Here is a 133,201-nt window from a genome sequence, read left to right on the forward strand (position 1 = left end):
AGAGGGAATGCTGGTCTCGCTCATCAAGGGAGCAGATCTCATGGCGCGCAATCGGTGTCCGCGGCTATCATTTGGTTTAGCAACCCTATCCACTTGAATGTGAGGGCCGTCAGATGCGGAGATATATCCCCCGACTGCCTGTCTTTCATCCGGGCTATTTTTAGGGGCGGAGAACACCGATGGAATTCTGGTCGAATGCTCGTTGAAAATCGGGGAAAATGAAACCATTGCGATGATCTATGGTTTGCAGCGATGCCTAAATTGCACGTTCGGATGTTTTCAGAAACATGGAAGAGTTCGAATCACTACTCGGGTCTCGCGACTCCATCATGGAGCCAACAATCTTCGGAACTTTGAAAAGTTTCTTACAAAACGGAGGTGATCCCGAGAAAGCTGTCGATCTCCTCATAGGAAACTACCATGCCGTTGCTCAGACTGCCAATCTTCTTGCCGAGTGGCTCATAATGTCTGGGATGGAAATAAATGAGGTACGTCATACGTCACGATCCCCCCGTTCATCTGTGTATGTACATACAAGAAGCGGCTCGAATTACCCTCGCCCTTCTCGGGATTTCTGTAAACTGAATGAAATGGAATTGCTCCGCAGGTCCAAGCACTGGTGGAATCTCAACTCAAAAATATGCTGGTTCGACACTTCGAGCCCTCAAAAGCCGATGCCGCCATTTTCGACGGCGAAGGAGAGACTCCGGCATGGCTGGCTCAGATGATCGATCACCCGGCCTGGAGAAAACTCATCTATAGCCTCGCCGAGGAATACCCAGACTGTCTGATGTTGAACTTCACAATAAAACTGATCTCCGACGCCGGTTTCCAAGCGGAAATCACATCGATATCAACTGCGTCACAACAACTCGAGGTGTTCGCCAGGGTCTTGCGAACAGCTCTCAGTGGGTGTCTTGAAAAAGCCCCCAACGAAGACCGTTTGGCTGAACTCGCAAAACTCATCGGCCACGGTGAGCACACCTACCTCTACGCTCAATGCCTGCTCCATGCGCTGAGCCTCGAAGGACTGTCTCGAGGAGGTGCATCTGCGAAACGACTGGCCCACGAGATCCGGAAGAGGAGCAGACCTACGCGAGACACGACTCCGATCGCCATGGCCTTGAGCGGTGCGTTGACGAAACACCCAAAAGCGTGCCAGGCCATGGCGGCCATGCTCGGGAAGAACGCTCTGAATCCAGCCGACGTCACCATACTTTACAATCTTTACAAATCCAACGATCCGCCACCTGTGGATTTGATCCGAGAACCGACGCTCCTCGAACTTCTGCTCGACGCTCTCTTCAAACCGGGATCGAAAATTAATCCCGACCATAAGCCCAAGTACATCTTCCTCCTGGCTTACGCATCCAGCGTGTTCGAGCAGACCACAAAGAAAGGTCCTCGTAGAGCGCCTGTCCTAAACAAAGACGAACTCGTCCGCACCCAGGAATCGATTGAGCAGATGTGCACAATCTGTGCAGAGCCGAAAATCAGTGATCTCCCCACACTTTTCGATTGTGTGCAATTACCTGTGATGGCCATGGCTGCGATACATTGGGCTAGATACATCGTGAACGAAGCGTCGTATTTCAAGCTGAACACGGAGCATGTTCCTATGCATTTGGCACTCCTCGATGAGGTCGCGATCTGTCAACCCACATTGCACGATCGCTTACTGAAACTTTACAGCGATCTCTTCGAGAAACCATTCGACGCAGAGCTGGATGTGCTCGTCCTGATCGAGATCCGCAAGATGCTTCTCGACAGAATGATACATCTCGTCTGTAGAGGCTGCGTCCTGCCTGTGCTGAACTACATCACGGGCCTGTATCAGCGACAAGACACCGATATTTCGCTGATTCGATATTTTGTTACGGAACTGCTGGAAATCATCGCCCCACCGCTCACCCCGGAATTCGCCTCAGTGTTCCTCCCCCTCGTCCAGAATAAGGAGATTACCGGAGATCTTCCACCATCCCAAGACGGTACTGATCTTGTGACCCAATTCATCCAGCAGGCGACCAAAGTCATCGGGAAGTCTTCCGAGAAATCATGAATTAGTCTCAAAAGGTCCGAGGGTGAAAGCAAGACATCGGGCATATGGCCGGATCCTGCATGGCGTAGGATACTTGAAAGTCCCATCACGAAGGGAGTCGGGGACGATCCGAACTCCAGCGCCTTGAGCTCGACACGCGCAGACTGCCATGGACAGTGGAGCGTGTTGTGAGACTGTACGCTGCATTGGTCGATGAAATAACCTGTATAAATCCGAGGGTACAAGACAAATACTTGCAGGCCCGTTTGAAGGTGATGAAGGGTTCGGGGAACGCTTCTCGAGGTGGATGATCTCGCGTTCAATAAAGTCAAGCAAGCAACATTCGACCAAGTCATCAATTTATTCAACCCTACCACTTTTTTCACATCGGGCAGCTCTAGGAACCTGACCCGCTCCGAAAGCTCTAGCATTCCTCGCCAAGTAACGGTTCATAACCAATGAAATAGGAGGCTATAAAAGTACCTATGACTGATGTACATTGAATGGAAACCATTCTGTTCTATGCTCTAATCTCTTGTGCTCGTACTTTTTCATTGCTTCGGAACGTTTTTGGAAACAGGGTACTCAGAGGAGAGCAAGTCTGTCATGCTCACTTATCGCATTGACCTCGATGAACACGAACATTCGAGGGGGAATTTACAGACCCGATCCGGCAGCCGGAGAGGACTCTCGGGGTCGCAAATCCCGAAAGCTCGATCGATCGACTCCGAGTGACAACGATTCAGGATGTGCCCCAACCGAGGCCTTGGGAAGCTCTAAGAAGGAGTGTTCTTGTCTGCTTCGGCATGAGATCGGATTTCTCTTCGAGATTCGATTTCTGCGGCAGTTCATCGAATCTCGCGACGGATATCTATTCCTTTGAGCCACGATTCAAGGTCGTTGACACTTGACCTCCGTGAACTAGAATTTATCCATCCAGAGGGCAGATCGCAGCCCTCCAAATCGTCTGAAGTCAACAAGTCCGCGCATCTTTGACCAGAAATGAAAGCACCGTGAGCGGTTGAGTAGAACGAGCTATGAGTGGCTTCTCCTGCGAAAAGTATCTTTGGCTGAAAACGAATATTTTTCTCCTTAGACGATTCCGAGCATACTGTTTATATACGTCAGAGGAGGTGGAACGAATAGAGCAATGCTCACAAGGAGGTTCTAACAACTCACCCGACTCTGAAGCGTCTTGGTATAGACGGGTTTTGCGAGATTCTCGATATCTTGCTGACTCGACTGCGAGCTGAGGCTCGTGAAAGAGCCCCGGCTGAAAGCGTCGCTTTTCCATGACGATCTCGCGAGTTTAATCGGACGTGGCACGTAGGGATCGGATAGAAGATTCCGCAGAACATCGGTGATCCTGTCGATTATCTCGTCGTCGTCGAGTGTCTCGACGAGCTCAGCCTCAGCACCAGAGAGCCAGCAACAAAGGATTGTATCGGTCATTCTCGTGAATGAGAATATTTTTTTCCACCATTCGGCAACGACGTAATCACAAGGCTCCCAGAGACAGACGACCTCGCTGATCTCCTGGAAGCAACTCACAATGATCTCGGTCGTCTCCACGGTGAGTTCACGGAACTTATTCCTAAGTCGGGAGTCGGGTCGCATGTTGTACTTGCGTGCAATACCGCGTACAAGAATGCGCGCACTAGAGGCAGTCCCATGGTGGGAAGGCGAGAAGCCTCGGCGCCCCCCTGCCCGACGGAGTTTCAGGTCCCGAAGCTGTCCAATCATCGCTTCTAGCCCTTGCTACCACGAGACTTAGACTACACACCCGGCCATCGAGGAAGAAAGTCCGACCTGCTACTGGGGCCCAGTCTGAGAGTCTCACCTTATTCAGAACGGGTCTGTTGAAATGAAAGTAGAGCTTATTCACCGTGCCGAACTGCAGTTTCTCGATAGCTTGTTTCTTCGCTGAAGGTAGATGAGGTACGAACATGTCGACAGATTCCTTGAGAACCCCCAAAGGCAGGGTCACCACAAGGTGTGCGCAATGGAATACTCCGCTCGACGTCTCGATCCGCACCACATCCGCGTCGGGCGTCTCAGATGCGGTTCCCCATCTAGGAAGGCGAAGATTTATTATCAAATGATGCCAGACGCGATGGAAAATTACTGATTCCCCGGTCTGAGCGCTTCTTAACCTACCTGATTTTCTCGACTATACATTTCAAACGGATCTTCTCTTCGCCGATCTCTCTGCAAAGACATTGGCAAATGTCCGCAAAGGGACCTTTCGACAGTGAGACATTACCCCCAGGCAATTCCGTGAAACTGCCGTAGTCCTCAAGAGAAATGCTATCCATCGAGTCGGTGCCACTGATGCACGTGTCTCGATTTAGAACGTGTGTGAAGACCATTTGACGGAGCTTCTTATCATCGCCGTGGAATTGCCGCAGATAAGCGCTGGAATGTTTCAAGAAAACGTTTGAATCGGATGAATTCCGATCCGGTGCTCCGAAACGGTAATCGGGACAGTGTCAAATATGACATTTCCAGTCGAGCTACCTCCGTAGCAGATCAGGAAGTACCCACTCGATATCCCTACAAATGTGCTTTCCAACTGAGTTGTTGAACTCTATCGGTGGTGAGAGTCGGGTGAGATGATACTCTTCGCAGCGCTTCCCAAACCAGAAATACGCCGAATAGATCTCATCAACCAAGTCCAGAGGAACCTAGCAAGAGGGTAACGTCAGATCTGCTCAAACCCCCAGAGAGCGCAGAGATTCTAACTTGTCAGTCAAACTCCTCGGAGTATGGGAGGAGGTACGACGGAGGTAACACGCATGAAGTGTATGTTAATGCGACGATGGGGACTTGATTCTCACCTGATTGCCTTTCTCCGTTGCCGCAACTATATTGTGCTCGACAGATTTCTGATCGTTCAATCCCACGAGTCCCTGAGCCACAGCGAACTCGTACAACGGATTGCCCAATACTCCGTGGATCCATTTCGGTCCCAACTCCACGACGACGTCCCCTGCGCAAAGGTTCATAGCCATCATGGATTCAGATTGATCACAGCGCACAAAAAATAATCACCTCCCTTTATTGGGACAGCCACCATTATTTAGCAGTCATAGCCTATTAGAGTAGGGCCTCCCTCATTCGCTTGAACAAAAACGCTAATAAATTTTAATGAACAAATCCACCCAATGGGAGCCACACGCGGAAAAATGCCGCTCAACTATAAGTATAGGTTGAAAAATTTCAAAACGTTCAACCACTCCGCCCGGTTACGCTAGACTGCTTCCAAAGTTATCGCACAATCAGCTAGAATTCGGATTTTTGTGAAGTCATCACAGAGGGTTATTCAGAAAATGCTCCGCGTCATTTCCTCCGGCCCTTCTGGAGGGATAGTACCGACGTGAATTTCTCGGGTTTCCTCAAGATCAGCTGATCACTAGCTCGTGGAGATTCTTAGTGTGATCCTTCCAGGCGGCTGATCCCGAAACGGGACCCCTGCTCCATTCTCAACCAAGAAAGAACGTGTACTCCGGAACAAGACATTCGCCTACTTCCATGGGATCAGAAACGTGATCCTGTTCAGCGACCCAGGTCATTCCATAGTAGTATGTAGATCTCAATATCTACCTACCCAACTTCGAATGATTTGCCCTTCCTCCAAGGCGGTCCCGCGCCTCCAAAATTAAGACGTCCGTTTCAGGTTTCTCGCTGAGTATGTGGTACGCGGTAGACAGACCGGCGATGCCAGCCCCGATCACTATAATATTATGGAAGTTTTCTAATCGCTCTCTGATCTTTTTCAGGCTATTCGGAACTTCTCGAATCGACTGTGGAGAAGATCCCGCACTGGAAGCAGCCATTGAAATCTTGAGGCCCGATTCTCGTCGCTAGGAGGAGAAGCCTAGCTCCCCGGCGTCTGCCAGCCGTTACCTTCGCCGTGATACGTATTTTCCGACGCGGTCCTCGTGCTAACTGGATAAATCGACGCGGACGATATCGATACTCTCGCCGAGCTCCTCGACGGCTGATGAATTCCCTGTCCGGGCTGAGAGAAATGTCCGTCGGCGAGCAATTAGCCGTCTGATTATGATATGAATCTTAGCACCCATGAGTCCCTTCGAGAGTCGTGTGGACCTTCCCGAGGGGCTGGTGACAGACCGGTCGTGGATGAACCCCTCAATCTCAAGCCTCGAAGCCGAGCTGTGAGGAGGGTATCCGGCCACTCAAGTACTCCCTGCTTGAACCGAAGTTCGTATGATTCTTGAACCGTGAAATATACAGCGAATTCACGGGGACCCGCGAATGAGCATGTCTTCCTCTTCGGACCCGGACTCGGTCAGTATCCTGCGACGCATGCACCGTGTCGCATTCGGCCAGCCGATAGACGAATGATACGCAACACCGGCGTTTATCGATTCGTTACTGGTATCGATGCAGTCGCCCTCACTCCAGCTGATTCGAACGGAAATCCATGATTTCAGGCGTTGTAAATCGCTGGTAGTAAGTCTTGGCATTTCGCAGACCGTGAGCCGCTCTCTTATCTTCAGTGGGTCAGAATGGCTAGTCGAGGAATTAACAACTCCCAGCGATGAGAACAAGCACGCTAGGCTCTGGAAGAACATCGGCCGTCGTGATTAAGCTCATTCTCAGCGAAAGGGTTGACCGCTCCAAGATTCGACGCTGGAGAGCCATGCTCAGCTCCCTCGATAGCTAACTTGACAGCAGCCGCTAGGAGATCTCCTGTCTATTCTTTGCCCTGGGCGCTTTGTCAACATGGCCGTCGTGAACTTCGAACTCCACGAAATATGAATTGAATTGAGGGTGTTTCAATCATGAGGGTTGGCGTCGAAGGGGAGAGCAGAAGAAGCTTTTCTCACAATCTGTGCTCAAGAGTGTACTTGACTTGGACTTGATAGAGATATCATTCAGTTGAGCCAGCGGTCGTTGTAGCTTCGACTTTTATCTCGAGAGCTCTTAGATTGCGCTGCAATTTCTGCTCACGTTTGCTCACGCCACGGCGCAAAAACGTTCTTCTTTTTTTATAATCGCAGGGAAAGATAAATCGATTCTTCTCTCATTTGCAGCGTTCCATTTTTGAATCCATGCGAGGAAGTGGAGAAAATCGAGTTATCAAAATCGCGTGTCTCTGAATGAGCTAACCGGTCGGCCAGCAGCCGACAGGTGGGCCGGTCGGTTCGCCGATCGTCTTCACATTTCCGTGAGAGTGGCACTGAATGAGTGGAAGCTGAGCGAACAATTACAAATTGGGGAAAGAATCTGGGTTCGGCTCCGCGCCGCATCATCTTCCAGGAAATGAGCATGATCAGTACCATACAATCAATAGCGGGCTCCCATTTAGACGTATGCGCAATGACGATAATCGATAATAGTCATATGCTCGGCGATGTTCGAAATTCGAGATATTTTCCAAGTCTTCAACCCGTAGTTTTTTTGTTTTCGATTTCCTTATCGGTGTACGCGGATCCGATTGACATGGACTAAGTGCTTCCTCTGACTCCTGGACGAGGTTATCGAGCTTCATTGATGACTCCAGGGGAAATCGGAGCCGTATGGAGACTGCTTTCACTCCCAACGCAGATGAGATCGGATATGACCGATCGATTCCCCCTGGTTTCGCTTGCGAGCTGAGGTTAGACCCCAACCGCGGAAAGACTCCTAGCGGACGCGATCAGGGTCGATCTCGAGCCCCGCTGATCATGTCAGCCGCCGCGAATTGATTGCAGGCTGAGACTCGGAGAGCGGCGAGCTCACCGACTTCGTCGGGAGCTCTCAGGAGGTTGAGAAATTCCGGAGAGTCTTAGTTTGAGCGAGAATGTCGCCCTTAGAATCAAGTTCGAGCCCTTCGATGACGGTTTATGGGGTTGATGGGGCGATCAACAGCCGGCAAATGAAGCTCACTAATTGCGATTCGCAGAGTTTCGGCGATGGTACAGATTCCGAGAACGTTGAAAATCATTAAAGACCCCGATTTCCAACGTTCACACCCCGATCTGCGGACTCCGTTTCATAAGCTTTGACCGGAGCGGATCCAAAACTCTCGCTGAGCTGTAGTCGGAAATGACTCGTGGTTTCGGGCTCCAATGGTGAAATAGAGCCTCGACATCGGCGGAGTCCTTCTCCCCGCGGAAATTATCCGATCAGATGGAGACATGCGATAGCTTGATGGCGTCCACGTCGGTGGCGATTTTTCCAGAACTGTCAAGCATGGGTTCCTTGGGAACGAAGGCATGAGATTCTTTCCTTGTCCTCAGAGAACATGGGCTCATCCGTGAGAATAAATTCCGTGCCGCACAGGAAGCCTTTGATAGTCGTTCACCCTTCGTAGCGGGTCGCCACCCCTCCCGACCGCGTCATCGGGGTTCATTGATTGGGTGCGATTGAAGAAGATGAACTCGCGAGGAATTTTTCTAGGAATACTCAGTCTCCATTTCAGAAATGAGAGAGAGCCAGATGCGAATTGAATGACTTCGAAAGATTGCGGGTCCCCCTCTCACTCAGCGAAGGTTCTATGTCTAGCTCTGCTCGTCGTCAGGTCGCACACTTCACGACGAACCTCGGTGCCTAGCACTCGATGCTCCAATACCGTTAGGATTAGCAGTGACAACGTCCAAGAGTGAGGCTCCTCGAAGTATTCTGCTTTGCAGGGAACTCCTCGCGGAAGCGAAGCGTTCTCATTTCAAAGAGCCGGAGCTCTTCCTTTTTCGAAATTTGGCGCTCAAGCTCCTTCTCTCTCTGCGACTCAGAAGAGCCGCCCGGATCCCCCTTCTGACCTTGTTGTGTGGAGAATGCGTTGATCCATTGAAACGCGGCGTCTATTCGTTGGATCTGTTAGTCAGTTGTGTGCCGCGATCAGCAGAGGAGCAAAAGTTGCCGTGTCTCGTGCCTGGTACAACAGGCATTGCTCGAAGCTTCAGTGTGACCCGTGCTACAGTTTTGTGAACTGCAGTGTCTTCCGATATATTCTTCCAGTGCTGAATCGGCGATAACCCGAGAACTCGGGAGACCGCATTCGGCGAAAATCACCAACTTTCCGAACAATTTCTCCACCGGATTACCGAACGACTCCACGGATCGTTTCCCGTACTTGAAATGAGTACCAGCCGTCTCGAGGAATTTTGTGTGCAGCGAGACCAGTGTGCCCTAGTCGTGTCCTCCCTAGGTAGGTTCTGATTCCGTGTTGTGTACAGTCGCTTCGGATACGCAATTTCGTCGCCGCCGCCAACCGCATCATAGTCGGAGGAATTCGTTGGATTTAGGAATTCCTCGCCTTCTCACAGACGGATCGTGTCGGCTCTCGATCTGTGCAACGGTTCTTCTGCTGCAGAAACCGGATCCCCGAAAGGATCGAAGTCTGAACCCAGCTCGCACCAAATCGGATACTGCTCTGAACGTGTCATCTTCGAAAGGATAAATCTCAATTGTGAAAATTTGTGAAATTTCAACGATGGAATTCCACGCACCGAGCTTCGGTGACGATTTCGGTTTGAATCAGTTCGCGAGTGCTGTCACTGCAGCTGTCACTCCAACTGCCGATTCAGTGACAACGTCGTACTATGTGCCCAGCACCCAGAGCTACGTGCAGACGAACGCTGGCGTCGGTCTGTATCAGACTACCGATCAGGATATGATGGGTTTCGCCACCCAGGATATGTGGCAACAGCAAAATCAGGGATATCAACAGCAGTACACCAATCTCGGAGTACAGCAGGTTCAGATGCAACCGCAGACGATGCAAACGACAGCGCCAACTATGCAAAATGCTCAGCCCCATATGCAACAGCCCCATCAAAGCCAACAGCAACAACAGGTTCAGGAGTTGACCCGGGAATCGAGTCCGATGGCGGGATCCCCTGACTCTTACGGGACCTCGTCGGGTGGCGGTCCGATCAAGAAACAGAAACAGACCAAGAAGAAGAAAGATCCCAATGAGCCGAAGAAACCTCTCTCGGCGTATGCCATGTTCTTCCGAGACACCCAAGCGGCGATTAAGGGTCAGAATCCGAACGCGAGCTTCGGTGAAGTGTCAAAGATTGTGGCGTCGATGTGGGAGACCCTTGACGCCGAAAAGAAGAACTCGTACAAACAGAAAGCCGACGATGCCAAGAAAGAGTATCTCAAAGCGTTGACCGCGTATAAAGCCAATCTCGTTGCCCAATCAGGCGGAGGCCAGGATTCGCTGCCGAGTCCGCCTCAGAGCGCGCCTCCTAATCAACCCCAGAATACGTTCAGCCAGACTGTTATGATCGAACAGCATCACCCAGCCCAATGGGCCGCTCAACAGATGGCCCAACAGCCTCAACAACCCGTGCAGATCATCTACGCTCAACACAGCAACCTGCAAGTTCAACAACCGGGTTCTGAATATCTGAACAACTCCAACCAAATGCACAATCAATATGCCGGCCATTCGACGCTCAACGTGCAAGTTCCGATGTCAACTGGTCAAGTTCAGTTGGTTCAGCAGCCGCAGCAGCAACAACAACAGCAACAACAGCAGCAACAACAACAGCAACACCATCAGAATCAACAGTCGCAACAGGCTTCCATTGTACAAATGAATCCGCCGGTTTCTCAAGGACAGCAGATGTTGAGCCAGCAGATGCACATGCAACAGTTGGGACAACAGCAGTCTCCGATCATGAAGTTGGAAAACAGTCAGCTGGTCCAGCAGCAACAGCAGCAGCAAGCGTCCCAGGTTCAAGCTCAGCCGCAGCAGCAACAAGCGCAAACGCATCAGCAACATCAAGTACAACAACAAGCTCCCTTGCCGCAAGCTACTCAGGCGATACATGTCCAACAGCAACTGTCAGAATCGATGACACCGGAAGCTGCCCAGCAGCAACAGCAAGCCCCGCCGCTGCAACCTCGGCCGCCTTCGATCAAAACTGAGACAGATAGTCTCCAGCAAGCTGTTCAGCAAAACGGAGCTGATCAGCGTCAGCAAGCGCATCAACAAGACTCGAAAGATTCGTTTCCTAATGGTCATTTAAACAATAATGAACCACCTCTTACGCCGACGAGCGAAGACACCGACGGGTGTATCCACAAGCCGATGTGCCGGAGGAAAGGTTGCGCCAACACCGCTGTGGACTGCGCTGAGTGGGACAAGGAATACTGCTCAAACGAATGCGTCGTCTCTCATTGCAGAGAAGTCTTCACTAATTGGGTCACGCAACGTCAGGGCGGGCAACAAGCCGGTCCTGCGGTGGTCAGTCAGTGAGGGGATTCGACGAAGACCCCGACAACATCATCAGAAACGGCGAAAACAAAGCGGCAGCAGAAGCATGAACTTCAAGAAATATATATGCAACAGCAGCGGTAACTATTCGCAGAAGCGGCATGCGGAGCGACAAGACGAAGGCCGGTCTTGTTCTCGCCCGTAGGAAAACCTCAATGGATAGAGTGAATCTCAAGAGTGTGTGTCGAGATGCAGCGTCAGTTTTAATTTATACATCTGAGGTCACACCGTGTAAGAACTTTGAGCCTACCAAGCAAGTGTTTATATGGAGTGCTTCTATCAAGGACTACTTTCCAACCGCTGCCTTCGGATACAGCCACTGTATAAAATAATATTCATCCATGATCATCATCTTTCGTGAATCGGAGTGCCTCCTCGGACGATGGACGACACTGCCCACCAATCTGACTTCCCACCAACTTACTCGAACAAGTATTCTGGAGGCAGCTGGCAAACAGGAGGCAGACGAGCAAGTCATCAGCTGAGCTGCCGAGTCAGCGTAAGCGCGATGTATCTGCAGTCTCCCACCTCCGTGCGGTGGCACCAAGTCGAAGAATAAGCTGTTGATGATTTAGTTGCTATGTAACAAGTGTGTTCTAAAAAGCTCAATGAAAAACGAAGTGTGCATAATGGGAAGATGTCCTGGTTTGACTGTTTCAACGTCGGAACAACGGATAGGCAGCAGGCTCGCATGACGCATGGTTCTCCGATGTCTCTTCGGGCCTAGAGCCCGGGAGGCCGAGAGACAATCGGGGTGCGAACTGCGATCCCGTGACCACGAATGCAGTCCGTGTCCGTGATCGCTGCTCCGCATCGAAGACCGAATTCCGGGGAGGTCAATGGTGTGGATGTCTGGAGCTTGCACGCGAGTTGTGAGAAGCGGCAGCTCGATAGATTTCTTCTTGTGTGTGGAGGAGCAGTCTATCCTGGGAGTCTCCTCCGCCTGATCGGCGAAGCGTCCATCGAGAGAGCTGGTTTACTTTTAGATTCTCAATGGTCAAGAACTTCGGGGAAGGAAATTATATGCACCACGGGGAGAGTTACGGAAGGGTGAACTCATGTTGTTTTTATTATGTCTTGTCCTATCTGTCGTAATGTCCATCCGTTGTGACTGTGTAACTGTCCGCGAATAGTTCAGTCCATCGATCGACTCGTGACAGCGGTGGTGCCAAAGAGGGCTTCGGTAGCGATGGAGTCCTAAATCCAGAATTGCGAGTTCGCCAACACTTCCCTCCATTACCTCCGTCGTTGAAGCCGACGCTCCTTTCTTTTCTCTCCAGGACGCGTAGTGATCCCCTTCTTGACCGAACCACGAATGCTCCGCAACGTATGCGAGTTGCGCCGACAAGATCACGCCATGGTTTCGATCCGGTGGCTGACTTCCGCTTCGGAAGCTGCCGCCACCGTACCCGAAGATGTTTTTTTTGGGTACACATAATTAGCTGCCCTGCGTTCCAACGACACAGTATAGCCACTGGAATCCCCAAAGACTTTGCTAAGTAGCTGCTTCTATCGGAGCTGCGATCTTTCCGGCGACGAAAGTGACTGCATGAGGAAACCACACTCTTGGCCCGCCAGTCGGCCGGTCATCTCCTTGACTGCGAGCGACTGAATTCAAACACTCACTCGGTGAGTCGAGTGAACCGGCCCGGCCCGGGAGACAGGTACAGAGCTGAGTCAGTGCAGGCTTATAGTCTCAATCGTCGAGTCGGAATGAGCCAGTTTCTCCGCTGATAGAGAAAAGAACGCTCACACGAGAATGAATACGAGAGATCCGTCGAGTGGAGATACATTTCGAGACGAGAGTGACGACCAACATCGTTGATTTTGTGAAAGTTGAGACGATTCCGAAATATGCAAACAAGACATGATAAGTGTTGGATAACCATAATGCTATGGAGATAATAATTATTATTAATACCACTATTTTCATTGACATGATAAATATATATATATATAAATATATAAATACACATAGCTCATGATAGAGGAGTTATGACACCTAGGAGGAGGAGGAGCAGTAGTAGCAGTTATACTAGAGTTGTCGTATGAAGTAGTTGAAGTGATTCGAAAGAGTCGTGACCGTAACATGGAAGAGTGCGATTCGTAAGACGCGGAGAGAGCCTCAATGAGGCGGTTTTGCCGTTGAAGAGTTTGGCAGAATCCGATGTCTGCTTGGAGTGCGTGCCGCAACACAAGTGAGCCGAGAAGGATGATATTCTTTTGCTGCAAATAGTATTTATTATCGACCGACGCGTAAATTGTAACTTAAACCTGAACAAGCTCAAGCAACGACCAGAACTTCTACAATAACAACCAATATCGACGGAAGAAGTACGGTAGAACATTTCAATCGATCGGTACAGAATACCAACAGAATATCAGTTGGGATACGACCGGATCAACCCCACGATCAAGCTGCCATCGTAAGATGCTCGGCGGTCACCGTTAGATGCTCGGCTGCCAGCGTAAGGTGCTCGGCTGCCACCGTAAGGTGCTCGGCTGCCCGGACTGAATCGACCCATCGGTACGTCGGCACGGTGACAATTGACATCGATGTCTTCGAAAAATTTCCCGGTCGGGAGGCTCCTCCGCGAGCGGACCGCTTTCGCAGGGAGCTCCCCAGTCCATTGTCGTTTCATTCTCTCATTATTTATCGTCCCATCTCCGACTCTGCCTACTTCTCTGATGACCTCGTTTCAAGCAACAACCTTTGGCCTTCTTCTCCAAACCCAGCGCGATGATCTCGTCTCAGATTGAGATAGAATATGCTTATACATGTATATGTATTTACACGAACACACGGATACAGTCAGTCCTTCACACTCATACCGTCATACATTGCCAATGTCGTTATGCTTCCGTTGCTCTAATGGTCTTCTAGTACAATTTCTATTCCGCGTGCTCACTCCTACGGAACAAGGCGATGTGTCGCAGAGAATGGATGGCGCAACGGCAAGAACAGCGGCGGCAGTCCGGCCGAGACATCTTACCCCCATCCCTGCGAAAGCGGTGCGATGTAGCAGCAGCAGAGACGACTGCAAGCCCTAGTAGCCAAAAACCGAGATTCGACATCAACATGAACCGATGAACTCGTAATCATTTAGGTTAGAGTTGGGACCGAACGAAGAAAAATACGGGAGTTATCGATGCAAGTGAAGTCTGCGAGCGAGACCATGCAAAACATGAACTAAAGAAGAGAGAGTATCCAAACCGACCGACCCTCTCGGCAAGGCAGGTTCACAACAGAAGCGAGTTTCAATGCGACGAAAGAGAGAAGAAAAACGAATGAAACCATCCCCAAAACGATAATAAACGGATTATCACTGTTTTGTTGTAACGGAAATTCTATTGTGTGGTCATTGCGGATTCGTGAGCAAGGATTCGATTCGGCTCCGATTGGAATTTCAGCTCGTTCAGATTGAGTATTCGGCATTACATATATTCCATGCTTTGATTTCCGTGTGAAGTATCGGCTTCATTCTCGAGATCACCCGCTGTGAGCTCACGGTCATAGGTTGGACACCACGAGACTCTCCCCTAGTAACAAAAGGAGCTTGGGTGTCCGCACGGACTCGTGCAGCCGGATGGAGGATCGGATGAATGGGGAGATGAAGAGATGGATAGATAGATGGATTTTTCCGCCAGAGGTAATTGAGTTTTTCCATTTCAAGGTTTGATTGAAAGCGGAACCGCGAGTTGTTGCCAAAGAACATTGGCCCCGTGTGTTCTGAACTGGGTTATAGAGGGAAAGAGGAAAGCAGCGGCCGTGTCGCACGTCGACGAGTCAGACACAGCGCGAAGGTAGAAAATCAAGGGAAAATATACCCACAGCATCTCCCTCTGGCTTCGCTGTTTAATTTCCATGAGCAGTTAATTGCCTCGTCCCACCTTCTCCGATTCTCTTTCCTCTTCGCACGCAAAGGAAACAAATCCTTTCGACTCTCGGTGATCTGTCGGGCAGATCACACGTCTCGTCTGATCGCTAGTCGGTGCTGTCCTTCGAATTAATCATCACTCCGGGAAAGAGAGCATTCTGGCCGGATCCCCCACCATAAATTCAGGAAGTCTCCAAAGGCCCCCTGTAACCGAACGACTTCCTGAACGGGGAATCGTCCTATGTCTCGCGGGAAGGAGATTCCCGCGAGCTGAGAGAGAATTTGCCGAGAAAATTCTGCATTGGACTCCGAACGTTCATGTTTCGCACTTTCTGGATTTTCAGGAGCGACTGTCATTTCCTGGAAAGTGGATGGCGATGAAGTGATCTTTCTGAGGTAATATTTGTTCATGAGAGAATTACTGCTTCGGCCGTCGCCTTCAAAGTATTGTCGGGTGTGTCGCCACGTACTACCTGGATCGTCGTACCTCCTCCACGCGATCATTTCAGTCCTGAACCGCCGCCTCATCTTCGTCGCTACGGTCATGTATTATTCCAGCGTTGAGCATTTTGTCCTCACCTTTTTTTCAGATCTTTGGGCAGGGAAGAGATCTGTTATTAATAACAACTGTTCGGAGCCTGAACACGATTACTAGCGAGCGATGCTCGATTTTCGAATTTCTCGAAGTTCTCGACTTCCCTTCAATCCGCTCTACTTGAGGAGCGGATTTCAGCGGCAGATGGATTCCATTATGATGGTGTTGTCGACTCCCGATCATTGTTTGAAGTAATTCGTTCCCCCGGCCCATCACGTGAAAGCGAAGGCCATCCGATCCTGCGCATTGCTTCGCTCCTCGTCTCACTATCCATGCAAGTCTCCTCTGTACACACCCATCAGTTTTCCTAGCTTGCGCCCGCCCTTCTCCCCTCATCGGCCGAGGTCGGAAATCCACTTTCCGGTTGTTGATTCGTCCCATTGAAGAATAGAGAAATGAGACCTCCATACAAATTGAGTGGTCTCATTTTCCACTGTTGACGTGGACCGATGGGGAGGAACGGACCAAATTTCAGCCTGGTCCCTCCGCTTGTGACTCCTTCCTCGTGTTGTCCTCGGACGTTCAGCATACACACGATCGGCGGGAATACGCGCTCCTGAGAGATAAAAGCTTCATTCCTTCCTCTGTCTGTCACAGAATCCACACCAACCGAGGACTTTCTTGATGCCTCGATCATCTGATTATTCTTACGTTGAGACTACGAAGGATTTTCGAGGACAAATATCAGCGGGGCCATGCAAGCGGAGAGACGTGAAATCGGCACATTTCAATTTCAGCGCAAATTCCTGCCGCTCGGAAGGCCTTTTCAACGGTGGAATGCCATTGGTGTTTCGTAAGTACAGTCGGTACGCTCAGTGAGATCAGCTTGTCTGCCGATAATTAGTACCGGTCCGGTCGCACAACATTGACATCGACGCAATGAAATCGACGCCGCCAAATCGATTCGCCGGTCGATGAATCTATTCACCGATACTTCGGCTCCCAAAGAATTCTCGAAATAGCCCAGTCGAAACAGTGTCAAATAGCTGCTTTGCTCCCTTTCCCATGGATTGCGTCTTCTGTCCCGACAAGCGCGTTCGTCTCCGGGCGCTTTCAGTGAAAGTCGGGGGAAATAGTCGCGGGAGACGAGAATATTCGGCGCCCATCGTTGGCTCGTAGGATGACGCTGCCGAAGAGTGTGTCGTTGTGGTCTCGAATGAATCTCTATGCAAACATTCTCCCACACCGTAGGGCCGGACAATAGGTCAGGAATCCAAGAGCAACAGGCAACGCCGTGAGATAAATATCTCTGCTTCGGCTCCGGGAGCAGAAGCTGAAGAAAAAAAAGCAACTAATTCATCGCAAAATGCTGTGACGCTCCGGAAGTGACTCCAAAGAATGTCCGGAAGGGCGATCAGATGGCGCACTCCATTCGTAACCTCTCGACGCGTCCATGATTCCTTCGAGATATGTAGATAGGGAGAGGTGGCAGGGCGTCTTCTGCAAATGATGCCTTCTTCTTCAGAGCTTATCCGATACGGTCTTCCCAGTTTTCCCCGTGGAACAGCATTTCTCAGGGGACGACAATAATTCTCACAGTAATTCAGCGAATCTTTTCGGATTAAAGTCGGCGAACTGCGTCCCGCAAAGTGGGTTAATTGAAATGGAACCCTCCGAAATGATCTTCAAGTTACAGCGAGAACATAGAAGAGGAGTCGGGCATGGAAACGATTCCGAGCATGGGGGAGAGAATCTCACGACTGGTGAGAAGAGGGAAAAATGGATTTCCATGAAGGAGATAGGTTCCAGAAACAAAATAAGAGGCAGAAAAACAGTCGAGAGGCGACAGCGCGCAAACTTCCGAACGGAATTAGGCCAACGCAGCTCAGAAGTCGAGTTGTTTCGGTTGGTGATCGTGATGGAGATCGCGATGATAATTCTCATGATGAAGACCGGGGCCGTGTTGCTCCCGATGCGGACCATGACGCTGATGAAGATGATGATAATGACCGCAAGGACTTTGATCGTTCACTCGTGAAAACGAGGACCTCGGGTCGAGAGGTTCTGATTTCGAGTTGAAATCGCGAGCGAGAGAGAAATTCCGGGAGTGTAATCACGGAGGATATCCCCACTCGAGACGCTAGGTTCGGATGCCTTGTACTACGTCGCGAATGATGGCGGTGTCTTCAGGATAACGTTCTCCTCCGTCGGAAGAACCCGGGATTTCTGGTGGCGGTGGCGTAGGCAGCAATCGTTAGGTTTTAGTTTGGCCTCATGCTACTTTGGATAGCTTGCTCAGTCGCTCACTCACTCGCTCGCCATTAAAATTGAGGGGCGCCGCCTGGCGTTCAGGCGAGGTTTTTCTTTCTCATTGCTTGCCTGCCTAGCTAGCTGCCTAGCTAGCTAGCTGGTTGGCTGTTAGCTAGCTAGCGAGCGAGTATTATTCTCTCCACTCGATGCTTGTAATATATAACATCAATTAGGTCTCGTTGTTCAACGAAAAGCGTTCGTTTAATCATCGTGTTATCTCTGCTCGGAGCTCTTCTTTCGCTATTCATGTTTATCGGTTTGCTTCGTATTTCTTCCTCTGGTAATTTCAGTCGGTCAGCCGACTTCAAGCTTCAGTCAGCCGATCAGCAAGCGAGACGATCCGATTAGAGAGCAGTGATCTTTAACTTGACGGGCGGTGATCGATCTCTGGCGGACGCCGGTGTCGTCTTCGCGAGTTTTCCATGGAAAGTCGCTTGCGCGAGAAACTCGTTAACTCAGCACCGCGATCCGCAAACTTGGAACCCCCAGGACGGTGCTCAGGCATCGAATTTGGATCCAGGGGAGAAGGAGATCAATATATCCTGTACTTTCCAGGGATTCCTTCCCTCGAATCTGATTCCAGGGAATATACCCGCAGATGAAGTTGTTCCGACCCCCTGGAAGAAAGTCGAGACGGAACTTTTGTTTCCGTTTTGCAGCATCAGTAGCAATGGCCAACGAAGTCATCTGGACCGGGGACCTGGGAAGACTGAGCCGTAAATTGCGATCAAATGCTGTCGCAATGATTTCGATCGCCACCAGAGAGATCCTCAACGGCCGATGCTGTGGGTTCACTTCGAATTAGCTAATAAGTCATGATAGACGTGCGTTAAATTTGCAACGTCCGTTCCAGTCCCTTAACTCGAACACTGGGGCGGCGACAGCCGCGGAAACTTTATTCACCGTGTTCTTGTTGCGTTTAATCCTAATTAGGGCCAGACTGATAAGCTGCTTGATCTTATTTTCTTTTCTCATGCTCACTCGTCCGATGGATAGCTCGCCGGCAAAGCGACTGGCTTGATTTCGGTGCGCCTGAAAAGCTTCACACGGCTTTGAGGAGATACATTCTGAATAATATGCTGAATCAACGAAAAAACTGCCATTTTCTCTGCTATCAGGGAATCTCCGAACGCTTGAAAGCGGCTAACGGATGTGGATACGACGAGAAAAGCGCACAGATACTGATATGGAACATAACCTCATGGTTGCGGATAAAGACCGGTTTCGCTCGGTTTTCGACAATGAATATTTTCTACTCAATTAACGAAGCCGTTCCGGTGAGAAATCACCACAGATCCATTGTATCTGATCGACGATAAAGAGGTGAGTGATAACGCGAGGCAGTATAAAGAGTTTTGGTACTCGTAACTGCTCGAGACAAGAATCACGTCGGAATCCCTAGAATTCATGGCTGATCTCAGTCAGCCTTCTCGACGACGCTGCGACGTGACCGTTTCAATGAGTTTCGCTGCTTCAGCGACTCCCGATAAGCGTGAGGGCATTCCGTGTCGAAGGATGCAGAGAACATTGTACACGGTAGGGCCGCATCCTTCGGAGGCTATGGCAGGAATCGAGGGGGCCGTCGAAAACTGAAAATATTATTTCTACCTGGAGTTCGAATGTACCGACTCGGGATATGGAGGGGAATAATGACTGTATTTTTCGTTCGGAAAGAACGGAAAGGGCGTACGCGAGAACACAGGATCGTCAACGATTCCATAGGACATCTGATGGAATGGAGGGAAAGACATTATGGGAGCAACGCTTCTAAAAAGTTCTCTATCAGAAGTTCTCTAACGCTTCTCTATCAGCACGGGGGCCAATGCCTTCGGCCGAGAAAAATGGATTGGCGAACACCACCGCCACGCCGGCTGCCGGAATGGTGTGGAGTTCGATAATGGCACGCATCCGAGGCTCGCAATTTGAAGTGAGCTGGGAAATGATGCCGAGCCGCCGATGTTCTCGATTCCAAGCGGCACCAGAATGAGTTGCCTAGATTCTCACAGTCTTACTCTCCGAGTCTTTCCCTAGCGCACGCTTTTCCCGTCGGCTCAGCGGACCGTCTCACTGACTGACGAAGCGACCACGCAGTGAACTGTCTAGCCGTCGATGGAGGAGGAGTTCGCAGCATTGTTGGATCATCCGAGAGCGCATGAGATTCCCATACAATATGGGCTGATGCATTTCGACAACGACACTCACAGCAATAAGAGCATTGATTGTGGCAGAATGTTACATCGTCGTCTTCTTCCTCTTCATCGTCGTCGAAGCCTTGGGGTTTAAACCATCTGTCCGTGCTATGGGGCCTCCCCACATGACAGGGGGCCTCTTATCTCTTATTTTTTTCATTTTCAGATTGGGCGAGGTAGATGCTGGGGTAGGGGAAACAGGTGCGTAATGGTCTTCCCTCCTCCAGCAGTAAAAAAAAGCCCTTCACACTTTCTAGGTGCGCACTGCTCTGCATTGCACCGAAATCGCATCTTCGTCCCGGAATTCGCTCTGATCGCTTTCACTCGAGTATCAGTGATCAGGCGATAGACAGTCCCATGCGACGATTCAGAGTTGGAGGCTGGTCCATCCAATTTCTGCGGGGTCGAGGTTTCGTCCGACCGTGCATTCCAAACCGGATTCCATGGGACGCTCGAGAACCCCTCGATCTGTGCCAGCATTTATCACCTCCGTCAGTATGAGTGCACTAGCGAGGATCTTTCGGCTTTTGAGCCATGGAGACGACCAATTTCAGTGGATTTTGAGGAAGGGATACCTTTGATGACAGACGATGATCGTGTCTTCGGCTCCCCCAGGCGATATAACCCCTCGCCAATGGATTCGATCTGTATATTTTCCGTTCCTCTTATCTCCGCGGGTTCGCGTGCAGGACCTCCGCTTACATCTCCCAGAGATTCTGGAAACGCTCCCATACTCACCCAGTCGAAATACGGCAATAATCAATCGAAAATCTCAGAAGCGGCTTCCTGTAATTGATCGCTGTCCGTACAGCTAAGAGCTCGCACGACGCTTGCGGAGTCATTGCCGATCTCAGCACGGAGGGATCATCTGAGATGACGTCCTTCTTATTTCTGATCCGCGGAGAGCTCCAGACAAGTGAAATGCCCGCTTGGCCCGCTCCAAGAAGTTCGAACGATTAATCAAAGTCATTGTCAGTAAGTACTTTTTTCATCGCAGCAGTGTGTGGGCCCAGTGGAGCATTCGACGCCTGCATGATGAAAAATGGCGTCAACAGATATCGCAATGAGAAAAATTTTTCAATTCGGAATTATCCATTCTGACATGGTGGTCACGGCGGCATCGGGAGGAGCTCAGCCTGCACCACTGATTTTTCCCAAACCCGAGCTAAGGATGACGGCTGACACAAATGGCCTAAGTAGCCAGCTTGTCTTTCCGTGCGACATCGATTACGTGGAGAGCGGCTGACAAGAACAAACGTAAACGATGATTGTCTTCCGTGCTTCGACCTCCGAGAGCCTTGATGTTTGAGTTCATTTCTTCTTCATCTCGGAGTCGGTTTTTTTAATTTGTTGTTTCCTTCTCGTCTGATAGAGGCCCACATTCCGTAGGTCATTACAGCTGTCTGCTCCGTTTCGTTTATTCTCTTCGTCCGCCAGTCGGCCGAGAAGTCTCTTCAGAGAGAGAGAGAGCGTGTGTGTGCATGTGAATGTATGACGAAGATTACGATGACGATGATGACTACGGTCGGCCGTGATCTGAAAGAAATTGCCGCGCCGTTCTTTCGGGATCCTGAGCGGCTGAGCTCGAGGGGAGTTCGCGGACCAATAATATTCTATCACTTTATCACCGCTGTCCCCAAAGTATTCAGGAACAGGAATCAGCATTGGCTTACTCTTAGTCTTCGGTGACTAGCTAATTGAACTCATTATGTGGACTGCGATCCTCTGCTTTGCGAACAGTGCCGCGGAATCTCCGAGATCATCGGATGTCCTTGTCTATCCCCATTGTTATTTTTTTGTGGTCAGTGAGCACGAATGTTTCCGTGGACTGCGCGGAATCTGCATTCGACAGCTTGCTTAGTTTATTGCTCGCTTGATTTTGCCCTCTATTCTCCCCATTCTCTGTTTATCCAGAGCTTTTTTGTTTACTCAGTTCGAGCGGGCTCCGCTACATCTTCTGCTCCCACCAGCCCACGAATCAACCAGTCAGCCAGTAGCTCGCCCGCAAGGGCCAAGAGCAATGGATGAGCGAATATTGCGTTGCAATGCCTGCACCGCCCTTCTGCGAAAGGATCTATGTGGGCACACCGGCACGTAGAGCTCTTTTCCTAGTATAGTCTGAGCTCAGTGTTTAGGTCGTCCCCCGATCAAATGGGAACTCGTGGGACGGCGGAGACTCTACGTTGTGACTCAGCCTAATCCCGGAGCGCAGGAAGAGAGCTTCACTTTTTGGGGATCAAGCAGCATACAGAATTATTTTTCGCGTACCCGATAGTATGAACGTGCGGGACACCGAATCAGCAGTACTTCCTCATTCCCGGACCTCGCTCATTCTTCTATCGGTCGTCCTTTTCAAACCACATTCAATTGCTGATCCTGAGGCAATTTCCTCTCGGTGCTCAACCGGGAGCCAGGACAAACTCATGGCTTCCCTCGCTCGAACCAATCGCCGTCTTGATGTAGGTATAATATTTATTCTGATGTTGCAGCTCCTAGGAGTTTGTTGTCGATCCCTCGAATGCCTGCGTTGTTCGTGAATCGTTCCGACCGATGGATTCTGATTCAAGCGTCACACCAAGCGACATGAACAACACCCCACGAACTCGGTCGGAAAGTCGGTGCGAAGATCAGAACTCCGAGGGCAGCACTGTACCTCTAGCGATGATTAAGCCAAACTGGCACGCCGCTAAAAAAAAGCATCTCTCGAGTAATGGAGGTGGAACAAAGGAATGCCATCACCGTTGCCGACAACGCGATCCGTCGCTCTAGTAACACCGCTCAGCCCTGAGAAATAAACAGTCATTGCATCTTTCGGGTTTTTTTCTCTGAAGGATGAGCAAGGGAGAAGTGAATCCGATCGAATGGCAATCCAGAACATTCGAGCTCAGAATGAGCGGCAGGGGGTCTCTCCCCGTCATCTCGCTCATGAGACGTCCTCGGCGCCGCCGAAGTTTTCCGCTGGTGTTTACGACGGAACAACACCGGAAGCGAACCTCATTGATTATGGGGGGCGATTGATCAATTTGGAAGGCTCGCCTCATTGGCTCACTTCACCTACCGAGCATGATCCCCGGGTACTTCACGCTGCCCGAGATCTGAAAGTTTCGTGCAGCAATGGTTTCTTGATTGCCGCTGCGGGTCCAAGCTCCCGTATTTTGAGGAAGAAAGACTCGAATCATTCTCCCTGGTACGGATTGAGGCTGGGGAGACATCAGACATTTCTACTGCGAGACGGTGCTTCGCTGAATCATTCTGCATCCAATGGTTACACGACTCTGGTCTCGTTGTGAGAAAGAGCTGTCTTTCAATGCGATGAAAGAAACCGCGGTCCAAGCCTCTGAACAATGGTTTCGGCTGAATCCGTTACATGGAAATCTAATGATGCGTGCAGTGTCGAGGGGTCGAGATCGCACTACCTCTACGGCTCATATTGTGAGGGTCAGAGGTAGAATCAAAGGCTGGTGACTCCGTCAAATGTGCAAATCGATGATACATATGCACAATGGTTCTCTGATTTCGTGGTCAAAGTCGGCCAGTCGATTAGCTTAATGCTCGATCTACCGCATCGGTCGCGTGGTCAAGTTCGGCACAGAGTCGACGAGGGAACTCAAAACCGGTGAATACCGCCGGGAAACGGCATCAGCACGTGTTGGTAGTTGAAGCAGAAATGGCATGTTTTTATCCTTTCTCTCTTCGTTCGAGAAGATGAGAGAGGCCATTTCAGATTTTCGTCTATTTTTGGGATCGGTTTGGAGTCGTCGTCGTCGTCATCGTCGTATTTTTCTGAAGAGAAGAAGCTATTACGACACGACCAAGCCCGGACAGCAGATCTTTTTTCTTCAACTTTCCTCCGTTTTCTTCCTCGTCATCGTGTTGCAGTGATCTTGCCGACCAAGGGAACAGCCAGGCGGACAGTCTAGCCGTCGACCAAGCGACCGACCGACTGACTGACTGAGCGAAACTGCCGAGTAAGCAGTGAGAGAGTGAGGAGCTGAACACGATCCCTTGTCAACGGCATCAGCTGTTCTGCGCGAGCGGTAAACGATGACGCTGATCTCCGCAACATCATTTTTGAGCTATGCACGAAATTAAGCGATTAGTCATCGCGCCATGAGAAGTCTTGCTTCTAACGCAAGAAGAAAGGACTCCCTCACGGCGCGGAAGGAAGAGATTGAACGGCGCTCAAAGAGAAGCGAGCGATGATATCCGAAACCGCGAGATCTCAGGTATCGGATTCCCAAAGCAGAGTCTGACGCTGCGTTGAATAGCTGTCCGCCTTCTCTTGCGCAGGCTCGAGCGTTTGCTACTGGGTTGCACGTTCTGGAACTCATCCTCGGTGGTCCACGATAGTTCCGCGTGAGTAGACCGACTCCATCATCCATCTACGCTGGTCTGCAAAGCGAGCTGAGTCCCGAGAATGGTCTTTGCCTGAATAGGGCGAGCTGCCGAAGTGCCCGGATGAGGGAAGCGTCATTCCTCCTGGAAGAAACGAGAAGTTCAGGCGCAGCCCGGCATCGGCGACAATCGGGGGAGAACAGAGTACTTGACATGGGGCACGGAGCGGAGGATCCGCTTTCTTCGGAACCTGCTTATTGGCTAGGGGTTTGGGTGAGGAGTTCGCTCATCACAGATACGAGAGGTCAGGCCATGAAATTCGTATCGTCGCTTGCACGTTGGTCCTGATATTCGGTTATAGGAATGCAGGCACCGGAACCGTGCTGTTTGCCGAGCTGATTCACAGCTTCGAGACTCGGAGGCGGTTGCACTGCAGCATACGGCGGAACGATACGACAAGTCGAAGCGGAAAAGCTAGGAAATGGAGAGCAGAGCCCAGAGCGAGCGCTAGCGGGTCCGCTTTATGACGCCGAAGAACATAGAATGCAGTAAAACATGTCATTCCGCTTTATCGTTGGTTGCATTTTTATACTCGCCACGTTTTCATCCATTTGGCAATTTTTCTCTCCATTTGTTCTTCTCCAAACTACGGCCTCTCGGATCCCCTTCTTGAGCATGATTCATGCCTCGGCCTTATTCGTGAAGATTTTTGCGCCGGCATCTCCATGAGCATGAGCACCATCAACATTCAATTAAGGATACGGGTCATTTGACTGCGAATCGATCATGGAGTCGATTACTCGATTGAATTGTGCCTCGATTGGTTACGGGAACGACACAAGATCGGCGTTGATTGTCGATCTACTCGTTCACGTTTTCGCTTTTCAAGATTCTGAAGGATCGAAGTGCTCCAGGACGGATTCAACATTCAACGTAGTATTCATGGGGCTAAATACTATGGAGGTACTCTCATCCCCGCGGAACAGATCGAACCCAGTTTGCGGTGGGATCGAGCGTCCCTTTCTGCGCCGATAGTTCTTCATCTCCCCCTTCGTGGCCTTTTGGAGCCCCTGTTCTCAATGTGTCCAACATTTTCATTTCAATTCTATGGAAGAGAAGGAAACTGCCCCCTAAAAACAACTCTACACCAAATTGCCTTCAGCAAGAAGTGCTCCGCGAGATCTGCGTCGGCAAGAGCAGCAGCATAGCAATGATAATAACTTCAACGACCGCCGCTTCCCCGGCAACAGCAACAACAATCGAAAGAAGTAGATGTTCAGAGAGACGTTCCAGCAAATGCTCAAGCATGAATGCGAGCCGATGATACTAACAAAATCACATGGAGCCGTGAAGGATCCTTCGATCCTATGTAGCCGTATGGGGAACAATTTGAACGGCACCGGAGCGCGGAGCCATCATATTTATTAATTGTCTGTCATAGGTTTCGACGGCTTGATGCGGTAGTATTCATCGACTTAAGAGATGCGCCTAAGGATCCCCATGATCCCGCTGCGGGCGAGATGGACTACGGTGATTCCCCGTCTCCCATGTCCTGACGATTGACTCGTAAATGAGAGGAGAGAGTGTACCGTTCGGATTCGTAACAGAGGAAACCTGAACGATGACTCAAAGCCCTGTCGGACTGCAAATAAACCAATATAAAATTACGAATCAACAAGGAAAAACTCGAGCGGACTCACGGTTCATAAAACGTAATGGCAATATCTTCTCACCGGTCGGATTTTACAACTTCGGGAGCTAGTCGCAAAAAAAAGAAGAAACGAATCTAAAAAGAAATAAGAAGTCGGCGAAACAGGAATTATAATTCTCGGCTCCCACGGTTGCCTATAGGTTTTGCTCACCTCATTTAGTGCTCACAGTCTGTCTGTCTGACTGACTGAGTGAAATTACTGCGCGCAAAATCTTTAAGTTCCAACTCACGGAAAATGTTTCATTTGTAATCCCCCTCATCGTGTGGAGCCGCATCGATGGTTCACCTCGAAATGGAGAAGCGAATGAACGAGCGGGCCAGCCAGCGAGCAGGCGAACGAACGAAGGGATAAACCAGCGTTCCTGATCGAGTGGCCCCTTGAGATAATAAATTAACGTGTTTAGCAAAAAACGGGTCGGCTTCACCAAGTTTCCAGCACGGCATATTATTCGGATATCCGTCAGCTGTTATCCGCATGTTTCTCCATGAATTTGCCCCCGCTGGCAAGGGGAATCTAACGGCTCAGCCAGAGACTGAATCAAACTCATATACTCGCCAGGCTATAAGGTCGATTGCCGATGAGCGTGAATTGTAAGGAAAGTATTCCTCTGCGGTGAGTTTCGTGTACGCTGGTTCATTACATTCCGAAGCGCCTCGTGATTTCGTGTTGCGCCACTAAGGCATTCATTTCTAGAGCTAATTCTGAGATTTTGTTCCTTCATTGCAATAGTCGGGTTCGGTTTGCGATGTTTCTTCATCCCCTCGTTTCCTCGAGCGGACGCCGTTTCTCTAGATGAAGATTTTCTGAGCAATGGCTTTTTTCTGACACTTCTCTTTCGTGTGTGTGTCCGGTGCTGTTCCAGCGGGAGCATTCGTTGGGCCGAAAAGACTGTGTGACGTATCGACGAAACGAATGAGATAGATCGTGGCCCTTGTGAGCGTCGTGTTGGTGGCGATGTCGATGCCGAAGCTACAACGAGGAGAAATTACTATTAATGGGATTATGGACCACGCGGTCAGAGAGGCGGATGCCATAGGACGCTCGAATATTCCTGCTTCCGATTCTTATCTCCCTATGGAGTTTAATCTGCATTTTCTCATTGACGGAATTCATAGTGCGAACGCGTGGGTTGCACGACTTCCGTTTGAAAGTAAATCGCGTCGACGAACGCCCGAACGATAGCCCAACCGATGAAGGAGCGGACAGATGGGAAGTTGAAAAAGTGAAAGAGCCCTGCCGAATGCAAGCTCTTCTACTTCATTCACTTCCCTTTCTATCCATTTCTGGCATTCCTGATCGATTTTGATTCATTCGCTATAGAAGCGAGCCGGAGCATGATTCTGCTCTTTCTTATCTACGAGCTCGGGGTTTCGATTATACGTTGTAAAATCGACCATATAGTGGGGGAACCTCGACCTGATCCTCAGCGGTCTCCATGACGTCCTCCTGCCGACGAAAACGATGGTGTCCATCGATGCTTACTCGACGCTCAACGAAATATGCTCGAAACTCCTCGGGGGAGAAGATCGCGCCCGCACCGGCCGGCTCGCTGATCAAGAATTCACAAACGGAAGCGAGGTTACCCAGTACTCGACTTCATCCACCATCGGGAAAACTTTATTCTGCACCGATGATGAGTCGTATGATTCAAAAAACACATTGAGGGCAATAAAAAGAAATCGGAAAAGCTTTCAATCAAAGAGCCACGAAATTCTTCCCAGACGATGAATCTCGTTTACGAGAACTTCCGTTCTGCTCGAATCCGGGAATATTTTGGGCGAGCAGCTGCTGTGAGCTTATCTCACACCCAGAATCAAAAATTGTGGGAAAATATTCCGAAAACTGAAAATTCTCAGGCTTGCGATTTCGCGGAATATTTCGACGTCGTCGGGAGAGTCTGAGACGATTTTTTTCCGTAGAAAACAACCATGCGGAGCTGATGCTCCCGCCGCTCCTTCGCTTATAATGCTCTCGGAGGTCCTCATCGAAATGTTCATTCCCCTCGCATTTTTATCCGTCCATTCATTCATCCTCCCATAGTCGTCAGTCACCGCTTCGCACGGTAGGCGGGCGGGTGAGCGGGGAGATGAATGTTTGTCAATGTTGTGTGTTATTACTGTTGCCGCTACAATAGCGGAGCATCCGGTCTAATCTTAATTCTAATAGGGGCCTCTCCGCTGTTGTTCAGTGTTGAATGTTCTGTCGTCCGGCGCTGGAACACGTGAACTTCAGGCTTCTTTGATAGCTCCAACGGCTGTGTGAGCCTCCCGAGACCACCTCATTCCAATGGAAGTTGCCATAAAAGATGACCTCCTACTCAATGGAATGGAAGAATAATTAGTGAGGGAGACAGCCGAGTGGGGAGCTGGACTGTCGATAGATATTCGGCGCGTGATTCATGAGGCGCAGTGAGAGCTGTCTTTCCGGGAAATTTATAGATACCGACTCCGTAGCAAGATAAGATAACAAGCGATAGAAAAATGATGAGAGCGACAAGAAAACGAGCGGTGCTTTGATTGATGATAGAATCGATGATAGAGAAATAACCATAAGCAATCTGGGTCGGACTGATCCGGTGAGAAGGAATCGCCTCGGAGGATCACCGGATATCGCGCGGAGTTCTGTATTTTCCTGGGCTATTCACAGGCAAGGGCCTATTGCAGGCACCGCCGTAGCATTGGGCTTTCGAATAAGGCATGTCGTATCCGGGGAGGGGACCGTCTAGAGTTCGCATTCGCGCCAGGGAGCGCACGATGTTCGCGTCGGCCTCGTATTGGAGTAGAACAATTTTCTCTATTATCGCGATTCTGTGGGAAGCCCACCAGTGCTAGAGATCCCTTTTCCCTGTCCATAAGAAATAGGCTAATGCTGATGCAGGTCGCTGTAGATGACGCAGCAGATTTTTCGGCTGTCAGCACACTTTCGCCCGAACAACCGCTTACTGTACCGTTCAAACATGGAGAGGGATAATCAAGGAACGGGAGAGCGAAAATCCTCTCTCAGAATCAGTGCCAGCAAGAGTGTTGAGGTTCCGAGTCGGAATAGGAATCGAATTCGCTTTCGAAAATTGAGATGATGTCCTCACTCTCTCGTGAACGGAGCAACCAGAGCACGACCTCTGGCAGCCAATCCTATTATGTAGATTTCCGCGACTCTCCTTGTTCCTGAACCGAGCGCACCGTTGCGATGGTCCGGATGCCGCCTTCGAAATCGATCTGCGATGATGAGCATATTGATGCCGCGTAGGCTTCCCTCTCTTTTCCCCTCTATCGCGTGCCCTCCACAGATTTATCATGCAATCAGCGCATCTTCATTTCCTCGCAACGAATCCGCGATCGGAGAGTTATTCCAATCATGGCCCCGGGAGGAAACGATTTCGAGAATCTGGTCAGAGAAATTCGGGATATCTCTCGATCAAAAGCAGCGGTTGTTCTGAAAGGCGGACTTATTCCCGTTGACAATTCGGAAGGTAGAGATGAACCGATGACCATAATGAAACTTCTTTCCCCGAAGGAAGTTTCGCCGTCTAAGCCGTTGTAATTATAAGACGTCTGAGACCCCGAGATCCAATAGTTGGTCCCAAGGCATCCTCCTTGCTCCCGATGGTGCTCCGATCGCAATCCTAAGCGATGGACTCGCCCCAGTTCCCTCAGTCAGGATTCGGATGCTTGATTCCATGGTCGTGGCCCCGATTCTTCGAGTGTTACTGTGGAAACTGCAAACACTGACTATGAAAATGAGCGGCGTATTCATGTAGGGTAGAATCCGTCGAAGAAAGGCTTCGGAGGTCGCTTATTCGGACGCTCGGCAGTCGATGCAGAGAGGATTCCCCTAGAAAGGTTAAGGCCGACAGCTCGAGATGGCGAGCCGCCACTTACGCGTAGAGGCGCCATAAAAGATTTCACATTGAGTCGTCTGATTCAATAGTCGCCGGAGCTCGGACTCTTCCTACGACTTCCGGCTCCATGCACAGCAGTCGTCTAGAAACGAGAACTTCCATCTCGCGCGATTGGACCAAAGTTCCATGAGTCTATTGTGAGCATTTGGAGAGCTCCTTCAAGGACGAGAATGCCGCACGCGAGCTCCAAAGTTTCTAATGTATTCACTAGAGCCGGTCGGTGATGCGACTGCCCGAATTCAGGCGAGGATAGGAATGCCGTCCTCTGTGGAGATTCCCGGAGGAACCTCACTGATAAGCCACGGAAGCTCTGTGATATCAGATGAAGCCTTGTGAAGCTCCTTCTCGGAAAAGAATATTGGACCTCAACTTTTCAATTAAGACCCCCGCGAGCCGAAGGAGTCATTGTGAACGCAAACCACGCTCGGCTCTGATGCTTGATGAATGAGACGAACACGTGCGGATGAAGCCGAGTCACAACACCAGTAAAAACGCATTGATTAGGCGCTTGCGGAAATAAGCGAAATCACGACTTCACTCCGTTTCTCATTCCCTCAATCCAATCAATGTCGCATGTCACGTAGCCGATTTCTCTTGTTCCGAGGCGCACGTTCCTGAGCTCAGATGTTTCAGTTCTTTTCTTTCCCTCCTTAACTCCTCGCTCACGGTCTTGGTACCCATGATCAAAGCCCATGAGGAGGAAATCATTCCGACAGCGTTACCCGCACGAATATCATCCCATCGGTGAATCAGGAACGACGTCCACCAGCTTTTCTTCCCTTGTATAGTCGGGATTCCGCAGAAAGGATCCCATCGTGCATGGAACACTTATTCCGAATGAGAGCTAAGTTATATAGGTGCAAACACAAGAAAATTGGAAGGAGAAAAAGGCAAAACCGAAGGGAGACGCAATAGAGGGCCAGCACAGGAGCGAGCGGACGAACCAGCCAGCCAGCCAGCCAGCCAGCCAACCAGCCAACCAACCAACCGACCAAGCGACCGTCGAACGAACGAATCTGCACAGTTGAATGGATTCGGAGGAGGGCTTCCAATTTATTTTGCTAAAGTTTCCTCCTCACCCCTCACCCCAACTCCGGATTCGGGCTCTAGCTTTCAACCTCTGCTTCCTTGGCCGGCTGCATGGAGGTTGCCCCCCCGGGAAAGATCGGGGTCCCTGCGCGCCACGTAATGATATTGGAGGAGCAAAGGGCCCGGAATAGGAAAAGCAGCTCTATGCACTCAGGGAAGACAGGACGGAGCAAAGAGTGAGGGCATTGAGTACTCTCAGTTTTCCAGATTAGTTTTCCCCCGTTAGCCCTCGACGAGATCCCATCTGTGAACATTCTCGCCCGAAGCGCGAGCACGAACAGCCCAGTGGAGCAACGATTCTCCGCGTACATGAAACATATTACAGAGGAGAGCTTGAGCGGAATCGCTTTCCATTTCCCGCATTGAATCGCTTCCCTTGTCACCGACGCGGCTACTGAGGGAAGAACCGAGAGTCGGGCCTGTAATCATAGCCGTGGATTCAAAGCCACAAGTCCGCCGCATCCTTCATCTACGGCAGCTTGTTGGAATGGAATAGGTGCAAACATTGACGAAACCACTTCCACAGGGAGTAATGTAGCAATCAAAAGCATTGGCCTAAAACGAAGCTCAACCGAGGGGTATCCAGACCGTGCAGAATCTTCTTGGGTCTGTCTGTGTGGCGTCAACTAGCCACTTTCTCGATTGACCAGGATGCTTTCATAAGTATACTTTTTGCGGGAATAAAATAATAATCCGCCGACGGACAAAATTGGTGATTTTATTCCGCTACATTTTCCTTTCAGCTCTTTCACTTTCACCCCGGATCTATTTTTCGCCTCTACATTTGGGGCTGGTTTCGCGTGTATAGTCGGGTGCCGATTTGCTCGTGTGTGTTTGCTGTTATTTTTATGGTATCGAGTGTCATAAATGACGCAGCCTTTGCATTTCATTCTTGATCATACATGTAAGCGGGCGCGTACTTCTCCCGGAATCTGGTTCAATCTTCCTGTCGACTGGCGGATCCATTGAGCTGGGCCAGACTCTCGTTGAACGATCTTCTGGGAAATCTTCTCTGGTTGTCGATATCGACAACTTCTGGTCGGATTTTCAATTCAGCCCTCTTCGTTTCTAGAGTAACTCTTGTCGGGTTCTCGAGGTTTTCTCCCATGATGAACTTACCTGGAAGCATCGACAGCTTCGCCTTGGTGCTAGAAGATGACGGAGGGCGATAACGGGAGAGAGTTGGGAGGGATTTAAAGATAAACTCACCGCATATCATGGGGATTATGGTCATGACTCTTACTCTGATGATGATTATTATTATTATTATATTATTATTAATTATCATCATTATTGGGGTTCGGCCGTTTTAGCAGGCCAGTCGCGCAACGCCGTGATTCGCAGGATGGAAATCAGCTACGACCGGGCTTAGGGCCATCGATGGATTCACGAAGTGAAAATGCAGTAATAGCTGCCCGGAATTTATTCAAGCCTTCGTCGTGTGTGCACTAGATAATATTTCATCATGATCTTCTTCATGATCGTCTCCTTCCTCTACACCATTCCCTTCGTCACCATGATGATGATGATGATGATCGTCTTCTTTTGCATAATTAAAAGCGAGTTGGCTACGCCCAGTTAAGTCCTAATAAAAATTCAGGTCGTGTTTGCCACGCCGGCGAATGAATGCTGGCTTAGATGGATCGCTGCTTGCTCGCTCCAACCTTTGTATTACCAGAATCTGTTCGGCGCTCGTCGACGATACCAATCGCCTAGCAAGCCGGTATCGCACCGGCTTCGCTTGTATTGGGTGGATCAGAGGATTCAGAAATCAGATATGCTGAATTGGGCTGCTAATTAGCAGCCTAATTCAGTATCTCACCGTCCCCCTCTAACCACAGCTAGATTCGCAATCCCGCTGCTCTCTATCCCTCCATCTCCGGTAATTTCTCCAGACGCATGCATGTTGCATGCGGCAATACACCTCTGCGTTGACCTATCTTTGTTTATTTACGTCCCTAGACAGGTGGCTTAATAATTACCCCGCCGATCGATCCGCTGAGTCGGGCTGTGATTCGAACTGTTTTACTTCCTCCGACTCCCGAGTCTTACCGTGATCGCGTCGGGGAAATTCCAGAACACAGTGAACGGGCAGAAAACAATGCTGATCGGCTCTTCTCGGGCGATTTTCGCGTGCAACAGAAATGGATGGCTCCGGGTTCATCCGATGGAAGGCTGCAGATTGCTCCATCTAGGTTGATTGATGCGTCCTGATGCTGGAGTTTTCGGGTGGGATTGGCCGAGGAGCGAATAATGAAATTCCGTAGCTGCTCAACGACCTCTCCATGGCGAACTCTGGCTTCTCTTCCAAGCCTTTTTCCGGGAACGGCATCAATTTTAGAGAAGCTTTTCGAAATCCTAGGTCCCCCATCTGCCGCTATAAGCATTTGAGCGAGGATTCCTGCGAATCTGGAGCCTCCTCCCCAGTCTTGGAATTCGGAGCGGAAAACCCGAAACGTGAGCGAAGAGAATATGTGTACATATCGTGATATCTGGGAATTATGCTGACGAGACCGGGACGTATATGGGTCGTGAAGTCACTGCCAGAATTACTGACTGACTGCTTGACACAGCTTTCACTGTAACGGTACTTAGGCCAGTCGGTCGAGCGGGCAGGCGACCGGGCGGGCGGTTAGCCGCTTTCACCGCAGCGGTAGTCGACAACGCATCTTCTCTGCGGCAGTCCCACGTGCCGGCGGTTCTGCGACGAGTCCTGCACGTAGTGAACGTCAACTCTCAGGGAAATTCCCCGCCCGGAGAACGATACAAAGAAGCTTGCGGAAACGCGCGTCGCAGGTAGAGACTCGGAGCTTGGATTCCCCACGGCTGCGAGACAAGCAAGTCTACGATTTCGAATGCCCAAGCTTTAGCTCAGAGCAGAGAAGGCGCAGCGGCTCACCTTACCTGGACGCCGCGAGGCGTCCGCGCAGAACTCGTCGCTTCTGCAACATCGGAAGCTTTGTAGACGCCCCGGAACGAAGGCGTCTGTCCCGCGACCGGACGGACGCTTTCTGGTTTTGCGGCCGCTTGACTGACTGACTGACTGACTGTCTTGTGTCTGGATAGCCGACTGACTGAGGTCGCGACCATGAACTTGACTACCGACCGGCGAAGGGTCGTTCGTTCTGGGACGGATTTCCACCTTTCGGTGGTGGTCCCTTGAGCCACATCTGTTCTGTCGGATCGCTTGTCGGTCGGCCGAGCGCTTCCCGGGCGGGGACACAGATTTTCAAGGTTGGATCGCGCCAGTATTTTTGATGTGCCTTCAAAGTTTTCCACATTGCTTAATGATAATTGTGGCATCGCGTCGTATTCCCCGAATGATGAGCCCCGAATTCCTTATAATCTTGTCGTCCGAGGCTACGTTGTCTTGTGCAGCTTCGAAATGTAGAGTGCTCGCTTAAGACAGCATTTGTCACTCGACTAAAAACGGGCTTCTAGGCAACACCGATACTTTCGTCCTCATAATTAGCGTGGAGCTGAATCGGCTAAGCTCTCTTTTTCTCCAGCAACTTCTCGGTGTATTTTTTTCGGGCTCGATGCCCTTGGTATGACTTCTGACTGTCTTTGTGAAAGAGCGCGTGCTACATGATAATTTTTCATTTTCACAATCGATGGAGCAACGACAATCCCCACGGAATAGAAAAAATCACTTACAAACGCACATAACCCGGAGATTGCAACATCGACCCAAATTACAGATCCAAACTGCTGCTACCGCTGCTACAGCTACCGATCCGATGGAAAGTGGATAATTTGAAGGCAGCTCTGAACCTAGACTCATATTTGTTTTCCCCGTCGTGCATCATTCGAGAGAGGGATATCAGACGTTGGAAAGGCTCCCCAACAAATTTTCGCTCTCTGAAGTCCTCCAGATGATCGTCGTTCCCCAGAATGAAAACTTGCGACTCATGAAGCATTTTCTGCGCTGAGCTATGGGCTCCCCAATAAGAAGAGGAACGGAGTGAAGGCACCCGTGTTCGACCCTGTTCGGGTACACAAATATTCGAGATCTCGCCATCGAGCGCTAGACAGTCAAGCATAGATTCACGTATGTTCTCGGGCTAGTGGGAAGGTCTTACCTCCGGGAAATTCCCCGTGCGACTCCGATTCAGCGGTCGCCTCAGTTATGCTCCATGTTACACCTTATAGCTCGATGGTTTGGTAGAGAAATTCCTGCTGCTCCAGAACAACTTCAGGCTCTCGAATTCGTAGTTCATGCTGCGCCCGCCATCACCACAGAGTTCCGGATGAAAGAGACATTCTTCCTTCTGTACGACTCCGTAATCGCCGTCGCTCTTCTTATGCTTAGCTCTTGTAGAAGTGGCTGAGAGTGAGTAGAGCGTCAGTTTTGTTTTGGCTTTTCGGCTTTCCCGCGGAATGGGCAGCCTGACGAGCGAACGAGCAATTCAAGTGAACGTCTCCGGCAATGAGCTGGGATGCTTCGCCTGCCGTTTCTCGTAGACAAAACGCTTTCGCTGTCAAACGTGGACGAAAGAGGAGCTCTACAGTGTAACGTTCCCGTTTTTTCTGTACAGGAGCGAAGAAAAGAGCGAAAAGAAAGCGTTTTGCACGTTTTCAAAGTCGCCGTCGGACACTCAAGATAACTGCTCTTCAACTTAGCTCGGGAAGTGTTGCTCTTTGTGTAACGGATACCGACAACCAACTAGTGACTAGTGAACAGTCAGAGCATTTAGTCTACTTTGGTCGCGAGAGAAAAAAGCAATGACGACATCTTCATTTCCTCCCCTAGGCATTCTTCGTTCCTTATGTCTTTGTTCATGTGTATCCTCATGAATTCGGAACGAGAGCATCAGACTGACAGGCACGCGCCTCAGCCGGCCTGACCTGTCGAGCCAGTCTTCGCTCCTGATTTCTTCATCCAGTGATCACCGATTCTGGGTCCGGAAATCGATTCGGGCAGATTTCTTCTGACCGCAGAATTCGGTCGAGAACCCTGATAGCTAGAGCTCTTCCCCCTGGATACAAGGAGCCCAGAAACCGACGATTTTCTGGCTGGCCGACACGGCTGCCGAGAGTTTTGGCACTTCCGGACCGGATTCCGAGAATTGGCCTGCTCGCACATCCTCCGATCTCTGACATTGTGGGGGATGCAATCGATTTCGGCATCCTATCTCCAATGGGCACTCCTTGATATTCAAGGTTAGCGCGAGCACGGCTTACTTTCGAATTCTTCACGATTACCCCGCAAAGATGGAAAACTCGGACATCTGAGCGAGCCCGCCGATATGAACCTCCATTCGCTTGTATGTAGAAACTTAGAAGTTTCGAGCGATATAAGCTTCCTCTGCCGTTCAATGGGTCTTCGGCTGGCTGGATGGTCGTTTGGTCGCTCGCTTGGAGTCTTCGACTGACGGTTGTGATGCCGCTGCCACCGCCGCCGCCGTTAGGGTTGGCTCGATGTTCGGGGTGAATGACTTATAGTGTTGCCATCTCTTCCCTGGTCGCATGGCCTCTCTATTCTTCTCTCTCCCAGTTGAATTTGAGGTAATTTCACAGAATTTCTCAAGCGAAGCAAGAGCTCTTCTCTTCGGAGCGAGGTAGAGAACGAAGCTACAGAAGCCGGCGTGAAACAAAAGTCCGGAGTAGCTTCATGAAGAGTTGCATGCTCCGGCTCAGACACAAATTACGATTCTATCCGTATTCATGCTTACGTCATGGTGACTACTGATTAGTAGAATCCATCCTTCTCCAAGTTGAAATAGTTTCTCATAATTACTCACGAGTCCCCAGGGACGCCCCTTGGGTCCCGGAGCATCTGCGGAGCGGAATGTGTGAGAAGAGGGTTCGGATATGTATGATTTCGCGGAAGCGAGGAATCGATCTCATCTCCGTAATCTTCATTAGATAAATGAGGACGCGATGTCTATAATGACGGTCAGAGCGAATTCGCGAATGCCGGTGTTCTGGAAAGATTCGCAGGCAAGACGTGCCGGGCCCGCGATTAGGCGGATGCAACACATGGTGACCACAGCACATGTGTTTTGAAAAACGCAGATGTGATCTGGATGCCCTTTTCCTGCTCTTCTCCACGAATACCACAATATCTTCTACAGTTCTATGACTGGCGCGTCTGCTCGGGATGGGAAACTCACGCCGACTGAGACTGAAGATCATCATGTACTGCTTGACGAGGTTTCTCTCGGGATTCCGGGCTACGCTCCAGCGCGCTCCTCCTGCGTCATTCTCTCCCAAACGAGAGCACTATTATGAGCTTACGAATCCTAGGTGATCACGCAATGAACTTGTCAAATGATAGCCGGTCTTTCGGTTGTCCGCTTTGCTGTCCTTTTCGGTATATCGCTCTTTTCTTCGCGCCGTCGATCGACCACGACACGGTTCTATCAATTACTCTTCCGGTCGAAGAATCGCCGCATCGAGTGAGTGAGTCCGTGAGTGAGTGATCGATCGATGATTGAGGGATCCATCTGCCGAGCTTCGATTCATCTCAACGACTAATTGTGGTCTACATAGTCGGTTAGTTTCAATAATTTCCCTCCGCTTTCTTCTATTTGGGTCACCTTGATTGTCATCATAGTCGTCAGCGGGCATCGCATCCTACGGACGAACTGACTGATCGACTCACTGACTGACTGACTAAAGTTTAAGTGCTCCGCTCAGTGGTTCTCCCGTTTCTTCCTTCCTCGACTTGTCTTTCTTCTGTACGGCGGGTATCATTTGATATTTCGCTCTTTTTTCCAGTGCCGAAGATTCGTGCCTCATCGTTCGTCTTTCCGTCCGTCGTTCGGTCTGTCTATCAGTCAGTCGGCCAGATCGTCGGTTGGTTGGTTCGTTCGCTCGTCGAAACATTTCCGGTCGATGAAGTCATTCAACTTGCAATGGCGTCCCATGGCCCAATTTTCTTCTTCAGCCGCACCCGTTAGTCTGTTTCGTAACTTCGGTAGCAGCACCAGCGAGCGAGTGAGCGAGCAATCCGCTGCATGGCTGCCTGTCTGTCGGTCGGTCTATCGGATCGCTTGCCCGACCAACCGATAGCATGCCGATGCGATCATGAGATCCGTTTTTGCTTGTCGACTGTAATCGATGTATTTGACAGCGACAACAACGGCAAAAATGCCACCGCTGACGGCGAAAACAATATTGTTTAGCGCAGCTCTTCTTCACAATGCTAGATTTCCAGGATTGGTCCCGTCGCACCAAATATTACGATCGAAGAATAACGAACACTTTCCGGAAAGGTTCCGGTCATGACCCGGGCGGCCAGAAACGAGGAGCGACAGACACCGGCAGATGAGCTATCGGGCTTTTTCAGTCACCGGCAGATGAGCTATCGGGCTCTTTCAGTCACCGGTTTCTAGGTTTCCGAGGAGCACAGCCCCGCGAACGAACACTTTCATTTCTGCGTGGATACTCGCGAGCGGTATAGGGCGATACTTGAAATCGATACCGCAAGCTTTCTGCCCTCGTTATCGGACCCGCGGATTCGATATCGAATTCATTATACGTACGGCTCGTCCTTGGACGAGCCATACAATCTGCAATCTGCTAATCGTGCGCTATTCCTATACCCCCTCGCAGGCGCTGCAGCTACTCGACTCGAGTTCATACCGGTGTCAAACGACACCGGAGCGAGCAGACGGCAAACCGGGAAATTGAAGGGAGAGGGTTAAAATGAGTGATTTCGCTGCTGCGAAGCATATTGTTAGAGGACACCATTTTTGGAATGCAGTCGTTGACGTCATGGAGTCGACACCAACAATTGCGTCGACACCGCCGACAGGAACGCAATGTTATATCGTATATCCATCCGAACATCCCTCCCTTGTCTTCTCTTCTCTTTTCCTTATTATCGGTTATCGGGTCAACGATTGGAATGGAGAGAAAAAATCATAAAAACTGCAGCTGGGCAGCGCCGTCTAGCGAACGCGCGATGAAGTAAATCTGAGCACGTTCGGTCGGTCTTTCGTCCGGCGCTCCAATGTCGGCTGTCAGCCGCCGTACTCGCTCCCTGCTTTTCCCTCTTCCTCCCTCTGATCCTCGTTCTTCTTCCGAATATTTCCCCCGTTTATTTCCCAACTTCCTCCGCTCACTCTGCATACAGCGTCGTCGTTGACACTATCGTCAGGCCTTGACGAAATCTCTTCAGCTTCACGAAATCGCGCGATAAGGGGGGAAAGATGGAGGCGGCATGCGAGACAGAGGGGGCGGAACAAGCTTTCCCAGATCGAACATTCCCTCCTCGCTGGGGAAACCTCTAAATGCGGGAAATGTACTCGTTTTCCGAGAACTGTCCGAGCTGAAGCTCGCGAGCGCACCAGAGCCCTGGTCAGCGATGCTTCTCATCAGTTTTCGTTGACAAAGTCGCTCACCTCTGGGTTTGAGGGATTCGCTTGACCCTTTGTGTGGCGAAGCCCCACGGACACTCCTGAAATAAATACTCGTGCCCCGAAGCTCAAGCACTTAGCCCGGTGATGCAGGCTCGTCGAATCTCGTCGGCTCCATTGGGGCCTATCTGAGAAAACTTTCCGCTGCATTTTTTTCTCACCTGACCGAGAGAGTCATGGGAGAATCCATTATTTTCGTCCAGCGGCACTTCGCCATTCTCATTTGAGCATCATTATTCTCTCTGTAGAAATGACGAGACCACAGAATTTGAAACAGTAAAACATTCTTCACGGAAACCACGGATTCCTTTTCGGTGATGATTTCCTCCTTCCTAATGAGAGTCTCTGAAAAAATCAGCAGATTCGGGGGAGGACTATTGAGGGAGCGAGTAAACGACGTTATATCATCATTGATAAATAATCCACTCTCATGATTTTCTGTGACTCTCATCCTCGGCCGGGAATCACCACCGGCTATTTTCTTTGGAACACGTAGACAGCGAGGAAACTCACTGGCTTATTAGATCGTTGTTCTTCCCGTTTTGTACGTGCTCTGATGTCTCAACTCTTCTGAATTGCTCTAATTATTCGGTGGTTTCCTGCAGCTCGCATTCGAGCCTCTCGGGTTATTTAAGTCTCATATCCATCAGAACATTTATCGTGATTGCTCGGACACTCGCCGATCTCTGATGCGTTCCCCAATCCCCCTCCCCTTCTCCTTGAAGGGGCGCCTTGGGCTCGGTTGTTTCGCTTCCGCCACCTCCTCAGTTCATTCGTGTCCTCTCTGGTCTATCTCTTGTTCTCCAGCTTTCGACTGGGAAACCAAATCAAGCCCAATGCCTTACAGCGAACAGAGCCCTCGCTCCGTCTGGATCTCTTCGGTATTTGTCCGGGCGATTATATGCGAAAAACACATCAATTTCCCGAGCAAAACAAAGAAATTAGGCCAGCTGGTCATCAAGCTGCTTGCGGGCCAGCTCCGCCAGATTACTGCGAGAACAGTTTCAAGTTGTGTTCCCACCTTTTAATTCCTCCATTCCAAGATTCCCGCCATTTCTGAAAGAAGCATTGCTTGAGCAGGAGCTGGTTCCATGAGATAGAGTTGTATCAGTTGAACCGGTCCCGTCTCAGACTGTGGAAAGGCCTATCTGGCTTTCGGAAGGGAATCATTCATGACTGATATGTTATCCTACGGTCGACTGCGGGAAAGCTTCGAGACATCGAAGATGATACTGATCTTATACAGTACGAATGGCTTCGAAACCGACGGGGATTGATGAGCGGGACTCTGAAGAGTCGAGGGCGCTCCCTTGCTTCCAGACCGAAGCTGACGGAGCAACGGAACAGAACAATCGAGTAGAGCCTCCACAAAAACTCATTCATTGTTTACGAAAACTTCTGGGGGCAGCGATCAGAGACGGAACCGGAAATTTCGGAAGAGAGTGGAATTTTCGGAAGTTACCGGGAACCTTTGACAACACTGCGAATTCGAATAGCGAAGCTTCGGTCTCCGCGCAGGCCCCGCACCGTTGTCGACCGCTGAGCTCATGATATTGTATCTTCTCTCGTGAGAATCCTTCGCGCCGGGTGGACGGAGTCACTTCGCGCTGGAATGCGACTATACCCCAGCCCCGACCCCGAACCAATAGAGCTCCGGGATCGGTTTTCACGGCAATCAATGAACCGTTCAGCCAGCGACTCAGGTGGGACTGGAGCAAGCATGAGATCCCTGGCAAATATTCCTCGCGATGAGGACTGACCGACGTGACGGATCGATTCATCATCATATCGCATCCCCTCCCTCATCGAGGATTCCTCGGGCAACGGATCACAATATCGGGGCCATTCCGTGTGAGATCTCCGCTCCAATAGCCTCTGCCGTATATATCAGGACGGGAACTCCTCCGACGGACGAGTCCGGATTCCTCCCCGTCTAAGGGTCCTCCCTCGTAGACTTATCAACCGGACGGATGGAGGAGTCGAGCGACGGTAAGTTGGGCGTCCGAAGTTCCCTTGCGCTCTCTAAATCGTTCTCGCTCTGGCGGATGGATATCTCTTCTGATGTGTGTATTTCCAACCCGCTGCTGGTCTGATTCCAAAGTGCGAAGCCAAAGTTCAAGCGGACGGAATCTGTAGCCGACCGTGGTAAGACGCATACAAGAAGGATGGAGAAAGATCGCAGCAAGCGAGTCTGTGCGGCGACTGGCAGAGTTCGCTACCCAGAAAATATTCTCACAGAAATTCTGCTCTTCTGAACTTCGAAGGGGCCGCTGCCGTCGTCATCGCCATCGTGAAGGCAGCGCACAATTGATATAGAAGCTTTTCCTTGGGTTCTCTTGCGCAAACTTCAGAAGGGTGACTTACGTACCAATCAAGAAACAAACAAATACAGTCACCTAAACTCACACTCACGGCTGCAAATAAACGGAAAAGTAAACAAACGGTCGAAAATGGAAACATGGTGGGAAGATTGCGATTTATTCCGGTGGGCGATTTCCCGACGAATCCGTCACTTCTGGAAGTATAGAAGAAGTCTCTCAGATCGCTCTCAGCTTCGACAGTTGCAGCTCTGACGGGACCTTCCCCCCCACCTAAACAGAAGCGTACAGCTAAACACATGCGCTAAGATTTAATATACATATGTGTACGCCTGGATTGAATGTGGAGCCGCTCGGGCGACCGAATAGACTCCGAAGCACACTGATTATTTCCAATCCAAAAGAGATCATTGAGCAAAATCCGTATCGAGGTTATCCACCCCCGGAATCGTCGAATACCCATGTGGAAGAAGAATGAGTGGATGTCGTTGGGGAGATAGAGGCCGCATATGGCCTTCGTTGCTAGTTTACGTGGAGGACTTCTGAGATTGAAATCTTGATTGATCGATTGATTGTTCCGTGAGGCCCAACGTCTCCTCCCAGTTTGTTGATCCGTTAGCCAGCCTGCTTTCAAGTTTTCCTCCATTGACTGGCTGGCTTCGTTCGTGGCCGATCCGCACTTCGCTGGTTTCGAGCAACGTTCGACGATTTCAGTCGCTCGAGAGCATAACGTGTGCCATGCGGCAAGACAACAACAAACACGTCAGGTTTTAATACTTGTACGAGCGCAGCGGAGAAGGCTCGGTCCGAGATGGTGAAGCAAATTAGGGGATCTGCCTTTGAATTTTTAGAAATTATTCATTCGTAATCCATGAATTCCGTCCTCTTTTCGATATACATGCAAACACGATGTGAGAGGATGATTGCTCCTGTCGAGCACCGATGCTGTATTCGCTGTATTTCCCTCTTCCTCCTCAGTCTTTCTTATCTCGGAAAGTCGGAGTGCGAGAGACGCCGAGGGAGGGGATTGGAGCAAACAGATGATTCTTCAACCCCTTGTTTCGTCTTCGTCGCTGGCTTCTCTCCTGGACAAGGGAATTAATTCCTCGTCTTCGCCCTCCCTCACTATATTTTCTTGGAGTCTCATATCCAGCTTCAATCTCCTCTTCCGGATTGAATGGCTTCTCGCCCGTTAGACTTTCATCCAATACTCTTAGGGATTCCGTGGTGCCCTTTCTCTTTTCTTTTGGGATTTGACGGGCTCTAAGCCGATAGAGATTTTCTCGTTGCTGCTCTCTAAGCCGCGACGCTTTTTACCAAGCCCTCGGCCCCGCAGAATGAGATTTAAACTTCTAGACTATTCATCAGAGTTTACGTGCGGAAAAGCCCAAATCCATGAGCGAGTCTTTCTCCGAGCTGCTCGACTCGTCAACTTTTCAGGAGTTCCTTGTTGACGAGTGCGTGGATCAAAAAAAAAGATTGAGAAATTCCTTAGAGAGTTGAGCGGTAATCGTTCAGACCCAACCTTTTGTCAAAGACGTCAAGCTGTTCATCGTCGACGACTGGCGCTCACTTCAAACGCTAACCGCATCCCGTGTAGCAGACCACTGTAATTTGTCTTTCGCTGACAAAACGTTTTCGTCGATGGCGCTGATGATGAGTTCTTCTTCAGAAAAAACGTGACGACTTCTTCTCCACCATTGTCGTGCATCGAACAACTTTTTCGTGAAGATTTTGCGCTCACGTTGTTTCTTTCTTGTGATCTCCGGCACCAGAGAGCCATAGGCACCCAATGAAAAGTCTGTACTCGATGTACGCTTTGCCTCAGGAAAATTCACCCGCGGCTCATCGGATCTTAATGTAGGCGTCCCCGATGCTGTTTTCGGAGACGTATTCGAAAATTCGAATGCGTGTCAGCGTATCCTCGTCAGGATGTCTCAAAATTCGTTCTGAGCTTTCTTACGGTGGTGGGACGAGATATCAGATATTCCTGCAAGCCTCAGGAGGTCGTGCTTCTCCTTCTGAGCTTGATGAAGAACTCGAGGGGAAAGGGGGGAAAGGCCGACTCGCGGTGTTGGCGTTCTTCTGTCGCTCGGCTCCCCTATCCTCTCTGGTTTCCCGAATTTGAGCCAGGATTTCGGACGACCGGTAAGAGCCGACGAGCCATCAGAGTTCATCCGTGCAATATAGGAGCGGGCGTTCCGTCGAGCAAATCACGCAACAGGTGATGAATGGAGATAAGCGCGACATTTCAGAAATAAGAGGGTGAGGCGAGCGACCGAATTTCGGAGCTCTCGGAGCGAATCTCCGAGGAGAACATCCTCACTAAGGAACTTGGGAGCAGACGAGCTCATCAAGACCCCTTAGCTCCGGATGCTCCAGATCTCCCACTCGCTCTTCGCGAGGCTTCGGAAGCTTTTCGATTCCGGAGAGGATACCGGAAGCAATGGTCATGGCCCGGCATCCTCGCAGCGAGTCTAAGACTCTTCGAGCGGTCTGAGTGTACTTTTGTCGCCGCTTCCAAATCATTTTGACTCAAGCAAAAGATTTGAACGTGCTCAATCAAAAAGCGATCGGATAGCGCCCGTTCTCAACCACCTCGCCCACGGCCGGCAGCCGAACGGCTGCGATGTCCAATCTCGTCATCGGTCCAGACATCCGGGACGGTCCCAGGCGAGTGAAGCGTCACGCAAAGCGGAGGGCCTGCGCGGTTCCGTTCATCATGCCTCCGATATCAGCAGAGTCGATGAATGCTCTCGTTCGCTCTCTGATTCGCGCCTGCTCATCACGGTCACCTGCCCTCATGGCGAGACAGAACGATAAGCATTCGTAAATCTTCGAAAGTTGGAACAGGCTCGAGAAGCTCGAACTCCGACCCTTGCGCGGTCTGTCTTCTTCGCTTCCGCGAGCATCCTTGGAAACACGCACGCATGTAAGCTGGCTCATCAGCTTCCTCATCGGGACTCGCACTCTGAGACATCGGTCGGTAGGGTTCAATAATTCCGACTATAATCGCTCGATGATCCTCGTGACAACGATGCAACTCTCCGTGAGAAGCACAAAAGGGCAGAGTCGAAAGATAGAAGAGGATGACGGAGACACTCGAAATGCCCGGTAAGCTGCCGACCGTGAAATAGAATGAAGTACTCTGGCAGGAATTCCGACCTACCTTCCGGAACGACTGACCTAAGAAAAGAGCAACATCAGCGCGACATCGCAGCCCGTGACGAGCGCTACTTGACCTATAGCGAGGTATTAAACAAAGATCTCGGGCACGACCCATCCCAGCGCTAAGTGTGTTTCTGGACGAGAATCTGCGTCTGTATAGAATCATAAGGTAGGCATGGTGTTTCGGAAAACGACTGGTCGCTATAGAATACGCTCTAATTGCAATGAGTCGACGAAGGGCTAGGCAGCTCGTAGTGGCGGCGACCTCCGCCAAAATCTTTGCACGTCTGTGAGAAGCGTCATGCCGTTCCGGGTGGGCTCGAAAACAAGGCAACTAGCGTGGGATGATCGATAATCGCTTCCCTTTGCAAATGAGAGCAGGCTTTTCAACAGGTCTCGTATCAACGTCTTGGTCGCTAAGGTTCATCGGTACAACAGTGGATGATGCTATGGATACGGGACCGCGAGGCCCGTCGCGAAATCCCGGCGCCTGGTTGGAGTTCCACCTCTCATGGAGACCTTGAGCTTCTTCCGGCTCAACTTCTATAGGAACGCCGTTCCTCTTTTGGGACTCAATGAGGGATGGACAGACTGGCTGACCCAGTTCTTTACTGACTGTGAAGTTGATTAATTCGTCGGTGGGTTCGTTCGTCGATTCGATCGCCGGCTGGGTCGTTCGTAGGTTCATTAACATTCAATACTCTTTCTCGCCCGTTCTCTCCCTCCGTTCCATTCTCGGTTGCGTAGTTCCCGAAATGAGAGCATTAGGGGAATTTTATGGCGTAGCCCCGAGCGCTGACGTCACTCCCCTTAATGGACTACCAGAGCTCGAACGACTCCGATGCGGAGTGAAATCGTTTCTCGAGGACCTCATCGAGGTTGCATGAGTGAATGAATGAACCAAGGCCTGAGACGAGCTCCGGGCTGCAGCATCGATAGGTCATCAACAGGGAGTTTATCTATCAAACCTATCGTTCGGCGAAGTCACCTGAGGAGCCATGACGCAAATTCCGAGAGAACAACGAGGCCTCTCGTTCCGTCTATATTCGAGACCCAGCTCGATCGGGGGAAAACTATTCTTGAAGTCGGAAGTCCGACCCTGCTCTCTTCAAGTTTCACAGATCTCACGTACCGAGACCCCGATCGGTGGACGCCGAGATTATGATCCTTTGGGTTCCCCTGTCTCGGAGGTGTCGATTCAGAGCGAAGTTTGTTCAAATCACCCCGGGGGCAGCGATCGGAATCACTGATTGTAAAGTCAGACGACTGCCTCGCGATGTTCGGATTTGATGGCACATTGTGATCATGGAATGAGTGTCCAGGAAACATTGAAAGGAGGCATTTTTATTGTAGGGATTGTTTTTCTCTCGAGACAAGACAAAAAGTTCCTGATGCGTCTGACGCTCCAGCGAAGCGACCGACATGCTGCATATCGTTCAAGATCTTCCTCTCACCAAGAGGAGGGAATAAATTCAGAGCTCTTGGACCTGTTTCTCAAGCTCTCGGGAGCATTTGATTCGTTCTCTTCCGTGCCTCATCCCTCTGCTGTAATCCGTATTTCACGGCGGGTACGGTAAGGTATGGAATCACATGTTCTTGGCGAATTCTGGAACTCCTGTCCCCTAAGATTTGAGTCGGCAAGCCCGCCAGAGCCCAAAAAACCGCAATCAAAGTGGGAGAAATGGAGCGACGCAAAAAAGATAAAAAGGCTCCTTTCACGGTCAAGCAACCGAGCCACTGTTCAGACAGGCAGTCTATCCACTGGCTCGAAGATCATCGATTCCACATCGCGAGCCTCAATGGAATCCGGCACCAAGATAGGGTTGCGCTAGTTGTCGGAGCCGAAATTATGGAGTTTCTCGTCAAATCAATAAAAATAATAACGATACCATTCCGCCCCTGCAGCTCTGACGAACGGAACGCCGATTCCTATATCGGAAACTGGACGATTCTTTATAGGCCGGAGTCGTTTTCTGATCGCGCGTAATTTCGTTCAATGCTAGGAATTCATATAATATACTACCGTCGTGAATTTATTCGTGAAGACAGCTGACTCTGGCTCGTATATCCCCCGGTTGCAGCGCGGAATAGAGACTCCTTCGAGGCAGAAACCTTCGGAAATTATCCCGATCTCCAACCCCACATAGGCATGGAACCATTTAGAAATTATTCAACAATAAGTTCAAGGGGAGTGGAAAACCTGCTCAGTCATCGAAGCGAGGGGCCTACGATGTCAAGCCTTACTGACCAGAGAACACGACGAGAGCCACGGTACGAATCGACCACGAGTCGGGCATCTTCGTCCGGAGACCTGGTTCAATTTTAATCTTTAACTGCCTCCCGGTGAATTCGCAAGTATCACATAACACAAACACGCGACGAACTTTCACGCACAGAAAGACGCTGGCACGAAAACTCCGCGAAGGGAAGGTATATATTTTGTCGTGAGACGGAAACCTGTGGCTTTTCCGTTGACTTCTGTAAAATGTAGAAATCGACTGCTGGCCTATATTCGTTTACTACCCTCGACAATTAGATCTGAGACACCGCCGCGCGAGAGTCAATGGGATCGTAAATTCATTCTCAGCGCAGCATTTTATTATTTTTTTATGTTGTCTCATAGGTCGATTGATAGTCAAGTCGATCGTTCGGGAGTGAGCTGGTCTCATCTTTTCTCGCCGCGGCGCGCGGCGTGATTAAGCAAATAAATAATGACGCATCTAGAAGATGACTTCGCACGTCTCGGGGTGGGAATCTCCGGAATTTACCGAGAAGAACTCGTTTCAGAAAATTGCCTGTTCTTTCATCAGGCGCATAAAAACACGTTGAAATATTGGTTTCCGGATCCGTGAGTCTGCATGCAACTGCGAATTCTAGAACCGCATCAACTGATCCAGCGTAATTCATCGAGAAACGGCTTTCATTAGGGCCCCTTCGAATCATCTCTCGAATTCCATTAGGAATTCCCGACGTTCCATCCCGACATTTATTGAATTCTACGGGAGTCGCTGAAATTTCATCAAAACATTCCTTCCCTGAGCAGACACTGCACATCATTTCGTCGGATCTTCTCCGAGGAAACCGGGAGATTCTTTCCCTCATGGCGGCGACGCAAGCCAGCATTATATCTTGTTCCGCGCGTAAGCTCCCAGGGCGTGTCGGCTACTACAGCTAACGGTTTCACCGTTCCTTCCTCTTTCGCCGCTTTCAGCCGATGCAAAGTAGTCCTGGTGCAATCCGAATTTTCAACGTTCAAGGCGACGGGACGTATATACCAACGAATATCCGATACGACCAATGAAGAGATTGGAAAATCGGGAAGACCAAGACTCCCTGAGTGTTTGGCAACTCGATCATCGTCTCGGGCTCGATCTTAAGGGTGGTCATCTCGGAGTCGGGGAATGAAGCTGCGCTATACGTAGCTCTTCCCTCGATCTACGCTGGTCGGCTCCACCATTGAATTCCCGGATATTTCGGTGCGATGGAGCGCGCGTCATGATCGAATGGAGTGAAATCCGCCACTGGGGATTCTCCCTTCAAAATCGAACAGTGAATTGGCTCCGGCAATTCCATTCCATTTTCCTTACAGGCTCCTCACAAACTGCATCTCCTCTGACCACCGTCACGTGTCGAACGGTCGTCGACGGAACCCTTGGAATGTCACTCCAGACCGAATATCAATTCCACCCTATCTCTCGACAGGACGTGATGAAACGTTCTCCCTCTTTGCAGAATTCCCTGTGGTTGAATCGATTGTGGCATTGTGCTACAATTATTCGCCGGCTTTTCGAGTTCTCTCATTGCTGCGAATACGTTCAGCTTTGGAATATATATCTTGCTTTGTTTTCTTGTTTTCATTTCTGGTTGTTTTCCTCTCGCGTAGATCCATCTGGGGCGTGCAGTCATCGCGATAGATCGACGAATATTGAAGGCAGACAATTTAAGAATTCCTGTCGGTATTTCTTTTTCACGATCGCTGCCTCAGCTGAGAACTGGCTCCGTGCCAATGACTAGCTGACTGAGGGAAAACAGCTCAGCGACTCACGACTTCGGAACACTTAGGGCAAAGAATTCGCGAGGAATCGAGGAGCCGTCGCATCATTGGCCGTAAGAAAATGAATGCAACGATAAGCATGGGTATATTCACTGACAATTGAGTCAAGGAAGGGATGGAGTAATGATCGGGCGAAACTAGCGACGCCACAGACAGCCCAGGGGAAAAGGTAATAGCGCGAGACATGTCTGAGAACGGTTCGCGGAGAAGACACGAAACTTGAATCCCGAGTCTGTGCACGGTGTGAACAATGATGGAATCGATCGTGCGTCGAGGTCGAGTTCCCCCCGCGGATGTCTTCTTTTCGGATCGTGCCGATGGAACACCCGGGTATTCTGAAGAGCAGTCACGTGGGTGGGCATCGGATCCAGGGATGAAATTCGGATTCCCCACACGAGACTTGCGCGATTAACCGGGTATTCCTCGATCATCATGGAGCTCGGATGTGTTCTCTCTCGACGCAATCGATTGCATTAAGAAACATTTCGCTCCCCTCAAGAAGCCCCGATAGGACGGCGTTGAAACCCAGCGAGAGAACGATGATATTGAGAGAGACCGACTAGATGCCAGATCGTTTCATCATCTCATTCCGGTGAAGAACGATGACCGTGTAGGAATTGCTCCGTTAGCCGGATGACACTCACGTCATTCAATTCGACCGAAGTCCATCCTATGAGCCATTCCGACTCAATTCAGACCGCGATTCACGTTTCCCTGTAGGATGCTTCATGCTCAGGATCACCTCCCTTTCCTCTGACAGTCTTGTTCGACTTTCTTTGATTTCTCGCCGATCGTTTGTCAAGCCAGCAGCGTGCTTCGTAATTCGAGTATGGAAAAATTCTCCTATCGCGTCTTCTGATCCATAGCCTTTCGCTGGTCGGGCTGCGTGCGTGGCTCGTCCATTCGCTGTCATTGATCGAAGAATAGACTGGTGATTCAAGCCGGGCGTCGAGGAAGAACCAGCGATGGAATTCATACGGAAAATCGATCGCCAATGAAACTGACACGGGAAAAATGTAAATACAGACCCTACAGTTGCGAGAAGGATATAGCCAGGGGATCTGATAACATGTGGTCATCCTCTCATTCATCCGAAAATTCCAATCACAAGTCGGCGAGCTCACTAGAAGGCTCGATATTGTGTCAGTTTCCGACGGTCTTCCGTGGCACGCGACACGCGACTCCCGGTCAGAAGGAAATAGTTTTCAGAGCTCGTTAGGCGATTTTGCATTACAAGCAGTAATCGGCTGCTCCGCCGAACAAACGGGTTGGAGACCTAGTAGGCTCGGTCACTCGATGAACTGACTGAACGTCTTTTCCGTCATTTTCGTAATTAGTTCCTCCGCTCGCTCGGAAGAGGTCCTTGATTCCCAAGTGAACGTGCGAGCCAGCAATTGGAAGGCTTGTCGATTTGCGTTGGAAATTGTCGCTGCTGACATCGGCGCGGCAATTGTAGCCAGTGTAATTGCTCTCCCTCCAATGTTGACATCGAGCGGATTCTGAGACGCGCCTACGACGATTTTGCTCAAAAACATATGTTCCTTTCGCATCGCCGCGATTCTGATACTGTCCGAGGAGCTGGAGAGTTCAATCGGACTGGTTGAAAAAGACAGACTTTTTAGGGTATCGTGTTAGAAGAACCAACATTTGCTTGCCAAGCCAGCTGGTTAGCTCAGGAACAGAAAAAGGAATCAACGAGCCTTAAGGGCAAGCTCAGACTACAGGCCGAAAAGAATATAGTCGGAGCTCGGTTCACACAGTGCCGGATCATTCGAATCATTAAGTTGAACACAAGGTCAACATTCATGGCATGTTGCTTCATCGAAGGAGCCTGATATGATGAAGTGTTAATGTGTTGTTCTTTTTCGCAGCTCATTTCGGGGACTGGGGAGAGAGGCCTCTGCATGGATTCGCTCGAAGTTCTTCTTGGACTTTCGATGAAGAGTTTCACAAGGTAAGAAGCGCCCCTAAATCACGGCAGCAGAAGGGAATGTGTCGTGACGTCCTGATCGAGAATTATGGAAAATAAGAAAATTCACTAATCCTATAATATATCATGTATACCGGATTTCTCCGTATCGTTGGTTTCAAGCGTCCACTTCGACTGGGAACCGTGAAGACTTCTTCTCTCTAGACGGATAGGAGCCATGGAAAGTGATAGGGTCGTCGATACAGGAAGTCGGGCTCCCTTTTCTCCGAGGCATGCATCAGGAAAGTCCTAATTGCATGGAAATATTCATGGGGAGTGGTTTCGGGGAGCAGGATTCCCGCCGTTTCCTTGATTGGGTCCCAAAGACGCGCGACTCTTGCGGTCGAACTCAGTGATCCGATAGCTGAACTCTTCACATCAGATAAGTGGCTATGCCTGATTCGAATCTTTCCGCTCGGCTCAAATTCATTCCCGGTGCTTTGACCGAGTTCCCCATCGGCGATCCATCTAGAGAGAGCCGCCTGTACATATGTCGATCACTTGGAGCTTGAATTGTATTGCGATGCATTGCTCCGATCAGCGGAAAAGCCCAACATGAGCCGTTCACGAAGACGCTAGGAGAAGGTCTCAAGGACTTCGATTACGCGGGAATCAAAACAGCACCGCCTCGTTCCCAATAGCTTCTTATAAGTAGACTCATGCAACACAACGGATACAGCTCGTCGCCGTATCGCAGCCGTGCGTGCTAGACGCATCGCCAAGTGCATGACGCGATTGAACCCGAACTAAAATCCACAAAATCCAGATTTCTTACGGTGGAAGTGATTAAAATGTTGCAACTTCGTAGCGATATAAAGGTGATTCAAAGTTGGAGCTGAAGCCTCGCCAGAGATAACAGGGTCATGAACTCCCTTTAATGCAGTACATGCAGCATCTTAGTGCTGCCGCTGCTCCTATTCGTTCCTGAACGCGTATCGCTATCAGCACGAATCAACGAGCCACTTGGTGGATCTGTCCGCACCGTTTCTCTTTCGGTGGCCTGATTACTCTACCCCTAAGCCTGAGTGAACTTGGATGCTTTTTCTTCGACGACTCTGCAGACAGACGAAAATCCTCGAGAAGCCGCTTCACCCCCAGTCCGCAGAATAGATTGAAGTCGACCACCCTCCACTACCGCAGGAATCCCGGTGATTTGGATTCGGCACAGTTGAAGTCGTCGGATGGGGATGTTCACACTACCGAGGTAGAAACTCGTTCGCACACTGTCCCATGGGGCAGAATACGGACAGAACAATAGATTCCGGAGATTGGTTCCGATAGCGACGAAATTAGCAGAGTATGATTTGGATTCCACCATTCCGAGTTGAACTTCCTTCTTTAGACGAGTCTCCATTCCCTCTCTATCGTCGCTGCTCGACTCATTCGGACCTTCGTCCGCTCGCCCCACAACCAACTCACTCAGTCATTCGTTTACGCGTCGTCGACGACCGCCGTAATCGAACAATCGAATGCTGTACCCATCAATCTTGCTCTGGGTACATAAATGGGGAAATCTACAAAACTCTCAAGCGAAGTGAACAATAAAGAACTGCGTCGAATCAGTTCAGGGATGGAGATAAATATATATTCGGACGACATATATTGATTGTTGCTGTCGTGCTCAGAGCGACTGGCTTTCACGAAGTTCTATACACCGAATTACAGGACACACGCATCAGCGACGGCAATAATTATTCGAAAAGCGGGAAAAGCCCAAGAGAAAGTATTCCTTTTCCTCGGGTATCGTCACACTGTATTGGGCAATCCTCAGTGGCATTGCTGCTTATTTTAATCTCTGCTAAAATTAGGCCATCGGACGTCACTGTCGCCGCAGATCACAAGGCCGCCGCGTCGCCACTGCCCGAACCGTCCGACTCTTAAGTAGTAGTAAGTAGCATAAAGGAAGCCATTTGAGAAGAATTGATCGCTTTCGCCTTGTGTCGACAACCTTCCCAAAACTTAGCTGCATCTCGAGCCGGAATCGGGAATTCGCGCATGCTGTTTCACTCGAACTCTTGCGAAAGCTCACCAACGGATATGGCCTCACCGAAAATCGCGTTGAGAATATCCTCTCGGAGAGTGTGCACAATGGTCCGAATCAACCCCGGTCGGAAAAAGCGTTTCCGAATCATACGTAAAATTGACCCCACGAGTCCGAGCTAGACTACGCCGATTGCGAGACTCATCAGCGGCACGTTTTCAGGAATAGTTCGCAGGCGTTGCTGCCGAACTTCTCGATGCACCCGTCCGTGTCACATCTAGCGGGATATCATGCTTGATTCCACTCCCGTTGTACGGTGACGTCGGGAGCGGAGAAGTCAGAGCTAGCGACGACGACAGAAATGTAGCACCGGACATTCCAAGCGGAAACCGGTTCTGCGGGGGCATTAGTACTTAACCCAGTGGGATTCACCCATCCAGTTATTCATCGATCCACTCGAATGAGCTGCAAATGTGAACGTCATGATATCTCGTTAGTTCTTGGATGATGCGGTTTAATCGAATTATTGTATACAAGAATTCGCGCAGCGTTTCCGCGAGACGCCTCGCATGGGGAAGCAGAAGCACGCGCGCGCCGGAAAAAGGCCATAGATGTCGAAAACGTTTCAGCATGCAATGATATTCGACAAATGCCAAAGTATCGAACATTTACATTTTCTGCCGTGGCGGAATGAATCTCACGTGGGCGTACCTTCGGCAGGAGGGTCCGACGCTTGATGATCTGAATTATCGGGGTAGCATTCGGCGACCGTGGCGGAAGAGGGAAGAGGGGGACTCAATAAATACCCGCTGTAATAAACAGATGGACGAACGATGCTCGGCGAATTGATGGAGAGTTCGACTGCGCAAATGAGCTCATGATCGAGTTGGCCATTAACTTGGCGGCAGTGGAAGAGCCAGTTAGGATTCGTGCGTGAGCACTCGATGTGTTCACGACAGCGATCACATGGATGAGTGAGTGAATGGATGGATGGATGGGTGCCGAATTCACATCGTCAGACCATGACACCTCGCACGGGGAACGGTGGAAGAAGGAAGGAAAAATGAAGCAAGTTTGTTGCAACAGTTGGTTGAGCACGGCCTGGATTCGATCCGAACATTTTTCGCCATGGAGTCGAGCTCTCTTTCTATTCATCATGTCTATGTGTGTGTGAGCAAGGAGTCGACGATCGATTCATAGCTGCTCGCGTGAATAATCGTTCTGGAAGATTTGGGACGCGAAGCAGGTAGAGAAGGGAAAGGCTAAGTTTGAGCAAGACATGAAGCTTTCTCGGCTGAGAGAAAAATCGAAGAAGAGCAAAACGACTCGCTGGAATCGTGGAAAAATCGCGAACTTCAAGCCACGAAAGCGACCAACCTTTGCTCGGCGCTGAGTGAGTCTCATGAGAAGCTGAGGAGCCACCAAACGAGGGTTTCGACTTATTAGTTTCATCCTCTAATCGTGGCATTTTCATTTCGCTCTGAGACCATTACCATCGTTCTCGGCATTTGTCCCCATCTCTAGGGTTTCGAGCTAATTCCACGCTGCTCTATTCAACCGTATCGCGGTTCGCTAATCTGTTCTGAAGAGAAATGATGCCTTGCCGTTTTTCCCTTCCTCTCAATCCTCTCTAACTTCGTTCCATCTATTTATTCTCCGCCGTGGAAACTCTCCGAGGATAACTTTTGTTAGTGTGCGCAACTGCGACAAAACGAGACTTGCTTCCAAATTGGCAAGCTGCCCGATTTCGCCGTTCAAATTCAATGCTCGCGCGACGAATCCATTCTGTGGCTCATGCACGATTGGAGAAAATTTCGCTCGGAGTATTTTGACCGAACGTCGCGCGCACTGCTCCCTGCTCTGGATCTGAACCGGCCTCGGTGAGGCATAACAAGGACTGCCTTTGAATCCCGCGGTGCGGTTTGACGGAGAAAGATTGAAACATTCACAAGGTCAGAAGCCCATTTTCAATTCGGACTATTGGGATTCCGCTTTCTCTTTTTGGAATCGTGGGAGAACGCATCGAAACTCGATGCAGACGAGAACGGAGAGACGAATAAGATACGACAGAATCGGATATCAGATGGAACTGGAATCCAAGTAATTTGAACTTTTTGAGCAAATGTAAGAAGATAGTGATAGTACCCTCGGCTCATGAGCTGGGCCAGAGATGGAGTCAGCAAAGCGGATGGCATCATAGTATCCGATTTGTTGGCGTTAACATAGATTCCAATGCTGGATGGCGGAACAAACTTCCCGCGTCTAATCCTCGCTGACAAATCTATCATCCCTACGCCTTGTTTTGGTTCCTCCTCGCAACTGGTCCAACCAAATCAATGAAAAGAGAGGTGGATGCATATCAAATGGGGAAAAATGAGCAGCGTTGAGAGGATTAGCGAGATCTAATTTCGCCATGAATCATATAATGATGATCGATGGTTAGTCGCCGGTCGGCCCTCAGCCGCTTGGTAGGTCGACTGCCCTGGCATACGCTTTTGAGAGTGGGAGCCGCAACATTTTTCCTCCATATCCTCCCTGATCCGGTTGGAACGCTTGTTTTCTGCTCGCCCCCGCGTGGTGTCCAAATGCACATCCGTTCAGCTCTCAGCCATGGCAGTGGCGGTCCTGGTTGCGGAGCCGATACGCCGGCGTTGACGTGAGATTTCCTGTGATAAGATAATGGGACCCGAAGACTTCGCGAGGAAAACTCCATCGTTGCCATCCAGGAATCATGCTCGTCTCGCTATTTGGGGTACCGTTCAAACCTGCTCGGCAGTTTCTCTTCTCTCTAACTGCTTGTGCGGAGTCGTTCGCGCTGGCTGCCGGATGAGGAGCCGAATCGACAGCGATTGAGGAGATGGGGAAGAAATCTCGATGTGTGTCATCTGATCGTCCGGAGACGTTCCTCCGATCACACGAAGCCCATCCGCCGGCCCAGCCGGGGGATGAATGGGCGAAGAGGAAGAAAAGAGGGAATAAGGTGGAGTGAGATCTCCCTGAAGAAACGTATTGAACATATTTTTGACGGATGATGGTCTCTGCCGGCCCTACAACAATGCAGTCGACGAGTCGGCCCATGGCTCGATCGCTTGCCGTCTCTCGTTTCCATGACATGAATATTGCAGGCGTCTCGGTACAGATTATTTAGCCTCTTCTCGCGACTTGTCTTGAAAAAGCAGGAAGGATTCTTCTAATGTTTCTGATCGACACTGTGGAGATCTGGGTGCGGCCCACAGTGCAGAGAAGAATAATAATTCCGCGACTCCGATCGGCACAAAAGAAGAAAAAACACCCGCCGTTGACGCACGGGATTGTACCAGCAGAAGCACCAGCGTCAGAAAAGCGATCCGCGTGAGCTTCCGACGGATTCTGCCAGAAGCCATTGTATCGTAACATTCGTAATAGACCCAAGGCTGGTGGAAAACCGAAGCAGCGGATTCGAATAACGGGGAAGGAATACGAATAAGTGATAGAGTGTCGGGTGGATGAGTGAAGTGACCAAGATGAGGATGCCTAAGCGATTGCTGCTGCTGTTGTTGTTGTTAGAATGAATCGCTTTCTGTTGCGGAACTGCTACAATACTCGGCGCCATGATTACTGTATTTGGCACGAATCGGACGAACAAGAGAAGGAATGGAGGGATGAGAACAGTCGATTTTGATTAATGGAAGTCGACCAGGGCTCTATCTCGCGCGATTTCTTCCTTTTATGCGCTTCGTGATACAAACTCATCCGTTCCCTTAATCTGGGTACCCTTCGCCGAGCAGAGGTTGAAGCAGAGTCAGACGGAAAGCATTTATTAGGGCTCGAGTGACATCTCTTTATTCGGTCGATACATCTAGGTGGATGGATCTCGAGTCGTCGGTCGGCTGAGGGCGGCCACAGTTAATTCAGGGCGATACCTAATAGATAATAATCAGCGAAATCGTGGATGTCCTGGACAACTTTGTAGTAGAAGCGAAAGTTCACTGCTCTATACTCCGGCTTACACGATTCGACGGGAAGCAGTGATTTCTTTGGAGATGAACTCTGAGTCAGAGGAGCGGAAGTCGCGGTGATTCCAACTTCATCGAAATTTCGCTTGAGACCTTATGGGATGAATCCCGAGCGTCCGTCCCGAGAGCACTCATTTCCGGCAGACGCTAGTCTTTGGACCTGAACATTGTAGTGGACGGTTGACGACGGAGTGTGCCCTTTGTGTCCGTTGCGTGCGCCTCACAGTTTTCTGTTCAAATTGAATGTTTCACGCTGGATTGTATAAAACTCAAGAAAAAATCTTCAAATCCATTCGCTAGTTCGAAGACGGAGACGTGATGACGTTCTGCGTCGCTACTCGCCCGAAAATGAATCCGATTGTCAATCCAGAGTTCCGCTTGGAACTTCAAATATGTGTTCGTGTGTTTACGCACGCTCACCCACCAGCTGTTAGCCCGGATGTTATTTGTGTCAAAACATTCTCGTCTTGTTTTGCATTCATTTGCACCGGCTCTGGATTGATAACCGCTTTCGCGATAAGACGGCCTTTTTTCACTCTACATTCTCTTGGCTTTCGACTCGGCTCACGATCAATCACGGCACGGAATTTACATGTTCCCTTCCCCGTTAACTTATGTATCTTCCGGAGGCTTTCCCCATCTCCTGTCATGGACGATATCGTTTAGGACGGCGCCGGCTTTCACTATCTCATTCTGCTCTCTGGACAGGGGAGGACTCCTTCAGAGTTTACAATCGGTAATTGTCCACTCCCCCGTTCTAATCCCGAACCGCGCAGCTTTGCGACTCTATCAGGCTCGGAGGAACGAGCAGGCGGACAGATGGACAAGTTGACCAGAAGCGTCGCCGATAATCGAGTTCCTTCAAGCTTGTCAGAAATCCACCGGTTTCATCTCCTTGTAGCCTCCTCGATACTCTCATCAATTATTCATGATTATTATCGTACCTCGAGAGCTGAAAGCACGTCGCGAAATGTGTTTCCAATTCTTGGTTTTCTTTTCACACGTACTGATCATCTTTCTGATAATTTTTTTTTTGAAATTAGCCAAGGGCGACGATCGGCGACCGGAAAGAAACACCAAATTCAACAATCCAGATCATCGAGTAGAGCGCCTGTTTCTTGTCTTGTCAGCGTTTCCTAGTCTATCCGTCTGTTTTACGGTTCCCTCATCTGGATCTGACGGTCCACGAGTGATTTCTCCTCTCGTTGAGTCTCTCACGACTAAGGTAGGATTCAATCGAGTCCGGATCAATTCTCTCGCTCGAAAAAGTTCCACGAGGGACAGCATCCATTCATCAAAGGAGTCACCCATCGATACGTCCATCAAGTGAGCTATCAAGTTCTTCATCAGCTCCCTTTCATCTTTTTGCTCGAAAGTAGTGAGGGCGTCTCGAACAATGGAGTTGCTCGGGTCATTCATTCCTTTCGGACTCGATCTATCAGATGAAAACATTTTTCCATCATTGTCCGTTACTATCATCAACGTCATCGCCGTCGTTATTGTTATCGTAATGATTGTCATTGTCATTGACGTTGATGTTCTTATTGTGATCACTCGTTTCCCATTGTGGAAACTCTTGTTTAAACGGGTTCTCTCATGGAAATTCCATTTTTGTTCTTCTCGAACGCATCTTATTCTCTGCGAGAATCGGAACAACGAGGCGAGCAGAACTCGGAGTGCACGGTAGCATCAATCTAAAGCGTTCTATCATTCAAGTCAGCGCAAAAAAGAACGAGAGGACAGACATTCGCATTGGATCAATCGCCACATAAGCTTAATTTCGTTTGGTGGCCGCGAACACCCATTTTTTCGGGGAGGTAAGGCGTCCCCTCGCCAATCGACAATACTCATCGGCATCGCTTGCCCGGGCACCTTTACTCTCATGCTTTGGATAGGTTTCATCCAAAGAACTTAGTCTTTGACTAATCCTTTGCGGGATAATCATAAAGTTTAGTCGGTCCCATGGCTCATCCGTCACAAGTGATTCGGCGGAAGCGATGTCGACGAAGATTGGCGATTCGGAAGCAGTTGCGACACGGAGTTGTTCTTTCCTCGCGCTTCAAGGCAACCGACCGTCGGCCCGGCGCTCTGTCCCACCGGTCGTTCGAATGTCAAGGGTTGCGGAACTGACAGAAATCACCCGGATCGTTTTGACATTTTCTGATTCATGCACAGATAGGTTCGGGAGATCGAGTCGGTGGGAATTCACGCTCGTACCTATCGCGGTCTCATTTCAATGAATCCATCGCTCTAGTTGGGACGCTCGGTCTCACTCCGCTTCTACGCTGCTTGAGGGAGCGCTACCCCGTGATAAGGCGGGTATCCGGCATTCTGGCGGCGTGCTCTTCCGTTTCAAACTCTCGATGAGTCACCGGGGAAGAGCTGTAATTTCTCTCTCGGTCACTAATCTGTGGGCTCCTTTTGACTATTCAAATGCAGAAACTTATCACCCGATCTAGCAATTATATCGAACACGGTAATCGTTCCTCTTCTCGAAATCTGATGCGAGCGAGAGTGAGAAGCGAAAAAGCATCGTAGAAGCGATCGCGCCGGCGATTGATGAGATCGTTCCGCCGAAAATTGCGCGTACATCGCTGGGTCTTCAGCAGCTCGATCGAACCGAGTGATCACGGCGGTGACCGGCAACGTGAGCGTCGCGGAATCGAGTTGAAACACCGGATGAATTGACATTTGCCTCCAACACGACCAGCCGCCAAACTTGCTACTGTGTCATGACAATCATATTTCAAATTAGCAGGCGGAACTCGGGATTCCGCGGTCCGGGAACGCCGCCAGAGACGGCGATGACGCGGTCAGCATTATGTTCTGAGCGAGCTTCAGTCGGAGCATCGGCTAATTGGATTTTAAGGGTCATTGCAGAGTGAAATACAATCTGGAAACTTCATCTTGATGTTTGACTATTTCAGCTAGATTACGGTTATCACCCAGCTTTTCCTTGTTTACCGGCAATCGCAAGTTTCCCGTTCTCTGCCGTCGTCCTGGACGGGTCCTGATCCTTGATAGCGAACAATGAAGTATCGCCTTGAGCTGAGCCAAGGCGATGAAAACCGCGTCTTCTCCGCGGACTGGTTATTCTTCTGTAGTTCCTTCTATGCGGTCTGCAGTCCATGAGGAGAAGTCAGCCAAACCAGAAGGAAGAGTTGTGAATAAAGCGTGACACTTATGAGGCACGAAAACGGACAACATGGGGCAATTCGGCTGTGGAATCTGAGAGTGAGAATTCACAAATGTCCATTTGAAGCATTCCTCGTTCTCCCCCTCTCCTTCCTCTGCTCCTGTCATCGGTCGACTTGCTTCCCGATTGATCGCTTCATCGTTGTACTCCGATTCTTTCGCGTCCTCTCCCTTAGTTTTTGTCCCCCACCATCCCTCCTCACGATCCCTCAGGCTTCTCGGTCTATTGTCCCGGATCCCGCTCCATTGCATTCGGGAAAGTTCAGTAATAGGGCGGGAGGACGTCTCCGATCAATACTGGAATCGTCCGGTAAGCGATTTTGTCGAGCGGAGGAGCTTTGTCGCCGTATTTCAGCATCGGTCCTTGACTTCTACTCGGAACGAGTCACAGAGAAAAATCACACGGATATTTCCGATCTGTCAATCAGCTCGACGATGCCGCTCCGATGCAGGCACATCTCTCGAAAACTGCCGATCTTTCGAGGATCGTCCTTCGGAGCTGGCGGAGTCGACTGGAAACTGATTTTTCGAGAACTTTATTCAGGCGAGTCGGAACGCATCATTCCAAAGTTCCTCCCGCGGAAGGAGAGGCGTAGAGTCGAACAGCGCTCCCGATTCAGAGCCAATCCGTCGACGGGTTGACATCGGTTTGGATCATCAGTACTTAAAGCAGCGGTTCTGGAGCACTCTTTTTCGGGATAAAAATAAAACGGGAAAATCCCTGAAGAACTGGAAGATGAAGGAGCAAGTAAGAGCGCCAGTAGAAGAGGGAAAAGAGCTACAAAAATGTAGCTCATTAAATAAAAGAACATTTTATCTTTTCGGGATTTGACCTACTTGTTGGGTTTCTGGGTTTGGGCCGCGGACCCTTTCCCTGTCAACCGCTCACGCTCGCTCTGCGTGTTTTCCCTCCCGTTTTTTTCTCGCATCTCCTCATTCTCGGTCGTTTGCTTCACTCTTCAGATCGTCGGTGAATGCTCGCAATGCTGCATTCGAATGAGCGAGCGAATGAAGGATCGAAGAAATGAAGGAAGAGTCCGGTACTGTGCGTAGCAATCTGTAACTGCTGAGCGACAAATTACCGAGTGGAAAATATTACACGTCTCGGAAAAATGGAAAGAAAAAAAGAGAATGAGGAAGCCCGATTAGGGTTTTACTCAGCCGCGGCTACGCATAAGTCGAGCAGAAACATTTTATGGAACCCTAGGGATAAATTATCCGCGGCCTTTGTTCACTGCGGCCACTAGCCCCGGAATTATAAAGGGAAATTCAAACGGGCTCCAACGGATGCGATCTGAAAGATCTGAATGGGGACATAGGAGGAATAATGTTGAAATCGGGAAAGCCCTCTGATGCACTGACTCTACCGAATGTGGGCTCGCGTCCTGGAGTATAACCTCGCCTCGAGTGTTCAAAAGTGTACCTACACAGCGTCTATGACGTTCTGAGACGATTGAATGGGAATAATTCCGCCCTGCTGGGTGCAGACTTCTTCTGACGACCTCCTATTGCGAGATAATTCTCTTGACGGTGGTGGCCACCACCATGGTCTCAGGGAAGCGTATGCAGGCACAGTCGTGCGATATCGGATCACATCGAATGATAACAAGTCATTACTGCAGCCATAGATCTCTGTCCGTGCGCAGCTGCAGAAGTTCTGCTGTTGGCAGCCACAACTGGTGTGTCTGACTGCATGGATGAGCTGATTAGGATTTTTTAGCGGAGGATCAGCTCGCGGTTGGCAATAATTTTGATACCTATGCGCACCAGAAGAAATTCGGGGCTTCGGAAGTTCCAAAGAACACCGCTCGAAAGTTCATTCGGAAATTATTTTATATGTTGGGGGGGCTTTCCTATGTTTTCGGAAAATGTGATTTTCTGTACGGAGGAAGGCAGCGCGCGAGTCGGAGCGTGAGTACTATCGCCATCAGAGTGATGATAGCTTTCGTTCTGTTAACAATGTGTCGAACGCACACCACACCCACTCTTTATGCGCTCACGAATACGAGTCTCGTGATTATATCGAAGAGATGATGGGGAGCCAAAGATAGGAAAACAACGAGTCAGACACAAGATCATTCACGACACAATCATCGCAGGATATGCTCCGGATTCGACATGAGACGGAGCACAATATCCCTTTCCCCAATAAGGAAAGTCGCGCTCATTCGTTCCCCGCAGGACAAGGTGCGCCAAGAGCTGGATTCTTCCCTGTTCGCTTCGACTGTTTCATTTGTGAAAGCTCTCGGTAATCGAATTCCCACCTCTAGGGGCATAATTTTTCGCGGCCCTCAGGATCGGTGAGGGAGCATTCGATATCTAACTTCTCTCTGATGTCTGAAGTCTACGTGCTTCACCGAATCGATGATCGTGGACATCGCGAGCTTCAGGGGTCCCTGTGAAGCACGCTTCCGAAGCTCCGAGGCATGAATATTTGGACGTGACTTGATTTCCGCGCCTCAATTCCGAGGCTTCCGCGGCTGCGGCACGCTTCGGACGTTATCGGATGCCGAAAGATTCCGGTCAGAGGTCTGGCTTGGAGCATCGGTTATTTCGAATAGCTGCGATGGAACGTTCGCTCAGAAAATCATCGGCATGATCCGAAAGTGTGGAGTCCAGTTGCGCGAGGGAGGTTGTCCGGGAAAGTGAGCCTTTTCGACGAATCGCGGGGTTCTTGGGGTAATCTCATTTGCTATCTCGCGAAGGCTTAGTACATTTTTCCCGGGCGCTGGAATATCATGGAACATGGGCCGTATACGACTTCATGAGTCCTGATTGGAAATTTCCGCCAAGTCGCGAAATTCCGCGGAAACTTCGAGAATTCATCTTCATGTCATTAAATATTCTGTCAAGTAAGATAATTGATGCTATCGCGGGAGATCGTATATGAAATGTGGCAGTCATAACGGACCAGTTGATAACAATTACAGACAGGGCCCGATCGGCAACTGTTACACGGATCAATCGGATGTAAGATGGCTGAATGATTTCTTCTTTTCCTCGCCGCCTTCTTCGAATGCCATCAAGCCAATGAAAAATCGATCAATGAGTAGAATCAAATTGTGAGGCCGATTTTCAGCCAGTACAGAGAGGGAAAGGGATGCCACAGTCTCGGACGAAACCTTCTGAATTTGGGCTGAGACCTTTTCCGCTCCCGTTCGAATGACATAATCGCTTTAATAATGATGAACATCGTTATTGAGATCGACGTCATTCGCTGGGGCGACGCGACTCCGCTATAATCAGTACGTGAGAGTCAGCCACTGCAGTGATCGAAAGTCGCAGCTGAAGTAACTGTTTGTGGTGGCCGATCTGAATTCTTGCTTGTCGGATGTGCGCCTAAATATCGCGCGGCATGTAATCAGATCGTAGGGTTATAAATAGTGGCAGTCAACCAACCGACCGAGCGAACGAGCAAGCAAGTAAGCAATAGCGGCTGCTGGCGCTTGTCTGTGTCATAGTAGACGTAGAAATAGCAGTGTAGTGTATTATATATTTACCGCCACATTACGTGTCAGAGACGATCAGGAAGCCGCTGTGGCGGTGACTAGATCGTTTCCGATCGATCGTCCCCGGCTCAAATGATCGGAATTCTTCCTACTTCTCACGCGTTTTATTGTTCAGCGGAACTCCCCACGCCTTCCGTCGGCACCCCATCATCCGATTTGTCCAATAAAATAGAAACCCTATAAGATCACGAAATATCAGCCAAGGAACTATAATTCAGCTCGAAATCCGAGGCGAGTACAATCAGAGCGCGAGGTTGGCTCATCCGTAACCGGATTCGAATCCAGGAATTCAGCAACAAAGGCGGCGTGCACAGCTCTCTCGAGAGACCCGCGAATCGGATGAGGGACTTTATTTACCGATTTATCGCCGAGTCGGCTTGGATCGGGAGCCCAAACCTAGCCGCGGATTCTTTTCTTCTTTCACTTCTCCCACGCCCGGCTAAGGGTTCGTCGATCAGCTTGATGCAGACGCTCTCGCTGGCGTGCACCTATCTAATCCCGGCTCAGATGGGCCGGAGAACCGGAAGAAGAAGCAGAGTTGAAGGAAAAATTCTGTCGGTACTCGCTCCGTTGGCAGTATCCATTTTCTCTGTCGTCTCTCGACCGAATTATTGCGAGACACGTTGTCAAGTTTTGGTTTCTTGACACAGAATCACGCCGCGGTCATATTGCTGCGTCACCCACTAACTCCGATTGGATTGAATGACGAGATCGAAGAAGTCGGTATCAAGACCGAATCCAATCGATTCCGCATACTGTGGCAAACCATTCCGATTTCGCAATGTTTCGGAAATCTCGAATCACGCAGTGAACACGGTCATTCTCCCCTAAATGAAGGTACTCATACTTCGAGCAGAATTCTATGGGTTCCATCGTCTTCGTATCAATATGATTGACCATCCCTGAGGCGAGCCGGTGGAGAGCCGTTCCCCTGATTGCTGTGAGAATCAGACTCAATGGCTAAGTTAAGATAATCTGAAGCGAGGCACAATTAAAACTGATCTGCATCCTTTCCGAGTACTCTGACGAAATAGAACAGTGTGAAAACTCTGCGCGGCGTGTATAAGTAGAGTTTCGATTCGTTCCAACGGACAGGCTGCAGCAATCAGGGTAGAATTGAAAACTTCTTTAAAGTGAGAGTAATCTCAAGGGTTGGGCCACTGGTGTAATGAATTAATGAATAATAATTGAGCAACGGAGCAGCCAATCAACGAGCGGGAACAGCAGACGAGGAGGCAACCGGTCTGCCAGCCGGCGGACTGAAAGACTGACTGCATCTCTGGCCGTCCCACCGTCCGACGAAGCGATCTGACTGATTTGTATAACTAAGTTGATGGTGACGGCTGCGTTCCCTGCTATCATACCTTTAATAAATGCACGCTTCTGCCCATCTTTATAGACAACCATCTGATATACGTGTCCACGCGAAATATTCGCAGAAACACTGCACTTCCGGGAACCTACGACGCGTCAGCCGAGAGGGAATGATAAAGCAGTTCCGGTCTTGAGTTGTCGTAGCGACCGCGATAGATCATCCGCGCGTCTGTGGGATTCGATGGAACCACTGTACCGGACTCGCGTGGCCTGTTCTCTGAAGTTCAGAAGGTCCTGAATTGGCCACCTTCCCTTGCTGCATGGGCTCAGGGATCTTGACATTTGAAGTCTCATCGCTACTCTAAATATTTCGGCATTGGTGCCAAGCTAGGCACGAGACCGTCAGAAGGTCTGTACACGGTGCGTGCGTTGTCCGGCGTTTGGTTAAGAGGAAGGGGCCTCTGCTCCCAATCAATTGTTATTTTTTAATACAAACAACCCGTCGTAAAAACATCAGAGCGAACTTTCAACAACGACGCTTTTGATCAGCTGATCACGCCGCGGAGAAGGAATGTTCGCTCGCTCCTAGAAAAATAGTGCCTGCAGGCCTACCCAACAGGCTCCAGAGAGCGAATTACGGATCACAGGAAATGGGTGTCCCGTTTGCGAGATCTCGTGGTCTGGAAACAGCTCTCCACTCAAGGTTCTCCGAAGTCCGATCGAATCCGTGGCATATCCAGTCGACAAATAATCATTATTCTCCCTGACCTTTCTCGACGCTAGAGATTCGATGATCGAGCGTGGATTACAACCGGATGAATTCGAATGTGGGATGAGATCTTGAATGAGTTTCCTCATGCTTATAGTAAAAAAAATGGGAGGAAAGCAAACACGCACAGACAGAAAAATCTTCGGATTGAAACTCTGCCAGGATCTGCGAGACTGATGCGCATTAAGTGCCGAGTGAATTTAGATCAGCAAAAAATCAGCGAACAAGCAAAAACGAAGAGAAGCAAAGAAGAAAAAAACAGGAGAATAGCAAAGCGAGACAGTTGACGCAAAAGTTCACACGCGAAGTAGTAGATGAAGGAAAGAAGCCAGGCGAGCAAGAGCAGACGAGCAAGAGTCAGTCTCCTTCTTGTTCACGTTCTTGAAGGTTGCTCGTTTGCGGAGAAAAATGAAATGCCGCGGAAAGGAGAAATGTATACATGAAAACGTTCGTCTCCGTTGAGTCATTGGCTTGGCTCGGTACGCTTCATGAAATATTCCGTACACTGAGATTGGAAGTCCGCTTCATTCCTGGCGGGAATTAGCCAGCACTCTCGGGGCCGTATTCTGAGCAGCACTCGAGACCGAATGAAACTGTTCGAGGGTATGAGAAGGCGGATCATTAGCAGAATTCCCGAGAGACAATGGACCGAATTCGCTGCGCTAATATCTCATCGCGTGATTGTCCAATCATAGATTCTTTCCTTGTCCGGAGAACTATTAGCCTTATCTCATGCAGCGCCATTCATTGACATGAGGCGGGAGCCGTCGATGACGCATCGGATATAAAATGATAACTCTGTATGGATAATGGTATATGATAGCATGTCGCGTCGTCAGCTACACGGCTGCTGTGGAGCGCTGCGAATAATTGGTGCGAGATAGGAATGGGGTGAGATATGAGCGGGGAGAAATCCGGAGGGATGGGATGGAAAGAATGTCCCATAAGGGCTGGAGGTTCCACTTATTAAGAATTATCGATAAAATCGACCTAATTCTATGGCAGTCTCCACCAGAGCAGCCACAGCGTCGAGTCAAGTCCGACAGCATTCCTCATGCTTTCTGATCGGTTCTCCTGATCTCACTCTCACCTCTGTTCCAGGCCGATCCTTATTCACTTCGATTCCATCTCGAAGACAACGAGGAGACGCGATCCATATGGGATCACTCGTTCCACATCACTTACGACCTGCAGATGTTGGCCTCGAAGGAATTGCGCACCTCGCTGCAGGTTGTGAATACCGACGACTCGGCATTCGATTTCCACTTCTTGTTCCATCCGTACTTCAAGGTTTGTCGGCCTCGCGGGTGGATCGCTGCTCATCATCACTGTTCCGCCGTTGGTCCCGTTTCCAGATGATAATTACCAACGAGGAAGAGTCCACATTGTGAGAGGATACTAGACTTATTGAATCGGTCCCACCGTTTTATCCCGGAATGGATATCGAGTTCATTCTTTTCGGAAAGAATCGTGTCAATCCGGTTTTTCCGCTAATGTCCTTACTTTGCATGTCTTTTCTCGAAAGCCGTCCCTCTTTTTTTCCGCAACCAGCGAGAAATCGCGTTTCGTTCCGTCTTCGAAGCCGATCTAATGAACAAATAGCGGCATACATCATCGTGGTTCGATTTATTCTCCCTCCGCAAAATGGGTTCTTTTCTCCCTCATCGGGAGTCACATTTTGATGATATTCGTGGAATCCGTTCGCGTAGTGAAGGAACCGAAGCTCATTCTCATCATAGGAGAATCCAGCTCGATATTCGTAGCTCTTCTCCAGCTTCGCTTCGCTGTGGACGTGGCTCTCACATCCTTCCTCCCTTGCGAACTTGCGAATCATCATGGGCTTCCTTTACGGCTCGAGCCGGTAGGCACTTTGATGGAAAGATAAAATTTCTGCGGAGCGTTCCTCGCAGATAATTACTAGAGGTTCGACCCTTGAATATCAACAATTTTTCAAGATAATGGGAGCGGCGTGTCTTATCACATCCTCTTCCTCGACTCCCTCCTCACACGAAGAGATCTTGTCGCCTGTATCCGAGTAGCCTCGTGTGCTGAAAGAGAATTTCCCTGTCTCGGGCTTATCATGTCAGGCTGTTCAGGTACTCCGCTTGTCCATCAACTCAGTCAGATAGATTATCCGATACTGCAAATGTTGAATCTTTTTCTCGTCTGAGTAAGACACCGGGCTGCAACGATACAGCGTAAACAATTCGGCGACGTTTTCGATAAACTCCTCGTGACTCAAATCATATTATATTCTAACAAACGCGTTGAAGAATACGTCCAACACGAGAACATTGATTCGCAATAGGAGACTATATTCCATGACTTCATCTTCCCAGGTTGACACCGAGAAGTTGACCATTAGCGGCTTCGAAGGCATGGACTACATCGACAAGGTGGGGTTACTTTCATGCATGTCGCTCGATAGAGGAATGAAACACAGAGCTCTATACTCTGAACATCAACTCTGCCATTGAGTGTCACGTCATCCCCTCCATTGATCCGATGCTATTGCTGCTTGCGGCATCTTGCTTGAGACAACAACGTTCTTCTTAGAATTCAATGAAGACAATCTCGCATCAAGTGAATGGTTTCTGCTCCGCTTGCGCCGAACCGTGCGCCGTGGAATATGTTTCACGATATTCTTTGGAATGTGTTTTTGCCTGCAGTGTTTGAGTCAGCGGCGTCAGCGGGGCGTTTCGCTCATCGCTGAAAGGAGATAGCCGATCAGTCATTCTTTGTGTCAGCCACTAGAAAAGTGAAATGTGTCAGTCCGAGGTCTTGCGGACGAGAAATCAGCATCCCAATAAGAGGAGACTCGGGGAACACCGGGAATGCATATCTCTAGCACAGAAATATGGGTTTCTGATTATCGAGCGGAATTCGATTCGGACACGAACAGACTTCATGAGGAGCGCTATAAGAACCGTAATGATAATCATGGTGATGATGAGGTAGAATATGACGACGACATTGATGTGTGCGATATTAATGATAAGGAATCCTAGAATCACTAGCTTCAGGCTGAAATGACGTGCGACAACGGTAGAAGTCGTCGGAGCTTACATTTTTGTTCCTACGATGAAATAATTACCGCAGCAAGCAACGAAATTCGACAGGTCATTAGGCCTCTGTGTGTATCCCGTGACATCGATCGAAGTGTCGGTCGGTGCTGTATTCTCCTCGTAAGGATTACCGCCGTTACGCGCATGGCCGAACCTAGACATTGACCTAATGGCAGTAATTTTTTCTTTCAGACCGACAATTTCGCCACGAAGACTGAAACCCGAAAACTCGTGTCCATCGACAAATTCACTGATTAGTGAGTACCGCCCCTTGAAGATCCCCCGACGTCTATGAGAGGCGGACGAGAACCGGCCCCAGCGAAGAGGAATCGCTTCCTCTCCCGATCTAGTCGAAAATCCGTCCTAGATCAAGAGGAGAATCCCAAAAATTGAAGAAAGTCCGCCGACGGGCTGCTCAGACCCAGAAGTTCTCAGTGTCCTTGGAGCTTTGTCTCACTCAGAAGATGCTTAATTGAACCACGTCCTGATATCGGGATGTCCCTGAAATTTCAGCGTCAAATTTGTCTCCGTGAAACGCTTTCGAAGCATTCCGAGCGAATCGGAGATATCGCAGAGAATATATAGAGATTCTGATCGGGAAAAAAGATGAGACCTCAGGAGAGCCTCGAGATGAGTTCCGCATCGTATGAGCGTTAGGAATCAAGGGTCGTCCGCTCTCCGAGGGGAATGATAGAGGAAACTTCGGCTGAAAATTGTTATTATGGAAGCAGAATAAGTGCGCTCGTTTAAGATATTTGCCGACCCTGAGTTTGACCCCAGATGACGCGCGGCCATTGACTTCTCGAAGTCGCGTCGAATGATGGCGTCGATTCAGAAGATGAGCAGTTGGTGCTATGGAGATTCTCCTCCAGCGCAGAATTACCGCAAGACAATTTGGCACACATTTCCATGAATCAATTCGCGCCAAGCGCATTCTTCCCGTCTTCCGACGTGCAAAGAAAATTGCGAATCTCAGAAAGAGCCAAAGCCCCGCGAATTTCAGAAAGAGCCAAAGCCCCAAAAAGTCAGAGAAGCTTCTGAAGTCAATTTTTTGCATATCCCGGAGTCACAGGAGATTATCAAGATAGTCGGTGTAGTAAGGCGAAAGACGGGTTTTTGGGTTTGAGTCCCGCGTCAGACTTTGTAATTGCGCGGTCAGTTCCCGTGGTCACTCGCTCCTTCCGAGTGTGGTGGCGAGCAATCGACTGCATGATCTTTATTCCCTCCACGTGAAGCTATCAGAAAGGCGAACAAAGTGTGCAACTGGGGAAAGTCAAACTTCGGAGCCTCTTCCACGCCGCAGTGGATAAATGGACCGATGGAAATAAGTTTAATCGGAGCAGCAAGCGATGTCGCCTCGGCGATATCGTGTGAGATAGCTGCGCTACAGAATATGATTACGACCCTGAACCCGTTCGCCAGGAGTCACAACAATTGGCTTTGAGCTTGAAAAAATAGTACGACGCCGACGTCGTACTATGACTACGACATTCGGCGATCTGTATCCAAATCAGTACGCTCCGCGGCTGAGTGCCCTCATCAGACCACAGATTGGAGCAGACCCTGCGAAGTAAATCGGAAAACCCATGTCAGACGGGGGCGGGATACCTGGGGTGATCACTTGCAAATTCCAGGGGAACGACAAAGCACCCCCATTAATCGGCCCTTTCCCTGTGTGGAATTTAGTTGGAGCGAAACGAGAGTCGATGAATTGGCTTCCTTTCCCTTCTAGCGTCTACTCGAGTACCCCTTCAGATCACGTTCTGGATGACGGAAAGAAAAACATTCGAATTTGGAAAAGTGACACGCTTCCCAACACGGGTAATATATGGAGTTCGAAAAAGTTACCTTTTTATGTTTTGTTCATTGTTCTATTCTTCGCCAACCGGAAAGTCTCTGTGTGAGCCCGGGAAACGTGGAATGGTGATCTTAGAAAAAGTATCCATTCCAGCAACGTCACTTCGAATGATCTTTTAGACTTATTCACAGAGAGCGAACGCCTTAATTCCAGTTGTTTGGAATCCGAAGAACATTTGGGATAGATTCGGCTTGGCTCAAGACGAAGACAAAGAATATGTCTGTGTCGAGCCTGGAAAAGTCACAGACAAAGTGAATTTAGTTCCCGGAGCAGGCTGGCGGTGCTCCATGGTTCTCAGCGCCGCCAGAGCATGAGGCTGTAAGTGTCTTTCTCGTTGCTCGATCTTTTCTCATTGGTACATCGCAGCGTGTCAGATGAAGAACGGTTGAACGTCTGAATATCCTTATTCCCCTCTCAAGATTCAGGAGTCCCGGCGGAACCGTGGATATCCGCTAGAGTAGTGTCACACGCTTTGTTCATCCCGAAAGCGTCTCGATCTCTCGAATCCCTGCTCCTGCTTCATCCTCCGATTCAAGAAGTTCCTATTTTCACATCCGTAGCACCAAAGTACCGCTGTCCCCTTCTGAGTTCAGGTACCGGATGCCAGCATCCGGGACGATTGAGGCTCCCGGTCAACGCTGCCATGCTGGAATTCCAACGTGCCGATGAGATTATGATCAAAGTCTTCCTATATTTTCCTTTGGAGGAACCTTTCCCTTCTGCATAATACCCTTGATGAATCAGTTCGAGACGTATTCATGGCTCGACTATGAGTCAATGCTTCGGTTTGCTCAATAAAATCCTGGCGCATAGAGCTCAATTTTGATCTCTCATTCTTCATCTCAATTCGAAAACTGCTTTCCCAGCTTAGTAAATTATCCGGACATTATCATCCCTGAGCCTGCAGGACCCTCTCAGCGACGGACACTGATGAGATCCTGGAATCCCGGAAAATCCCATCGGCTACGATAGCGGGCTAGGACTGGAGTTAGATATGTAGTTCGGAACAGCATCAACCCCCGAGCATTTGGGGAATTCGAACGATCGCAGCGCCGAACCGATGACCTCAACTCGATCGGAACGCACGGAGCGGCCTTCCGTCTGGATTTATTGTCGAACATCAGGAAGTTTCTCCGGAATGCCCCCGACTTCTCAGAGCACGCAATCATTGACGTATGGAATGCGAAGCTTTCGGATCTTTCGGAGCCTTCCGCCGCAACTACGGCTGCTCAATCAAGAGATTCGATCAGGGCTCGTAGGGGACGTCGATCGAAGGGACACAGGAGCTTTCCTCGTCCCAAAGTCGAATATCAAATGTCGAGGAGAGCTCATGGTTCTTGTCGAAACCTCAACGGATGGCTCGGTGCGGGGAGTCGCGCGTCTGATTATGAGACATCATAGCGACCCGAACACGTTGCAATACTCCAAACCATTTGGAGCGGATGCCGGAGAGGTCGAATGAGCGATTGGTGGAGTATACAACAGGGGATGCTCTCGAGTTGAGCCCAAGCACCAACGGAAGGTAAGGGTGGAGAAAGGAATCACGAAACGGCGGATTCCTTGCACCTTGCACTCAAATGCGAGACGCGGGTTTAGAGAAGGGAAGGTCGGCTCAACCCAGCACTCAGCACTCGGAGCCTTCGTTGGAGAAAAATACCTCAGAGACGGTATGGGAACCTTGGTTTTCGCGGGGTCTGTTTTTCGTACCCCAGTAGCGCAAGCTGAGAGTCGGGCTGCTCGACCCCGCCCATGCTGTTCCGCCGTTCTCTCCCATCGCTTATCCGAACATATCTTTCAGTCTTGCTCTGTACCGCTGCTCCGTTACGCGTTCGCAAGAGCATATTACTCGCGAGCACCCTCACGCGCAACCGCTGGCCAGGATTCATTGTATCATACATCAGGAGGCGCTCTGTGGTGAAGTGATACCGATGCGTCATGTTGTCGAAACAGTGACGAAAATCACAAACTTCATCAGAGCTCGCGGCTTGAATCACCGCGAGTTCCGAACATTCCTCGAGCAGGTCGGGGAAGGGAACGGTGAAATCCCTTACTACTCCAATGTTCGTTGGCTAAGTTGCGGACTGACTCTCAAACGTTTCTGGGATGTTTTAGACCACGTGAAAACTTTTCTGCGGCAGAAAAACAATTCATTCGATGAGCTCAGCGACGAAGATTGGCTGACGGACTTCGCTTTCTTCGTCGACTTTACATCACATCTGAATGCGCTCAACCTAAAATCACAAGGGAAGGGTCGTCTGATAAGCGAAATGTACGACTGTATTCGAGCTTTCACCGCGAAGCTGCGACTCTGGCAGGGTGCAATCAGCCGAGGGAGCTGCCCCCACCTCGCTGAAAGGGGAGATCATGGATTGTCTCGCTACGAATCCTTCGTACTCATTCTGAAGAGGTTGGAAACGGAGTTCGGAAAGCGATTCGAAGACTTCCGAATACTCGAAGACAGAATGCTCTTGTTTTCTTCTCTTTTTACCATGGATGTCGCAGCGGCGGCGGATAGCATTAAATTGGAGCTAATTGAGTTTCAGAACAATACCGATCTCCGGAACAAGTTTGCAACGGTAGAGCTCTCCCGTTTCTACCAGTCTTTGTCCCCAGTGAACTATCCGAGAATCCACGGGAATGCAATGAATATGCTGGCCGTCTTTGGGAGTACATATCTTTGTGAACAATACTTCTCACGGATGAAGAACATAAAATCTGCGACGAGGTCCCAGATGACACAGTCTCATCTAGTAGCAGCGTCGCGCATCGCCACGACCTCATTAGAATTGGAGACTTCAGAGGTGATGAAGGTCATGAGGCGTCAGACGTCCTCCACAGCCAAAGAATGACGGGAGAAATATCAATAGTTTTCTTAAGTTAAAGAGGGTTCGGTATGAAATTGCAAAAAAGCAAATAAACTGTAGGCATCTTGTTGTCCGATAGAGCCCCACAAACTGTGTTTTTTCCTCGATCGGAGGTGGAAATCCGATTTGGCCCGCGAACCGCCCCAGCATCCGAAAGTGGCCCGTCACGAATTTGAGTTTGACACCCCTGCTAGTACGTACAATACATAAGTCGCCAAGATAGGCCAACTTCCCAACCCGCCAGCCCCGCTGAACTCAGAATTCTTCCCGCTAAAAATGCGTTCATCAACGGAAACAAGTAGGGCTTGTGGCCAGCTGCTCCCTATTCCCTATCCCTATCCAGCCGAGGCTCACCGACAAATTAGCGTGCCAACCTCCGGGGAGGCGATGAGAGGGGCATGAAAGAGCGGGCGGAAGATTCCGTGAAAACAGCAGATCAGGGAACCGACAATCGGGGTACCGGTGTGGAAGGACGAGAATGACGGCTCTTCGCGGACTCCACTGCGGGAGAGAGAGTTTCTGACGGCAGGCGGCGCTGTCACCGCCACAAAGAACGACAAGAAAGTCGGGGACACGTTCTGAGCTCTGGCGGGTATGTGGTGTGAAATCTTGTGCATCCCGAACCTCGCGATCCTCACCAAGAGATCCATGACGCAGGAATTACCGGATTCGAATATTGGCACCCGGTGAGAGATTTTTCCGTATTTCCGCGTCGTAGCAGACTACTTCTGCGCGGTCGAATTGAGATGAATCAGTGATCAGTGCATCTTCGAGATCCCAAAGAAAAAGTCGATGAGACGACTGTCCCGTCTGTCACCCAAGAATAATTCCGAATATTTTGACCAATGATTCCTCCCCACGGGAGAGGCTGACGAATTCCCGCGCTGTTTACGCTTCGAGTACAGCTACCTAATGCCCGCGCGTCAGATGCAGAGCCCCGCGGATGAGTAGTGCCGCACACATCCATCTCCAGGAGGAACTCGCGTAGGCCGAGCCTTCCGGATCAGGCTTCAACCATTCCGACGCCATATTTGGATCTGTCATGGTATCTCTCGCTGGAATCACAGCAGCGGAACCTGCGTGGCCGCCCGTGCATCCTTTCCAATGCCGTCTTATGCCAAGGCCCCGCCTCTTGATCCTCGATTGAGGACCCTAATTATTCCCCAACAAGAATCATCGATCGGCCTCGGGGATCGATCCCTGGACCTCTCCGACGATGCTTGCGTCTCATTGACTGCGTCCGGCGCGCGCAGATCAGTCGAACAGCTAGCGGGTCGAACTGAACGGAGCACGGATTCCTTCGCTATAGTATCGGATTTCGGTGGTGCCGATCAGTTTCACGATGCTATGCGACTTCCTAGGCTCTGTTCTCCGCAAGGGCATATAATCCGCGATGGTCTCACAAATACATGTCGACCCAATGATTTGGAGACGCGAGGCGCATTCATAGACGATTGAGCCGGATCGTTTCGATGTGACGCTCATTTCTTGCTCTTTCTGCAGGTCACTCAGCTCGATGGGTCTATTCTAGAGAATTCGTCTGCGCTTCTGAGTCAAGATGTGCCTCGGGCTCCCCCAGAACCACCCGAGATAGGGTACTTGAATGAAAGTGGGATCTACCGGCCGGAGCTAAAGAATCACCCGAACAGGAAGATGAGTTCAACAATCGACGTCATCGTTCAATACGAAGAGAACCCTGACCTCGATCGGTTCGCGCGGCTCACGTCGTGCAGACTCGGAGATTTCGCGGACGTATTTCACAAGCTGCTCCGGGAAGTTGGTCCTTGCGGTACTCTGAAATACTTGGAATATCAGCTCGGCTTCCTAGATCAGCGTCGACTCAACTATCCGGCCGTGAGGGATGATCACAATGAGGAGCATGGACTCTTGCTGGCGATGGAATCAGCGAGAGCTAGTTTACTGGAATCGATCGACGCAGTGAAAGAAAACAAAATTGTGAATCCATACGCGGTCCTTAAGGAACGCAGTGATCGTGGAGCCGTGGACGTTCTGGAAATATCGGTGCCTTTGAAGACGGAACGCTTGTTAGATGTCCTTCTAGCCTGCAACAGAGGATTAGCAGAGCTTCGTTGCGTCATTTTCGCCCAGGAAAACAGCTCAGTCATTTCTATGAGTATGCTCTTGGCGACTTTATCACAGGAGCTGCCTGAGCGCTTTGGTTTCATTCGCGTAGGTTTTCTGGCGGATACACCGGGTGGAACGAGCGAATCCGAAGCCGGTCGAGGACAGGAACCGAACGATCGTAGCTACAGGAACGGGTTGTCCACCCTCCGAGATTTCCGGTACTGCCAGGCACATAGGATTCGATCAGTAGAGTCGCCGGTTGGGATCTAAACTTGGAAGTATTTTTTTGGATCCAGGCTGGGAGTCCTGAATATCTTGGTCGCTGCATGTGGTGCCGAGGAAGGTATCGATATGGGTGGGTGCAACCTCATCATACAGACGGACGGAATCTCGAAGCCTGAAACCTACATCCGGTTTCGCGAATCTGTGAGACTGGATCGTGCTCTGTATGTGCTCATGACGTCACAAGAGAACTTTGAAATGGTGAGTGGTCGCGGAAGCTCTGTCAGAATCACCATAAAAAGGAGGGCTGCATTGTCCCGGATGAGCTGAGTTCTCTGAGCGAATGTCTGTATCTGGGACGGCGCATGATCATCCTTCTCTCTCTGAGTACTCCCGATTGTCCTCGCTCTTTCCGCGTCGTTTCCCGTCGGCGAAGGACCAAAGCGATGACGCTCCATTTCTGCGAGGAAAACTCATGATTCCGTTCGATGCATCCCCGTCCCATTCTGACTCCTCTGATTCCAGCAGGTGGATGCACTGCAGGTTAAGAGGATCGGGAATATGGAGTCGCCGATCCCGGCGGAACCAGCAACTCAAGAGTTCGGAGCAGATCGAGGTCGCAGCTCGGCATCCCAGACTTCCGCGAAGTCGTCCGCGGAGGTCGGCGGGACGCAACAGAGACTGGACGATCAGGTAGCGGCTGCTCTCGAGGTTCGCGATCGTGTGTTCGGATTCGACGAGAGGAACAAACAGTCAGGCCCCGCAAGGAAGAAGTGCACTCCCTCAGGCCGCGAAGTGCCCGAAAACTTGGCGATGCTATTCGACGGTCAGCCAATAACACAGAATTCCAGCATCAGGTGCAAACGAGCAGTGTCCCATCAATTGAAGGATACCTGTCACCCGGAGTTCCCAGCGAGAGCTACTATCTACGTCTTCAGAACTTGTCTCGAAATTCCCCTGGAGGACGAGCATTCACATCATAGGACTTTCAAACCGGAGGAGGAGGAACTCTGTTTCGGGCTCCTCACCTTTTCTCCCGACTGTCCATCAAACGTTCCTGGGTTCCCCGTCTTCAGTCGCAACGGTCGCGAGTCCGTTGCTATCGAAACATTACGCGGCGTGGTCGAGACGCAAGAGCTCTGGAGGAGGCTGACCAAGTTCCACAGCTATATTTTCAAGAAAGTCTGCCGCCTCTCGCATCTCGAATACGATCCAGCTGTCGCACCTGTGATCGTTCCCGTCCGCAATGGGAGGGTCGATGTCGCCTTGCTCCGGAGATTGGATCTCGCGCAGAAGAAGCCCTTCACTCTCGAATCTGTGGTGAGCCGGGTGACCGCCGGTACCGAAATGAGCTTCTTCGTCCGGGAAATCTATCGCAGCGGAGGGAAAACGAAACTCTGCCTGGAGAAGATCCCGAGAAGCGCCGGCGGTTCTCGGAACGAGTTCACCGTTAAAACCAAATTCAAAGAATTCTCAAGCACAGAGGCCAGGCTTGCTTTCGCTCCGCGCCTGGAACATTGCGAGGTTGAATTCTTATCAGCCCCTCAATGGAGCAAAGCTTTGACGATCCCCATTTGCATTCATCGATTGGATCGACTACTGGTCGCCGAGAATTTCAGACGAGCCCTCGTGCGGGCGGGAGTCGGCTACGAAGTCGATCATTGGCCGCCATTGGTCGAGGACAGACCTCCGAATCAGGAAGTATCGAAGCCCGAGATCAAATTCACAGAACTCAAGTTCATGAAGGAAATGAAGAACTCGCCCGGGCCCTCGCCGACGGACATCCTCACAGCCCTCACTGCATCTTCCGCCCAAGATATCGTGGATTCAGAGCGTTATGAAGTTCTGGGGGACTCGTTCTTGAAAATGGTCGTTTCTCTGCATCTACTCACCAACAGAGACTTGAGAGATGAGGGTACGCTGACTGCGGAACGATGTCGTTTCGTCTCCAACATGTTCCTACTGTCGATAGCCGTACCCAGGGGAATTCACGAGGCTGTCGAGAGCCGGAAGTTCTCTGTCAAAGATTCATTTCGACCTCCTGGGACGATCCTGACCGCCGCCGTAAATGAGAAGCTTCATCAGCAGCGATACAGGAGTAAGATATGCGCAGATTCGGTCGAGGCTCTGATCGGAGTTTACTTGAACAGATCCGGGCCCATAGGCGCTCTCGACTTTCTCAAATATTTGGGTCTCGAGTTAGGTGATGGGCTCAGTAGGACTTTTTTCTCTCGCTTCGATCTCTCGTATGATCCAGATGAGGGCAAAGACCCGGACGTCACCCGGGCCGATCTCGATTTCCACTCCACTCATTTGGAGCGAGTGCAGGAAATTATCGCTTATAGGTTCGGAAACCCGCTCTATCTCCTTGAGGCAATCACCCATCAATCGTACCAGAACAATAGAACAACTCAAACCTATGCGAGGCTAGAGTTCCTGGGGGATGCTATCATTGACTTCTTGGTATCTTCTTTCATTTTCACCAACAACCCACATCTGAGTCCTGGACAAATGACCATGGTACGGTCGGCCCTCGTGAGCAACGATCAGCTCGGCCAGATCATGATGCGGACCAAGCTCGTGGAATACTTGCTCCATGACTCGCCTTCTCTCAACGAATACATGATTGAGAAAGACGAGAGTCACGCGAAAGAGCTCTGTCCGGACTCGCCGATGACGCAAGACGATCTAGGAGCCGCCGGACTCCTTGTCATTCCTAAAACGTTCGGAGATCTTATGGAAAGTATTATCGGTGCCATTTTTATAGATTCTGGTCTCGATTTCGCTGTTACGTGGGACGTTTTCCGGCGACTCATCTCAGATCCACTCCTAATCGATACTTTGAGGCAGCCTCCACAAAATCTGATCTCGACTCTCCAAGGAAAGTTTCCGGAGCGATGCCGATTCGAGAAGCCTGTCATTCGAGGAGACAATCTGGTAGAAGTGACTCTTCATGTCGATTGCCAGAGTTTCGGCGTTATTTCGACGAATCAAAAAAAGGCTAAACTCATATTGGCCAGTATGGCTCTGAAAGCCTTCTGCGAGGATGGTGGCATCGCTGAGTGCAGTTCCAACGGGAGTCTCCCTAGATTCTCCTCCTGATACCCATGCAGCGGGTAGACTTATGTCTATAAATTCTGAGAGAATCTTTTGAACTTTTAATAAAATCGAGACGCAGAATTCTGTACCTCCCGATTCAGCGAGAGCCTCTATCCGATATTCGAAATAAATCACGGATGAAGCAGATCATCACGGGAGATAGAATGTAGTATTCTGGCGGCGGGGTATAGCATGTTATCATCAGTTATAAGCGGGGTATGAGCTGCCATGTCTGAACTGACACGCGGATCGCCATCAGGTACGGCTGCCATCTTTTAATCGAGCCCCAGCGTTTGATTCCTAGAGTTCGCTTGGAACCGATTGGACTGTCCGACACATACCCCGTACAGGACGATGCGGAGAAATTTCGCCCGTGCATCGACAAACCAGGAACTTGTTCGATTAATGATTTCGAAGTTTTCTGCATGCTAAATGAAAAATTCCATATACAATTGCGCCGGCACATTCTGTGTATACGCCACCTGAATAGATATCATAACAGCGAGATCCATCATCTGACCCTTCTCAACATTCACAAAGCACAGGGAACATCCGAGAATTTGATCCGCGTTGATTAAATGCTGGTTTCGCGAACTGTCTGGTCCTGATCCGTCGCGAGGAAACGATATGTCTGTTGCCCGTCCAACTAGGTGAATTTGATATGAGCACTGACAGGCAAGGAATCCGTATCGCTCCACCGATCTACACCGTCGTCATCCTGATGGGCAAGGAGCTGTCCAGACGATCAATAACGACTCATGACGAGGGGACAATTGTCGAGCTGCGAGGAAAATACAGTCGCATGGCGGAACCACTCAACGTAACTCGCGAAGGTTTCGCGTCGACCAGCTCTGAGGTTATGAGAGCGAAGCGAATGCGGCGCCGATTCGGAGGCAGGACCCGAACTCTCAAGCAGCAGCTATGGGCGAGCAATGTCGGTATCAGGGGGGAATCTTCAGCATATGGCGAAATCCGTCGAGTCGAACGCGAATATTTTGTCGACTTCCATCGTCGGTATCCGATCCGGATTCGTGCAGCACTTCGGATAGTCATCCCGCAGCTCCAACTTGAGCTTCTCAGCAAGGAAGCCTCCCCGAGATGAGACGAAAATTGACACAGATATTTCCGCCTGAGCTCTGTTCCTGACAAGTATGTCTTCCAGCAGCAGATACGCAACTTCCGAATAGTCCGCGTATAGCGGTCCGATGAAAGCTCCTCCGTCCCTTTTGCTGCTTGCTATGCGCACGAAGCCCACGATCGAACCTTCCATGGAACAAACCACAGTAGAGCCGTCGTCATCGTCGATTAGAGTTGTGCCTATCGGGCGCTCGAAGCCATGGAGTCGCGCATCGTATTCGATCAGCCTCCGTACGAGCTCGGGTTTATTAGAATCGACAACCTCGAATCTGAAAGCAGATTTTATGTTATCGCTTGGCAGCGTGGCAGCCCTGCCACCGTAGACGTACGCCGTTCCATTGTCCACAATTTCGAAACCGAGTTTTCGGTACATCTGAATACACTCAGGCACAGCGAAGAGAGCGAATGTTCCCTCGGGGCATCTCTCGAAGAGACGATTGATGATTTGCCTGCAGAGACCTTTGCCTCGATGCGATTCCCTAACACCAATCGAGCCGATGAAGAAGAGCTCGGACGTCTGCTTGACAGCAGCACCGGTCGCGATCAACGTGTCGCCGAGGAAGATACCGAAAAAACCCTCTGGATCCACTAGATGCCACCGTCGCATATGATTTCGTGCCATGTCGAAACCGAGTTCTTCCGTCCAGAAATGCTCGGAAGCGATCAAGTCCTGGTCAGTCAAGTTGCGTAACTGCAGTTGTTGTCCTTCTTGCCCGGATTCCATGGTTGAGCAGATAAATTAGTTCAATAAAATGAAGCGGCACTGACTGAGAGTGCAGCCTCGGCAATGCACGCCTACCCTCTCTCAAAATTCAAACACCGGCGAGGAGGGGAAGTCATGGTAGCCCTCACAATTCCGAGTTCACAGCCGATCGAGCCGTTTGATGTTACTATGACGACCCACACAAGCACGGGAATACTCGTCGAAGTGTTGCGTCGGGGCGTCTCGCGGTGTACGAGATGTTTCTCAGAACTTTTTTCTTAGGGGTATCTGCCCCGGAAACCCTCGTATATGTCTAGTAATTTTTCTCGAACTAGGTTCAGAACCCAAGAGTCTCGCCCTATCAAGGCGGAGCCCTCAGAGCCCGAACAATCAAATTTCTCCTCAATAATCTCTGGATTCGTCTCAGGAATCTCTCTGGAGCATCTCGGAAATTCCACCGCAGACCTGCGGTATCGCGTGGACGCTCCGGAGAACCCGCCTCGAATGCAACCGCTCTATCAATGCCTCCCGTCTCGTCCCCGCCAGAAACGGTCGGGAAGCTGTCATGATATCATGTCTCCATCCACCATTCTGGGCAACATTATGGAAACGTCGGGAGAGAATGAATGAATCCCTCGAGTTCGGGGTCCCGGGAGCTTTCAGTTCAATGATCATGGTTCGCTGACTCCATGCTGATCTTCAGTCTCTCCCGTCAGGTCTGGTCGGGGGAGAAGTCGGGTGCGCGTACGCGCGCGGTGGAGATCATGCGCGACAGAAGATGAAAACATCGAAACGGCCGGATATTCGTGAGATCGGCATCGACCATCTGTTTCAGCCGGATTCTCCTGTATGTTGAATTATTCCTCACCGTTGAATACATCCCGGAATGTCATAATTCTGCCAATCTTCGCGGAAAGGGTTGACAGCCGGAGTAGCTAGCCCAATGTAGAGCTGTCATTTGCGATGGATTCCTTGGTCCGCGATGATCGAGTCCCCATCATCAATTCGGACGCCTCATCCTTGGCCCGGAGAAACGCCCGTGTTAGCCGGTTCCTTCTCGGCTGGATAATGTTTTCACGGCATGAAACTTCGAAATCCCTCTTGAATCTTCCCTGAAGCCCAATCCCTATGATCAAACGATCAAGAAACCATTGCTAGGCAGTAATCTCCGTCGGGGGAGCCGCTCACCCGTCCTGACGTATCCCTCATGAGGCAGAACGGAACAATGTCGGACTCGGCAACCAAGGAATCTCTTCTCGCTCTGGCAGCATTTCTGTGAGACCCCTCCTAAGGTCTGCCCTCAGGATATCAATATCGGCATACTCAGGTCTCGCCTCCATATCTAGAGCATTACGTTCCTCGAGGGATGTCCCGAGGGGTTCTTTTCCCGGCCCAGAGAGTCTTGCGTCCCGTCTGCAGGGTGCTTGCCTTCGGGAATGGCCGTAATTCATCAGCGTTATGCCACTCGAGAAACAGAGAGGTACAGTATAGCTTCGTCCCGATGAAGACGCTGGCTGAAGCGGAAATGGGTCTCAGGAAGGGAGTTGCTTGTGGCGGAATACCTCGCGTATGAGGTCTACGGAAAAGTGACGAAAATATCAGGAATCGTTCATTATAGCGGGAATTGTTTGTGAGAAAGTTGCATTGTATTGCTCTCGCCTTGACCTGATAGCCTTGCATCGATCGCTGAGGGAGTTGTATGTATACAGATACGGAATCAAACCCACGGGGCGGGAGCTGACAAACTCTGCATTCAGACAGAGGCTCGAATCGCTCTGAAAAGCTCTTCATGTGAGCGAGCATCGGGGATCGAAAGTTTCAGGTCGTGAGGAATACCGAATTTTTCTTATGACCACTCCTGAACCGCTCATTCCATTCATAATAACTCCGCTCACAGGGGAGCGTTCTCCGCTATCGACGCTCAAGGATTTACACGAGGCGAAATTCGAATGGTTCGATGCTCAAAGTAAGAATGGACCGAAGATCCGATAAAGCCTGACCATCATCATTGAGTGCCAACAAAATAACCCTGTTGCCTTCCGTGGTCAATTAAGTCCATCCGACCGCGACCCAATTCTCTTCGGGCATTTCTCTTCGATTTCTTCGGTTGTGCTAGCTGTCAGCCATAGTACCATATGCACGGGAGCTCAAGCTCTAGGCTTGGGATCCATTCGCATGAAAGAATCCGCAGATCGACGATGCCCGGAGCTATTGTACGATCCCTTTAAACTCGAAGCCGTCAAAAACGAATTCGTCAGGTTGAAGCAATGTATACAGTAGCGCTTAGTATCGTCACAATCAGGTCACGGGACCTCCCTCATAAGAGTCTGATGCGGGGATACAGCTCGATTACTTCTTTTCGACATCGACCACCATTCGAGAGCGGTCGATCTCGGAGTGTAGCGATCCGGCATTGAATTGTGGATTCGATTGACCTGCGGCTGCCTCCTGGAATGCCGACATCGAATTACACGCGCTCACTCCCTGAGTTCGACGCGTTTCCGGACCAAAAGATGATGACTGCCAATGATTCCACTGTTCAAATTCCACACTGTGATATTTGAAGACAATAACCCCTCGCCCTCGAGGCGATCTCTAAATCAGCGTCGATGGTCACGCCACAATAAATCATGAGTTGGGATGGAGATTTTTCGCGGAAAGAAAGGGCTAAACTCGCGGACAGCGCAAAATTCGATCGGAAGTCGCGGGAGTCGCCGAATTTCATTGAGATTCGCGGAAGGTAGGTGTGCCTCCGATTAATCTCGAGCGTTGCTTTTTCGAGTCCGTCCGGGAAAGGTCTGTGATTATCGGAAATTGAAGCTTATTCGACTCCGGCTGCTTTGGAGTCCAGGGAACAGTCAAGTTGTTGTCTTCACTGCCCTTTCTCGGTGGAAAGCAAATGAATGATCACATTCCTGTCTTTGGAAGGGACCGAATTCGCGAAAAACGCCAGAGAGAGACGAAAACCGCGGTTTCCGCGATCTCCGCGAAAAATCATACAGTCAGTCAGCAGTCAGAGTACGCTATCAACGTGTTCCCTGTGCTCCCGGACTTTCTCTTTCTCCTTCACTCGATGAACCTCGGCGCGAGCTCGATCTACATACTTCCCCACCGGGGATTTCATTACTACAAAACTTGGCGAATCTTCGTGTGTAGCTCAAGAACAAGCCTCGGTATGAAGATTGAGGCGCTTTGAATGAATGGAGGCGAGCGAGAAGTCCCTCCATTGAGACTGATGATGTGCTCTCATCCAATCATGAGAAGAGCTTTCGCTTGGGATTAGCTACTACCCAGAGAGGACTGATATATTCGGTTGATTTCGCTTGTTTTACGCCTCTCGCCACGCCACATTGGAAAAGCCCAGGTGAACGTGTAGCGCTGTCGGTTCGCGTAGTGACCGGAACTGATGCTCTTCGACGACTCGGTATGGCTATTGACCATCGAATCGCCGACTATGGCCTCCTTCCGCGCTCGAATGAGAAGTTTCAGGCGAACGGGAACACATTTCCCAGGACATGCCACGCTTTTGCCTCGAACAGTGCTAGACGATGTCCTCGCTGCCGTCACCCTCCGCATCGAGTACGCTGTAGAAAGTACAGAATGGCACGACCTGCTAGATAGAATCTCATCGCTCTGACAGTCCTGTCACCGTCTATTGCTCCGAGTTTCATTCTGCACTGAACAATCCCCGTTGATGAATGGCAAACACAACTAGTACGAAGCATCTCAGAAGTGCTTCATGTCATCCCACGCCACTCCATGATTCCTTACCGCAAGCCTGATATCTATGATATCCCTCTCCCTCTCAATTATCATGAGGAAAAGAAAATTCCTCTTCATAAGTGATCACGAATAATTTATTACTGGTCATTACCGGATCACCTTCCAAATGGCATGATCCGGAAACCCCGTGAAATTGTTTGCAGAACTCTATGCGAGCGGAAAGAAATCTTCAGAAGCATTCTCGAGGGGAGAAATTCAATTCGCATGAGTTCACGACGCTCATAGATAAGCTCCCGTGATTTTCGTATACGCGGGTTGTTTATTGACATGACGGCTTATTGCAAAAAAGTCTCACTCCAAGACTTTCCCAAGATTCCAAGAACTGTTTCCAGCTGCAGACGAATCCACGCGCTTAGTCATGCCGTACGTATGCAGAATGGCGCAGTCGCAGCGAGGATCAACTTTTGCCCAAACATTCTCACACGACTTCAAATTCCTGATGACGCAACGTTATTCCGATTATGCCGTGTCCAAGCAGAGAAGATTCTTTTTCACGGTTTCTGCTTAGTGAGTAAGATACGTAGCGAATTCCATTCGAATGGCTTCTTCCCTTGTCTCGCGGGATGCTTCGGCGATGCGTCATGAGTTATCTAACTATCTAGAAAGTGACGCTTTGATGGGAACCATCATGTATACCTTTGTATAACTCCCTTGATCAAGTTCGAATCATGCGGGAGCGTGAAGGCGACTCGATACCTTGCGGAGAAGCTCCCCACCGATGGTTGTAAACGAGAAGACCTCGTCATACTTCCACTCGCTCCTCTCTATCTCTTCACGATACGTTATCGAGATTGTCGAGAAAGATATGAGTCGAATGATAAACGCCCGAATCAAGCAGAATACCGCCTTTTAAAAACTCGGAGATGTTCGATGACTTCGTAATGACGGGGGCTTCCTCATTGAAATGGATACGGATCTCTCGTCTGATGTCCTTTCACAGGACCCCTCAAGGAAGCCCAACAAGGGCATTCGAGCCATTGTCCTTTCGTGATTTTGGCATATCGAAAGGAACGAATGAGTCAATGGAGTCTAGAACGATTCTAGCCTGCATTGTGGTACATAGGACAGACTTCTTGGAATCCAGGAGAATCGAGAGAACGAGAAGCAATCCAAGTATTCCCTGATGGAGTAGGAACCGACCGACATATAATGCGCTCCGAGTCTGCCTCGAGCGCATTCCCCAAGGAAGAGGGCCTCCACGACCCGCGTTGGAGAATCTTTACAGTGTAGATTCTTCTTTTCCGTCTCATACTTGTTGGAGCTGTGGAGAATTCTAGGATCGATTGATGGGTGTACTTCCCGAAAATCGTTCCGTTCGGCATCGCCCTTCTCCCTTATCTGCCTTCTAGCTCACAGCGGAGTCACACGCATCTAGAATTCGGTCCTGGATCGGACATGGAATGAACACACGACCCCGAATGGCTGCTGGGAAAGGTTCGCCAGGAGAGTTGATGTCTTCGGCTTCATTTCGCTGTAGCGACGGCAGCCACAGCCGCAACTGAAGGGGTCGGAGACTCGAGACATAAACTGCGCGGCCCTAAACTGCATTGGTGTGGCCCAACGTGTGTCTAGCCGCGTGTTGGTCGGTTGGTTGGCTGCTCGGATGCTTGGCTGCCGGTCTGTCGGACGAATAGATGCTTGGCAAGCTCACTCCCTCTCCATCGACGACGGCAGGAATAGCAGCGGTGGTTTTCCTCTGGATGTCTACGGGTTGTTCAACCCATCGTCATGGGCTGAGAGTCAATGATCGAATCGCTCTTACTGCAGACAGAGATCACACGTGCGAGGACAGCTTTATGCTTCCGATCCAACTTTGCTTTCGGGAGACAACAATGGCTCAGAGAACACAGTGGTGATTCTGCCAGGGCCACTTTCTCGAGCTTGTCGTTGAGAACATTAGGGGGGGAATCGACACAACGATTCTTCCCATTTTCTCGTCGTTACGAAAACCGCTGCAAAATATCACTTTATTCGGGAAGTTCCCAGACTTTGCGGTCGGAACCCCATCTGAAAGGAGAGAAATACCGATTCCGTACACTTGGCACCCTTTCGCCGTCTCGACAGAGGGAAGATCGGACCTCCAAGATCGTATCGTTTGCTCGACTTCGGAATCAATGTTCCGTAAAACTCAGACGGGAAATCCTCAGCTGGGTCGGCATCGCGGTACCGAACACTTCTATGCATATCTGCGTCCAGGACTGGCAGAATAGAGGCATGCACTTCAGGCTTGAATGAAATAGTTGCAAAATGAAAAAACGTTGCCGGCTGACTGACTGAAATGTTCCGGCGGTGCACCGCCGTCGCCATCGACGCCGACGACGACAGCGCGGCTTCAATTCCGCATTCCTCGAATTCCAGCATTCGAGCCGCGGTTTCAGCCGAGCAGATGAATGCAAGCAAGTCGAAAGACAAACGTAAAAAAACTATACATATTTGCTTCTCAGACGATTGCTCGTTTCACAGCGAATTTCGTCGAGCGAGCAAAACTGCTTTGCATTGCATCGTCGTGAAATGTGATGAAAAAAAAATGCCGAGGAATGTAGGCGTTCTAGATAGAGCACGCTAGAACACGGCATTTCTTTTCTCCGTAAATCCCTTCTGGAACGCACTCCTTCGGGAAGAGGACTTTGATCACTATCCGATCACATTCCGAACGGTAAGTGTTGTACGAGCATGATCTCCGTTATCGCTGACGATGGTCCCATGTGTGGGGCGAGAGCATGGCTATCCCATTCCTTCCACGAACTCAAGTCAATTTATTCATATCGTTCTCACTCGATTTGTTGTCCTCTTCATGATGGGGTGCTCAACCTTTCTCGGAGTTACGGATGATGCAATGCTTCCGAAATTCGGCCAAATGAGTGAAATAATAGAAGCCAGAATGAGCCTCCTCTCATTGGGATTCATTTTCAAACGCGATGAGACATCTCTCGAGCTATGAGGAGCCTTAGCCGGCCAATGGGCCTTGTGATCGCTTCTGCTCTTCAAGCTTCTCGTGACACGTGATGACGGTCTAATTCCTGATCTGCCATGACTCGAGAGTGCGGAACGCGCAGAGTGACAAAGATCCCATGACCTGCGTCGGAAAACACGGTAGCCTCCAATGAGTTCAACAGATCGACTCGGAGTCTCATGAAGGGCGTGAATTGAACTCGGATACCCTGGCCGTATCCCCTCAGCCGGTCGCTGCAATGAATCGCGTGTCTACCTCCACAGACCTTTTTGGATCCGAGATCGTATGATCAAGTCTTAAGCGGGGATGCGCTTGAGACTCGTCCGAAAGCTCGATGATGAATGAGGGATGAGAGGTGGACTTTGTTTATTGAATTCTTCTGTAATTCCGAGATGAAACAGTTCTCAGAGCTCCCTTCCACCTTCCCGCATTCCTTGTTTACCTCTCCGTCAGCCCGGTAGTCACATCCTGCTTACCTCCCTGCATTGATTGATTGATTCGGACGTCTCCACTCGCAAGAAGCTGTCTGTCGCACAACGAAAATTCGGACCTTATGGTTACGGATGGTTTCTGATTGAGGTCGATATCCGATATCCTATCCAGCAGATTTGCTGGGCACGCCGAAATTGATGTATTTTGTCAGTTCGTCTTGTTGAAAGTGGATCAAGCTGCTCGATTCGAGGTGGATTTTCTGTTTCTTCAGAACGTCGATAAGTTTCATTTGTTTCTTGATCAGAGCCAGTAGTTCAGCTTTCTGTTTCTCCAAGATCTGAAATACGGACCTCGTTTCGTTGACTATGTTCGGACTCGACTCCTAACGCCCATGACCATGGATCCGAGTGGGAGATAGATTCGATCCTCGACTCTGACATCAATTTTATTATGCTTATTACACTCATCACTTCTTGTAATAAGTCATGCTACCACTACTACCCTACTCTACTGTTGTAACTCCGCGACTCTCGATTTGGATTTTTCCGAACAAAATCGATACCGAGCGACATCCTCGCGGCTCTATATCCGCGCAGACGGGAGGAGAGAAAAAACGAGCAGAAAAGCAGAAATCGGAGGGAAATTTTTCTTGCATTGTTGAAATTTCACTGAAGACCCGCATTCGGGCCGCCATTAGCTCTGCGCGAAAGAATTCGCCGACCGACCGGTCGGCCGACTGGTTGACGGCCGTTGTCCGAGCGAGTTCCGGATGCCAATAACTGGATCGTGGTCAACGACGTCACCAGATTTATATTAGATTCCCGCTGGAGCTGCCATTCCAGCGAATTCCCTCACAGATCCGAAATCTCTGATACGGTTCGTTGCCCGTCCATCAACATATGGGCATGCATAGGAGAAAGTCCGCAATAGAATAATTACGACAGAGAGATGACAATTCCTCCTCGGGCTCGTCCCTCCGATGCCCCCCTCCCCCCGATCAATCGGAGGGGCGAGAGCGTAAAGGAAAGTGGGGTGAACCCCGGATCAGAGGATACACCTTCCTCCCCGGAAATTCCTCGATCTTCCTCCTCGCTCAGGAGGGTGACCCTTCCTCTTGCATCTTGACCGGATTCCTCGAGTGATGTTTTCAAAGAGAAGCGTGGCATCCTCCTGGGAGATGATGCCGACCGGAGAACGATAGGCGAGTCCGAATTCGTGATCGGACGACGCGAGGATCTGGAAATCTACGCGCATAGAGGTCCAGTCCGACGTCAGAGAATCTTCCTCCCCATTGGGAACGGTATGCGAATCTCAGGTCGCTTCGCTCAGGATCCATGTCTGTTCAACATCCGAATAATGTGACCAGATCGGAATCAGCATCGAGAGCCTCCGAACATGCATGGACGTGAAGAACCCCGGGGCTCGAATGTCATTCCACGCCCCGGCAAGCGATCTTCGCAAGACGGGCTTCCCCACGCTTAGTTCCCGAAGCATGCATTGACTCGATCCGGTCAAAGAATCATGCTCTGATTATTCCGAATATTTACCTGAACCTTGTCCAGTAGCTCGGTGAGACTCCTATCTCTCGCGCCGGAGTCCTCCATAGAAGACCTCAGTATCTGGAGCTCTGTTTGGCATCTTGACAGCTCAGCTTCCAGGTCCGCTGTGGACCTCCCGTGGGAGTGGGCCATCTGCGAAAATCATGCTTGAGGTTGAGCCCTCGTCATCAGGAACGTGGGTAGACCCAGAATCTGGAATCGTCATCCGTGCTATCCTAACCTGCTCAGCTTCCATGTCGACGCTTCGGAGCAAACTGAGCATAACTTACCTCCGAGTCTCCGAATCCGAAGCCAGCCGCTGTGAATCGCTGTCGAAGGTCCGCGGCAGCCGAACGCAGGGTCGTTTCCGCGGTCGGGCGCACTCGACGTGATCGGGAAGCAAGCGAAAGGTCGACCCATGGCGTGGTGCCATGGAGACCGTCGTGTTTCGGGTTCTAATCGAGTGCTGCCATCCGAATTTCGAAAACACTCGAATGGAGATACGGATCGTTTCAGATTCGCGCTCGTTCCTTCATGAGGGGAAATCCCGGATCTTGAAGAAGGGTAGACAGATACCTTCCCAATTTCAATTGTCTGTCAATGAAGCAGCGGCGTGATGTCTACTTCGAATTGAAACACCGAGCTCAATAAGCAGCTGGTCGGAGATTGATGCTATCGACGCAGTCTTCTGACGGTCCGACATGAATATTCTCCTTGCATTAATTCACGCGATCTGATCACAGAGAGTAGGAGCGCTCCGGATCGGACGAGCTGTCAGCATTGCTCTAGTCAGTGAAGACGCGGGGAACTCGTTTGAGCAACCTTAGTTTGCATAGTTACCGTCTGATCCCCGCCAGAGTGATTGATTGATCGAACCATCGGTCCACTCGACCTTGAGGGGGAAGGCCTAGAAAAAGACCGGGACATATACGAAGAGAGCTCCTATCAATTCATGAAGATCCATGCCGCCTTGGCCGAGCCCCGGAGGGTCGAGCTCGACTACAGGAACCTCTCTGGGTTTCCTCGCTGGGGGTCAGCGTCGGGAAAGTTCCACGTTCCACCTGACTCGATCCCACATCTTTCACCTAAAACTCTGGAATTACGAATTCCGACTTTGACTGTGCACGTTAGAATAGCCTGGAATAACGTCATCTGTCCCTGTTCCGTTGCTGTACCCGCTCAGCGGTCGGAACAAATTGAACTTCTCGAGCTGAGACCCGGGGCAGGTGAAATTTCTCTGGGCAGGTGCTCGATTGTTCACGAGCTTTGTGTCACAAGTCCCGAACGGGGGTTCCTTCATTGTTTTGACCGATATCCGATCGACATCGGTGGGAGGAGGTCGGCTGTGATGGGACGGGACACCTACGTCCCTGGCTGAAAATCGACGGTGTTCCGCATCTCTATCTTATTGATAACAAGAAGGAGAACAGCACTGAAACTGCTGTGCAGCAGCGGAGCAACCGGTGTGCATCGGGGAGCCTGGACGAGCTATTCAGTCGGACTGATGTTACGCCCTCAGATGCATTTCCTCCGGAGACCGCTATTTTTCCACGAATTTTGCTTCGAGAAGCTCATCTATGCGGAGCTACCTAGTTCTTGGCCATCTTCAGGTGCGGTGGCGACAACATACCTCAACGGGAGAAATTTATCGCAACGGAGGGCGTGGCTTATTGTACTCGACAAGCTCAAAGCCTGCTGCCCACTCGAGATTATTTCACTCAAGCTTGCAGTCCGCTCAGCCACGCAGTCGAACTTTGCTTATTTTGCCTTGAGTTTTTTCATTTTTCTCCCGCTAAGAGATTGTTGCATGGTGCACCTTGAACTACACATCAAGCTCGAGCAGTAACTAAAAGAGTAGGATAACTCAAAGGTCACTCTGGTATTTTGTGCGAGTCACGACGCGTATTGACGTCTCAGACGACGTCGTCGATCGCCACTAGAGAACCGACGAAGAGAATCTTCAAACGACCGTACAACGAAGGAGTGGATGACCGAATGGAGAAATGGATGAATGGGTGGCTGGATTAATTAATGGAAGCCATTCGGTTTGAACTGGTCCATTGCTTGCGAGAATGGCATCAGCGGCAACTCAGTGGTAGACATGTTTTCCCTGCTTTTTCACTTGGGAATGTGCGTGAAAAAGAGAAGCAGCGGCATTGGTCTTAGCATCTTTCAATGGTGGTAGCTAGCCGCCGAATGCAGCCGCTTTCTTGGGAATGGATTCTGATGATTAATGCGTTCGTTCGGAGGCCCAGAACATGAACGCGTTCTTTTTTCTAGAGACAACTCGGAGGCCAATGTTAGGGCCTTTTCTCTCCCCAAGACAGCAGAGGCAGAAACAGCACGGAGCGCCGTGGAACTCCTTTGCACTCGATGGAAGCGAAGCGAACATCGAGAATTTTTTTACGTTCTCTTGAATTTGATTTCTCCGAACGGAATTTGGATTTTTCTCACTTCACCTAGGGGAGTCTACTTGGTCGTGGCCGCCGAGCGCATAGTCTGAAGAGGGCACGGACCGAACCGCTACAGGATATGACTGTTTCCGACTACCACCACCAGCAACCAGAAAGTCAAGTTACCGAGCAGACAAGCGACCGGTCGACCAGGGAGTTTTTACGTGAACTACACGTGTAGCTTCTTTATTTTCATTTCTCTCTTGGCTGTGTTCTTCTAGCAGCCAGTTGAAACCTAAAACTCGAATCATACGGGAAAGAATTCGACCCATTTCCTTGGTTTTTTTCTTCATTGCTGGACGGCAGATAAGCAGCCAACAGCCAAGCAGTCAGATAGGAAAGTGTGTCGAGATTTTACGTTGCTGCTCTGTCCCTAGGAGTATCATCGATATTTCTGGTTGGGCGGAGCTAGCGGCGGCAGCGTTGACGTCACGCTTTCTTTTCCAGTCGGCGCTTCGGGAACGTTGGACGCATATCGGGGAATTTCTCGTTATTTTCGGACTGGAATTAAAGGTTCGCCGTTGGAACGGTAAAGTTTAAATCCCGGCGCGTCCATTTAAACAGTGAAATGTTCACTCGGTAGGCGATGGCCTACATTCTGAGAAAGGAAAGGAGCGTAAAGAATTCTCTGAATCTATCGTCGCGCCGGTCAATGCGTAGTTTTTCGATTTCCAGTCTGATTCTACTTCTTGATTTCGATGTCATCATGGAAGAGCTTCTCAGAGTAAAGGAAAACCGGAGGATAGGCCCACCTTTGTCAGTGAGGAAATTTCACCAATTGATCCGAGGTCAATCATAGTTCATCCTAACTTAGTGTCCTCTGATCACAAAGCTTCCTTTCATTAGGGAGGGACACAATTCCTTCTTCGAGCACGAGACCCGTTCCTGCTATTCAAGAGATTCGAAGCGAAGCATGAGGCTCTTGCACCGTTTATAATAGTCTTCTAATCGCCTCATCTTTTCCTGGTTTGTTTGAAACGTCGACTTTGGTCTGGACCATGGAGATGGAGTCGGTCATTCCTTTTCGAAAGTCGCTGGCAAGAACATCTAGCCTAGGAAGGATCGTCTCGATTGGAAATCGGTTGAAAGTTCACAATCCGAGAGTCTCTCGTGCTCGATTCTTTTTCATTGATCACCCCATTGCCCAAATGCCGACGAACTTAACTGAATTCGGGGATCGCGTCTCGAACAGTGGGTTACTGCTCATTGAGTCGATTGATTACTTCCGCGTGTATTATAAGAGACTCCGGCGTCTACGGAATATTCCGAAGATCTACTCTTCGAAATTCAAGAACCAACATAGGCGGACGGCAATGTGAGAGAATCGCAGGATATAGCGAAGAGGAAAAAGTCGAAGAGCCCTTAGCTTCATTTAGGGCTGATTCGTTTCATGGCATTGGCAGCAAGCTACGCTCCTGACCGGTTCCACGGATGTTCCGTGTGAAGTTGGCCATTTTTTTCACTTTTCTTTTTCCTTCTGACGTCAAATGAAACGCTCACTACATCGCATAGGATCACAGGCGGGAGTAACACATGCTGGTGATCATGCGGTTGCTGGCGGCTGACGACAGTGACGGTGAAATGGCACAGGTTGTGATGTAGCGGTTGAGCGATCAGACCTTTGGGAGCCAGGCAGCGCAAGGCTGATAATAAAGCATCCTCTGCGACTCGTGGCTGTGGTGGCAGTGCTGTCGCTACCAATACCAATTCAACAGAACTACTGAGACGTTAAATCGAAGCCTGCCCGTGCTTCTGTCTACCGGCTCGCACACTCGCCCTGCATTTTGTCCGCTGCTAAGAAGTGCACGATGCCACTAATGACGTCCGGGGATTCACATACCGCAGCCGACAAGATTGCTTGGCTCATGATTGAATGGACAAATATACATCGATCGGAGCGACCGACGTTGAATGAAAGAACGGTTAGTCGACCGAATAGTTAGGGATGTGTGACTCCGTATGACCCTCACGAACGCTCGTAGAAAATGACTTCCGTCTGAGACCTGTGATTGGGGAGGGAAAAGAATGGCAGCCGCGGAGGTTATCCCCTCGGTCTTGGTCCCAAGAAGAAGGGAATGCTCGTTTCGAAGACTTCTTTGACAGCCTGGGCTGTGTATTGTATATCATCATGTCAACCTCAGTCGTGGGGGGAAAGAATAGAAGACGGCGGCTAGACAGCTCCATGAAGGAAGTCTTCCAGAAGGAGTTTTCCGTGCTGATAACGCTCGACTTCTCCGCGTAATCCTGAAACCTGCTAGGCGATCGCTTCAGCTCCGAGATTATATCCAGCATGTCAGGTCTCCTTCAAGGATGTGATTTTTCTCGCCGCAGTGCGTCTGCTTCCTCTCATCTTCCTTCCGTGATCTACAGAAACTCTCCTACGATTCTAATAGTTCAACCATCAAACCACTTTGACCTTGGGTGGCTGAATGGTTCCGTGGAGGTATTGATTCGATGATGCATCATAGGAAAGGTCGAGGATACTTCCTTGCTCATTTTCCCGAAAAAGTCTTCCGGATCTGACATATATTCGCCCAAGTTGAACATTCCGCCAAGGAGGATCAAACTCCACTGCATTCAAGAACTTCAGCAGGACGGGTCCTCTCGTGAACCGAGGGTGTTGAAGAGAATAAATGAGCTTCCCTGGATCATCGTCGTCGACGAAGGGGAGGCAATGAGTTCAACAATATTATCGGAACGAAAAGCTCGTCTCGCAGACATCAGGATCATCAACTCCTCGCGGGGCTGTCAGTAGTCTTTTTGGTTGGTTTTTCTTCTGTCTTTCCCTTGAACTTGAGAGGATTTAGCTCTCGAGCCATTTTTGAAGCGATTGTTCACTCAAGTCATGGAAGAACGGTCAACAATTACAAGGCGAGTAACAATGATAGATACAACAACAACGGACGAGCTACGACAATAACAACAATAAGCAAAAGAAAAACTAACACGAAACAATAAACGAACAAAAAGCATTTGCACTTGAAGAGCCCCCTTGCCGCTGCGGCAGTCGTTGTCCAGACACCGCACTTCTGTTGGATCCGGATGAGACCGCAGCTCAATCGATGACTTTCGTAACTTGTCAGAAAAACCCAAATGGAATATATATTTAAATTTCTATCCACGGGTCCACAACGAGAACAAAACTGAGTGCGCGAACCGATCCGGATGCGGCCATCGACACCGACGCCGAACTCGACGCTGCATCGCTCTAGTTGCCTTTAGTGGTCGAGCTTTACAATCCTCACGCTGCAGTTCTGACTGACTAATGATCACCGCTAATACCATTCAGCCAGACCCCACACGCTGTGCGTTATCAACTCGATTTCGGTTTCAAGTTACGTAGTTTCTCTGTGTTTTTTTCCATAGCTAGTCGCCCAACATCGACTTGCTCCCCACTAGAGGTCACGGGAGCGCAGCTCGTCAAGCACTCTGGATGGTTTCGTATGCTGGAAAAGACCAAAGTGGATCAAAGCCTCCATCCTACAGTAACACCGAATCCCCATCGAGAGAGTGGAGGCATGTGACGATTTCACACAGGGCTCCGGTGATCTATCGAAGTTTGTCCGCATGAAGGCTTGGAAAACTAGCTGCCGATGAGGAGATCGGGATGGAAGAGACACCATCGATGGACCGGGAAAGACTCCGACGTTGCATTCGAACAGCGCTTGTTTGAAAACAATCGGACCTATGAATGTAGGTCGTCAGCCACAAGTTTGGAGTCTCCGGTCATGCATGCTACCTTATTCTTCCTCACCGCTGAGAAAAGCGCGGAATCGCTCTTTCCTCTCGCGGTTCCGACGCTCGAATGATCGAGTTGTTGTTGATTTGAGCGACGCGAAGTCGACTCATGACTACCTAAGCCCGATCTTCAAGGATCTACGCAGATTCTCCAATATTGATATCGGATAATTTCGATATCGACCCGCTCAAGTCAAACGAGCTGGGGGGATTTCGTCCAACAGGGTGCTCAGACAGGGAGACCCCGGAAACAGACGAGTCGAGAAGCCGACCTGGATGACCCAACTTGGAGCTTGATTTATCAGAGCTGCTGTACTTCGGCCAGATCACTCTCCGCTCGCTTGTGTCCTAATCGTCTACAGGTATCGGCCCATTGGAAACTCGAGACGATCTGGATGATTCACGGAACAATTCTCGACATGCAGCCTCGGCTGCTTAAAGAATGACTCGTCAGTTCCCGATTTCTCCGAACCTCTACCCGCATTGACCGCCGTCAGATGATTCGAAAAAGAAGGAGACGAATGCAGGATCGAGTACACGGTCTTTTGTTCCATCACGGGTGACAACGGCTGAAGCCAGAAACTGCTCGGGCTGGCATGACGATTAAGTCCAGAGCACCACGTTATGGATGATATTTCGAAAAGAGCGTCGATGATTCGCCAATTACCCGAGTGATTATCGGATTAAAAGCATATCTCGATTTCCATGGGGGATTCCCAAAATGCCTCCATGAATGAGCATTTCTGTTAATCCTTGAACCTCCGGTCGCCTGACTGAGTGAGACTCGGAACTGAATCGTGGGAAACGCTCGGGAACGCTGAGAAAAGCCGCTATACTCGAGAGCCAAGCTTGGATTTCCGAGAAGAGAGACGCGGGTGTACGCCTGTCGGTATCGGCACAAGCATTTCAATGTTACTGACGATTCCCGGGAACCGAAATTTCGTGCTCAGCACGCACAGTCGGATCGCAGTGAAGAATCAAGCCATAAGTTACCATACTTGATGAGATGATTCCAGATAGCCTCTCGATGATCGTCATGTTTCAAAACTCGAAACACAGCGCGAAAGGGTGGGTGTGAATCACGCCGGCTACCCGAACGGGATCTCGGATCTCGATAACGAAAAGAAAACAATCCCCGAACAATAACGATGACTGCAGACATCTGATCAAGCTTCCCAAACGCCGCCGTCGGATACCTAGCGAGTGAGCCTATGGCTCCATCATTTGAGAGAAAAGGTTCCAAGTTCTCTTTCTCTTCCTCCCTTCGGCCGTGATTTACAGCGTGGTGAACATCTCTCGGCGGACAATTATTCGGAAGACGACCCTGCCTGAGCCTGAGCTCTGGCTGACTGAGGGAGGATTCCGCACCGACGCTGGAACGTTGTGTCAGCCGAGATTTGCCCGCGAGCTGATGCGGTTGCGACCGAGCGACCTGTGCATTGTGTTTTGTCAATGAAGAAGCGAGTTGGCCAGAGTAAGTCAGCAACCGAGCCCGCTGGCCGGCCGGCCAGAAGCTGGGGCCGGAAGTCACTCGGCAAGAAGCCGTCGCAAAGAAATATATCACCTTGACAGAATAGGGTTGTGCCCCTCGACTGGGTCTTCGAAGATAGCTGACGACGTCCCTTGCTCAGACGACTGCTTCTTCGACTTGTTCTTTTACAAGTCAGCAGGCAGGCAGGGGAAAGGCGGGCAGGCAGGCAAACATGGCTTTGTTTCATTCATCAGCGCGTTTCTCGAACGACTGAACCATTTAAAGGAAGCTCTACCCAATCAGTTGTCTACCGTTCTCTGTCTCAGAACGAGAATCCACTGCATGCCCGCCTTTTACAGTCTGCAGAGTATCCTGAGCGTTTACGACTGCGCGAGATCCTTCGTGAGCCTGTCACTCAGCGAGCCTTTCGAGCGGCGAGAGATCCAGGCGAGCTGGGTTTGTCAGCCTCCAAAGCTGCTTGGCGTACGCTCGTGAATATCGGAACGTCCATTCCAACCATTCAAGTCTCGTGTCGGGGGTGGGAAGATTCTCCGGTCGACGAGGAGGAAAATTTCCGGAACCGCAAATCTGAGCTCTTCGAGCCAGCGAGAGAGATCCTCATACGTATTTGCAAACGTTGCGGTCATAGTGATTGATATCGGAGATACCTCTTCGCCGACCCAAGCAATGACATCGGGAAACACTGTCGAACATATCAGAGCACTGAAGCAGTGAGACGATTGGGCTCAGATCCCCGATCCCCAGTCGAATGACAAGATGTAAAGGCGTGTTCGCTTCACGACATCCTCCCGGGTCATGAGATCAACAATAATTGTCCGAGGCGAACGTCTTGACCAGCTGTGGATTTGCCAATTCGACGCAGACGCCCATAGATGCCGTCAGCGTTGAGCGACGTAAGCGAGGAGTAGATGGGCGTCGGTCGCGCTGACGTCGAGTGCACACGAGCTCGCTTACGTCAGTCGGGGACCTCGTGAGCGGCGTCTAGAGAGGCGAACGCACGGAAAGCGCATGCATTGGCTGCGACCTAGAAAACGGCGGAAGAGCGGACGCGAATGCTTAACAACCCTTTTATCATCCACGAAGTGATTGAAATCGAGAGATTCCTCCGCTGCGAGATGGGGAAACGGAAAGACTCCCGCCAGAAATACGAGCAGCAGCGTCGAGAGGACAACAACGTCATCATGTTTCAAGTAATCGAGAGTCAATCGCTCTGGGAGCCATCCAAAGAATCTCGATGAAAACGTGAAGATGACTTCTCGTGAATTTACGCTGAACGAAGATCTGATCCAGTTCCCCGTCCGAGGAATGCTGGCTCGAGAGCTGGGAAAAAGTCGTCGAGGAACAATTGATTTCCTTCCACACTCCGTCCTGTCTCGGCGCATTCTCAATGTCTCGGAAAACCATTCGCACACCGTTCTCATTCGTCATGCCGCGCCGGTCTCTCGCTCCGTGACTCGTCGCTCTCGATCTTTAGTCGGTGACCACCAACGAGCGAAGTGGTAGAGCTTGTTTAAGGTTCGAATGAAGACCAGATCGCAGATTATAGACATGTCGAGTGTTCTGGCGTGTACTCGATGCGAGTCGAGCCAATTGGCGTCTTTCTCGCATTTTCAAGTTCCTCTTGTTTGGTCCACGGAAAACCACGAGCAAGAGGGGGAGGTAGCTGGCGGTGGCAGCAGCGGCGGCGGTAGAGGCAGGGGAGGCCCTCGATGTTTAGGAAGAAGGAGCGGATGAGAAGAAATCTCCGATGGATTTCAAATTTATTACCGCACAGGAATCACGTCTTCTTCGTCCTCTCCTCTGCACGCTCTAAAAGTCCGACCATCGACACGAGCATCGCTGCCACCACTAAACATTTGTTGACAAAATTATTATTCGACCCGCTAAAAAAAAGACGACAACAACAGAAGCCTGGAGGTTTCTCAGCACAAATGCTTCGCCTTTTCTCTTCCTCGTCGTCTTCCCGTTCCAAGGATCGGTGATGAAATCTGCGCCCCTAGATATTCGAAACGAATCCTTCGAGCATCGACTGATCGAAATTTCAGACTTCTCCGTTGGGGAAATCGTGATATCAAGAGGATTTCAAAAAGAGGGAAATACAATTTCTTCTTTTTTCTATCCCATCCTTTTCTTAGATCCTCAATCATTCGGAAACCAGTCTTGCGGTTGTGCAACGCTCCTAATGATACGACGGGTTGAAGAAATAGCTTGAGAAGCCTCTAGTAGTCATGAAGAAACGGTATTGACTGAAGAAGGGGTTGAAGGGAAAAGGGCAAAAATATTTAAAGAAAAATCCTTGAGATGACAGCAATGGCAACACGCTTCTTCCTCGTAAACCATTTAAGGAACCGAAGAAGCCCACTGCACTTCAACGCTGCAGGGGGTGCGAGGGTGGTTGCTTGCTCTGCTTGCCACGGCTATAAGTATGCTACCTTCCTCGTACGGAAGATGGGACCACGCTTTCTACGCCAAGGCACATTCAAGCGTCTGAGTCAGCACTTTTTCCATTGTTCATTGCGATTGGTCTTTCTCGGAAGCACTAAGGAACCGTTGTCAAGCTAGAGATTGAAAATTCTCACACTTACAGCACACGAGTTCACACCAGAAGCGGAAGCCAAGCTAGAGCCACGGAAAGAGAGCAAACTCCGAGAGCATGAATTGCGGCGCAGGGATCACGACGTTGGTCCCACAGAGCCATCGGAGTCGACTATCGAAGTTCGTTCTATTTTCCTTCCATCTACGCGTACTTCCTCTTTTTGAGGAGCAATTGAAAGTCCCGATTGACTGCCCGACCAAACGAACGTCTTCGCTTGGCGAACCGTCTGACCAAGCGATGGACTGAGCGAGCGCTCGGCTGATTGAGCAGAGTTTTGCTTAACTCAGGTAATAGTTGTTTGAATCGATGTGGCCGATATTCGGTCGGGAAGAACGACAAGAAACGCTTTGTTCCGAAAATTCGAAGTCAGTGACAGTCGCGACGACGCAACAATACAAATGATTGAGCGAACGGGAGAATTGCATCGGCGTAATGTTCATTCGGCATCAATAGCATCAATGATTCTCTAGCTGACTCGCTTTCCCAGATCTAGCCTTAGATGAGGCTCCGGTATTTTGGCTTTTGCTGTCGTCCTGGAAAAGAATTTCGATCAGCAGACGTCCAGATGAGCTTATATCCCGGACCGACGGTGATGCAATATCTCCATTCGAAACGATTAGTAGGAGAAGTAGGAGGTCAGTATGCTATTAGGCGCGGAAGCATACAAGCTCACGAGTGGGCCGACTTTACAGAGTTCGCGTTTTCCCGCAGCTCAAATAGGATCCCGTGAGACTCTGTTGAACATTGGATCGACGACGATCCGAAATCTGCTTCGCTTCCCAGGGTATGAAGAATTCTATTGACGAGGAACCTCTGGAACCGTCTGACCATGCCTCTTTGAAGGGAGAATCGAATTTCTTCGATCACTCGGTGATCTCGCCGTTGAATCTCTGGACATTCGTTGTTCATTTTATAACGCGTCGTCGATGGCGACGGGGTCTCCGATGAGTCGATTTGGTAAGAAAGCGCCAACCACGATCGTTAAACCTCGAATACGAGGAATGAGATCGATAAGTCAGCGGCGGAAGTCCATGACGACGTATCGTAAGACTTTGAATGTGGTCGGAGGAAAAATCGGTAAAGCCAGCTCATTCCGAATTGGGTTCGTCGGGCTCCCCGAGACTCTGGTTCAAAAAGCAATTAGTGATCAATTCATGGACGGCGTGGCGTCATGCTCGACGTGCGTCATGACGAGCAAGATGAGCGTCACTGCTCTCAGGGCGAGCACGACTCTGTTCAGCGGGGTTTACTTCCAAACGATGAGTGTGGACGACTAGACGAGCCGCAGCAGAATGACTACGAAGCAGCTCGTGAGAAATCGTATTGGTGACTCTACAGGCGACCCCGTGCTCAAGTACGAACTCTACGGGTAGCGCGAGGGATCGCGGGTTAAACGAGGGAATGACACTGGTTGTGTGTGTGTTCCGCGCGGAATTCTCCCGGCACATCTACGTAGGGAACGTCACATCGCATAGTCGCTGTCGACTGAGCAAGCGAGCGAGCGGGCGACCAACCGAGGGGGCCCCTGCCGTAGTCCCAGAAGAAGAACTGTTCTCACAAAGCTACCACAATACAACAAGCGGTCCGCTGGCTGCCTGTCGGCCGGGCGGCCGTCGGGCCGCTTGCTCGCTCTCTTGCTCGACCAGCCAGCCAGGCAGCCAGCCAGCCAGCTCGACTGACTGACTGACTAGCGGGCTGACTAGCGGGCTGGTTGGTCGGCTCCCCGTTTTACTAGCTGGCTGGCGAGCAACAGTGCACTTGACTGGCAATGTTGAGGTTCCAGAACGGTCAGTAACCCCGTCGCTGCTACGGTAAGCAATGCTGCTGTGGCCTCCTCAGGCAGGCAGGCAGACGACGGCACCCAGACTTTCCTCTGGGGCACCTCATTGATTTGATCATCGTCGTCGTCGCTTTCGTTTTGCTTCACATTAAAAGTACGAAAAGTCTCACGCCCCCATATCGTACATTCGGAGTCGAATACGCCAGTGAACACCTCGATTTTCGGCCTTCCTCGCCGTTTTAAGGCACTGATTCTTCCAACCTGCTCCGAACTTCGGAAATGGAGGAAGACCAACACCTCACCGTGGATTCCCCGATTTTTTGGGAATCTGAACATAGGGATATTCGGGGAAAACGTGAAAAGTCTCGAGAGCCTGAATTCAAGGAACAGCCAACCGTCGAAGGCTCGGGCAACGAGTTGGAACTTAGAACGACTTATGGGATGTTGAACCCCGAAAGCCTCCTCTGAAAATGCCCTTCAGCCTGGGTCATGCGGTACACTTAAATGCACCGAGAAAAATCGACGACGAACGGTTTCCTAATTTGAAGGTGTCGTGACTGTCTGCAAAGCCAGATGAGAGTGGATACGCGAGATAGGGACCAGAACTATGAGCAGAGGGGAGCTTCGGACGAGAGGTACGATGTAAATAGAATGCTCGATGCTCCGATCATTTATCAAAGCAACGAGCGAATCCACGAGGAAACAAACGAGGCACGTGCACTGCATTCATCGATATGGGATGTTCCCCTTAATTCCCTTTCATTCTCCATTAGTATGTGGGGAAACCGAGGCAAATAGCTCTGGTGATGTGTGCTCCCCCTACAAGGTTCTGCCGGGCTTGAGGAACTTCTTCTTCCGCTCGCGAACTTCGGAGTCCCGTGGAGCCCGGGATCCGTCGGGCTGATCCCCCTCCGCTTCAATCGATCTCTGCTCCCAATGAGAGGCTCAGGGGTAGGAAATCGGGATAGCATCTCCCGGGGCAGATGGAATGGAATGCCATTGGGTTAAGAAATGTTCAGGGGGCTGCGGCGCGAAGCGGCTGCTAGGCTCCGGGGGATACTCTAGAGTCGGCGCGGCGAGTTAATTCCAAGTTTCCATTCACCGATGTGAGAGCGTGTCACTCAGACAGCCATGCAGTTAGTATTTCGAGATAAACCATATCCGGCAGAGAAACGTCGACGGAACGAAGAGATGAGCTATCGAGCGAAGGAGCGGGCGAAGAGTTGGCGGTGTCGTCACCGAAACCCTCTTTCCATTGGCGTTACGCGCTCACTCGCTTACTCGCAGTCGCCGTTCTTCTTCCGTGTGTTGCCGCTAAGCCTAACGTTCACCTGCTCGTCCAGCCCGTCAGTCGCTCGCTCGTTCGTTCGTTCGGTAATTCGGTCGAGCAGAGGACGACCAATCAGTCAGTCGGCCTGTTATCCAGTCGGTCATTTAGAAAGAAGGACGACGGACGGACCCACGGCCGGTAGACACACAGGCGATCGGCAGGTCAAGTCGCTATCAGTCGCTCGACCGATCGGAGAGTTTCCTTCTTGAGGGAGAAGCTCTCTTGTCTCCTGCCAGGACGGCCGCTTCCGTATGCCATGGAATAATTAGTCGTGACAACAGTCAGGTAAGAAACATGTCAACCGGGTGATTATTGTGCCGCGTGCCGTCAGGATGAGTTTCCATCCGCTATCTCTCTGTCGTTAGCTCGGGTCCCGGACCTCAATAGTTTGCGTGTTGGGTGCCGTTCGGGGAACGATGACGAATTCCTTCCGTTTACAACGTCCATGATCGTTCACTCCGGAGAATCGGGCAATGTTTTGGAAATTGAAAGCAAGTCAGCGAGGCGTGGTTTCCACGTTATGCCATCACGTTGGCGGTTCCTCTGTGACTGGCTGAATGTGTCTGACTGCTCTCTTAGAGCGAGATGGTGCGCCAGTTGATTTTTTCTCCGCTGGTAGGCCGACTGGCAGACGGGCCGCTCAATTCCCAGACAGTGGTGGCGGGGCCGACAACAGCCAGCCAGACATGCGCTTCGTCAGGGAACGTCATACGATCTCCTTTTCTACATAGATGCTTAGTGGGCTAGTCAGTCGAGACGGTGGCATCTGCCGCAATGGTGCCATTACGGTTTCCGCAAACCACGGCAACGAGCGTCAACGAATACTCGAGTCTCGAGCGGGTCCGATGCGTAAACCACAGCGATGAATGCAACGTCGGGGTAAATTAACACTATCCAAAATGGATTGATAAAAACAGTGGTAACCCGGTCGACGATTCTCCCGATGCGCGATGGGCGTGTCAATTTCTGAGCCATACTCGGTGGTGAGATCACCATTGCCGGTCGACGGCGGCGGCCGGCGTGACCCGCCCAGCCTGGGAGCAATCGATATCTTCCCTTGGAAGGGCGGAAAAACCTCTCCAGACAAGCTCTGCGCCGAGCGGAACATTGGAGTGACGGCCGGCTATGAGAGGGCTACCACAACTCGGAGGACTACGACATCGGGCTTCGGAACAAGAACCGCGAGGCGACAGGCTCGAGCCCGATTTCTGGTCTCAAATACCTGCGCTTAGCGCACGTCCGACCGACACGTGGACAGACCGACAGACGGAGTAACTGCCGGCTTAACAGACGAACAGGCAGGCAGGGAAGCAGACAGACAGATAGACCGACCGACCGACTGCAAGACCGGAGCCGCTTTCCGCATGTCGCATTCCTTAGCGACCAAGCAACCGAGCGGGTCAACGTACCGGCCCGCCGCTCTTCGGCTGCTTACTGCAAACGGCACCTTGCTGCTTGCCGCTGTTTGCCGTTGATGCTTCTCCTGCGGATGCTGGTGGTGCCGCCGCCGCCGCCGCCACCACCGATTCAGCAACTGCCACGGCCGCTTTTGCTGCTCCTGCCACGCTGCCAGCCATCGCTTTCGTGCTTTCCTCTGTGTACCAGCTCGGTTCACAGTTCCTCTGCTCGCTCTCGATCCGACGGCTGTGGCGGTTCAATCTGCCATCGCGCCGCGCGGTCCGTCGCCCGGTGTCGAGGCTGATATTCGAATCCGACCCTCGGAACGATCCGACGGACTTCCTACGGTCCCGTGAGATCATGGAGTCGACCCGGACTCGGGATGAGCAGGATGCCAACTTCGGTGAATCCGGACTGTGACTCTGTGTTGAACCGTGAACCAAAGATCAGCGATTCCTGCATTGAAAGGTAATGTCTCGAACTTCTCGGACTGCTCTTGGATTTATATTCTTCTTTGCGCGGATCAATCTGGCTCGTTCGGCTGATCTCGAGGCAGTCAGATATAATGGAAGCAGCGACGTGCTGTGGCTCCCTCCACGTGGTATATTCCACCGTTATTCCGGAGTAGGTCATTCTGGAACGACGATGACGACGAGTAGCTCGTGAAGAACAGAGGCTTATCGGTTCGCACAACGCGGTCTTTCACGCTGTGCTGTGTTGCTCCTTAGTCAGTCAGCCAGTCAGTCACTACGGAACCGTTGAGGCTAGTCACGTGTTTCTCGAAAACTGGGACAGACCACGTGGTCGGATAGATACTACATAGATGCTCCAGCGGCATATAAATCCATGAGCGGATGGTTCAACCTACAACGGCGGCAGACGCAAGAATCGACGACGGGGGAAATCGACACGAGGGACGAAGTGACGGCATCCGGGACTTTTCAAAGGGGTTTCGTTCACGAAGAAGTTCTGCTTCTGCTGCCGCTGTTCCTCCTCGATGCTGCTGCTGCTGTCGTCGTCGTCGTCGTCGTCGTCGACGTCGTTGCCTCGTGGTTGTTGACCTTCGGGGGGCCCTGCGAGTTTCTCTGTAGAGAAAAAGTGAAAAGGAGCCTCTTGGTCGAACCCAATCTTACCGCCGTCCGCCGCCACCGCCGCGACCGAGCGAAGATGTCCCTCATGGAAAACGACGACGACGTTGCTGGTTCAGCAAAACATGCTTCAGCCTCCTACCGAGGAAGGAACCGGCATGCATGCCCGCCGCCTCCCTCTCTCGGTTCCCTATTCACCGGAAGGAACCGAGCGACAACAAAGCGAAGATCAACCGGAACAGCATGGGAATTCCTTCTCCATAACGGGGCCGAAGCGTCCTCGCTGCGGCGTCCATCGCCTCTTCCAGCTGTGCCATCGACGCCAGCAAGCCACTGTCGCGCGAGCAGGCAGAGCGACCGATTGCGTATCGTAAACCTGACACGTCACGTGACCGAGCGCTTCGAAAGTTTGGAGGTTTCCGACGACGGTTTCTCTGCGATAGTTTCAACGAGGATTCTGCGGACAACGCAACGCACGAATTCTGGAATTTCGCCTCCTAAGATCTCAGTTCAGCGTTCGCTACGAGCCAGCCCGAAATGACCGATGGACAATCCGCTGAGACTTCGTCTTCCAGTGACTTCCTTGTCCGTACAGCCCTTCGCTCGGTCGGTGGGTGCACTTTCGGTGCATCCGTACGTCCTTCCACCGGTCAGTCGACGTATTCATCACTGTCAAATGTTGTAGCGTGGCTGTCGTGGTTGTTGCTGCTGCTGCTGCTGTGATCCAATCCCTCACGTTTATCTTGAGATTTTTTTTCGTCGTTTCCTCCTCTTGCCTCGTAGGAGCGAGTTCTTTACTCTCTCATTCTCAAGGGTGATTGCTTGTTGAATTTTCAACTTTTCCTCTTCTCGTTCAATCGTTGCTCCGTTCCTCCGGTCGGTCGATCCATGCGCTGTAGTTGTCCATGGCTCTATCCTCTGTAGGAAAAGATCGGCAAAAAATCTGCCGGCGACGAGCCACGATCCGACCACTGGGGAAGTAAGCGAGCAAACAACCGCAGCGACGAGCAGTCGGTCCGTTTTGCCGTGCTCTTGTGTGCGGCTCGACTCCTCATTTGACCGTTGACGAAATGCATCGCTCTCTTCGATGGCGTCCCTCGGAGCTGACGGATGAATCGTCCCTGAGTCCCGCGGAAGGAGTGAGGAAGAGGAAAAGAGAATGGGTGAGTAAATAACGGTATCTGGTTTCCGATGGGAGCGAGCAAAGATGTATCCAGTAGATCAGTCAGTACGTCCGGGTTTCCCCTTTTCTCCCGCGCGGGGTAACAAGCGGGGAAACCGCGCGTCGACGGTGGCCTAGAGTTGAAAGAGGTGCCAATGACGACCTAGATACTACATACTGCAGTTTCTCGCAAAGGGTTGTGTTCAGTCAAGTTTGCGCGGACTCGGCTCTCCATGGGTCTTTCTGTTTGCTTGTCAGTCAGTCGGTCGGTCTATCTTTCGGTCCATGTGACTGTGTTTCTGTCGATCGGTCTGTCGGGTTTGTGTGTGAGCCTTGCTCGTTCAGCATTTCTACAACTTCATTCTTTCACTCTTCCCCGGCCTAGCGGCAGCACCACCACAACTGGAATCGCCCCTCCCACTGGTGCCATGCCACACCGCTACGGGCATCCGCAAGCAAGGAGACGCTGTTCCGATGCTTGCTTGGCTCAGCAAGGCTGAGCGTCTGCCGTTTAGCCGGCCGCTCGCTCGGGTAAGTACAGCGGTGATTTCCGGGTGGTGTTCCCGCCGTTGATCTTGGCGGCCGCTGCTGCTCCCGGTGGAATTGTGCTCGCAGTCGGCCAGAATAGTGGGCACCTCCTCATTTAGTTCGCTGCGGACTAGGGTGACTAATAACAACTGGAAGACGACCGGGATCGAGTGACCCTTGACGGGTACGCGAAAAAAAGAATAGACAGAAACTCTGCCCTATTCGTGGACGAGTGGACCCGCCGGACTGACTCACAGACCGACTCACCAAGCGAGCGAGCGAGCGAGCGAGCGACCGATCTCATGGTAAAAGGGCCCCGACAACTTGGCGTCGTCTTCTCTAACTGCCTCTTCGCTGACTGGCTAGCGTAGAGAACGCCGTTGCTGCTGCCGCTGCAGCCAGTGAACAACCATCCAGTCAGCAAGCGAGCGTTCTACTGTTTGCTTAGCAAGCGAGGATCAGACGAACGGATGAGATCAAAACGGTGAGACAGACGGTCGGCCTGCCGGACGGTCTGCCGTGCGTAACAGAGCTCCCTACCTTTGTTAGGTCACTTGATCTACCACCACCATCATCTCGTGGCTCGTAGATGGTGAGCAAATCCGTGAACTTATCGGCGGTTGAGCCACGGACAGAGCAAGCTGAATGGCAAGCCTGCCATCGAGCCAACCAACCAGCCAGCCAGCTAGCCGGCTGGCCAGTCAGTCAGCGAGCAGGCGAGTAAGCGGCAGTAGCTGCCAGTAGAAACTCAAAGGTTAACAGCGATAACAGGTCATTGGCTACGGAGCATGCGCGTTGCTATGGAAGGGAACGCCAGCCGGGCCGCCGTCTTTGGAATACTGGACATCTAGAGGACGCACTCTGCATTCCGACAACCGCATGACGGTATCTCTGCTGCCCCACTGCATCGTCATCGTTTCCGAATCCACGACAGCCGGACCATCACAGGACTCGAACCGGTTAGTGCAAGTTCACCTGCGTTGAGAAGATCCAGTCGTTAAGAATGCCGATCCTTCGCTATCACGGCTCCGCAAGGAATTCAACGCGTCAGATCGAGAACGGTAGCTCTCCGTGTGTGACTTCTGCCACAGGTTTCTTTAACGTCGACGACGGCTTCAATGGAGCCGGAATCGTGGTGGCGGTGGATACAGCACTCGCAGCGAAAAATTCAGAATGATTGTAAGGCTGCCGCTGCGGCTTCTCCTATTCAGTGCCGGGGAATCCAGCAACGGCGACGATTATGACAACGTCGTCGTCGTCGTCGACGTCCACAACGACGACGACGACGGGACGTAGTAGTAGTAGTTGTTGTACTCAAAGACGCCAGTCCCACACAAAACGTAGGCGAGCACACGGGTCCACTCACTATCGCCGTGTTTGGGACCGGCTTCATTCTGAAGTCGCTCGCCTGTCGGGTTTTCTATCTTCTCACCATACTACTCACGAGGAGTCGACTATCCCCGGTCAGCGCGGAATAAGGATCGGCAGCCAAACACGTCGGAATACGGTGTTTGGCTTATTGGGAAGAGCTGCTCGCCATCAATGACATCACGAAACCGAACGACGTTTACGGCTCGGCTTCCCGCGAGAATCAGCTCGGTCCTTGTCTTCTTGACGTGATGATGAGAAGTATTATTTCACCGAATACTAGTGCGGATTGAAGCGAGAGTCGCTCTCACAAATTTGGGGCGTCGCGGATTGCCCATACACAATCTACAACGGAGTGGGCTGCAACTACAGAAACGGGCATTGCCTTTACTTGGTCAGCTGACAGAATGGCTGGCTTGGATTTGTCATCGTGTCTCGTATCTCCGCGGAAGCATCCGGCTGCGCACTCACGTGTTTCTCGCGCGGTCCCTTCTGCATATGAGCCTGAGGGTAGTAGTTCACCTTTCCTGTCGTGTGGAGTTCCACCATCCGAAAGTAGTCCTGACGTTTCTTCCGAGCAAGAGCATTACTATAAATAGGCGGGGCCCTATCTGTTGCTATGTCTCTCGATCTGACTGCCTCGCGGCTGTTCTACAATGCAGTGGTTCTACAGCTCCCTCCGGAACGCTCATCTTCCCAACGAGCTGAAATTGACGATATCTACTTGGACAGATGAAACCGTTTATTACTCGACTATCGTGTCGGATCGTTCTCCCTGCCGACGGCCGACGTTTGTTCGAGCTTCTGGTTATCGGCGCCGCGGTTTCGGACGGAACCCTGAGGAAGCCTGCCGCATTCTACAACGGAGAAGCAGTGGAGGCAGAGCTCGAAATGGGGACAGACAATGCTTCTCGCCAATTCGACGTGGAAAACCCTGACTCAACGCCTCTACGGAGAAGGTGAGCCTCGGCTAGCGAGCCTCGCTTTCTCGCTCGCTTTGATATCGAAGTCTGCACAGCTACCTCCTCATCGTTTCCGAGTTCCATATCCGCACCAGTGATACTAATGGCTCCGAAACCACACAATGAGCGGCAATGGCCGGCGCGGCGATAATGGTTTCGCAGTGAGTTCTTGTCTCACGGCTCCTGTCTCGGTGAACTATCCGGTCGTCGCCGTGGTTTCTTCGATGAAATTCGATGACCTGGAAACTCTGGAACAAGAATCCTACGGAATACTTTTCTCCTGTTCCCCCGTATATCTATTTATCTGTCTATCTATCTCTTTGTCGATCGGTTAATTCCAGCACCGAGGCGAAGCGACAGTGGCAGCAACGACGGACGGCAGCAGTAGCAGCGACGCAGCTCTCCTTTACCATCATGGTGGTGGCGGTGTCGCCGCCGCCGTCGTTGCTGCTGCTGCTGACGCTGGTTGATCTGTTCGTGCGGTAGTGGCGAGAGACATCGGTGAGCGAGTGAGCAAGTAAGCAAACGTCGGCGCCATGAACCGGCCGAGCAACTATCCGTCCATCCATTCGTTGTGTGGCCCTTTTGCCAGTAGGTTGTGCTGCTCTTCGGGATGCTGCTCTGCCTCGAACAATGTCTGCTGCCTTCAGAGCCAGCCGTCAGTCAGTCCGTCCCTCCGTCAGTCGATTCGATCATTCGATCGCTCGCTCGTTCCATCGTTCGTTCATTCGAGGGGGAAAATAGACATTCGACTATCGTCCGGAGATCGTCCATCGGTTTTCCACGTTGTCCTACTGTCCTTGCGAGCCGACCGGCCTCTCACAGCTAGTGGTGCATCTGTGCATGGTGTCGACCGAGTGTCTCTTTGTGACCGAGTGAGTGTGTTCTGTACGGGAAGTTCTCGTGAGTGTGCGCCAAGTGCGAAGTGCCAAGCTCGGTGGGTCGCCTTGCCAACGTTCGCGTCCCTTGCAGGCGCAGGACCTCGTTGGTCAGACGTCTCGACCTCGAAGATCTTCAACGTTTCCTTCCCCGTGGGATATCCAACGCTCGTCTCGAGCTTCGAGAGTCGACCGAATTTCAATTCTGAGGCCAGCAGTCCTAAGTCAAGCATTATTCGATCGCTATTTCTCAAAATGTGTTCTTGAGATGATCGGATCGACCACTGCCTCGAGAGAGGGCGGAATCCTCCTCTCGTGGCCTCTGCAAGATAGGTTGAGTCTTAGATAGTGGTCGACTTCCGGTCGTTGGTAACGTCACCCTCCTCGGATGTTTGTGTCTTCGAAATCAATCGTCGCTGTAGAGACGACGCTCTTCGAATGATTGGTCGACGGTCTCTTGGTCCGTTAACCGTCGAGTGGACGCTTAGATGGCACGTACGCGGGCTGGCTGTTTTCTCGGTTGGTTGCCCTTTGTCGTCCGTTGGTTTGTTAGTGGCGGTGGAGAAGAAGAAGTGGACAAAAAACGAGCCATCTCAGTCACTTGACACACCGACTAGTCAGTCAGCATGCCGACAGCTGAAGCTACGAGCCATTTGGAAGGCAGAACAGCCAGCTCGCAAGTCTTTTATTCTGCCTGCCTGCAATCTGATGAGTTGGAGCGACCGTCAGCCTTCCGGCCAGATACTTCGAGCGATTCATGAACATGTGCGTTTTGTGGAATGGGGACAAACGTTCTCCTCGTGAGAATTCCGTGATCATCTACTCCTGGCGGCTGGACGGCTTCCTTGTCTGCCCGGTCGTCCGTCCGTCCGCCCGCCCGCCCGCCAGTCTGCCGACCGACCGCCCGGACGACCGTCCTCTACTACCTGTACTAAGCGGGCAACGTTGGCAGTCGTCGTTGGCAACAGCCAGCGGGATATATATCGACAGCTTGGCGTGATTTGTCTCCGTCCGCCATCAGAGCAGACATTCAACAAGCGATTCTGCCACTAGTCAGCCGAGCCTTCGAAACATTTATTCAGACAGTCATCTAGTCTTGTCGTCTGTTACCTCAGCGAGTTGACGATCTTGCTGAAGAGGACGCTGCTGCTGAGAGATTGTCAATTCCGTCGACTCGACGACTTTGGGAAATCATTCGGAATGTGTTTCCGCTTTTTCTGTGGAATAAGGAAGCATTCGTTGACGGGCGACATTGGCATTCTCCGGTGAATAATAGGTCGATGTCGAGTAGCTCTTGAGAACAGATTGCTCGGAGCCCGTGTGGTCCCCGGGAGATATCGAGTAGATGCCGAGTTGATTCCGAGTTCTGCCAGCGGTAAGCTCCTCCGCGCGGCCAAAGTGGCGTCGCCGTCTGAAATTTCTTCCAGGTCTTGGAGTGACTTCCCGTCGGTGATCGAGGATCTTACAGTCGAACTTTGGTGAGTTGTCTTCCAGTGGGTTTTGCTTTTGCCGAATCTCCTCATGCATGCCTTCTCGCCCGTCTCGAGCATTCTCGCCGAGAAAAATAATTCAACGAAAACGGATCCACGGAGGGGGAAGGCGACCCGAAATCACGAAACGGGTTTTCTCAATGATTTCCAGAGTTCTGTTAACTTCTCTGAGATCATTGTGAAAGCTGATTTGGTGTGTTGGTCCCTTCCTGAGTGCTCGAATTCCTTCCGAAACGTAAGTACCAAACATCCTCAGCAACGGATGAGGGGGGGCGCTCCTGCGACGAGACAGCCCGCTCTCGATTACGGTCTCGAATCTCCTATTCCGAGACCCTCACGCCATGGCACATCCCCAGGCATGCCCTGGGAGCAGGAACTTGGCGAGACCCCATGCCGCTGGGGCTGCTGCTGCCGCGGGCCAAGCTGGTGGGAGGGCCTACCGACAGAGCCACTTTGTGATCAGTCTCGAGGTTTCATCAAACCGAGATATTCCGCGTTTTCTTCGCGTGGCTAGCGACGAGCACCTGGAGCAGAATCGCGTTTTCTGAACCAAAGCCACCGCGGCGACGGATTCGACGGCGGTCTGAACAGACCACCGTAGACCGAATCGACAGCAGCGGTTGCATCGTCTGCGGCCGAAGCGACAACGACACCAACGGCGAGTCGTCTTATAAGCGAGCAAAGTTGAACGCTCTGCGCTAAACGCGATACGGCATCTTCTGCGTCCATCAATCCCTCTATCCATCCATTCTACTTCTGAGCTGAAGACAGATGACGCGAAGAAATTCCGCTGTATTACGGGAAAGAAAATTGTCTGTCTTTCGGTCAGCCTAACGTTCCCGTCCATTGAACGGCGCCGCAGGCAGGCGAATTGGAACCCTCCCGATATTGCTGGATTCCTGGACGACGACGACGCAATGAAATGTCGCCGCCGCCGCCGTCGCAGGCAGGACCAGGTCCTACTGACGCTGCCGCGTCGCAAATTGAGCATGAGCTGGCTCAACGGCCGAGAGTTCGAGTAGATTCTGAAGCCGCAGTCGACCTTCCGACGAGGAGGATGTGGAAAGCGTCGAAGCTATAGATTCGTGTTTCGACGTTCTCTGAGGAAAGACAGCTGGATTCACTTATGACTTTCTTGGAGATTCCGAGCCGACGCCGACGTCATATTTCCGGTAGTTCCGCAGTTCATTCGGGACCCCACGGATACCTCCATTTCCCTGACGTGTTCACGAGATTCGGAGTCGACATCGCGGATTGAGCTGGAAGCCTAATGACTCACATCTGACGTGATCCCCGGAAAACATGCCGGCGGTCCGCCGATCATTCCGACGGGAACAAAGACGGGTAAGCACGTCGTCCGAACGATTTTCGGGATTATCCAGCGGATACACGCAGACGCTGCTCGATCCGCTCCGCCGGGGGCTCATTCGATTGATACCTGAATTCACATGAGCTAGTGATCCAGTTGAAGAAGTACCCGAATTCCGTGCTTATCAGCCGGAACAGTGTCAACAGCAGCGACGACGCTAATGTTATATTGTCGCTTTCTCTCTACAGTCACCGAGTGAGGAGCCCGCCTGTGACATTGAGATTCTGTCGATTTTTCCGCGAGTCTGAGTCGCTGCGATATCTAGGAATCGATGAACTGGTGGCTCTGAAATTCAGTCAAGCAAATCACAATCAAGCGATCTGCTTGTTATTTACTTCAATTCGGAATCGTCTCCGATCTGGGTTCTCTTCCTGGTTGACTCGCACGCTTCTTCGGCTACAGCTCGTCGTGGAATCGGTGAAGATGGCGGTCGTGGCAAGAGCTGCTTTCGGTTTTGATGGCCAAATTTTCCGAATCCTTCAAATCCGCGAGCGTTCAGATGGCGAGACACACGGACGGATCGGCGGACGGTCGAACAGGCGGGCAGGCAAGAAGGCAGGCAGGCAGAGGAAGGGACAGACTGACGGACGAAATTGAGCCAGCGAAACGAGCGAACCAGTTACGGCGACGACGTCGACGACGACGACCAACAGCCGACAGAAAGATGGACCCACAGCGAGACCAACCAAACAGGCCAAAGTAGGTCGCATAGCGCTTCTGGCATTTTAGATATCCGATGTTTCCGTCGCAGCCACATCACTACGAACACACGCTTACGCACACTCACACAGACGACGACGACAACGGCGGTGGCAGCGGCCGCCGCCAAGAACTCGGTCAGCAGCGAGTCGAGTCGAATCGAGCCAGGCAGCGAGCGACGAACGATTTGCCTCTAAGAATGTAGTCTTCCACAACAAACGAATATTCTATTCCTTTCGAATACAACATTAGAAAACGGAATCGAATGTTCACCGAATCAGATCGTTCTTCGACGAGCACGCGGGATTGTGAAACCGCCGCTGAATGGACAGTTACTTTCTATGCTGAAAAAAAGGGATACGGTCTCTCACTAGTACGCAATTCGATTTTATCGAACGCGTCTATCCTGCCTGGGACCCGTTGTCGGGGGCTTCAGTTCCCCTGGCTCGAGTATCCGATCCCATCGGATTCGGAGACGTGGAACTCGGTATACTGCCGATCGGAAGATCGATATTCGGAATGGTAAACTCTCCACAGCTGATCACCACGATCGCGTTCCCATGTTTGTTGATCGGCACCTATTCTTTCTCGGCGTTTCGAAGATTCAGAAACTCTTTACTGCGCTGCGTACTAGAAGCTTCGTCGACATCAACTGCACCTCGATGAGTGCGCAGTAGCGGTAGAAAACGCGACAAGCGCCGGTTTTCCGCGAGAAACCTACGCGGCGTGTTTCGCTGCACTGCGCATCGCCGACTCGATGGTTTCGATTGAGTTGAATCGCGGACAGAAAATTTTCCAGTTCTTTTGCGCGTTACCGTGTAAGATCTACAGCTTGATGGGAGCGAGGCCTCTGTAGATTCGGCTAGTCGAACAACTAGAGAGAGTCCACGGAGCTTGTTGCGCCGCGAATATTGATGATGAATTATGGCATTTCGTGTCGTCCGACGAGGCGTCAGCGCTCATGTCGCTAGCCGTCACGAAGAGAGACGGAATAAATATCGCTAACGATCAGGGTGGAATTCGAATACTACAGACGAGCTTCTGATTGAGTTTCTTACGCGCATTGACTGCAGACATTGAATACTATCATACATACTACATCATCAATTCTGACACAAGATCGCAATTGCAACGACGAGAACAATCAGGCTTCTCCAGATCCCGATACTCCGGCTCCGAGTCCTCGGTTCCGGTCTCGAGTCAGCTTCATCGCGATGTGAGGGCGGGGTCTCCCGAGGTGATATTTCGGAATGCTTCAGCATTCTCTGGCCGCGAAACGCCCGACTTTATTATGTAGATGGTGTCGTTCTCGCCGTCTAGAATCGGGGAGAGTTCAGAGCCCGGAGCGAGCAAATGGACGGCCTCTCGAACAGTTGGTTAGGATTTGAATAAAATACCGGCCGTGTTCCAATCTCAGGAGAACAGACGATCGCCCGGAGACTCGCTGACCACTCCTCAAGAGAAATATGATCGCTGTGGCGATCCTCCGAAGACGCTGAGAAATGAATGGATTCTCCTGCTCCGGCAATCGGAGTCGAAAGCTGGAAAGCACTCTCGATACACCATGAGCCATGGATACGTCACGAATATTTCCCTCGGAAACTTTCCGGAGTGAAGACATGGCTTCCTCCGGGCTCCGCTAATCGAAGGACGTGGTGAATATGGATCTTCCCCGAGACACGAATGAGTTCCTATGATACATCTTGGATCGCATGTCGAATGAGCAGGAGCATTGTCAATCAGTGCAAATAAAAGCGGAAAATTCATCTATCCGAAAACATGTTAGTCCCCGGTACGGGTCGATGTCAACTCTGACATGGTTCCGAAGGCTCGAGACATACTCAAGAAAGTGTGAGTCATTGATAATCCTCAAGAGGATGAAAAGGATCAGGGCGAGGAAGCGACTGAGACGGTGCCTGTCAGGAACAGCCGACGCACACTCTACCGGAGGGTTGACCGAGCGATTCCGAACGTCTCACGTTTCCAGATTATCAGGTGCCGACTAGATGAATTACTTTCCCAGACGTTATCTTGCTTCGTTTTTTACAATCTCCTCCGTACAATTTCAACAGGTGAGGCAGTAGGGGATGGGGAAGAAGTGCCGTAAATGGCAAATTGCGTGAAACTCGAGTCACTAGTATCTCGCTCCTTGTGACTTGGCCGTGACGGCTGCATGAGATTCTGACGAACGAAATTCTCGGTAATTAGTTTTAATGGTTCCCTGGTTCCTTGGTAAATCCACAATAGTTTTCGGCAGCTCCGGTCGGCGCGACGAGCTCGGGGGGATTTCTGCAATCTTTCTGGGCGTTTTTTTTCGCTCGTCAAATCCCTCAATGGAGCCGAACTAAGTTCCTCTCTCCGATCGTAGCCGGATTCATTGGCCCGAATGTATGCCCGTGTATCCGCGGTCACGATTCCCGGTTCTGGAATGAGCTTCCCACAACCGGAATTCCAGCGTCGCGTACAGTTTGAATGAGAGTAAGCGTGATGGAACACTTTACGGCGATACGACCGATAACCGCCCGGCGGGAAACCAAACACCGGGTTCATGCTCCGGACGGCGACTGCTGGCACACATTCCGCTGCGCAGAAAATCTTTTTCGACGCTCTAGCCACAGGCTATGTCGCCGTATACTGCTTGATTCTGGCTTTTAGTGTCGATCGCCGCTTTTATCGGTACTGTTGCCGAATGGCGTTTCCGACGAGGGTTCGGATAATCGCTCATTCGCCGCAGATGTCGGAACATCGTCCGTCACCGACTACGTTCGGCTAAGCGCGGCGTGGGGCTCGGTTCCTGCGCCGTGGACTTTACGCTCCTGACTAAGGTATGCCGGCAAGTCTGACTGGATGTCTGCGCTTCGACGAAGCGTATTGCTCACAGCTGTGTCAAGGCCGAATGTCATTTATTCATAGTCTAAGATGGTCACCATCATCATCTGCATCGGAATTCGTCGATTGATCGTCTTTGACAACGGGCGATGGGATCGGGGCGGGGATCGAGCTCTACAGAGACGGGAGGAGAGCAAGAGCAAAGGACTGTTACCGCCACCGCCGTCGTCGCCGTCGAGAAGCGAAACCACCAGGATGAACCCGATCCGAAACAGTTCCGAACAGTGTCGCGTGTTATCCGCCGGCAGCACGTTATTCTCACCCGACGCGTCGTGGGAACGTCGCTCCTCGGTGGATTCCATCCAGCTTGGTGTGAAGTCATTGACAGAGTCAGACAACAAAATACGTCCGCGCGATGACGGGCACGTCGACGACTTTATTTATCCACTCCTACCGCGGTCCCGTACAGAATATTCGGGCAGCACCGCTAAAGACGATCGGAGCGAATAATTTTCCTTGTTTTGTTTCTCTCTTCGCGATCGAACCCTCGATCGGGTTTCGGGTTACGTGCCCACTTGCGCGTCGCACTTTCAGTGCTCGTTGGACGCTTCTCTCCGGTGTGCTTAACAACGTGTATCTTCGGACCGAGTCGGAATTCTCAATGTCTTCGAAGGGTGAAGACAACTCGATTGATAATTCAAATGAGCCGGTATCGAATTCGGGCGAATCTTTGTTTCTCCTCGATTCCGTTCAGCGGCTATCCGAACTACAGCGGAAATTTAAATATGTACATCCCCAAACATGGCGTTTCTCAAGATGTAATTCGGCTTGGTCTTCGGCCGAGTCGGTGGCTGAATGAGCGATGGCTCTGTGGCGAAACTACGGCGGCGATCTACACCGAAGTCGAGGGGAATCATCAAAAGTCGAGCCGCTGTGTAAACCACCGGCCGTGTCAGCCGGAAAATAATTCCGAATTCAGACCAGCGACCACGTTCAACCAACCAACCAATCCGTGAGTCAACTAGCTAGCTGGCCGAGCTACCAATCGGATGGCAACAGAGCAAGAAGCGACTTCGGCTCGGTACAGGATGCGATATAGCGTCGCGGCGATGGGGTGAGTACCTGTTGAAACGGGCTAAGAACGTTGGAGCGAGCCGCGCTCTTCCGAAAGATTGGGCTAGAATAACAACACTCAGCTTCGACCGGACCCATCGACCGTCGGAGTGTTCGTCGGACAGGACAGTCCACCCGTGAAAGGATGAAAAGTCGATTCGACCGACTGAGGGATGGATTGGTTTACAAACGAGCGCACAGATACATATAACACCGATCCGTAGGGCTCGACGTCTACGGAACCCACCTTAACTACAAACACCGCCGAGCTGTCGTCCGCCGACGCGCCTGTCTTATTGCTTAGCCAGCGGATTCCCTGGCTGCCTGTTTGACTACCTGCATCAGCCTGCTTCGCACTTCGGAGATAGCTCCGTAAAACATCCACCTTGACTCCGTAGCACGGATCTCGAACCCTATCACCGGTGGAAGAGTCGAAGGCGTGCTCAGTTCTCCGTGGCTGAGGGATCACTCAAGACCGTCTGGTGTTTGGGTAGATCCGAAATAATACTTTGAATGCGGAGGGAATATACATGGGTTGAAATGCCTAACGTCCAGAATGAGACTCAGTCAGAATGATTTTGGTCACGAGGAAAATAGTAGATGGGAGTTCATAAGGCTCCTCGGATTTCTTCACGGAAATGGGGATTTTCCCTGTCAAAGTTCGCACGACAGCCGTCCAGCGGGAGACTTTCTGAATAAAATAGAATCCGAAGACTTCTCACCTCAATGAAGAAACGGATACGGCTTTCCATATTGTAACACAGAATCATTTGAGAATACTTCCTCATGGTATCGTGGCTCTTGAAGGTGCGAGTCTTGAATTTATTTATATTTAATTCATTCCATCCGATCGATGAGGAGAAATGAATTCGGGAACCAGAGATAGATCTTCCGTGGTCATGGCCGAATGAATGATGATGGGAACACCGCCTCCATCAGTTTAATGGGGATAACGCTTATCGGAAACAAGAGTTTCCCTCTGGAATGGGTTCCGGAGCTGCTGCGGGGGCGTCGCTGGGAGGAGGTGCCAGGCGGCAGCGGGGCAAAAATCGTGAACAGTGCGATTAAGGATGACAAATATGGAGAAATGTAGGAAGTACCCACTAGCTTCAAGTTTGATCAACAGTGTTCCCGCTCGGAACTCAGATGCTAGTGGTTTTCGAAATCAGCACCGATCATATTCGGGGAACTTCTGCAGTGGTGTAGGACCAGTGGTGCGCGAGCCACCGTGCGGTCGTCAAAATTTGGAATCTCGAGGAACCCACTGCTTCCGAACTGTTGCATTCCTCTCACTTCCTTCCTCCGCGAAACTCTTTCATTTGAGTTCGCGATTCATCTCATCATTTCCACGTGGGGAATTCCCCGTCGCTTGATCAACCTCGGCGAGCCGTGCTTTCGTTGTGACTGCGTGTGAGCTCCATCCCTCGGATCTCAGGGCGGTAAGAGTTCTCCGGGAAGCTCCTTGAGAGTTTCGTGCAAGGGAAAAACAATCGTTTTCTCAGGTATCCGTGTATCTGCGGCAATCTCTTTTGTCCAGCAAATCCCACTGGGAGTCCTTATCTTCAAGCATGTTCCCGCCCTCAGATTCAACTGTGATAATTGGTCTGGGAGTCGATCCAGGATATTTCCCCGATGGAAATCCTGTGGGCGCCATCGATATAGAAAATGAGGGGGAGAGACCGTCATGAGCCCCCGGGATGCTCAGCGTTCCCTACAGCTCCGTCCGACAGGCGTCGCGGACGATCAAGCGGCGCTGGTAGAACCCAAGAATAAATGGAAAGCGGATCGTTCTCACGAGCATGAACTTCCGTACATGTCCCAAGCGAGCTCCCGCGTAATTTCTCCTGCGAATGACTCAATACGCCGTCGGTCTGCTCCTTCCTGGGCGAACGCTCCGCTCACGCGATAATGTTGCCTATCCTCGGGGGGCTCGATCTCTTTCCGACAATGAGATAGAAGATTGCGATCGAGCCCTCTCAGTGCGATGCTGATCCGTTTAGTGGACGATCCGATGAATTAGCGTAATGCATTGTTCTTTGTGTCCGTCAATCGGTTAGCTAATGAACGGTCGATCGGATCATCGCTCTCTTCGCTCTTGCTTGACCTGCTCGCAGGCCGCGCTGCTGCTTGTTTTGAAAGTGGAAAATCGGACATCTATAGCTTAGTCAATTGGGCTGATAGACAATGGATGAGCATGAGACGGCGGAGGAGCTATCGGACATGGGGGCGAGCACTCCCAGCGATCCGTGATCTGCCCTTGTTGCTCTCACCGCTGGTGAGGCTGAGAGAATCCGCATGGGATCCGGTTATTCCACACAGCACAACCACACCGACGAATTTCCAGCTGAGCGACATCGATACTGGCAGCAGAAAACTGGAATGACGACGGGAGATCAGTCTCAAGCCCCTCGGGGATAAGCAAGCGTGGCACCCGAAAACGCCGCTCGACAGCGACGATCGGCTGACTCTCCCTGGCTCCCGATCAAAGAATGCGTGAGCCAGACTTTTGGTACGGTCCCCCATCCGTCGTTTTATCCCTTCGAGAGTCGGCTACTGCGCCGGCGCCGGTTCACGTAATTGAGCAAGCATTCATTCATTCGTTCGTTTCTACTTCTTCTCGAGCCCTCACAAGTCGGCGGGAGAATTAGGAAAACTAAGACAAAAAATTTGAAGCACTTCTTCAGTCTGATACTGACTATCATCGGCAGTAGCCTCGCGGCGCTAGCATATCGCTCTGATCTGGCTCCTAGTCGGACTCCTTGAGCCCTGTTGGCGTCTAGATATTATCAAACAATTACAGCGAGCACAGACGTGTGCTCTCATACGAGAAGGCAGGCCGTGTAATCTGCCGTCACCTCAAGAAAAGCTTTGCTTGCGATTCCATTCCTCAGTTAGACTCGGGAGGGAAGATACGTGCCAATCGGTGGGACAAGTTGGGCATTTCACGACGTTGCGTACGTCGGGCTCAGAATATGGTCACCTGATTCGTATTCTGGAAGAGGCTCGGAGAGAAATATTCATACGCGGAGAAGAGTCAGCTCCTAATTCTGCCATTTTACTTGGGCTCATTAGAAACTAAAAAGCGCTTCACATGAGGATTCACTTAGAGTGAATTAATCAAGTTATCTTATCGCGAGGACTTTGCCATGTGATAAGGAAGCTCGCTCCCACACCTGTTGTAGGATTTTCTAATCGCTACCCTCATTTTCGTAAGAATTATCGTCGCAGACATTTTTTTTCCGAGAAAATTTACTCGAAGGCATCTGTTTCTCGTTACCAAATGAGCTCTCCGAGACAAGACTCCGGAGCCGTAGGCGGTCGCCATCTTCTGTTCTTTTCGGAACGCCGGAGATCAGACGATTCATTCTGACCTGCGTTCCCCGATACATCAGATTCCGATCGCCTCCAAATATCGAGGTTCCAATGTAAGCATCCTCCCTATCTCACACGCCTGTGGAGGACAAGAGCAGGCTTCTAGGTTGGCAGCAAACTTGGCTGATATGATTATTACAATACAATAAAATACAACATTGTACAACAAGATCTGAAGTATACCATTCTTAAGCGCTCATGGGATGACATCTCGATCCGACAAGGAAAATCCGCGGACCCCTCTAGCCAGAGAACACTCCATTGTCGAGCCTGAGCGTCCTGGGTTTCAGGTCACATTGAAAGGTATTGTTCCCAACTCGAGACTCTCGTGCGGTGATCCAAGAGAGCGAATGCGTGTTGGAGTCCGCCGGTGACCTACTTATCCTCCGCCGCCGGAGACCGGAACTAGGTGCGTCCGCGGGGAGGAGCGCACATTGGCTACAGCCCCCTTTTAGAAGAACGAGTCGCCACTTTGGATATCAGCCGAATGCGAGGACCCGATCCAGCCCCGCTCCAAGAAAAATCCTGCGGACGCAAGTGATCGGAGGCTCCTCGCAAGCTTTCACGGAATTGCCCTCGCTCAGAAAACTCGAGTATATATAACTCTCGGGAATATTTGCAGTAGGAAAAGTCTAGAAGCCCTAAGGCATCGAAGCCCGGTGGATGGCCCTTCCTCGGCCATTCGTATGGATACGTGGTTTCTAACAATATCTTGCGCTTAGCGGAACGACACGCTTCTGAAGCCACCGGGGAAGCGCATTAAGAAGGAGAATATACCTATCACATCACCGCCATGTAGGAGAAGTCGCGGCGGCGGCAATGAGTCAGTCTATTGTTCCCAGAAAACGAAAAATCTTTGACGAAAATTGCTTGAATGGAAACAATGAATACGCATTTCTTATTCCTTCCCGCCGTCACGTTGTTGTGCCCGGGTGGCTGACTGGCCGGTCCAGCCGCCTGCTTGCCGGTGTTGAGGCTGGCGGGCCCAGCGGCGGTACTGTGTTCTTCGTCTTCCCTGATTTGTTTGTTTAACCTAGATTCTACCACGACGATGACTGTGCCTGCTGGCGACGATGACTGTCTGAATTGCTCGTCTGACCGTTTGACGTAAGAAGCCTGTCAGGCAAGCTCAGGATTCCGTAGCCGCGGCGCCCGGAAAGTATCCAGAGACCAGAGACCCATGGAAGCCATGAAAACCCCAATTTCGGCTGCTCCTCTCGGGCTCGACTCGGAGCGTCAACTGTCGGTCTGTGATTCTCGGAGTGCCTTGCCGTCTGACGAGAAAGTGTCGGACGTCAGCATAATGGTGCGGATAAAACTCCCCCTCACGAATCGCGGGTTATTCATGTAGCACTCGTTAGAAGCTCGGAACTCGAAAGGTGCCGGTCTCCGGCAGGCGATCGATGCAGGCGAGCGAGATATCCGGATGTATCTTCGAGTGCGCAGTCCCTATCCGACTCCGACGCGGCAATTATCGGCATTTTAGCACTAGTCTCTGAAGAATTTCTCTCGTCGTCCTCTGAGCGCACAGCCTTACGGATCTTCGCCGGGCAGGCATGTAAAAATCCACGTGATGAAGTTCGCGTCGCCGTTCTCGCGCCGCAGCGGCCCTCCGTCAACATGGAACGATTGCCATCAATCGAATGGGTTGATGAACTCTGAGAAGACGTCGAGTTTGCCCGATTCCGCAGGCTCTGCGTCCCCCGATTCTCTATTATGGATATAGCATCGAGCCCTTTCTTGACCACGATTGACGATTAGACAAGACTGTGGGCCTCACTGTGCCAAGCTTAGGCCGGAGTTGTCCAGACAGATCCGTCCGCACTCGCTCCGACACTTTACGTATCGCCCCATTGAGTAATGCCTCCGAGAGTTCAGGAGCATGTGGAGAGAAAGTCTCTAGGCGAGCCATGATGTGTCATTGAATGGTACGATGCCTCAGAATCTGATATAATCCCTATGCACGAATTTCATGATCATGGCCGGGTTGATGAGTCTTGGAAGGCCGTTGTTGGTCACACCACAAAATTTATTCATCAAAACCTACTCACTCCAAATCCCGAGGGTATCAAACTTCTGAGCCTTTCGGTCTAGCCTTCGTTTTTTTCTTTGTGCGGGCCTCGGGCGGATCGTCCGTGGTATTGGCTTTGAGCTTCGATTTTCCTTTCTTGGAAGGAGTCTGGTCCGGAATGGTTTTGGCGTCCTTCCTCTCCTTCTTTTTGCTCTTACTCGTCTCCTTCGCTGCGTCATCGCTTTCTTCCGCTGAGGCGCTTTCATTAAGGGGCTTGGCCAGTCCGGAATTCATCGCAGAATCGACCACTGAGCCTCTAGGCAGACTTGCTTTCGTGCCCTTGACAAGTTTCTTATCTATGAGATCATCAACTTTTTTCGTGGCTCTCTGAGCAGTTTTCTTCTGTACGCTTTTCTTCGAGGGCTGTTTCTCCTTCGGGATGCCTTCCGGAGCTGGAGCCACCGTCGACACCTCTGAGGCCGAGATTCCGCGACTTTGTTCCTCCTCTACGCCACTCCCCCGTTTCTTTTTGACGACGGTCTCCACATTCGGAGCCAGACTTTTGGATCCGCCGGCGGATTTCTCGTGCTTCGGGGAAGGTCTCTGAGGGTCCGTGTCCGTACCCCCCCGCGGAGCAGCCTGGAGCTCTCCGACGACGACAGCGTCCTCCTTGGGGGGCTTCCCCTCGGACGCAGTCCTCTCATTCTCTGAGGAATCAGCTTGGAGTCCTTCCTGAACGGCAGACTCACTCGCAGAAAAATTATCCTTGGGAGCTGCCTCAACTGTCTTGAGGAGATCGACTGGGATTCCTCCTTCGGATGATCTGTCGTCCCGAAATGACGTTCTCTCCGCGCTTGCTCCGGATACCTCCTGGGAATCGGCTTCGGATTTTCCTCCCCAGGCAGATTGATCGTATGTGCTTTTCCCCTGTTTTTCTGTGTGCGCACCTTCGACGGAGTCGGCTCGGAGCGTGTCTCCCGAAGAGCTTCCGAAGGAGGCTCCCTTGGAAGTCGATTCCGTGGATTTGGAGATATCGCCTGAGACTTCTCTGTCTTCGGACTTCTCAATCTGCGGTGGACGCCCCGCAGTGACTATCTTCACATGACCGGGGAGATTGATTTTCAAGTTCCTCACAGCCGCCTCGTTTTCGGGAGGCGACCCCTCTGCCGCCCTTCTCACATCATTGACGAGCTTGCCTCGGAGCCCTTTTTCCACGACATTCTCGCTCTTCGGGAGAGACTCTGTCGTCGTTTTCGCACCCCCGAGAGGATCGCTCCTGAGTTCTCGAGCAATGTCTTGTTCCACAGAGGCGGCTGCTTTCGGTGCGTTGACCATCGAAGTCGTCCGGGGTTGTTTCAGGAAATTCCCCAAGCGCCTGCAATCGAAACTTTGAGAAAGCGGGTCTGACACCTCTGAATATCCAGTAATTCTCCTGTATGGGAAATTCAAGACTCAGATTCTTGGACGGAGATAGACGGAAGAAACTCACTGGAGTAGCTTAAACACCATCACGTTCCGGGTTCGGGAGAACTTCTTTCTCTGATCAAAGAACCAAAGGCTTCCGAAGAGGCCCTAGGAGTCAGATAAGGACGCGTCCCTGAACTGGGAGAACTCCGAGACTATAGTCGGTTCATCACATTTTCAACATGTGCGACCTCAAGAGCAGTCTGGGATCAGAGAAAAAGATCAACACCGAGTGAAAGAACACCGGCTCCAAGGCGCCGATGAGGTGGTATTTACGAACGGGACGTTGTTTTTTACCGTCCGCGCGGAAGAGGTCTCTGAAGTTGGAGCATCGATAGCCGGGTGACGGGTGAGGCAAGCGAAGATGATTCTCTACGGCGCCGGCATTCCGGATGCTTAGGGTGTGCATTGGAACCTAAGAACGGGACAAGCATTTTTATGTCTCTTCTCGATGTTCTGATGATGAGCCGTCTTCGGGATAACCTCTTAACCAGGGCCTGAGGTGAACTTGCGAACGCGGAGCAGGAGCAGGGACAATTATTCCTTTATAATAAAATGATTTTGGCGAACTCCCGGCGACAAGCGAATCCCAGGAAGTTTCGGCTCTGAGAGTCTCAGCTGAGTCTCACGGTGAGTTCGTACCGATTCCCCGTCCCTCGGAGCTCTTCAGAAAATAAACAAACATGTTTCGGAGGCTCGATCGCAGCAATCGGCGGCTCTCAAGCTCAGAGTTAGGGGATCGAGACTATGTTTGTGGTGGGGATCCTTATTTTTCCAAGGAGGTGACAAACTCCACTGCAGTGAACGTCGTACATCTAGGAGACGCCGCATCAGAATCCACGAGGGGACATATGTACCCTCAAAAACATATACGGTAAATCCTCCTATAGAAGCCCCCGTCCAATTGGAGCCCCTCTTCAATAGAGCCCCCCCTGCCGGAGCTTTTGAGAAAATAAAAGCCCCCCTCCGATGGAAGCCTGTCTCCAATAGAGGCCCCCCTCCAAACGGAGCCCCTCTCTACTAGGAGACTCCGGACTGCCGAAGTCGGCTGGGGAAAAGCTGACGTGATAGAATCTGGACCGCGGTACCCAAGGATTTCGACCCAGACCGGGGACGCTCTTCCCCAGAAATCCATCATCACTTTTCCGGAGCAAGATTTCTCTTGGGACATTAAGAGCCTCCTCCAACAGTAGCCCCTCTCCAATAGAAGCCCCTCGTCGGAGGTATTTGAAAAAAGACAAGCCTGACTCACTATCGGGGGATTTACGGTACCTATACGGATCGAATGCTCAGCGCGTCTGGCTTCCAGGGTGCAAGCCGTCGAACACCGCACCCTCCTCGAGGAATATCGCAGCTCAGTGTGGGGCCGGGAGAGACATTCTCGAGCTCAGCCATCCGAAGGGAAGTTTTCGTTTCCCTCTCGCTGCTTCCCCAGGTTTCTGTCGGGGAGTTCGAATTCTCGGCCTTGATTCTCGGGACAATACTTCCGAGTTCCGATCTAGAATCCCTACTCAGTGACATGTCAGATCTGCAATAGACGGTGCTGAGCCCAGGTGTGGGATAAGGGACATGGGATAACTCCCAAAAGCACTCAATCCATGACACCACTCCCCTGGAATCCCGCCGACTCCGAGGAGTCATCATTGGAGAAGCGAGGGGAAATAGCGTATAGATCCTCCTTCAAACGAACTTTCTCTCCCAAAATCAGCGACATGCCGCTCCCGTCTATTCTTGAAGTAACTCTTTTCCTTACTGTCACGTGTCATGATCAGCGGGGATACCGGGTCAAACATCGTCGAGAAAAGTTGGTTATCTGTTAGATAATTATTATTCTCGCCAATGGTGGCTTATTTCGAATTCCGAGATACATCCCTCACGTATTCGCAAGCATATATTGGCACCAGTTTCCCCACATGTGCCAGTTTCGGCACATCTTCGGCATTGCTAGTCCACAATTAGTCTTTATTCACTGTACGATTGGTCGAGGAAGGCATATTCCATGGAGAAAACGGCACTGTGACATGTTGAGGTCGAAACTTTGCATTCTCAGATATACGGTGATCTCCTTGGGAGACGCGAGCGCCCCTCGTGAGGCATAGGGGAGAGGTGGGGGAGAAAAAATCGAGAACCGCTGGATTAGAGGAAAAAGTTCACTAAGGCGAGTTTTACACGATCGAGCACTGACTGTTCCTCGATCATTGATCATGGAAACCCCGTCCAGGTTCCATGTAGAATCGGGAGGACACCGATTGAATGAAGAAAAGGTCACATCGCACGGAATCGAATCATGTGTACCTCGATGATTCTGATGATATACGAATCGGGACCTAAGGATCCTTTGAGGCAATCAAGAATGCGTTTCACGTCCGTACTCACGGTAGTGTCTCTGGCACTACCTGCCAGAGGCTTTTTTATCATGGTCTTATGTGCGCCGGAATCGGTGGGGAGAAAGAGCCGAAAAACGGCTCACAAACGAAGCGCTTGCGCTTTCATTTGTATAGGGGGATTCCATAGCCCAGGTCGATGGGTGTCCCAAGGGCGCTACCTACATAGGTATTTCTGATTTCACTACATCATCAATCATCACTGTACCTCGATCGGATCACCCTGGGATCCAGCGACATACCCGAGCTCTCCATATTAGTCGTGTACCTTAGCCCAAGTGTTTCGATCGATCCAGCGATTCGTGGTTAAGAGATGGTGATCGATGCCATGATGTCGCAGTCATGGTATTGGGAAGTCTTGCGTAAGTTCTGCGGAACTGCGAAAAATTCGGGAAGAACATGATCTTATCTGGGAGAACGCCATGAGCGAGGAAGGAGAGACCTCAACCCGTGTCTCTTTCGGAGAACCAAGTATCCCTCGCGAGAAGGATCACGGTATAGTCAGAGCTAAACTCGACTCTCTCGCAATATACCCAACCTCGGACAACGCCGGGAGCAGGGAGGGCACAGGGAAGCCCACAGCGTCGCTCAGAGCCATTCGTGCGAGATCCAAAGAATAGGTATTCGAAGAAAAAAGTATGCTCTCATAAGATGCCTCGCGAAGTCGCGTCAGTCGGGCTGAACCTCAGTTTGAACTCTGACACAGGCTCACCTGACAGGTCACTTGAGGGATTTGGCTGGACAGCATTCACCAAGCAGCCCCTCGAGCACGATCGCGGTAATATAACGGTGATGGCGGAATTGTTCACTCCGTGTCTGCTCCGCGCCGAAGGATCCACATGGAGACTTCTATGCCGACCAAGCTATGCTCCATGAATCCACGAATATGATCATAATCAGCGTGAATTCTCATAGGTTCTCGCGGCCGCTGATACCGGTGCCGAGGAATTCTCCCTAACTAGCCGGTCAGCACAGCGTTCCTGAGGCATCTAGATATATGATGTCGCGGCTGGCGGCACTTCAGTGCACGCAGAATTAGGTACTATGACCATATACGAAGGTATCGCGTATCACTCGCGGTCACGGAAGCCTTACTCATACGTCAAACAATTCTGTCAACCCTGAAGATTCCTCTCTTAAGTATATGATGTCAGGTGTGAGTACGATCAGGTCTCAATCACGGACAATCATTTGCATTCATTCCAAGACTTCGTACTTGTGAATATCGATCTGCCTATATAGGGTGCCGCTTAAATATCCCTGTCACGAACAGGACCAGGTCCGCTGCGTCATCATCAACCATTTATTTCTCCCACCACACTATTCCGACCATACTAACCTCTATTCCAATCACATCACACATCCCAACACACTCACAGAGAGAGGCCAGGTAATCACCGAGGGTAATCTTACTATAAAGTTAATCTAAGGGGTTCCTCCCCTTCCTTCCCATGTATATATTCCATATTCATTATTTCCTAAGTTAAATAATCTCAATCAGAGATAAATAAATGAGACTCAGAGTCGGTAGCGCACTCGGGGATTCGCGACAACAGCTGACTGTCAGCGGCGCTGTCAGTGGCCGGAACTGTGACGTCAGACCTCAGTAGCAATCTCGATACCGGTAAAGCCTGATCACGCTCAGCGCTCCCCCGATATTTCTCAGGACTCAGGGTTCAAATACTTGACTCCGGTTTGCGAAAAGATAGGCCTGGGTCACGCCCCGCTATCTAATTCATCCCCCTCAAGTGCGTGCAGACTTGGAGTCATTTCTAGTGAATCCTCCGTGTCCTCATTGGAAGTGCCTTGAAGCTGTGCCACAATCCCCATCTCCGCGCGAACCGTCATCCTGAGCCCTCCGGTCTGTCCCGATTGACGATGCATGGATCAGGATATAGCCCTCGCTTCATTTAGATTTGCTGACCCTTCTGAGTAATTAATGGAATTCGATATCGATTGGTCGCATGCTCATTCGATTCCTTGATTTCGAAGCAGAAGTCGCTTCTATGCTGATAATATTTTTGTCCAACGCAAGTTCTCCTTGGTATGCTCGTTTGTTTCCGGCTATCATGGAGAGCAAGAGTGGATGGGCACACGATCTTATTGCGACGCATGCTCCTCCCATGGCTGGGTTCCTTTCCTTGGGGTCCCAAATGACTTCTCAGTAAACAGGACGACGGTCGGCGAGAGAATCTCTGGATGCGGAGGCATTCAAGAGTGACCCGCGACGGAGAGGATGCTAAGGATGGAGGAAGACAATGAAGAGATTCCTTGGGTGGAGTTGCGGTCTCGTACAAGCGGACGGTGGGCCAAAACAGCTGCAGACGCTGGCCCAGAGCGATGTGAGTCAGACTCACATATAAGAGATTATCCTCCACTTGGTAAATCCTCTTCTATCAGAACAACAAAAGCAGAGATATAGAGCCATCAGAGTCATTTGGAGAGTCGTATCGACCACAAATGGTTGCACTTTGGCTCGCTCCTCTAAGCCTGCGCGATGAAGCCGGTTGTTCCGATGGCTCATCAACTTCATTGGTCTCACATTGAGTAACGAGGGGCTCGATTCTCGAAGGCATATTGTGTGGAGGAGAAATTCATTCATAGAATTTATTCTTTCTCGCCTTTTTCACTGTGCCACTGTCGTCGTGTCGCCGCAAGCGTCACCCCGAGCGTAAGAATCAACAATATGGCCTTATTTTTCCTCACGACCCCGACATTCGGAATCGCTCAGCGAATCTGAATCTTGGAGACTTCTCCCGCTCACAGGAGATCACTTCCACCTTGTCGCGCGTTCTGTGAAACGATATCTATTCCGGAACCCAGCTCCCCGGCGGGCCTTTCGGTTTGGAGTCCTTATCTCTCAGAAGTCCGAATGTGGTTGGGAACGCCTGAGCTTCCCCGCGCGTCTCTCACGGCACAAAATCGAATCCACCCGATTGGACGGGGATTCATGCGCAGACATGAATCCGGATACCAAATAGAAAGTTTATTCTCAGGCAAACAGCAGGTGTCATTAAACCATTACCAAAATGCCTTCCTGTCGTGACAGAAAAAGTAAACAACTTTCAACGTTTCGTTGAGAGGAAAGAGAAACAAAAGAGACGAGCGGGGAAGTGAAGGATTTACTCTTGGAAATTCCGATGACGACTCCCTCCGGGTCATCTGAATTTTTCTTGCCTCTCCGTCGTCAAAATCAGTTGGTTGTAGCTTCTTGGATCAACCCCGAAAGGAGGGAACGCGTCTCCGCATTCGAACGCACCCACTCGACTTGAAAGCCGGCGGGATTGAAAGCTCATGAAATCTAAACACAGGTGGAAAAAAAGGATTTTCTTCTTCTCATCGGCACCCCGTCAAGAGCGGGTCACTTGCACCTTCTAATCTTTCTCCTTGTCCATGCGATTCATAGATATGTCGTTTTTCTCATGAGCACTCCATCAAGATGAATTCCCCTATTTTGAAGAGTTGAATTGATTTGAACAACGGAACCTCCCCTTATGGCGAAGGGCACGGAATCAACTGAATGACAGTTGATTCCATATGAACTCTATATGAATCAATCGTGGAGAACCTTCTCAACTGAGCTCAGTTGCGTCAGCAGCGGTATGCTTACGTCTCACCGTGAGATACTATTCAAGAGGAAGGGATGAAGCGCTACAGCTAGGAATGATCCTTCATCCCGAATATGCGCTCGACTTTCCAAACATGTCTCCGATGAACATCCTCAGCTAGATTCCACCGACAGCTGAGCTGAACGAATTTCATTATTCCGTAGCGCGCATACATTTAATTTAGGACATTAATTTTACGAGTCATTATGAAGATTTTCTGCCCGTATGTACAGACGAGCTCCACCACAGCCGTGACAACACCGTGACGACAGGCAGCAGCGATTCTACGCTCACTAAGCAAGATAATGGTCGGTCCTCCAATAGCTCGGGGCTCGTTAAAAAGCGGCAATTCATTTTTCACCGGAGCTCCATCCTACACTTTACTCAATTCATTCTTTGAACATTGATCCAATGGGGGAACGGGGAAAGAATCACGACGCTTTCGAATTCTATGGTCGGGGTCCCGTCGTTCTTCCCTCCGAGGGACCTCGAGGGGACTCTCTGTTTCGGACGTTCCAAGTTGAAGCTCGATATCTCGAGGGCGATATCGGATGATGGTTCCTTCGTGAGATCAGGTGTCCTTAGGAGCTCAGCGGTCAGGATCGAGCGGTCAGAAAAATTTGGTCAGAATCGAGCATCGGAAATCATTCGCAAGCTGAATAGCGCAGCTCCCGCGCTTTGTTCAGCGCCACTTCAGGAATGATCAAGGCGTCGTTCCACTCCCGGAGCTTCAATCAAATATTCGGAATTACGGAGCGACGCATCGATAACAGGAAGAGACCAGAGCCTAACACCGGAACCTTTCTCAACTCTACATATCCCTAATCCAGATCGACCTCGGTCGAAACTTCGCGAGAAGTTCTGCTATGTGTAGACGCTTGACCCCTCGACAGCAAATGCTGATGTCTTCTGTTCACAAATCGTTGGCCGACCGCGCCAGTGCGCTCCGGAGTTTGTCCTCTCTTCCTCCTCCACCCTTGGCCAAAATTAAGGCTTTAAGGATTTACAACCTCTCTAGGAGCGGCTAATTCGATTTGGGGCGCCCATGTCGAAGACCCAAATTGTCACCGAACGTAGACTCATCGAGTGAGTGATGCGACCGATGCCCGTGGAGCCACGGCGGTCAAAACCATTTATTTCTGTTCTTGCGAGCAGCGACTGGGACCCGCGGACAAAATGTGAAGGTCGGCATGGCGATGGGGAAAATTTAATGGCCTGAACGGCGGGCTTCTCCTCCCGGTCAAGAATCCATCTCGAATCAATCAGAGTGCCTAGCATACGAAAGTCTCGAAAGTGAATTCGTCGTATTCGCTGAGCCCTTGGCGCATGGTGGTGCCCAGACGGACAAGACTGAAGCTCTATTACTTCGTAGGTTCCATTCGCTGTGTCCAGTGAGCTGCAGTCGTGAATCTGTTCGTTGTGATCTGGCCACGAATTCCGATCGTCACGACCAGCTCGATCTCAGAACGAAGATGGGGAATCGAAATTATAGCTTCGTTGGCACCATTTGGGAGTGAACAGCGCCGATTGGCTCCGGAGCACGCCCGTCGAATCAATAAGAAGAATACTCCACGGATTTTTAGCTTTAGTCGAGACCCGAGGCCCTAATCAGACGCGCAACAGGGAGAGCGCAATAGCAAGGCGCCGAGCAGCACGAGTGAAGCGGGAAACTCCCCAGAACTCGTTGGGCAGACACGCCTCCACTCAGAGAGCCAGGAAGCCCGAGCCATGGCGGACGAAAACATCACCGAATCCGTTCGTAGAGACTCCGAGCTGAGGAAGCCGTCTCAAGGTTTCGGAACTCCAAGGCATGTGGCGGCAAGTAACCATCGATTGCTTGGATCTACCTCGAGAACAATGAACAGCGACGTAGACGACTCGGTCATTTCTGCCGGACAACTCGCGAATCCGACTTAAAATCGAGAACTCGAAAATTCAAGGAATCCCTCTTGAGGTAAATTCCTCCCCTTTCTTAGCACCTTGATTTGTTGGCGCATCATAATAATCGAGCATATAGGAATCCATTCACCCTTCCAACAGCCGTCCATCCGAATTGGCGAAGCCTTTCCGAAGTCAGTTAGCAGCACTTGAATCACGTCGATTATGCAGCGTCGTAATAACATGTTCCTGTCAGCTGGCTTTCTTAATCTTCGACCGGCTGGTTTGTTCAATCAATGACGGAGATTCTTGTTCGCGGTGGTTTGACCATCCGGATTCTTCGTTCCTCCATCATCGCAGGCCGATCGCGTCAATTAAAATAATCGCGTCGACAAGGCGTCAGCGGGAGCAGCTCGTCGTGAGTGCCATCGGCGAGGAAGCTGCGGACATGGAATTACGCACCTGAGAACCGATACGCTGACCACGTAAAATGCTAAAACATCGGTCGTCTGACTCTCTAATCATCCGCCCGTAGCTGATTGTGAGAGTGCCAATTGTGATGTGGGACTTCACTTATCTGACTAAGATAAATGCTTCTCGTATTCCACTCGATTT

At 50.7% G+C, this 133,201-nt stretch overlaps 7 protein-coding genes across 7 annotated transcripts; 5 read left to right on the forward strand and 2 right to left on the reverse strand.

The window, feature by feature from the left end:
• Positions 1-305: 305 nt before the first annotated feature.
• On the forward strand, positions 306-2,308 carry TH1 (negative elongation factor complex member TH1). Its single transcript, XM_003739505.3, has 2 exons — positions 306-488; positions 608-2,308. The coding sequence occupies exons 1-2, from the start codon at positions 330-332 to the stop codon at positions 2,057-2,059; spliced, it is 1,611 nt and encodes a 536-aa protein (XP_003739553.2). The 5' UTR covers positions 306-329; the 3' UTR covers positions 2,060-2,308.
• Positions 2,309-2,638: 330 nt separating this feature from the next.
• Positions 2,639-5,874, reverse strand: LOC100899909 (peroxisomal N(1)-acetyl-spermine/spermidine oxidase). The gene is made up of 7 exons (XM_003739506.2): positions 5,646-5,874; positions 4,876-5,027; positions 4,583-4,722; positions 4,196-4,453; positions 3,879-4,110; positions 3,218-3,574; positions 2,639-3,108 (listed from the first exon to the last, which is right to left on the reverse strand). The coding sequence occupies exons 1-7, from the start codon at positions 5,872-5,874 to the stop codon at positions 2,887-2,889; spliced, it is 1,590 nt and encodes a 529-aa protein (XP_003739554.1). The 3' UTR covers positions 2,639-2,886.
• Positions 5,875-9,665: 3,791 nt separating this feature from the next.
• LOC108865255 (TOX high mobility group box family member 4-B) lies at positions 9,666-68,165 on the forward strand. The gene is made up of 4 exons (XM_018642110.1): positions 9,666-10,476; positions 10,612-11,243; positions 66,959-67,147; positions 68,055-68,165. Exons 1-4 carry the CDS (start codon positions 9,684-9,686, stop codon positions 68,163-68,165), a joined length of 1,725 nt encoding a protein of 574 aa, XP_018497626.1. The 5' UTR covers positions 9,666-9,683.
• Positions 68,166-68,231: 66 nt separating this feature from the next.
• Positions 68,232-71,595, forward strand: LOC100900050 (putative glucose-6-phosphate 1-epimerase). The gene is made up of 5 exons (XM_018642141.1): positions 68,232-68,253; positions 69,115-69,179; positions 70,655-70,743; positions 70,934-71,098; positions 71,200-71,595. Exons 1-4 carry the CDS (start codon positions 68,236-68,238, stop codon positions 71,092-71,094), a joined length of 333 nt encoding a protein of 110 aa, XP_018497657.1. The 5' UTR covers positions 68,232-68,235; the 3' UTR covers positions 71,095-71,098; positions 71,200-71,595.
• A 627-nt stretch (positions 71,596-72,222) lies between these two features.
• On the forward strand, positions 72,223-73,629 carry LOC100900192 (general transcription factor II-I repeat domain-containing protein 2A-like). The gene is made up of 2 exons (XM_003739508.2): positions 72,223-72,302; positions 72,579-73,629. The coding sequence occupies exons 1-2, from the start codon at positions 72,223-72,225 to the stop codon at positions 73,627-73,629; spliced, it is 1,131 nt and encodes a 376-aa protein (XP_003739556.2).
• Positions 73,630-76,080: 2,451 nt separating this feature from the next.
• Positions 76,081-79,053, forward strand: LOC108865256 (uncharacterized). Its single transcript, XM_018642111.1, has 2 exons — positions 76,081-76,212; positions 76,480-79,053. Exons 1-2 carry the CDS (start codon positions 76,081-76,083, stop codon positions 79,051-79,053), a joined length of 2,706 nt encoding a protein of 901 aa, XP_018497627.1.
• A 44,256-nt stretch (positions 79,054-123,309) lies between these two features.
• Positions 123,310-124,761, reverse strand: LOC108865258 (neurofilament heavy polypeptide-like). Its single transcript, XM_018642113.1, has 2 exons — positions 124,742-124,761; positions 123,310-124,627 (listed from the first exon to the last, which is right to left on the reverse strand). The coding sequence occupies exons 1-2, from the start codon at positions 124,759-124,761 to the stop codon at positions 123,310-123,312; spliced, it is 1,338 nt and encodes a 445-aa protein (XP_018497629.1).
• Positions 124,762-133,201: the final 8,440 nt, after the last annotated feature.

The sequence above is a fragment of the Galendromus occidentalis genome, unplaced genomic scaffold (genome assembly GCF_000255335.2).
Source record: "Galendromus occidentalis unplaced genomic scaffold, Mocc_1.1 scf7180000076543, whole genome shotgun sequence".
Classification (NCBI taxonomy): domain Eukaryota; kingdom Metazoa; phylum Arthropoda; class Arachnida; order Mesostigmata; family Phytoseiidae; genus Galendromus; species Galendromus occidentalis.

Coding starts and splice junctions, on each gene's coding strand:
- TH1 (XM_003739505.3), top strand. CDS start 330: ATGGAGCCAACAATCTTCGGAACTTTGAAAAGTTTCTTACAAAACGGA. Junction 489..607: donor CTGGGATGGAAATAAATGAG/GTACGTCATACG, acceptor ATTGCTCCGCAG/GTCCAAGCACTGGTGGAATC.
- LOC100899909 (XM_003739506.2), bottom strand. CDS start 5,874: ATGGCTGCTTCCAGTGCGGGATCTTCTCCACAGTCGATTCGAGAAGTT. Junction 4,454..4,582: donor CACATTTGTAGGGATATCGA/GTGGGTACTTCC, acceptor GAAACATTCCAG/CGCTTATCTGCGGCAATTCC. Junction 3,575..3,878: donor ACAGACCCGTTCTGAATAAG/GTGAGACTCTCA, acceptor AGTTGCTTCCAG/GAGATCAGCGAGGTCGTCTG.
- LOC108865255 (XM_018642110.1), top strand. CDS start 9,684: ATGTGGCAACAGCAAAATCAGGGATATCAACAGCAGTACACCAATCTC. Junction 11,244..66,958: donor AACAAGCCGGTCCTGCGGTG/GTCAGTCAGTGA, acceptor CCTCTGTTCCAG/GCCGATCCTTATTCACTTCG. Junction 67,148..68,054: donor TGTTCCATCCGTACTTCAAG/GTTTGTCGGCCT, acceptor GCAACGATACAG/CGTAAACAATTCGGCGACGT.
- LOC100900050 (XM_018642141.1), top strand. Junction 69,180..70,654: donor ATCGACAAATTCACTGATTA/GTGAGTACCGCC, acceptor TTTCCCTTCTAG/CGTCTACTCGAGTACCCCTT. Junction 70,744..70,933: donor TGACACGCTTCCCAACACGG/GTAATATATGGA, acceptor CCTTAATTCCAG/TTGTTTGGAATCCGAAGAAC.
- LOC100900192 (XM_003739508.2), top strand. CDS start 72,223: ATGCCGGAGAGGTCGAATGAGCGATTGGTGGAGTATACAACAGGGGAT. Junction 72,303..72,578: donor AGCCCAAGCACCAACGGAAG/GTAAGGGTGGAG, acceptor CATATCTTTCAG/TCTTGCTCTGTACCGCTGCT.
- LOC108865256 (XM_018642111.1), top strand. CDS start 76,081: ATGGGTGGGTGCAACCTCATCATACAGACGGACGGAATCTCGAAGCCT. Junction 76,213..76,479: donor CACAAGAGAACTTTGAAATG/GTGAGTGGTCGC, acceptor TGATTCCAGCAG/GTGGATGCACTGCAGGTTAA.
- LOC108865258 (XM_018642113.1), bottom strand. CDS start 124,761: ATGGTGTTTAAGCTACTCCA. Junction 124,628..124,741: donor ATGGTGTTTAAGCTACTCCA/GTGAGTTTCTTC, acceptor TTTCGATTGCAG/GCGCTTGGGGAATTTCCTGA.